This window comes from Mytilus trossulus, chromosome 14 (genome assembly GCF_036588685.1).
Source record: "Mytilus trossulus isolate FHL-02 chromosome 14, PNRI_Mtr1.1.1.hap1, whole genome shotgun sequence".
NCBI lineage: Eukaryota > Metazoa > Mollusca > Bivalvia > Mytilida > Mytilidae > Mytilus > Mytilus trossulus.
The window spans coordinates 37,701,274-37,845,452 of NC_086386.1; the positions used below are offsets into that span (position 1 = coordinate 37,701,274).

The 144,179-nt window shown below is 33.2% G+C and overlaps 5 protein-coding genes across 9 annotated transcripts in view; 3 read left to right on the plus strand and 2 right to left on the minus strand.

Annotated features, from left to right (window-relative positions):
* Window positions 1-993: 993 nt before the first annotated feature.
* Window positions 994-19,986, minus strand: LOC134695735 (uncharacterized). Its single transcript, XM_063557126.1, has 11 exons — window positions 19,480-19,986; window positions 18,522-18,639; window positions 17,976-18,089; window positions 17,296-17,420; window positions 15,990-16,225; window positions 15,273-15,330; window positions 14,694-14,874; window positions 13,514-13,667; window positions 12,298-12,430; window positions 9,559-9,652; window positions 994-3,933 (listed from the first exon to the last, which is right to left on the minus strand). Exons 1-11 carry the CDS (start codon window positions 19,821-19,823, stop codon window positions 3,835-3,837), a joined length of 1,656 nt encoding a protein of 551 aa, XP_063413196.1. The 5' UTR covers window positions 19,824-19,986; the 3' UTR covers window positions 994-3,834.
* Window positions 19,987-28,634: 8,648 nt separating this feature from the next.
* Window positions 28,635-46,725, minus strand: LOC134696048 (glutamyl-tRNA(Gln) amidotransferase subunit B, mitochondrial-like). Its single transcript, XM_063557601.1, has 12 exons — window positions 46,616-46,725; window positions 43,687-43,837; window positions 42,963-43,076; window positions 42,036-42,225; window positions 41,085-41,207; window positions 40,667-40,780; window positions 39,929-40,013; window positions 38,150-38,384; window positions 37,478-37,614; window positions 33,560-33,638; window positions 32,177-32,311; window positions 28,635-28,778 (listed from the first exon to the last, which is right to left on the minus strand). Exons 1-12 carry the CDS (start codon window positions 46,711-46,713, stop codon window positions 28,647-28,649), a joined length of 1,593 nt encoding a protein of 530 aa, XP_063413671.1. The 5' UTR covers window positions 46,714-46,725; the 3' UTR covers window positions 28,635-28,646.
* Window positions 46,726-50,860: 4,135 nt separating this feature from the next.
* Window positions 50,861-70,688, plus strand: LOC134695737 (tryptophan 2,3-dioxygenase-like). 3 transcript variants are annotated; one of them, XM_063557128.1, is made up of 14 exons: window positions 50,861-50,980; window positions 54,001-54,165; window positions 57,599-57,689; window positions 58,275-58,342; window positions 59,005-59,070; window positions 59,664-59,725; window positions 60,674-60,749; window positions 65,053-65,166; window positions 65,723-65,842; window positions 67,093-67,149; window positions 67,392-67,446; window positions 67,681-67,818; window positions 68,147-68,237; window positions 69,902-70,688. In XM_063557128.1, the coding sequence occupies exons 1-14, from the start codon at window positions 50,963-50,965 to the stop codon at window positions 70,131-70,133; spliced, it is 1,353 nt and encodes a 450-aa protein (XP_063413198.1). In that variant the 5' UTR covers window positions 50,861-50,962; the 3' UTR covers window positions 70,134-70,688. The 3 variants fall into 3 exon arrangements, with proteins under 3 accessions (XP_063413198.1, XP_063413199.1, XP_063413200.1); XM_063557129.1 differs by lacking the exon at window positions 50,861-50,980 and adding an exon at window positions 51,262-51,400; XM_063557130.1 differs by lacking the exon at window positions 50,861-50,980 and adding an exon at window positions 51,682-51,802.
* A 54,444-nt stretch (window positions 70,689-125,132) lies between these two features.
* On the plus strand, window positions 125,133-131,152 carry LOC134696580 (tumor necrosis factor receptor superfamily member 3-like). 2 transcript variants are annotated; one of them, XM_063558436.1, is made up of 4 exons: window positions 125,133-125,258; window positions 127,569-128,076; window positions 128,643-128,825; window positions 130,553-131,152. In XM_063558436.1, the coding sequence occupies exons 2-4, from the start codon at window positions 127,608-127,610 to the stop codon at window positions 131,122-131,124; spliced, it is 1,224 nt and encodes a 407-aa protein (XP_063414506.1). In that variant the 5' UTR covers window positions 125,133-125,258; window positions 127,569-127,607; the 3' UTR covers window positions 131,125-131,152. The 2 variants fall into 2 exon arrangements, with proteins under 2 accessions (XP_063414506.1, XP_063414505.1); XM_063558435.1 differs by lacking the exon at window positions 125,133-125,258 and adding an exon at window positions 125,284-125,426.
* An 11,411-nt stretch (window positions 131,153-142,563) lies between these two features.
* LOC134696058 (heat shock 70 kDa protein 12B-like) overlaps window positions 142,564-144,179 on the plus strand; it is a 12,659-nt gene continuing 11,043 nt past the window's right edge. The window contains exon 1 of one of the 2 annotated variants that reach the window (XM_063557624.1): window positions 142,564-142,681. The gene's annotated coding sequence lies outside the window, so the exon portion shown is untranslated. Of the gene's footprint in view, window positions 142,682-143,407; window positions 143,537-144,179 lie in introns of those variants that run through there. The other variant, XM_063557625.1, reaches the window with a different exon arrangement.

Below are 144,179 nucleotides of genomic sequence, written 5' to 3' on the forward strand. Positions count from 1 at the left end.
GGATGCTAGCTAGTCGACTACGATTTTAAAGAAAAAGGGGGAAAGTGGGACATTTACAAATAATATCTTTTTCTATTCGGAGTACAAAGACAAAAAATATCAATTTAGTATTTAAAACAGTACATGGATTTTCTCCTTACCTCCCTTCGAAAAATGAAATTGTGTTATGTATGGTGAAACATGAAGTAATAAGTTATAAAAAATTCGATTTGGTCCTTCAGTATTTAACGCCAAATTTCAATTTGAAAAAATTAAAGTTCATTTCTATGCAGCTGGTCATATCTGTTAAGTGTGTGGAGCAGGATCTGCTTACCCTTCCGGAGCACCTGAGATCACCCCTAGTTTTTGGTGGGGTGCGTGTTGTTTATTCTTTAGTTTTCTATGTTGTGTCATGTGTACTATTGTTTTTCTGTTTGTCTTTTTCATTTTTAGCCATGGCGTTGTCAGTTTGTTTTAGATTTATGAGTTTGACTGTCCCTTTGGTATCTTTCGTCCCTCTTTTAAGCTTAAATGTACTTATACTATATCCATTATTTGTATCAATGTCATCAATACTTTATAAATTATGTTTACAATTGCAATTTTTCAACAAGTCTGAAATAAAAATTAAGTAAAATTGTTCTATAGAATTCAATAATTATATATCGACAGTCAAAGTGACAGAACTAATCATTTGTTTGATCATCACAAGTCATAAATATATTCAATCTCGTAGAAAAGTCACTAATCCTAATTGTTATTGACACATCAAAACATTTAAGTTTCCTCATACATTAACACAGCATGTTATTTCGATTTTAAATTTAAAACCACATCAGTACTAATCTTGTAATGTGATAATGCTATGAAAAATTCCTTTATACGGCAATATTTTGTGGGTAACATCCTCCTTCTGTGCCCTTTGATTGTGACATGTCTCAATAGAAATAATACCACAAATCCTTATTTCTAAATTGAATTTCAATTTTCTTCAAAGAAAAAGAACAAAAAGCATTGTCGTCGCCTAATTTTATTACGGTAAGAGAAACAGACATAACACAACAATCTCATTATCAGATTTTTCAAAGCAAGGAATGGATTAAAATAATGCAAAGATTTTACATGTATCCACAAATATAGAACACGTTTGTTTCTGCGCCCTTTAGACAGTGGAAAATTTAGTGACAAAAAATCATCGCCCTTGTAGCACTGATAAATGGAATTCTTAAGATGGTACGGGTGTCTTTCGCCATCTTGGATTGTATAAAACAGAGATTCTAAGGTCCAGATTTTCTATCAAGTTAGCAAAATTTGATGCTGGAATGCAGATAACTAACGTGAATTTTCATTCAAAAGAACCCATTTATAAGAATGTAACTTATAAAAATCAATATATTTACATGTGAATATTATTTTGGTTGAAGTTTTATTTTTTTAAACGTAAAAAACGTACGGTGACCCTATCTTTTCTTTTGATATTCTCAAAGCCTTGTCTAAAAGCTATCTTTTCGTAATCTAGTTTACAAATCTATCATTTAGATTAGATTCCAATAACAAAATGGTGTTATTTCCTGAATAATTCATACAAAATGTGCCATTTGTCATAACCAAAAGCTTGAGAAAATGCACATTGACCTATCATTTTTGTTATATTTGTGAACAATATACTTCGTATTGGCTAAGTATGAACTCCCATACCACCTTAAACGATTATCACGTTCTCCGACGCTAAGTATGATTCCACAAGATAACGTTCATGAATGCAACAAATTTGTAATAAGGAATATGAGTTAAAATAAAACGAAGAAATCACACAAGTAAGCGTTTCTTATAAGAAATTTATACAGAATGCATAATTAAAAGGAAGATTACAATACAGCCAGTATAAATTCTGACTACAATATTATCTATCAAAATTAAAGTAATTTTAATTTTCATAAAACTATATTTGTTAGCTTTATCAATGAACTTAATGAAATGACACCTACTTTATCTTTCTTATTCTTTACCATGAGGAATGGACCCTGGCAGTTTTATTTTTGAAAGTTTGTAGTTGGAAGATATGTTATTTAAAATACCGTTAAAAACTTTTTATATGTCTTTGTGTTTTTCAATTTTTCTAACTGCGCAAATCTCTGATTAACTCAAACATTCCCAAACAAATTATTACTGACTTTTAATTCAATTATGGTTTGTTCCGTGACGACTATAAACTGTCGATTTTGATAATTTTCAGATAAGTCGTTCCAGAGTTTTGTTCCTTTAATCATCAAATGTTACGCAGTTCGTCATGCCTTTAATTCGAACATGCGTTTTCAAATTACAAAAGTGCATATACATTGCATGTTACATATACCTTTCAATTTTAACGATTTTAATTGAGATAAGTTGTTTCAGAGTTACGAGACCTAGATTCGAAAGTTAAAAATTCGATAATATGAATATGTCTCGCGAAAACTCAAGTAATCTTCAACGAAATCAACGAAAAAGCAATTTTACACGCATTCGTTCTGTGTCATGCAAATTAAATCAATATAGAACGTTGACTGTCAACGAGTTTTAGACGGACTTCTTGTGGGATGACACTCCCATAATAATAACAAAACTATACATTATCAGATCAAAGTCTTTACGTAGAAATAAATATATGTCATAACTATATTGCATGTTAGGCATACACCAAGACACTGTTGGTATTGTATCATTCTGATTTTATCTTTATTTTGTGTTTTTGTTTATATTGGTATTTTTTTATATGTTGATCGTATTGGGGCATTGACTTCAATGTCCTTATGGTACTTAAATTATTTATTGTGATCATAAGTTACTAGACTTTTATCTTATTACCTTACAACTGAAAAAATATAATTATAGCAGCTTAAAACAAGTGGAATAATAAGAATCGGTGAGAGATATATCTTTCATGGTTTATTTTCAAAGACAAGAATTTCTTTTTATAAAATTTCTTTGAACATGAAAGTAAGGAACTTCTCTTTACTACTTTAAGAAACAAAAATATGTTGAAAAATGAATTAAACCGCAAATATGAATTTCAAATTGGCATCCTGATAAACTATATAGAGAACAGTTTCAACTAATATCATGCCATCGGCGTGTTAACTAATTTCTTCGTGAAAGTGGTCAGTTCTATTTTGATTTTAAGAGAAACGTTTTTATTCATATAAAATGTTAATCCTACAGTCTTATCATGTTTCTGGAATTGCAAAACGTTCAAAAGATGTTATCTTTATGTAGAGTAAAACACCGCGCACATGTGATACAACGATACCAAAAAGGGATAATCATAGAAAACAATGAATAGAAAAGGAAAGTCAATAAGATACATTTTGGATTTGGTGCTGTTGTGTTGACGGAAACATATCATTTCCTTTTATTCCTGATAAAATTGTGACAAACAAGAATCCACAACATATTACACAAATACATTGAGTATTATAATATTTGACACAAGCATTTATTACTTAAAAGAACTATTCAAAAAGAAGTTGCTACAAGAAGATTTTTGTTTTATCAGGGGATATATTTTTATATAGTTATATAAGTTAACTTTATATTTATGCTAAATTTAGAGCATAACTAGAATCTTAAGTTATTTTATCTTACTATATGCATGCAACATTTTGATTTAATTATTGTAAAATTAATGATATCCAGATATAACAAAACATGATGCATGCATGCAGCAAAACAACTTGATAATTATTGATAATGCAAAGACAAAATAAAACACGAATAGAAAGATAAAAGATGGTATAACAATGCAAATGACAATACCAATATACATTTATTTAAATCCTGTCATTGAGAGGCTGTAAGATAAATGTCGACAGGATCTTACAACACGTAATCAGCCTTTACTTCCTCTTTTGTTAATGTGCTGGAGTCATGTAAATACACATGTTTGTGCTTATTATTCCATAAAACTGAAAGGAGCTGAAAAAATACAAAGGTCATATCATTCCTCTACTAAAACATCTGAGAAAGCAAAATTGTCTCGTAACCTGAATATTTATGCCAATTCACATTTAAATTTCAAACAAAATGGAAAATAATAAATTTTTGACATGCCCATTGTTTGGTAAATTGTGTACTTCTTCTATGATAAAATAAGACAGAAATAGTGTTGTCCGGTTAATAAAGTTCAGTCCACACGTGCTATTTTACTAATTTCCATAATTTCCATTGCATCAGTGGCCTCGATTCTAACGAGTGCATTTCTCAATCCAACAAAAGACTTGAAAGGTAGATTCAATTTAGTTGCTTCACAACTAAACACAAGGTCCTATAAGTATTTAAAAGATCAACAAATGGAAGACCTTAAGTTCGGAATCTATCCGGGTTTAGTGACATGGCTGACTGTGGACTTGTAACTTGTAAACTAACACGTTAATAATACGTCTCACTCCCGGTCTGTGTTTTTGTTACATTGTGTTCCTTCTGAATCGATCTCTTGAGTTCAGATATGGTCATATTAATAAATTAACGGTTTACAAAACTTTTGGAATTTTGAAATATCAAGGCTTTCCTTCCTCAGAAATAGATTAGAAAGCTGTATTTGGCAAAACATTTAGGTATTTTGGTCCTCAATGCTTTTCAACTTCGTACTCTATTTGGCCTTTTTATAATTTGTTGGATTCGAGCTTCACTAATAAGTCTTTTGTAGACGAAACGCGCGTCTGGCGCAAGTACAAAAGTTAATCCTGGTATCTATGATGAGTTTATTTTCAACTAGTTATTATTGTTTGTTCGTATGTTGTATTGTTACACAACTATCCAAGGTATGGAAAAGGGTTTGTCGCAAATAATTTAGAGCAATCCTGCCGCATTTCTTTAGGTGCCTGTCCCAAGTCAGAAACCAGAAATTCAGTGGTTGTCGTTTTTTTTTTCTGTATACCATTTTATTTTTTCGTTTATTGTTTTGTGAATGAATTAGACTGTTAGTTTTCATGTTTGAACTTGTTAAACATTTGTCATATCTGGGCCATTTATAGTTGACTTTGCCGGTGCATTTCATTTGCGCGCAATATTTTTTAAAAGGTAGATTTTACTACAACAAATAACTATTATTTTGTTTTTAAGCAGAAATAGGATTTAAAATGACAGTCATATAATTTAGAGTTTAGCTAAATATAAAACCAGGTTTAATTCACTATTTTCAACATACGATTATACCCGGATGAAGCCAATACTACGACATTTGTTATCAATTATTTTGATGAGTTTGAGCTTTTTATTTTGCTATTTACCTAGGGACTTGCCGTTAAAAAAAAATTCCTAGGAGTTGGGAATTTTGTGATTTTACTTATTTTGTTATACTATTGTTGCTACGTCCTAGCCTCTTATATTTTTTTCGGAAAAAAAAGTACTGATTTGATATAAAACTATATCAAAGTGTTATACTTTTTTCTGTTCAAAGTTTGGATATATTTCACTTAATATATTATGGGCATTGTTCCTTTACTGTTTTTGTATAACACTATTTATCATCCTGCTAAATAAAAGTTATATTTATTAGTAAGAATAGAAGGATATTATTACTGTTTTACAACTTGATGATAATACATTCTTTAAGAAACGAAATCTTTGTTTAAGGTCGTATAATCCCCTCTATGGTGACCTCTGACAAAACTTTTGCTCAAATTAAGATGTTGTGTTAAATGATAGTTATGTTTGCGCTATATTTCTTTTAATTGATATTCATATCGTAGGTATGATTTATATATAATGTCAACTTTAGAAAGATTTACGCATATATACTGCAATTATTTTACTTGAAGAATGTGATATTAATAAAATTGAAGAATTTTTTAACAGTCAATAGTTATCAAAAGTACAGGATTATAATTTTATACGCAAATTAGATCTCCTCTATCCTTACTATTTCAATTTAAGACTAACTATGCGTAATGAATGAGTAGCGTGCAATACAATATTGACAATGCTTTAAATCAATGACTTGAAATGCAAATATCGGAAAACAAACACTGTTTATTTCAAATTAAGATAGTATTGCTTTTTGATTAGAACTTTTTACCTTACATAATATACGATATTTTTTTATTAAAGAATTTGATGCTATTCTACCAAAGTCAAAGAAGATCTTTACAGCTTAAAATACATGTACCAATAACGAAAAAGACATCTAGAGGTAACACAAGGGTTTACACTAGTACTTATTTTGCCTTTTCTAGCTTGCTGTTCGGTGTCCCCAAGGCTGCGTGTTGACAATCGTACATTGACCTATAATGGTTTACTTTTATAAATTGTGACTTGAATGAAGAGTTGTCTCATTGGCACTCATTCTTCATCTTCCTACAGCAAGTAACACACTGCGTCTTAATTAATAGAAAAGTGTCTAAATAAAGTCTGATGTCTATTTCAATGTAATTGATTTTCTCGTTTTCAAACGTGAATTATGAAATTTGTTTCCCTTTTAAACATGCATTTACTAGAGGCTCTAAAGACCTTGTGTCGCTCACCTTGGTCTATGTGAATATTAAACAAAAGACGCAAATGGATTCACGACAAAATTGTGTTTTGATGATGGTGATGTGTTTGTACATCTTACTTTAATGAATATTCTTGCTGCTTACAATTAACATTTATAATGAACTTGGCCCAGCAGTTTCAGTGGGAAATGTTAGTAAAGATTTACAAATTTTATAAAAATAGTTAAAACATTACTATAAAGGACAATTACTTCTGGGGGATCAATTGACCATTGTGGCCATGTTGACTTATTTTTAGGTCTTACTTTGTTCTACATTATTGCTGTTTACAATTTATCTCTATCTATAATAATATTCAAGATAATAACAAAAAACGTCAAAATTTCCTAAAAATAACCAATTCAGGGGCAGCAACCTAACAACGGATTGTACGATCCATCTGAAAATTGCAGGGCAGATAGAAGAAGAAATAATTAAACCCAAACAGATTTGCCCTTAAAGCTTTGATTTTTTTATTTATAAGCTAAAAACTGCATTTAACCCTATGTTCTATTATTTGCCGTGGCAGCCATCTTGGTTGGATGGCCGGGTCATTGGACAATTTTTTCAAACTCGATACCTCAAAGATGAATGTGGCGAATTTTGGATTAATTTGGCCCAGTATTTTTAGAGGAGAAGATTTTTGCAAAAGATTACCAATATTTACGAAAAATGGTTAAAAATTCACTATAAAGCACAATAACTCTTCGGTCATGTTGACTTATTTGTGAATTTTACTTTGTTGAACATTATTGATGTTTACAGTTTGTTTCTATCTATAATAATAGTCAAGATAATAACCATAAACCGCAAAATGTCCTTAAAATTACCAATTCAGGGGCAGCAACCCAACAACGGGTCGTCCAATTTATCTGAAAATTTCAGGGCAGATAGATCTTGACCTGATAAACAATTACACTTCAGTCAGATTTGCTATAAATGCTTTTGTTTTTGAGTTATAAGCCAAAAACTGGATTTTACTGCTAGGTTCTATTTGTAGCCATGGCAGCCATTTTGGTTGATTGGCTATGTCACCGGACATTTTTTAGCTCACCTGGCCCGAAGGGCCAAGTGAGCTTTTCTCATCATTTGGCGTCCGGCGTCCGTCGTCGTCCGTCGTCGTCCGTCGTCCTGCGTCCGTCGTCCGTCGTCGTTAACTTTTACAAAAATCTTCTCCTCTGAAACTGCTGGGCCAAATTAATCCAAAGTTCGCCATAATCATCATTTGGGTATCTAGTTTAAAAATTGTGTGGCGTGACCCCGCCAACCAACCAAGATGGCCGCTAAGGCTAAAAATAGAACATAGGGGTAAAATGCAGTTTTTGACTTACAACTCAAAAACCAAAGCATTTAGAGCAAATCTGACATGTAGTAAAAATGTTCATCAGGTCAAGATCTATCTGCCCTGAAATTTTCAGATGAATCAGACGACCTGTTGTTGGGTTGCTGCCCCTAAATTGGTAATTTTAAGGAAATTTAGCTGTTATTGGTTATTATCTTGAATATTATTATAGATAGAGATAAACTGTAAACAGCAATAATGTTCAGCAAAGTAAGATCTACATATAAGTTATCATGACCGAAATGGTCAAATGACCCCTTTAGGAGTTATTGCCTTTTATAGTCAATTTTTAACCATTTTTTGTAGATCTAAGTTTTCTTTTACAAAAATCTTCTCCTTTGAAAGCACTTGGCCAAATTAAACCAAACTTGGCCACAACTATCATTGGGGTATCTAGTTTAAAAAATGTGTGGCGTGACCCGTCCAACCACCCAAGATGGCTGCCACAACTAAAAATAGAATATAGGGTAAAATGCAGATTTTGGCTTATAACTCAAAAACCAAAGCATTTAGAGCAAATCTGACAGGGTTAAATTATTCATCAGGTCAAGATCTATCTGCCCTGAATTTTTTAGGGGAATCGGACAACCCGTTGTTGGGTTGCTGCCCCTGAATTGTCAATTTCAAGCAAAATTTGCTGTTTTTGGTTATTATCTTGAATATTATTATAGATAGAGATAAACTGTAAACAGCAATAGTGTTCAGCAAAGTAAGATCTACAAATAAGTTAAATGACCGAAATGGTCAGTTGACCCCTTTAGGAGTTATTGCCCTTTATAGTCAATTTTTAACATTTTTTGGTAAATCTAAGTTGTCTTTTACAAACATCTTCTCCTCTGATACTACAAGGCCAAATTAAACCAAACTTGGCCACAATCATCATTTGGGTATCTAGTTTTAAAAATGTGTGGCGTGACCCAGTCAACTAACCATGATGGCCGCCACGGTTAAAAATAGAACATAGGGGTAAAATTCAGTTTTTGGCTTATAACTCAAAAACCAAAGCATTTAAAGCAAATCTGACATGAATTAAACTTGTTTATTAAGTAAAAATATATTTGCCCTGAAATTTTCAGATGAATCAGACAACCTGTTGTTGGGTTGCTGTCCCTGAACTGGTACTTTTAAGGAAATTTTGCTGTTTTCGGTTATTATCTTGAATATTATTATAGATAGAGATAAACTTTAAAATACAATAAATGTTGGCAAAGTAAGATCTATAAATAAGTCAACATGACCGAAATTGTCAGTTGACCCCTTTAAGAGTTATTGCCCTTTATAGTCAAGCTTTAACCATTTTTTCGTAAATCTTAGTAATCTTTTACAAAAATCTTCTCTGAAACTACTGGGCCAAGTTAATTATAGATAGAGATAATTGTAAGCAGCTAGAATGTATAGAAAACTAAGATGAACAAACACATCACCATCACCAAAACACAATTTTGTCATGAATCCATCTACGTCCTTTGTTCAATATTCACAAAAACCAAGGTGAGCGACACAGGCTCTTTAGAGCCTCTAGTTTTTAAACTAGATACCCAAATGATGATTATGGCCAAGTTTTGTTAAATTTTACCAAGTAGTTTTAGAGGAGAAGATTTTTGTAAAAGTTAACAGACGACGCCGTACGACGGTCGCAAAGTAATATGAAAAGCTCACTTGGCCCTTCGGGCCAGGTGAGCTAAAACTAAAAAGAGTACATCAACAGCAGAAAACAGTATCACATACTTCAGATGCTTTTTCCTTTATTTCCACTGAATATATCTCCGGGGTAAATTTGATGAATTTAATTTTCTCAAGACCGTTTTCCTTTACCAAATTCCTGTAAATGAACATAGACAATAAAATGTTTTACAGGTCAATGGACCATGATAGCGAATATTATACATATACGACACATGATTCTTCCAATTTGTTATCTTATTTTTATGACTCAACTTAAATTCGGGGAAACTAACCATAAATTTGTGACCGAGATTTATCCAGTTGTTGACAGTGAATATCTTAATCCATTGACCACTCATCAAGTACACTATATAGTGACAGATAGCTATGATTTTTGTTTTTTTGTATGGTATGATTTTATTTTTGTGTAATACGTTGGATCTTTAATAACACTAGTTGCATTCATCTTTAGACTAATATTATTTTTTGTAATATTGCCAATTGCTGGCAATTCAATACCTGTTAAGTAAGTTGGTTGTGTGTTTTCCCCCTGTTTTGTACAGACTAATAACTGGATTTTTTCTGTTTGAACATTATGAAATATTTTGTTTTAAGGATAATATAAATAAGTATTGCAATTTTTATTGTTATTAGATGTAATATCAGTATTTAGGACAAATATAATCTTAAATCAATCCTAATTCAATCTTATTTTTGATAGATAGTTTTATTCATTCAAATATGTGACGTCATTTTTCATTTTTTATGTGCTGTTTTACAAATTCAAATGTGAAATCATTTTTGTGTCTGTTTTTACAATTTCAAATGTGACGTTACGTTGCCTTGAGGCCATTACCAATTCGGGTGTGTCTATTTTTTGTGTTGGATTGTGTTGGATTTTGTCGGGTTTGTAATATATCCGGGTTTGTTTTTCTGTAATTATGTTTTATCATAATATATATATATCTTTTATTTAGTCATTTTATAAAATTTACTGTTTGCAAAAGTATAAATTATTCTAAATAATAGGGGTGTTCTGATACCTTACAGAAAACCCTGGCCGTTTTTGGCACAACTATTTTGAACTATTGGTCCTCGATGCTGTTTAACTTTGTACTTGTTTTGGCTTTCAAACTTTTGTATCTTGGCGTCACTAGTAAGTCTTGTGTGGACAAAACGCACTTCTGCTGGCGTATTAGATTTTAAACCTGGTGCCTTTTGTTAGCTATTATTCGTTGTGTCTTTGTCAATTATGGTCTTCTTTTTATTTGTATTGTAGTCCTGTAATGTTGTGTTGTCATTTTAATGTTAGATCTAACATGACCATAAAAGAGGGAGGTTTGGCATGCCACAAAACCAGGTCCAAGCACCAGTTTTTCTTTGAAAAATGTCCAGTACCAAGTCAGGAATATGGACATTGTTATATTATAGTTCGTTTCTATTTGTGTTGCATTTTAACGTTGTGTTTCTTTTGTGCCGTTTGTTTCCTCTTATATTTGAGTGTGAATTCCCATTATTATAATAGGTGTCACGGTACTTTTCTATCCCTAATTCATGTATTTAGTTTTGATGTTATATTTGTTATTCTCATCGGATTTTTACTAATGCTTAGTTAACTCTCGAGATAACAAAATGATACAAAATTAACAACTCTATAATTCTATGTTGATATATATAGATTCTTACATTGATACCAGTGGATTATCGGATTTATCCAATCGAGATAGTTAAATTATCAATTTTAAAGTCCGAGCCGCCTCGGCGAGGACTTTAAAATTTATAATTTAACTATCGAGATTGGATAAATCCGATAATTCTCGAGTAACTATGTAAGAATCTGTTTCTCTAATGATTAAAAAAACATTTTCTTTTTTGTTAACCGAAAATCCCCTTCGTGTGCCTTTCACATTGCACGAAGTTGTCAATTTCATTAACATCTGTTATCATATTTTGATTCATTCAGTTAGCTAAAAAGGTCATGACCCTTAAAATCATCCAATGATCTTTTGAGATCACCAGCAACCACACGTTGATTAAATTTTTTTATACAATGGGTTCAGAAAGGGATAAATTTCCATTGAATTAGAGAAATATATATATGTTATTCTTTAAAATATAATAAGGGATTATTCCTGTATTACCACATGTTATCCGATGGAGAAGTCTGTCACATGTTTAGACGTAATAACAGAATTTGGGATTAGGTTTGACAGCATGGTAATTTACGTTGTCATCCTTAACGATATACACAATATAGTTGCCACTACACATCATGCACAACAGAGCTGATGAAAAAAGGCCTTAAATCGACCATTAAAAGCTTTTTTTTATGTAACCTTATTGGTCTAGTGATCTAGGGCGCGGGAAGCAATCATGTAAAGGAAAGAAAAAGTTGTTTACCTTTTGAAGACCTAACATTGTTGTTCTAAACCTACGATGATTTATATACTAGTATATATTATGGTGTTAGATCTGTGTAACCATGTGGTATCCGATATCGAAAAACTCTCATGTTAATCTATATCATTTATGTAGCCCAGGTGGTCGAATGGTCTAGGGTGTTAGAAACGATACAGGCAGTGTTACCATAATGTAACAGAAGCAAGAGTTTAGTCCCGCTAAAGGAAGAACAAACATTGGCTTATGTTGAAGATATAACATTTGTGGGCTAAATTTGATTAAATCATTGCAAACATTTTACCCAATTCTATCAATAAAATACAATCTTTCATTTCTCGTAGGTTTTAGATAAGGGCGACATATAACAATACATTTAGACAAAGAGAATTCACTTATACTTACCATGCTAAATCCTCATGATCCCTTACGATCTCTGTTAAAATTGAAAGTACCGGTAAAACGATATCATCTGATAATGTATCACTGTACGTCCTCATTGTCAACAAACTAAGCAAATGTTTCATGGCGCATACTCCTAATAAATAAAATGTCACTTCAATTTAATTGAAAAGTATCAAAATTATGTTTATAATTTTTTTCTATAATTGATCTAGGATTTTTATAAAATGTTATGTTAATTTTATTTTTTGCACATCGAATGGAATGTAATACACAAAATCATATATGTTTCTTTAATACAAAACAAAAAAAATCACATATTGATATTATATAGTACACATTTGTATTTACAAATCTGCACTAATAACACCATCTGTTTTAGTGATACTTTGTCCTTATAATGATAAATCATCTATAATTGAGATAAAATACAGCAAAAGCAAATAAATATGTACATGTACTTATATGAAGTAGATTTAAAAAAATCCTTTTCAAAGAACAAAGGAAGAGAAAACATCTTGCAAAATTCTCAAAATTTACTTTCAGATATATATGTTATACACTGTCGCTCAATAACTATCATTTAAATGAGTGCTTTCATCTCATATATCTTTTTGATCTTGTGATTAAGTGTTCTACCGAAACTAGAGAGTATGATCCATATAATGATCTTCCCCTCTATATTGACACAGATAAACAACTTAAATCTAGAATCTGTATCAATCTTTCGATCGTCAACTTCCCATTTTTCAGCTGTAACATATCCTCTGACCTATCGTACTGTGTGTATATTTCATAAAAAAATATGGTATGCTTGTGCTGTGCTCAAATCTTTACCGGACGTCATTCATAAGGTGTTAGTTCCTGACACAAACACTGTTCTAACAAAATTATGACAAAAATGATTGAAATCGAAGCTATTCACTTTTTACGATCATGACCAAGTAAGTGTAGATTCGCAATCGGGTGATCCATGTATATTAAATGACGCTCAACATCCCATCTTCAGCCAATTTACCAGTTGTTGCAATTCCCAAGGTTATTGTAGTTAATTTAACCTTGAATTGTAACTTTTTCGTAGATTCATGAAATTTGAACAATGTTAAACTACTTTTGCAACAAATACTTTATCTGAAAGTTCCAATATCGATTAAAATAATATCGTCTTAAATTGAATACATAATTAAGGTGTACCACACCTGTAATTTTTTTTACATACCGAACAAATACTTGTTCTTTTCATCAAAAGTAAGACATAGTATAAGATGGCATGTTTTTGTGACCAACACTTGATCCCTTAGGTCAGACAGGCAATCGATTAGAACTGGTAGAACCATTTGATTTCTCAATGTTGCACTGATATTTACAGCTCCCTAGAATTATGTAAATATGAAAACTGTTCAATATATCTTCAGCAGTATGGAATTGAGTGTAATTCGTAAAATGTATTTATATGTTGTTAATTGATTTAAAACAGACTGCAATTATTAAACCTTGAATACCTTACATCTAGACCTCCAGAACAATATTATTCTGGGTTAAAATTTGCATTATCCAGAGTATATTTTCTCTGCATAGCTAACAAAGAGTGTATCATAGTTAGGTCTATCAATCGGAATACACAATGAAGATATCGCCGCAGACTACGAAAGTAAAAATGCGGTAAGTCAGGGGAGTCGGGCGCATACCACTGAACCTGGAAACTTTGTCGTTGTTTAAGATGTTTAAGACCATAACACATTTGTCTATGTAAAGGCTCACCAAAGATACCAGGTTTATCATTTAGTTTGGCATGTGCTCTCACTATTCCGTAAAAGGTATTTCACAATTCTTTAAAATTAAGGAAGAGGGTATAACCTTTCCTAATTCTATTGAATACGGGATAATTCAAAATATTATTATCAATGGGTCCCCCTAAGAGTCGACCTTTTTAAAATTATGAAAGTACACGCACTCTGTCAGCCAGCTAACAGAAGAAAGGGAAAGCATTTACCACATTTTTGCATTTTAATGTTAAATTATTTCTAAATCTGATTTACATTTATCAGTAACTACAAAACATTTATCTGATTGGTCAAGTTTGCCTCATAAAGTTATTTTTTTTAATTCTGAATAAATTACAAATCTATTCTCACAGAATTGAAAAGAAGATTGTTTAAACTCACGTCAGTGCCGAGGCATTGAGTTCATGAGGTCATCCTTAAGGACTAAGAGTCCACAGAAGTGTTATAACACAGTGACAGTAAACGAAAAGTATTGATAGTTATGTGCAGGAAAAAATTATGTTGTTACCATGTTACTTGTTTTAAAATCTGAACAAGATGTTGTTAAGGTATGAACTTACAATATTTACAGAAATTAAAATAAATTTTACCTTAGTAAAAATAAAACATACTTACATGCCAGTTAAACGGTAGGAGGTTAATCAATACTCCCATTGTTGTCCTCAACGTTATTGGATGTGTCTTTTCATTAGTAATTATTTTACAGAACAGTCCAATAGAGGCATCCTTCCACAGTACTTCATATTCATGGACTGCACTCTCTGAATCATCTGCTGGTAAACCATGGCTATCTTTTCTACAAAAGTCAAAGTTGAGAAGTAAGTTGTATTTCAAATATAGTTATTGAAAAATCATTTTTATCTATTTCACTTTAAATGGCAATAGACACTTACCTGCACTATTTCATTATCACTGAACTAGTATATATTTGTTTAGGGGCCAGCTGAAGGACGCCTCCGGGTGCGGGAATTTCTCGCGACATTGAAGACCTGTTGGTGACCTTCTGCTGTTGTTTTTTCTTTGGTCGGGTTGTTGTCTCTTTGGCTCATTCCCCATTTCCATTCTCAATTTTGATTTTACTATTATCTGGTATCCTCTAAATACTCTATTGTGATTAAAAAGTAGTGAAATTCGTTTTTGTAATCGTAAATACTTTTATATTTTCCCCTGATAACTGATGTTACATTCACTTACTTTTCTTTTGTCTTTTTCTGTTTACCTTTATGTATCTTCGAGAAAAGTGCAGTCAATCCTTCAAAAGATTAAGCGATAATGTAAACATTTGACTATTACAAACATTAACAAACAATAATATTTATTAGTATAACAGTAACAATTATTGTTTACATTTTTACCTATTATTTCCGTTTGTTTTGTTCACACATCATTGTCAATATAATGGAATTTTTATGCAACTGTCATACAAGTGACATGTTTAGCTAACTATAAAACCAGGTTAAATCCACTATTTTCTACATGTTGCAAGTCACGAACATGACATCTGCTTTCCATTTCATTGTTGTGTTTAAACGTTTGATTCTGCCATTTGTTAGGACCTTCCCTTAAACCTTTCTTCGGAATTCGGTATATTCTATATAGTCTTAAATATGAGGGTAAGATAATCCAACAAGGGGGTTATAAAACAATACATACAACGAAAAACAGCAAATTTACTATCAAGAGGTCACAAAATAAAATCAGTATAACAATGTATATTTGATTGAATATGAAAACACTTTAAAAAAAAATCACACCCTAATACTGACCATCAGTACATTAGATAAAATAGAATCTTTGTTTCATATTGCTGTTAACACAATTAGTATGGCTCTCGTGTTCATGAGATCGTTATGTGTGATCTGCCGTACCGATAACCGATAAGCTGTAAATATCAGTTACATTTTTTGATACCTGAAATTTTATGACCATGTTCTTCTTCATGTCTTACATCGATTACATTGTGTGATAAATTTTCTATGGTACACATGCAGTGTTCTACACATTGGCTCTCTACTTCGTCAAACTTTGTAACGTACAATCTGACTGTTTCAATTAAACAAGAGACTAAATGTTTGTGTTCTCTGAGTTGTATAATCATATGATCATTTCCATCTTGGAAATCTCTGAATGCTAAATCGCTGAAATTTCTGAAATAAAAAAAAAGTATGTTATGTTATGTTCTACTAAATCAATAGTCAGAGGTTAAATTTATACATATTTATTAAACATTATGATCTTTTTTGCAGATGGAACAATATAATTCATTTTGTTAAATGTGTTGGTTACACAACTCAATAAACGTGTATGTGATTTCAACTAGTTGATAATACCCCCTGTAATATCCCGAGACAAAAAATTATAGTTTTTGGAGCTTCTACCTCAGTCGAAAACATAGTTGCCACAAAGTTATGTCTTTAGACAGAACGTTCGTTTGACTGCTGAATATGTTAACACGCTGTCACATGGAGGAGGTTAAGGAACCCCCATGCACACACACTCTTTTATGGTCTCTAACCGATCCAACATACACAAATATTTCAATTGCAGTCTATATTTTTACCTATTTCCCGGTTAATCCACATTACGGATTCATACTTTTGAAGCTGGAATTATCCATCACCTTCTTTGGTACGATTGACAGTGTGGAAAATTATTTATTTGACAACTGAAGTTGTTAGATTTGAAATTTCTTTCAGTCTTTCAGAATGAGTTTTCACAAATGAATCGAATTATACAGTCTGTTGACCTTAGTCCCATGTCGTTTTTACATAACAAGCATGTCACAATTGTCATCTATAGTCAAAACATCCCTATTTAACAATAAATGTTCGTAAAAGTAAATATGAGCATATGTTTTTCATACACTGACAAAATATGCTTTGTTAACCATATCTTATTCCATAACGAGGAGGTTTAGTATTGAGTCAGTTATTGCAATTTCTCACAAATAGAAAAAATTAAGTGACCGTTTATTCAAGTTTTTGTTTACCAGTATGTTCTTATATGAGAAACATACACAAACCCAACTATTCAAGGGTGAATACGGAAGCTCTAAGAAAGTTGACATTTCTGCTTTGATAGTGACACCCGTCATGATGTCTCTAAGGTAAAAGGTATATGGTCTTTGAACACAATGTCAACAAATTTATAAGCCGGCAGTACATGGAAATAATGTACCCTAAAAAGCAATCTGCCTTTCTCTAATAATAAGTAGTACCTTATAATACCGATACCATTAAGGAAAAGTGGTAACCGAGCATCCTCTGGATTTATTATGCCAAAGTTTATAACAGTCCTTACCAACAAGCCTGTCACATCGAAAATAGTTTTCTCATCTAGTTTCTGGAAAACAATAATGCTTTAAATTGGTGGTATAAAAGACTACATAAGATATTCTGAAATGGGGTTCATCTTACAATGCATACATGATCATATTGTGAGGGGAAGTGCTGCTAATGCTTCATTACCTTTAAACTTTTATTTTTTACAAACTATAGAAGTGTTTGTACAGCAATCACAGCGAGCAATGGTGAACCTCATACATCAAAATAGTTTTAAAAGAAAAAGTAAATAAACGATGTCCTTTAATTATCGCATGAATATTACGAACATATACAATATGCCAGTGATACTAAATAATAATCAAATAAGAATCACCATGAAAAAAACCCGACCATAAGCTCCAACCTCCCCCACCCCTTACAAAAACCCAAAAACGAGGTTTACAAAAAGCGAACATTTTGCACCAAATAAAGATATTCCGGAAGGTCAATAGTTCCTGGTCTACAAGAAACACCTGTCTGATAATCGATCTCCATGCAACAACCGTATTCATTTTTCGTCAGCAATATTAAGTGTTAGGACCTTTATTTACGATGGATGGTGCGATATACTTACTCCAGGTGGTATAACAAGCATCACGGATGTTATATAGTCCAAGACAGCAGTGTCACGTGTTTCAAAAAACATTTCAAATATAAACTTGACACCGTCTGTCTCATAAAATGCATCCTACAATAGCATTCATAGATTAAATATGGGTTATATTCTAATAATTTTAAAATACTAATGTTATTTGTAGTACTCATGCACATTAACATGTAGATCATTTTTGTAATACATGTGGGGTAAGAAAATATTATATCATTGCTAATATTATGTACACAAGATTAACTTAGACATATATCTAATTTGTAATTAAACTATCCCTATCTTATAGGAAATTATAAGATACTTATCTGGTTTTTTTTAAAGTCGTAAAGCAAATACACATACATGTTTACCGTTAACGAAATTATATGAATTACATTTTGAAAATCAAATATTCAGCTTTAGATGTGAATTAAAGTAGATAATATCTAAAACTGTGTGTATGAGATTTCTGAAACAATAACTAAAAATTGAAAAATTTAGACATGAAGTGTTCACTATCTGAAATCATGCCTGCATAGATTTTGAGCTGCCTTCTAGAATACTTTGCAGTACAAACAGGATATTCTCTTTGGTATCAGTCGAACAGGTTTGTAACATTTGGATAATCTTTGGTAAGTGTTGCTTACTCCTGAAAGAAATGTAAAAATATGGCACTCGTTGTACAGAGCTAATACCACTACACATGTGTCAGTTTTGGTGAAAGCGCATGCACAAAATGTTGCATTTTTGTTTTTATAATAAGACCTGAGATCACCCCTAGTTTTTGGTGGGGTTTGTGTTGTTTATTCTTTAGTTTTCTATGTTGTGTCATGTGTACTATTGTTTTTCTGTTTGTGTTTTTTCATTTTTAGCCATGGCGTTGTCAGTTTGTTTTAGATTTATGAGTTTGACTGTCCCTTTGGTATCTTTCGTCCCTCTTGTACAACCCCACGATTCTGCCGAAAGATCTAAGAGGGTAATGCACTCCTGACTTAGAATAGAAGAAGTATTAATCGGTGTAGTGTAAGCCAAGTAATTACATACATTGGACAGTAGCTGAGCTAATGCAAGGGTTAAGATAATAAAGAATTAAAAAACATTATCGACATTATCGCCAGTATCGTATTTAACAAAAAATTAGTCTATTTTTAAAATAGTTCGTATTAAAAAGGACAATGGGACATTTTTAACTTAGTTTTAAATGCACATTTTACGATAATATATTGTATATAGATATAGGAAGATGTGGTGTGAGTGCCAATGAGACAACTCTCCATCCAAATAACAATTTAAAAAGTAAACCATTATAGGTTAAAGTACGGCCTTCAACACGGAGCCTTGGCTCACACCGAACAACAAGCTATAAAGCGCCCCAAAATTACTAGTGTAAAACCATTCAAACGTATATGTTTTATGGGATTTCAGAGACAAACATAGTATCGTATTCTAAAAACAAGGTTCATGTACCGAAAACAGGATAAATACTTACTCTTCACCAATGATATCAAACACTAGATGATTTGAATGTGATGAACACTGCTTCTTGTTAACTATCGGTGGTCCGCAGTGTAAGCACAGATATCTACACTCCTGTGATAAATCTTGAGTATCAAATCGTTTCCTTACAACTCCTCTACCGCGTTCTACATGCCATTGTTTTTGTCCCTCTCTCTGATCATAAGAAGTGAACTGGTGATCACGTAAACTTGATATTCTCAAATGATGAAGTTTACATTTATCACAGAAATACTGGTTACAGTCTCTACAAAACTCTGTGGCAATCTCTTCAACACAAATATAGCATAATATCAGGTTTTTGTTTTCCTGAAACATTGTCACGTTTTTCCTTATGCAACTATAGATGCATATTGAAATGTTTAAATGTTTTGTATATGTTAGTGTGTATATTATTGCATGAATAATTCACAATGGTCATCTCAATAACACATGTGGCGTAGATTGTTGACATAATTCATATTTAGAACGCAATGATAATTTAAAAATACCTGGGAGTTGAAGGTCATATACAGGTAATTGACACTGTTTTCAAAACATCAATAATGTTATAATGGATTGAGGAGAGTTTATTGTGCATATACATTTCTACCGATATACTGATGATCTAAATAAATATATCTCTTATATTTTACTTACAAGAAAAAGTAAATATATATTAATCTTCTGAAGGGCATTTCCTTGTACTAATATGTTTTCATTTCATAAAAACCTTTTTAACCTCAAATTTGAACATAAAAATAAGACCTCAAAGTTTACAAAACATTGCAATTATTACAACTCACCAAAGATACAATTCTTATGATTTCATGAAATCGGTATAAATGTATATGAGTAGACAAAACACAATATGGTTGGGATTGCTACATTGTTGTGGGACTATCAAGCTTAATACAAGCAACATAAAACTCATTACTAGTCAATCAATCAGAAATTGAATAAAGAATGACTTATACCGTTTAGTTCTCTAACTTTAAAAGAATACAAACTTGCAAAGTCAACTGTTATGTTCGAAATACACGCTCGCATAAAAAAAAAAATCCACTATTAGTTTGGTAATTTTTTTCTTTATCACTGGGTCAGCCTAGCAGTTATCTCTATTGCGTCGACCTGAACTTCAATAACTGTTTTGATTCTAACGTCACCAGTGAGACTTAAGTAGAGGAAATGCGTCCCTGAAGTATGTGAACGTGATTTCAGAATAAACAATATTTTAGCGATACCAAAAACACTTACCATTGAAAATGATGACGCCAATATTTTACCGATTTTTTCATATTTCGTAAACCGTCAAAGAAGATTTAGGTTACAAACAAACACATGAACTTAAAAAACAAGCGATACAGAATGTGCCGACAGTCTAAAAGTTGTATACGATATGCAATTTTCCATTTTTAAAGCATCACCCGCCATGGTAAGTGGCACCCAGTCTTTATGTCATTGAAAACAATGTCAAAATATACATTACATTCCACATATCACTTAAATTTTTTCCATCATTTTGAATATCTTTATCCCTTCTTGCTGTTTTTAGTTCAAAGAGGATACACGTACGTCTCCATTTTCATTTAAGATTATCAGTATATCAGTATATATCTAACAGCAAAAAAAAGTATCAATTAAACTGGCTCCCGGCCTTTCAGCCATGTATAAAGCCTTTCGTAAACATCAATCAGCTATATGTGTGCATTGAAAAGTTCGCCTCCCTCACCTCACACCATACATCATATTTTCTAATCTGATGGCAAGTGTTATCATAGCTATAATGGTCCCATGTTCTTTTTCTGATTATGTATAAGTTTTCTCTGATGTTGTTTTTGTTGTCTTCAAAAGAGTAGTGTGTATATTTAATAATCGTATGTTGCATTATTTGGTTTGTATGAAAAATGTGCAAGCTATTAAAAGTCCATCCTCCGGTGTGTATAGCACTATGGAGAAGAAAGGAAATGACGTTTCAGTTCGCGGTCATACATTTTACAAACTTGAACAGTCGTCTGATCTGTAACTTACTTATTGGGCGAATGTGAGATCATTTCGACCGACTAAATTAACAAGACGGGTTATGCATGCAAAAGAGAGGCGAATGCAATCAAAGGGACATTCAAAGTCTCAAATATACTGACAACATCATGGTACAAAATTAAAATGACTCAAAGACTTACAACAGTACACAACACACAGAATCGAAAACTAAAAACTTATCAAGACAAAGTAACAAAAAAACGCTAGTGCTCTTAATTGCTTCAAGAGGATAGGTAGAGACTACTCCACATGTCGTATCCGTTGTGTTGCGCATGCAAGTGCAAACTGTGTGATAAGTTTTAGCCAGTACGTCTCATCCGAGGAATAGAGAAAACAGCAATGTGTGAACAATCGGAACATATTACCTGACGACACATCCGGTCTTGCTACTTTGAAAGTTAATGCGAAACCATTCGCTTTGTTATTACCTTGATTTTTGTGTTTTAACTGAATACTAAGACAAATAAATAGTGGTCCGTATATATAGGTATAGAGTTCCATCTGTTTATACCACTCAGTGTTTCCGTAATAAACAGTTTGTTTTATTCTAAAAAACGGATCGATATCACTTTGATGTGGTCTTTTAAAAAAAAAGGTTATTTCAGATTAGGGCAAAGTTTTCTTGAAAGTATCCTTTTCATCAATGGAATCAAAACAAAATAAAAATCAATTAGAAGGAAATGATTTAGATAATATAACGGACGAGGACACTTTTAACATTAGGTGCTGGAGCTGAAATAATACGTAATTGCCAAGTTGTAGCAACTTTTTAACGTTTTTTGTCTGATGACCGATAGGAATTGGATATCTCAGAACGGATGAACATAGAATAGGAGATAATACAAAGGAGTACATATAAAGAAAAACAGACAACAGCATGGATAAAATAAAAAAATATGCATCCCTCTAAACACCACAAATAAAACCAAAGATTCAAAGGTACACAGTTTTTGATTCATTAATGAAGATATACCAAGTATGAATAAGAATCCGAATTTGCCTCAAAATTGTTGTCATTTGAAATTGATGAGGTCTGCATATTTTTAGATAGTTGTTATTACGTTATAAAAGTAGTATTTCAACAGGCGTTGTTAATAATGATATATAGTTATGACATATAATACAAAACAAAACCTAGAGATAATACGAAAAATTCACCAAACAAATTATTTAACTTATTGATTAAAGAAAGAGAACAACACTGTGATTTTAAGATCCGATTAGAAAACATAATGTAATGCTTCTCCCCTAAATAATTTAACAATAACTGTTCCTCATTCGGTATTATCATCTTATTCATTAAAGTATTTCAATCTTTTCTTCAAATAATATATAATGCATGTCTTTGTGTTTTTTCTTAACATATAATAAGTAGTTACATTCTTTCTTTATTATGAGGATGTTAGGGGATTATCTTTGATCATATGATACGGGTGTTTATCAAAAGAAGTTTAAAGTCTTATAGTGAGATGAATACTGGAAGTGGCTGATCTTATTAAGTCTTCTCGTAAATTAAACTAACATTACCCAATCTGGTATAACTCATGGGGGATACTTACATTTGACCTCACCAGGAACATTATTATGGAGCTAAACGATTTACAAATGACGTCACCAGGAACATTACTGCAGAGCTATACGATTTACAAATGACTTCATCAGGAACATTACTGTTTAGTATTACTATTTACAAATGAAGTCACCAGGAACATTACTGTGAAGCGATACGATTTAAAAATGACGTCATCAGGAACATTAATACAGCGCTTTACGACTGTATTTGACGTCATCAGGGACATAACTGCGGACCTATACGACTTGCATGTTATGTCACTAGGAACATTACTGCGAAGCTTTACGGCATGTGGCGAAGAAAAACAAAACTGTTCAAATATAAATTTTGTAATCAGTATCGATACAGCCTACGGTGCTGATGACACTTTACAAGACTTATCTAGGTCATTTTTATAAATTTTCTGTTTACAAAACTTTGAATTTTTCGAAAAACTAAGGATTTTCTTACCCCAGTAGTAGATTACCTTAGCCGTATTTGGCACAACGTATTTGGAATTTTGGGTCCTCAATGTTCCTCAACTTTGTATTGAATGTTTTGGCTTTTTAACTATTTTGATCTCTCAGCGTCACTGATAAGTCTTATGTAGACGAAACGCGCGTACAAAATTATAATCCTGGTACTTTTGATAACTATTATCTAAAGTCAACCAACAGTGGAAGTATATAAATTAGAAAGAAAGTGCTCCCATTGGCAATCCACATTTTATTTTATATAACATTTCCATTTCAAGGATTTTCAAGTATGCATAAAATGTTCTGAAAAAGCATTAGGTCTCTATGACAGTTTTAAATTTTTTATCTACCTTCGATTGAATTTGTATATGTCTTGTCAGAAATATTTTCTTTCGAATTACTAAATACTGAAATGGCTCAGCTGAACAAATATCAAATATATACTGACCAGATCAACATTTGATAACGTGTACACATCCTTTAAACTTTTCATATCGTTGCTGTGCATCAAAATATTTTTTCATCTCTTCATATAAGTTTCCGTTCTCACAGTGATTTAACTTTGTATAACCTTTATGATGCTGAATTAGTTAGTACGTGTGATAAAGCCTTTGGAATTTAAAAATGATTAAAATTACTTCCGAGTTATAATAACTGCTATTGAATCCAAATCTGTAGGATAAAGATACAATGATAATGGTCTGTTATAAAACGATTTCAAGGGATCTTATTTTCAGAAAGATTATATATTATATATTGCATTAATAATATGTGATCTCTTAATTTAACTGTACAAAATTTAAAACAAATCAGAAACTATACACAGTCATGGATTTAAACATTACAACAGGAGAATGGAACACCAACTATGTGAAAATGCTTATTCCTAACATAATTCTTAATATAATTTGTCTTATAATTGGATTAACTGGCAATTCAATAGTATTATTCGTGTATTTTTTCAAGATGAAATATCGTCGAGAAGATCGATTTTTTATTCCAGTTCTCACCGTGTTTGACTTAATAGCTGGAACTGCCAGTACAATATTCCACATCACCGACTATTTCTATTTTGTGTCATACCCATCAGAAGCCGTATGTGTTGTGCTTAATTTTACAATCGGTTTAACATCGACAGCTTCTGCGCACATGTTACTTTTAATTGGTATTCAAAGGTATTTGAAAATATGCAGACCTCATGGCTTTCAACTTACATTAGTTAGAAGACGAATTGCTATCGTTGCTTTAGTTGGTGTTTCCCTCAGCTTTTCGATACCAATAGCAATTGTGACTGGTCTTAAGAACGTCACAGGAACATTCAAAGGATACAAAGTAACTGGTATTTCATGTTCGAATGTCGCAAACACGTCGTCAGCATTCAATAGTCAAATCTTTTTCGGTAGCCTCCTGATTGTCTTAGCGATAAACACAATTGCTACTGTGGTCGTGTATATTCCAATAGGACGCGTCATTCACAAACGATTGATCAGTATGACAGCAACAAATTCAAAGGCAGGAGAAGCATCAACAACTGAGAATAAAGAAAGTTCTAATCAGATACAAAATAACTGTCAGGGAAGAAACATATATACTGATTCAAATATAAGTCATCCTCGCACTGGAGATCCAAAAGGTCTACAACGAGCAAGGAAGAGCAGAGTAAACTTTAATATGATGTTTTTCACTCTTGTAATTGTCTATATGCTGTCATACACACCAACTTTAATCATGTTTGTTATTACAACGTCAGACAGTCTTTACTGGTACAAACTAACTTCATCAAAACTTAATTTATACATTTTTCTGAATAGACTGTTTATCATTCATCATATTGTCAACCCTTTTGTGTATGGATATTTTGACCTTGTTTTTCGAAAATCTCTAAGACAGATGTTTAGATGCAATTAACATAAACGCCTCGTGTTCTGTTACAATTGTAGTGGTCCTACTCTCCGCGCACTATGAAATTTTATGTTCCAACCCTAATAAATTGATTGTTAATGAAATAGTCAATGGCGTTTATACGTGGTCTAAAAGAAAACTATTCTTTGGGTGAATTGAAAACTTATTAACATTCATGAAAACAAATTCAATACCAAATGATACTTTTAGACGACTGTTAGAAAAGAACATATCTATATTTTCTTGTGACCCCAAACTTCCATAACAACGATTTGTTGATCAAAATCATCACAGAACAGTAAAAGTCTGAAATGACACTTTTTTTTTTCAACTGAACTGATTTTACTCGACCCTTCAGAATTTGTCTTAATATGACCTGATATGACTAGACTGAGTCTAAACCATACTCGAACGTAGTCAGAACTCATATATGGACCATGCTAAAAAGTCTGAACCCATACTCGACCTTGTTGAAACAGTCTGAACCTGTACTTAACCAGTTCTGGACAAAAGAATATAAAGATCTGAACCATACTTGATCAAATAGTTATCAAAGGTACCAGGATTATAATTTAATACGCCAGACGCGCGTTTCGTCTACATGAGACTCATCAAGTTTTTTAAATAGGAAATTTATAAAAATGATCACATTATTGATATTCATGTCAACACCGAAATGTTGACTACTGGGCTGGTGATACCCTCTGGGACGAAACATCCACCAGCAGTGGTATCGACCCAATTGTGTAAATAGTTATCAAAGGTACCAGGATTATAATTTAATACGTCAGACGCGCGTTTCGTCTACACAAGCCTCATCAGTGGCGTTCATATCAAAATATTTATAAAGCCAAACAAGTACAAAGTTGAAGAGCAATGAGGATCCAAAATGCCAAAAAGTTGTGCCAAATACGGCTAAGGTTATCATTGCCTGGGACAAGAAAATCCTTAGTTTTTCGAAATTTACAAAGTTTTGTAAACAGGAAATTTATAAAAGTCACTTTCTTATTCAGTATCTCTTGTTCAAATTATCAGCAAAGGGAAACATAAAATTAGAAAAAAAATAGAGAAAAAGATCACAAATAGGTCGCGGAATGTGAAGACTTTTTCGATAATTTGTCAGACTTGCTCGAATATGGTTCAGACTTGATCGATGAAAATTAAAAATTTAGACAAATATTGCCAATTTCAGAAAATTCAGACAAATATCGCCCATTTCAGAAAATTAATGCATTTCTCTACTGTAATTTCGATTCATCTTGATAGAAGGTTCCTGGTTATATTGTAGCTTTTGCATGAAGGTTTCAAATGGTTAAGTTGAAGTCATGCTTTCAAGAATTTACAGACATAATTTGATTTGGTTGCCCATTATTGAATATCTATTTCACAGATGTTCGTGGATATGTTTCACTTGTAACCACAACCCAGACCTGTTTTCTTTGATTGTGACTTAACCAAATGCGACTACTTTGCCAATTGTCAATGACAATGATAACATAGTAGGTGCCACTAGAAGAGCAGAAAATGTTCTCTTCAAGATTACCGGAGTCTGCTCCAAATTTGTAAAGGGATGGTTTTCCTCTATCTTAATTTTCTGTGTTGTTTTGTAACCGTTTGTTATTTTTTCTTAATGGACACATTTTTGTCCTGTTTTTATTGTACATGATTTGTAGGTATAGTAAAATAGAAGGTAATCTATATTTTCTTACAAGGGTGTTTGCAAAAAAACCACTTCAATAGTTATTTACTGGTTCTGGAAGGACAAAAACAAAAAGAAAAGCTAATCATATTATAACTTTCATAGCGATATCTTGGGGAAAAAAAGATCTTTTGTAAAAATACTTTTACAGAATTTAGTGATCATTTTCTAAACAGTATATCTTCAATTCAACCTAATAAAAGACTTAATCGATAGCAAAACAGGTTTGTATACAAATGTATATTCATTGTACTTGGATGCAATGATTTATTTTGGAATCCCCTTACTGTGGCTGAAAGGAATCATGTTTTATTTTTGATGCCTTTTGTCTGCATGTAGTGTTTATATTAATTTATGTTTGGTATTGTTATATGTGAACAGTATCAAAATATTTTTGTCGTATTTGTAATACAATTTGTTATAAGTTTTATCGTTAGAATAGACTGTTTAAATAGCAAATTACAGATGTTTGATGTGAAGGGTATTGGATATATACTTGTTTGAAAAGTTTAAAAAAACAAATATTTGATCATTGAGAAGCTTGATTTCTTTCAAAACTTATATTTTAAACAGTATGGGAATAAAAAATTCAGAGTTAAGTATGACATACATTATCACTGAACTAGTTACATATTTGTTTTGTGGCCAGCTGAAGGACTATTTCGGGTGCAGACGTTTCTTGCTGAATTGAAGACCCATTAGTGGACTTCAGCTGTTGTCTGCTCTATGGTCGGGATGTTGTCTCTTTGACAAATTACCCATTTTCATTCTCAATTTTATTCATCTGATTTTAGAGATGCCACTATTGATTGAGTTTTTATTCCTGGAGAGTATCACCAGCCCAGTAAGTAGCACTTCTGTGCTGATATGAATTATCATTGATATGGTCATAATCATGTATTAACTGTTTACAAAACTTTTGATTTTTTGAAATACTAAGGCTTTTCTACCTCAGGAATAGATAACCTTAGCTGTATTTGGCAAAATTTCTACGAATTTTTAGTTCTTAATGCTCATCAACACATTTTTAATTGAGTGTTATTGATAAGTCATCTGCAGACGAAACACATGCCTGACATAAATACAAAATTTCCATTCTGGTATCTATGATGAGTTTATTCATTAACTCCCTTAGGTGTTCTGTACCCCCTTTTAACTACCATGTTCTTCTAAAAATGCTGTACCTAGTAAGGAATATGACATTTGTTTTCACAGATCCTGTTGGCTAATATAGTCAAGCTTTTGTTTTTAAAAGTTTTCATTAGCTTGCCTTTTAAATTAATTTTCAAGTTCAGTATTAAAAAATAAAAAATTCTGCAAATCAACCCGAAATCATTTTATGATTTTAATGATGCCATACTAGTTTTGACTAACTCTTTATTGTATTGAAATACTTTGTTAATTGTTAAACTTATGCATGCACACATTCTTTGTTCGTTGATCAAATTATAGAAATAAAGAATCAAAATAAAGAAATATAACTCAACAAATCATTTATTATCTAACAAATCCTCCATAATATGTTTCAGTATCCTTGGATTGGCTTTGTTATTAGAGTCTATCACAGCTTTGTTCACAAGGGTATGCAGGTATTTCAACTTTCCTTTTCTATATTTTGAAATCTGAAATTATATCAAAAACGTTTTTGATAAAATGATTGTATTACATGCAGAAATTGGTATCCATCAAATATCCTGGTGCATGTAGGGACAAATTACAGATAAATCTAAAAATATGCTAGTCGTTAACATATCATTAAAATTGCCATGAATAGTTAAGTATCTGCTTTGAGTGCAACTGAAATTTAAAAAAAGAAACAACTTTTGTGGTTATAAGTCTGTCCAAGTTCACAAAAAGGGAATATGACATTTGTTTTCACGGATCCTGTTGGCTAATATAGTCAAGCATTTGTTCTTGCAAGAAAATTGGTACCGTTAACTTTATTACTACCACTGGGTCGATGCCTCTGCTGGTGGACTAATAGTCCCAGAGAGTATCACCAGCCCAAGAGCCAGTATTTCGGTACTGGCATGAAAATACGGATTTATTGTGTTATTAAAATTTACTGTTACAAAATATTAGCAATTATTATAAATTAAGGAATGTATCTCCCTCATGCAAAGCTCTGATTCCTTTCACGGATTTGGCTAAACTTTTTGGACCTTTTGGATTATAGCTCTTCATCTTTTATATAAGCTTTGGATTTCAAATATTTTGGCCACGAGCATCACTGAAGAGACATGTATTGTCGAAATGCGCATCTGGTGCATGAAAATTGGTACCGTTAACTTTATTACTACCACTGGGTCGATGCCTCTGCTGGTGGACTATTAGTCCCCGAGGGTATCACCAGCCCAGTAGCCAGTATTTCGTTACTGGCATGAAAATACGGATTTATTGTGTTATTAAAATTTACCGTTACAAAATATTAGCAATTATTATAAATTAAGGAATGTATCTCCCTCATGCAAAGCTCTGATTCCTTTCACGGATTTGGCTAAACTTTTTGGACCTTTTGGATTATAGCTCTTCATCTTTTATATAAGCTTTGGATTTCAAATATTTTGGCCACGAGCATCACTGAAGAGACATTTATTGTCGAAATGTGCATCTGGTGCAAGAAAATTGGTACCGTTAACTTTATTACTACCACTGGGTCGATGCCTCTGCTGGTGGACTATTAGTCCCCTAGGGTATCACCAGCCCAGTAGCCAGTATTTCGGTACTGGCATGAAAATACGGATTTATTGTGTTATTAAAATTTACCGTTACAAAATATTAGCAATTATTATAAATTAAGGAATGTATCTCCCTCATGCAAAGCTCTGATTCCTTTCACGGATTTGGCTAAACTTTTTGGACCTTTTGGATTATAGCTCTTCATCTTTTATATAAGCTTTGGATTTCAAATATTTTGGCCACGAGCATCACTGAAGAGACATGTATTGTCGAAATGTGCATCTGGTGCAAGAAAATTGGTACCGTTAACTTTATTACTACCACTGGGTCGATGCCTCTGCTGGTGGACTATTAGTCCCCTAGGGTATCACCAGCCCAGTAGCCAGTATTTCGGTACTGGCATGAAAATACGGATTTATTGTGTTATTAAAATTTACTGTTACAAAATATTAGCAATTATTATAAATCAAGGAATGTATCTCCCTCATGCAAAGCTCTGATTCCTTTCACGGATTTGGCTAAACTTTTTGGACCTTTTGGATTATAGCTCTTCATCTTTTATATAAGCTTTGGATTTCAAATATTTTGGCCACAAGCATCACTGAAGAGACATGTATTGTTGAAATGCGCATCTGGTGCAAGAAAATTGGTACCGTTAACTTTATTACTACCACTGGGTCGATGCCTCTGCTGGTGGACTATTAGTCCCCGAGGGTATCACCAGCCCAGTAGCCAGTATTTCGGTACTGGCATGAAAATACGGATTTATTGTGTTATTAAAATTTACTGTTACAAAATATTAGCAATTATTATAAATTAAGGAATGTATCTCCCTCATGCAAAGCTCTGATTCCTTTCACGGATTTGGCTCAACTTTTTGGACCTTTTGGATTATAGCTCTTCATCTTTTATATAAGCTTTGGATTTCAAATATTTTGGCCACGAGCATCACTGAAGAGACATGTATTGTCGAAATGTGCATCTGGTGCAAGAAAATTGGTACCGTTAACTTTATTACTACCACTGGGTCGATGCCTCTGCTGGTGAACTATTAGTCCCCGAGGGTATCACCAGCCCAGTAGGCAGTATTTCGGTACTGGCATGAAAATACGGATTTATTGTGTTATTAAAATTTACTGTTACAAAATATTAGCAATTATTATAAATTAAGGAATGTATCTCCCTCATGCAAAGCTCTGATTCCTTTCACAGATTTGGCTAAACTTTTTGGACCTTTTGGATTATAGCTCTTCATCTTTTATATAAGCTTTGGATTTCAAATATTTTGGCCACGAGCATCACTGAAGAGACATGTATTGTCGAAATGCGCATCTGGTGCAAGAAAATTGGTACCGTTAACTTTATTACTACCACTGGGTCGATGCCTCTGCTGGTGGACTATTAGTCCCCGAGGGTATCACCAGCCCAGTAGCCAGTATTTCGGTACTGGCATGAAAATACGGATTTATTGTGTTATTAAAATTTACTGTTACAAAATATTAGCAATTATCATAAATTAAGGAATGTATCTCCCTCATGCAAAGCTCTGATTCCTTTCACGGATTTGGCTAAACTTTTTGGACCTTTTGGATTATAGCTCTTCATCTTTTATATAAGCTTTGGATTTCAAATATTTTGGCCACGAGCATCACTGAAGAGACATGTATTGTCCAAATGCGCATCTGGTGCAAGAAAATTGGTACCGTTAACTTTATTACTACCACTGGGTCGATGCCTCTGCTGGTGGACTATTAGTCCCCGAGGGTATCACCAGCCCAGTAGCCAGTATTTCGGTACTGGCATGAAAATACGGATTTATTGTGTTATTAAAATTTACTGTTACAAAATATTAGCAATTATTATAAATTAAGGAATGTATCTCCCTCATGCAAAGCTCTGATTCCTTTCACGGATTTGGCTAAACTTTTTGGACCTTTTGGATTATAGCTCTTCATCTTTTATATAAGCTTTGGATTTCAAATATTTTGGCCACGAGCATCACTGAAGAGACATGTATTGTCGAAATGCGCATCTGGTGCAAGAAAATTGGTACCGTTAACTTTATTATATACATTTAAACTTTATTATAATATCTAGATTAGGGACAATCTTCTGAACTAAATTAACAGTATGGAAACCAATGTACATGGACTTATTTTACATCATTTAAAAATGTGTATAAATCACTAGCAGAAAAAACCAAAATAAACCCTTGTTGTGTCTCAAATAATTTAAGGTTATCTGACAGTAAAAATAATCGATTATTCATGAAATAGCAATTCTCATAATTGTCTGAACTTGTATTTAAGTAAACAAATATACATATGTGTACTGATCTTACCAACTTTGGATGGTCCTCAAGAACTTTTTCACAAATATTTGTTAAAACCTGTGTATCACTGATCTGCCTCCAGTCCTTCTGGTCAACAATATCTTGTGGTGCCATGTCTGAGTGTTCAAACATCTGATCTAAAACCTAGAATAGTTGGAATTATTAATTATGATACAATCTCTTATGAATTTGTCACAGATTTTATTGATGAAGTGCACAGAGAGATCCACCACCTTTGGTATGAAAACTGACAATCCTATACAATTAATATTGGAATTTAATGCACCAGCCACATGTGGTACATAAGAAATAAGAAATTCTATTCCTTTGACTTCATGCAATATTTTTCCATAAATAAGCTCCTATTAACTCTTTCAGAGCAATTTTGGACCATTATGAGTATATACAAAGTATCGTCAACTAAATTGCATGAAATTGACAAATTGAAAAGTGAACAGTTACAAAATTATATATAGCTCCTTTCTCCTTTCTACTTTATTCATTTTGAAAAATCAATAAACAGGTAGTCAATAAAGAATGAAATTAAAATCCTTCTTTTGCTGTTTATAAAAATTTGATCAAAGGCAATATAATCAATAAATAATGAAAACAAAAATTTAAATATTGAAAAATACTCAATTAATTACTGAACAAAAACGGATCGTTTACACATTCCTAAATTGATGTGTGTTTGGTTACTTGTTGTATATAATGGCTTCTTGATTTAATTATGTAAAACAGGCTATTATTTGAACTTGGAATTATTTTTAATTATGGAATTTGCTTGATTTCTTGTTATTGAAATTTTTAATAAATTCCATGCTTATTCTGTACTGGAATGTTCTGTGCTGCGCACAACACTTTCTATTACAAAGAAAATAGTATATTTTCAATAAATGTACTGTGCCACGCACAACACTATCTAACCAAAATACATTTTATAGAAAGTGTTATGAACCACTCAAAAAATCATAACACCAAATAAACAATGATAAACATGGAATTTATTAAAAATTTTAAACACAAGAAATTATGCAAATTCCATAATTAAAAATATTTCAAAGTTTAAATAATAGCCTGTTGTAAGGTAAACTAAAAATTGTGTTTCACCATAATTCCCCAATGCAGCAGTGCTGATTGTCCATTCTAATAATTTAATTTGCTGATTAATTTGTGCGAATTGCATCAGATTTTATTTTTTCAACCATCATTGACGGATATGCAACAGACTGGAAAGTGGTCCATTTTTTCCTATGCAAACATAGTGCATGGAAATATTTTTCCATAAATAAGCTCCTATTAACTCTTTCAGAGCAATTTTGGACCTTATGAGTATATACAAAGTATCGTTTATAGAGAAGAGAAAACAGTCTTTTATTGTATAATATTTACCTTACAAGATGTACTGTATGATATCTCCTCAGTTTGAACCAAGTCTATCAGTCTTCCAAAATCATCTGTTTTCACTGGACTACAAAATACATATGAACGTTAACATCAAACAAAATATCATGTCACATGTCTACCAAAACAACTCAACACAAAAAAACAAGTATAGAGGCCGTCAGCTGAAATTCGTAGTGGTTATGGGTAATTCAAGTGATGGATATCACTCATGGAAAGATTAGAAGAGTAGGTGAATAATTTCATATCAAGATATGGTGGGGAAAAAGAACATTAATAAAGCACTATTGCTGAAAATTGCATTAACAGCAGGTCTTTAGAGGGAAAGGTGCTTTTCCAGTATAAGGATAAAATGAGCTCAAATTAAATATCATTGGTCTCTTGTCTTAATTTGCAAAATTTTATTTAAACTGCAGTTTATATTTTATCCAAATAATGTTGCCTGTTCTGAACAGGTTTAAAAAAAAACCCAAAAAATTGTAAATCAAAAATTCTTCAAGTAAATGTTAACAAATATCCCCGAAAACATAAAAACTAGACCAACAGCTTAGAACTTTAAAGTGTCAACAAAAATGATCTAAAAATGTTGTTTTGGGGCATTTTGTAAGTTGAAACATAGGTTATATGACATTGAAGATTAAAAGTTGTAGAGTGCTTTTTAATCAATTGTTAAAGTATTTTTCAACACAGGCATTGAAAATGTACTTTTCCACGTGAACAAATTAAAAAACCTATTTCATTTAAATGTGGATCTTTCTTGATTGCAAAATTATATATTCACTTCTAATAAAAATTCAAATGACTAAAATAGACATAATGAGTGATGGGGAATAAACTAATAAACAATGGTTTGTTATAATTAAAAGCTTTGAAATTTCAAAACTGTTTCAAGCCAATTCCTGACAAAAAAAAATAAGTGAACTAATCTAAATTGTTGATTAATTGCAGATGTCCAATTATGGAAATTTATCAAGTAAATTATAAGCCTTACTTGAATACCTTTTATATATTCATATTCATATTTCATTTTTTTTTAAAGATCTTGTTAATCCTTTAATCATTTATCTTTCAGACACAATTTACAGAATCACTTTATGCAATGTAGATCAAAAGAGAAACGCAATAAATAAATATATCATCTTTATATATATTAAACATCTAATTTGTACATTTGTGTATTCAATTATTAAAGAGGTCAAATATTTGTATATTCACATGTGTATTGGAGGGTCTGTATAATAATGTAAGACTGAGGTTGATAAGTAGTGTGGTCAATTTGATTGACAGTTTAGGAGGTTGGTATTGTATTTAAAGGTCTAACTTGTCTGATTGACAGTTATCAATCATACTAGTATGGTATCAATACCCAGTTACCTAATCAAAATGTTAAAAAAAAGCTTGCACATCAACACACCTTAGTGACATACATTCTTGAATGAACTGCTTAACAAATATACCAATTTTTTTCAGTTTATGTGTGTATATTGTGCACATACATGATAACTATAGGGAACTATATTTCAGTGTGAATACATTTAGTGACAGTAGCTAACCTGTCGTGTTGTTAGGGAGGGCGGTGCCTAAGTAAAGATTTAGAACAAGTTCTAATCTTTCCAAAAATAATCTAAAATATCAACCACCTTCACTCGTGATATAGTTTTACACATTCTATTCATAAATCGCCAAAAGAAAAACCACTACTGACCTACTTTTTACATGATTGCACTGTGATAATCCTGACCTTCACATTATTCAAGACGATTTTGAATGATGGAATCCGCCATTGTTTTTAACGGAAGTGTTTCTGTTAAGTTCAATTTCATACAATTTGCATAAAGCACGGGAAACTTTATCACATCAATGAAAAGAACATTACATGAAACTGCATCAGTGACAAATGTTCCTCATAGAAACCAAGATGGCAGAATTACAATGGAAAACATTCTGGAAAATGTGAAGGTCAGGATTATTACAGTGTGATCACTTAAAAGGTAGGTCAGTAGTGTTGGGTTTTTTGACGATTTATGAATGGAATGTGAAAAACTATTTCTCAAATGAACGCAATTGATAGTTTATATTATTCTTACCAATAACCGCTACAAATTTCAGCTGACGGCGACTATAGTAATGAATAACTAAAAGAAGATAAATCTTATTAAATATCATGATAATTTGTCATTTGAGGAAGTTGAAATGTTTTGGAAATACAGTTGATTCCACTTAATTGCATACCGCTTAAAAGCATAATTCGGTTAGTCGCATAGTTTTCTCCTGCACAAAACCATTTCCCATTCATCTAATCTTAAATTGTCCGTTTATATGCATAGCTCTACAAGTGGCTTTTCAGTTTATTGCATAGAAAATTATTGCTGTCTAGATATGCTTAGTAAATACTGACGAGATTTTGGACCGGAAACGGCATTTTGGTTAGTATACTTTTCTTGAATGCATATTATTTCATATTTACTTTTGTGTTATTCAAATAAAGTTTTAAAACAGTTTCTTTTGTGTTTATATTATGGAATTTGATTTAAAAATAAACCTCGATGTCTACACAGGTAAAGTTTCCCATGTTCTATTTTAAGCCTCAAGGTCATAAAAATGTCAAACAGATATTTGTTGTAAAAACACTGACCATTCTATATCAAAGGGAGTTAATAATTGATTGGATTTTAAACAATTGTCCATAGATTACATTTGGGGTTAATTTCAAAAATAATAACTCCTGCTAACTAGCGATCATAATAGTTATCAAAGGTACCAGGATTATAATTTAATACGCCAGACGCGTCTTTCGTCTACATAAGACTCATCAGTGAACTCTAGTAATTGGGCTTGGGGTGAACTGTATTCATGTTAAATATTATAGGGCATTTATATATGGTTAAAGAATTTTATACATCAATCATTTATTTTTAATGTTTTATGAAAAGAGAATTTACTTTTAATTATTATATTTTCTCACTTTCAACACTTGTGTCCAGCAAATAACCTGTACAGGGCCCCATTACTGCTTTGCATATATATATACGAAACTAACAACGTTTTACTTCAATGTCCAACTGCATATCAAAGGCAATTCATTTCAAATCTATTATTAAAATAATTATCAACTGTGAAGTATTGTTTGAAAGTTTATTTTAATCAAAACATAACAACCTACATTGTACATATGGGTCATAGAAACAAATCTATTTTTAGAACAGTTTATTTTCCTATCCTAGGTAAAGGAAAGTTGGAATGCAAATAAACTAAAACTAAAACAAAATGTGTTGATAATCTTTATCTAAAGAAACAAAATAAAATAACACATATGACACTAGACATATAATTTTATTAGAATAAATCAACATTCAGTATGTTGTAGGTGGATTACAGACATTCATCTTTCTTCAGGGATTTCCTTCACTATTCTGTTCTATCGATGTTATTTGACTCTGTCATTTGGCATTTCGGATATAAGCATACTCGGCTTTATTGCATAATTTTGTCTGACAAATAGGCTATGCAAAATTTTGCAAATAACCGGAATCTACTGTACTGTGGATTCATTTAGTTTCGTTGGTATCAATTTTCATGGATTGCTGAAAACTAGCATATTCATGGATATTTGATTTCGTGGTTTACCAATCTCTGAACATAAAACCTATTGAAAATATGTTATTTGCTGAACATTTGAATTTGTGGTTCACCTACATGCAAATGACATGTATCCAAGAAACTAAGAAAATTGGTATTCACTGAATAATAATGAATCTACAGTATTACATTTTACAATCTTTATGAATAAAAGGAGAATATATCATCATGATCATGTAGGATATAAATTCATTCCCTCCATGCAAATTTATATATGCGTTATCATTTCAGATAAAAAATCTAAATAAATTAAGTATATATATTTACCAGTTGTGAATGGTTAATTTCCTGTCATTCAGAACACCAAGCAGTTGATTGATTATAAAATTAGACACTAGCTTTGCACTTGTTGCTGGAGATAATCTCATTACATCTTCAAAATAGTCCCCCAGACCAGAATTGTCCTTTAAAAAGAATTTAAAGATCATATGGTTTGTAAAGACATTTTCTTTTGGGTCACATATATTGTTGAATTTAAAAACAGTTAATTCTGGAATATAAATATGAGAAGAAAGTTAAAGAAGCATTAAAAGTTACTTTTTTTTTTAGAAGCATGCAATGGTAATGTGTAGAATTCATACATCATGACCTTTCTTTTCCATCTGACAGATAATCCTTTAACACTTTATCATATGGAATGATACAAATTGTAACAAAGGGCAAAGATAATTTCAGATCAAATATCATTCTTTTTTTCTGGTGAAATCATGTAAATTGTAATCAAAACATAGCTCTTAATATTCATATATTGCAACATACCTTCTTGTTCTGTCAATTATTGATAACCTGATTTTCATAAAAAAATAAAAAGTAAACAAATGAATAATGACATTAAAAAAACAGGAGTAGAAATTATCCATATTATATAACCAAAATTTTAACCTCCATTTAAAATAAACATACAACTAAAACTGTAAAATCCATAGAATATATACATACAACTAGAATAGCTACATCTCTACGTTTCAGACTATACTGTTGTTCAAGTCTCTTTCTTGTATCTTCTGGTAAGGGAGGTAACTGTTGTTGAATGTCATCAATGTTTATCACAGACATTTGACTGGATACAGTTTTAACAGACTCATTATCAAACAAATGGAGTGGTGGTAAGTTAGGCTCTGGCATAAATCTGTAATCTGTTTTTACTTCCTTATCTCTCATTGGTACTGTTTCACTATAAATAGAATTAGTTTTTATATTACAAGCCATCATATTCTTTTACTTTATATAAATAACACATTAAAGCTTTTGTGAGTAAATCTGTTTTAAGATACAAAAAAGGTTGGAATTGAAGATGTCTTTTAAAAAAATAGAATATGACAAAGAATTTTGTAATTTGTAGTTCAAAAGAAAAATATGACCAATTTTTTTGGGGGGAGAAATAAAAACAAAAAATCTGGACAGATGTAAAACAATGTATTCCCTTCTTTTGGGAAACAAAACTCCAATCAATAAACAGTATGATTACAGTTCAGTGGTGTAGCTTGCATGTATGCTCAGATGCTCAAGCATCCACTCATTTTGACCAAAAAAAAAAATTCTTAAAAAGTCTATGTTGTCAGCAAGGTAGGCTTAGACAAGAGGCTGTCACAACGACAGCAAACCGGATTTATTAATATTTATTTGTGTCCTGGCAATATTACAAGAACCATTACTGATGAATGGTGAAAGTGAAAATCGTCATTATCAAATTTGACCTCCGTTTCATAATCAGTATCAACATATTAGCTTTAGTAGAACAGTTCATGCGTAAATGCACGGACACAACTGAAAACTCCATTTTTCAATCTTTCAAGAACCATAACTCCTAAAAGGTAAAAGTCAAAATCATCATTATTGAACTTGACCTCTATTTTGTCATCAGTAACAACATATAAAAATTTCTAAAGCTTTGGTTGAATGGTTCATGAGAAAATGCACGGACACGACTGGAAACACCATTTTCCAATCTAACAAGAACCATAACTACTGAACAGTAAAAGTCAAAATCGTCATTATTGAACTTGACCTCCATTTTGACCTCCATTTTGTCATCAGTAACAACATATTAAAATTTGGGAAGCTTTAGTAGAACAGTTCATGCGTAAATGCACGGACACAACTGAAAACTCCATTTTTCAATCTTTCAAGAACCATAACTCCTCAACGGTAAAAGTCAAAATCATCATTATTGAACTTGACCTCCATTTTGTCATCAGTAACAACATATTAAAAATTGGGAAGCTTTGGTCAAACAGTTCATGCATAAATGCAGGGACACAACTGGAAACTCCTTTTTTCAATCTTTCAAGAACCATAACTCCTGAACGGTAAAAGTCAAAATCGCCATTATTGAACTTGACCTTCATTTAGTTGTCAGTGACAACATAATAAAATTTTAAAAGCTTTGGTTGAACGGTTCATGAGTTAATGCACGGACAACATTTGATTGCCACCCGCCCAACTGGCCGCCCACCGTACATCCCCAAATCAATAACCGACATTTTTGTCCCAAAAATCCAGTTAAAAATATCTCTTGTATTTTGCTGTTGCTATATTAAAAAGTGTCCTACTGAATAAACTTTGGAGAATCTCTAAAATATTTTTTTCTTTTTTTTTCATAAAAATATTCTTTCTTTCAGTGAACAACAGAGGTGTTTTTCTTTTTGTACCATAGACTTTATGTGAAATAAAACAAACTGAGGAAACATCAACTGCATATGAATTATCTTCACTTACTCTATTTCGGTATCAAACGATCTTGTCTCATTCTCTACTATCCCACCATTTTCTAACAATTCTATTTGCCTTTTTACTTCAAAACCTACAAAATGAAGTTAAATGTTATACTGTGAAATCCGAAATTATTGCGTGCATTCATCATTATGATTTTGTCATTTTGACTAAAATGCAATTTTAATTTTTGCAATATTAAGAAAAATCCTGTTGAATTCATATAAATTTTTCAAAATGTGGGTTTAAATTATTGTGATTATAACCTTGTTGCATTTTTTCCAATAATAAAAACATAGCAATAATTTCTGAATTTACAGTAAATGTATATGAATTGCAAATAAATATCAGGGATAAGTAATTACCGGTACTTGATAGAAAAAGGCTTAGGACAGCTAGGCATTTAAAAGATATCTGCCCTTTTACAAATACCTGTTTTAATATATATAGTGTGTGTACACTTCCCAATGTCAATCTTAGACTTTACTGTAATTGTAAAATGATACCAGTCTTTACAGTTTCATGTTCCATACCATTATCATTATAGCATTGTAATACTTAGGATTCACTATTATTTGTGGAATACCAATTTTCACTGTGTAAACCCTAATTTAAATATTTATCCATGCACAGTTTTTTTTAGTCTTTAACATGAAATATTCCTGAATACAATTTTCCTCAATCAACGAAAGCTGATACCAAATGATTTAAATAAATCTACATAAATGATTATTGTGAACTTACTGATAGCTTTTGATACACTTTTAATACTATTGAGATTTTTCACTTCTGTCCGTATACCAAGAGGTTCTCCAGGCTTGTGAACAGATATATTGGCATCAACTCTTAAAGAACCCTCTGAATAAAAAGAAAGAATATTCTGTAAAAATCTTAATTGCTATCAAGAGACACATTTTGTTTTTCTGTGTTATCCTTTAGTAATATTTTACTTTTAAATGTTCAGGCTTTTTCTGTTCACCATTTAGATGTAATTCAGGTTTTTTTTAAGTGTTCTTTTGTTAAATTTACAATGTTTGTCATGATTTATCATTTATATAAAATAACCAATGCACAAAGGCCTATTTTCAATTTTTGTTTGAAATATACATTAACACTTCTATTTTCCAATTCAAAGTTATTGTAACATTTTTATTTTTATTACCTTCCATTTTACAATCACATGTTTGAATTGTCTGTAATATTTTTTGTAGTTCTTTAACAAAGGCTGAAGCATCTGTTCCATCAGAGAAGTCTGGCTCTGTGACTATCTCCATCAGACCTGTCCCTACAAAGAAAGATTTACTTACTGATTTAATAGAATTGGCAGTTGAATGTACCCACATATATAGTGCAAGCTTTCATGGGAGAAAGGTGAAAATGCCACAAAAATATATAATATAGGGTTTTTGCATGAATATTGGGGAATCTTGCCCCAAGTAGAATTTTATATTGAAAGAGCTTGTGAGTGCAATATATGTTCTACGAGGGACAATATTCCTCAATATTCATGCAATAACCCTTTTATTGTATAGCAATATAATATTTGAAAGTAAAAATTGGTTTACACTAAGATTTTGTCGTAAATGACGTCATGAATTTTGAAGATTTATTGCAGTATTGCAATATTAGAATTTGTTGCATGCTAACTTTTGGTTACTTTCTGTGGGAAATATTATATTGCTATGCAATAATATGTAATATTTTTTTCTTACGGGATAGATATTATAAACAACAGATTAAGACATTTCAAAATTAGGTGAGAAACAAAAGTAGAATTTTTAACCTGTCAAGAAAAGTATCTTTTTATCTTCATAATTTTTTAGTAAAAATATGCATGCTCCAATTTTACAGATCTACTTAAAAATTTAAACACATTTTACTATAATATGAGGCTGTATTTCAAAACTAAATTCAGAAATTATTGCAATATTTTTATTATTGTGAAAAATGTCACAGGATTATAATCTAAACTCGCATTTTGATTTTTTTTACATGAATAAAACAGGATTTTTCTCAATATCGCAAAAATCAAAATCCCATTTAAGTCTTAAATGATCAAATTTGATTTAATAAATGAACACAATAATTTCTGAATTTACAGTATTATACCTACCACATCTGTTTAAATCAATTAAACTGATTCTGTCTTTTTCATCATGGAGACTTTTTCCACTGTCCTGCTCTAGCTGTATCTGTGTGATATTTGCTGTTTTTGTTTCAAAACTATTTTTATCACTGATGCAATAATCAACATGACCTTTAACAGCTAAGGGTTGCCTTTGTTGAGTTATCTGATAACCAGCCTGGAAATGAAATAACCACGTCCAAAATTAATTGGAAAATTTCATACAGAATCCTGACAGAGAGAATTGCTTTTTTTTTTAAATTAACTACATTTTGTTGCTGAAGTAAACATCATCAGTGTAAACACAAATTTTAAAATTAACTTTTTCATTTAATAATAATTCAAAATTATCAAACACTAAAGTTTCGTAGTTCCCTGAATAGATAATGACCCTTTCCTTTAATTTTTCTTGAATATAAGTGAACAAGCTTAAGGCCAAAACATGAATGCCAATATATTTAACTATCAAGTTTTGAAAAACTCTGCACTTAGGCCATAGTTATTATATTTTTAGTTTTACAAAATTTTTTGACAAAACCAATGGGTAGGAGGACGAAAAAAAAAAAAAAAAAAAAATGCTGCTGCTGATTTTTTTTTTATACCAACCGTCAATATAAAAAAAATAATTTTTATTTCACCAGGAGATTTTCTACTAGTGTAACACTTATTTTTTTTTTCTTGACAAGGTTTGAATTGAAAATCAATGTGCAACAATTAACTAAATCACCAAGAGCATAAATTTAGATTCGTTCATGCAGTTATGAACTAAAATTTATTTTTTTGGCATGAAAAACACAGGGTCGGAGGAGAAAAAAAATTAAAAATCAACATTTTTAATTTAATTTTTTTTCCTATTTGGCAAAAATTAGGGTAGGAGGGTCTGTAAAACTAAAAATAAAAAAACTACGGCCTTACTGGTAAATCTGCATAGAAATAATGTTTCCTATCAAACTTTGACACTTTGTTGACAGTACATCTCAAGGCTAGTGCTGTCAATACACCTGCTTCTACACAACCTTTGTTTAGTACCTATCAAATATAAAGAAAGATTTATGGTCATTTAATGTCATGGACATCAATTTTGATGAAAGATATATACAATAAGATTTCAATGGATAGATTCATAAATATTTCATTTTAAACAAGTGAAACTGTGAGCTATAGCTCCCTAATGATACCCCCTTCCTAAGTGGATAATGTTATTAGTGAAAAAATATAAAAGTGTTTGGGTAAACAGGAAGTTGCTGAGTGATGTATTTGAAAAAGCAACACACAGTTTACAATATAGCTGACTTCTACATGTATAAACCCTGAAACCAAATTTCAAGAAATTCTTGTAATTTAGTTATTGATAAAAATGAGAATTTCACATGTAAAAATATGTAAGTGTTCTGTAAACAGGAATTAAGTATATAAACCCTGAAACCAAATTTAAGAAATCCTTGTAATGTCTAGTTCCTGGGAAAGAAAGGACGTGAAATATTCATGGAATGGTTGATGGGAAATAAAAGTGTCATCCAGTGTGGTATTGTCATTCAATGAGACAGCAACCCAACAACATAATAATTTACTAAAATCTAAATAAAGGAATGATAGTTCACAAAAAATACATACTGGATTCCTGTTTTTTAAAACTTACTGGTAGGGTACCAGGAAAAGCAGCATCAAACAGTGACACCTGTGTATTGGTTGGACCACCAAACTTGTTTTCTGCTCCTGAGAATAGTTTACTTTCTGTATTTATCTGGGCATGGATTTCAAGTCCAACAACACTCTTCCATTGCTTAGACCTACAATATTGTAAATACATGTAGTGTTAAAATGTTTGGATGTGAAAAAGTATCTACTTATTTTTAAAGGCCTTACATACAATGTCCATCATGTACATGTACACCAGAAATATAAATGTCAGGTCTCTCTAAATGCCTCTATTTTTTTTTATCAAAATTGACAGACCACCATGTGCATATAAAGTAGCATGTCTTGATTATGTAAGATAGTAATGACTTAATGTAAATATTACTAAAATACAAATTATAAATAATATTTTTCATTCTCTTCAAATCTCTTGACCGAATACACAAAATCCCCAAATTACCCATAATTTCCATATATGTAAATCATGTTTTATTCCTGATATGATGGCATATTATTATAAATGTGGGGATGCATAGTCTACAGTACAAAAGCTAATTTGACTACTCGTCCCCATCAGGCGGGACACACAGCCACTTCCTGTTAATAATCATGATAATGTTTTAAAATAGAATATAATTAGTATTTCGTATATTTGTCAGTAATAAGTGAGAAATTTTGTTTTAGAAAATGATTTTTTTTTTAATGTTTTTTAACATGTTCCTGAGGGGGGATAGGAAGGGTCCTGATCCCGAAATCCTGGGCTTGAAAAACAAAATCCTGAAATCCTAAAAAAGAATTCCCTGGAACCAGAAAGGGTCCGTCCCGAAATCCTAAGCTTTAAAACATCCGATCCCAAAGTCCCAATAAAGGTCCTATCCCCGCTAGTTCATGATGTTTTAGGGATTATAATAGCATTTTTTCATCAGTAGTCACCTGCAGACCGCAGGGATGATTCCAGGTGTTTTCGGATGGGCCCCTTGACCATTAAATTGGGAATTTTCATATTAATTGGAATTTTTTATGCATAAAATCTAAGACGAAATAACATAATATTCCTGTAAAAACGGAAAATGTATATTAGGTTTCACCTTTGGACTGCTGTAATAAGTTGTAACATTTTGAATAATCCTGGACGGGCTACTGATTATGATAAACCGGTATATTTATAATAACCAGATCGCTTGATAGTCATTGGATTGAGACCAGGGAAGTTGTTACATGAAGATCATTCCACATGATGCACTATCTTCTCTTAGCTATGGTATTAACCTAGGCCTTTTACATATATAACAGCTAACATAAACCACTGAAAAAATCATCCATTTGGTAATTTTTTCAACAGCAGGTCATTTTTATAAAATTACCTTGATTCAAATGGATTTAAAATTGAACTGGTCAATTGTCGAATTCAGAAAAGCAATTACAAAATTTCAAGTACTTATTCAATTAGATAAGATTTTTTGGTGATTTTTGCTTTATGTTTAATATGTAGAAACAGGAAATTAAAGCATTGAACCATTGTGTTTAAATATTATTATATTTTGGATCATCTTCAGACTTCACAACTTTTGAAAAAGTTCCATGATGTTGACATCCACTTCATGAATGATCCATCATCCACATGTATATTCAAAAATGCTCAAACGTTTGTCTTTTGAGCAAATAGAGCCTGTCAAATTATGAATTAATTTCTTTCACAAAAAAAAGTTTTCATCATATTATATAACCGGCTCTGCTGGGGGATCTCCTTTAACGAGATCGGGGCCCATTAAGATTTATTCATCAATGTTATATATAAATTGGAATTTATTTTGCTCTCTGCCGAGGTCTGCTTCAATGAGACCCATTTTGACAAAAAGCATCTTTTTATCGACCTGCTGGGCGATCCGCTTTTACGCAATCAAATACTCCCATTACATTTCCATCAATTGAATCTGGCTGCTAAAATCGTTTAACCCACAGGTACTTGTTTCTATCCATTGGAAGACCCACTATCAACTTACATTAATGTATGTTGATAGTGGGTCTTCCAATGGATATAAACAAGTGCCTGTGGTTTACCCACATATTGACATAATTAAATTGTTGTTAATAAAACGCGATCGTTGACAGCATTCTCATCTGGATTTTAAAACGCTTTGATGACTAGTCCGAGATTACTCTGACATCCGATGACTGTTTTGCCAGACAAGCGTGGGCCCCAGCTTGTCTCGCAAAACAGCCGTTGGACGTCAGAGTAATCTTGGACTATTTGACAAAAAGCTATAAAAAGATATAGTTGACTGAAACATTTCCGAAAATATCGATTTTTTTTTTTTTTTTTCTGAATTGGGAATTTCAATTCACATTATTTTTTTGGGGGACGCTGGCCATTAAGCGGCCCTAAACTATATAGTAGAATCATCCCTGAAGACCCTAGTCCGAGATTACTCTGACGTCCGACGGCTGTTTTGCCAGACAAGCTGGGGCCGTGGGACATAAATGAAGAGCTAAATGAAAAATGAAGAGACCGATGCCCGATTTATAAAATTCCAACCCTCAGTCGGCTCCAGAAGCGTCAAAGTCGCGCATCTATTTTGGGTGGGCAAATATCCACGTTTTGATATGGGACAAGCTCTGACGTCCCACGGCCCCAGCTTGTCTGGCAAAACAGCCGTCGGACGTCAGAGATTATGGACTATGAACATGATGAAGACCCCAACTGAATAAATTCGATACTTTCAAATCAGTCACACTGTTAAGAATAATTTTAAGTTACCTTAATTTTGAATGTTGTATATGTGTTTTTCTGAAAACATATTACCCATCTTGAACTGTCTTTTTTTTTTAGGTGACAGACAGTGTAAACAGCATTTTTTGGCTCTAACAATCTTTAAAAAAAATTATCAAACAGTGTAATTAAAACATAAATATGCTTGAGATGTTTTTACTTTAAGTTACTGCTTGATCTCTTATGACTGAAGGTTAAATATCGCCTTTTACAAAGTTGACAAATATGTGAAGAAATTTTTTCCATGGAGGCTGCCATTGATCAGGGGAGATAACTAGTAACAAGAAGTTTTAGCTTTTCAAAAAGCTTGTTATACTGTGATGCTGGCTATCTATCTTCATATTTCCGCACTCAGTCACAACTTTTACTATTACGTGCCGTTGCATGCGTGGCTTATTTACAATTTAAAAGAAATAAATTTGCAGTAATATTATGTTACATTGCATTGGTGCTTAGAAAAAATAAATAAAGTAAAAATATAACAGTGATTTTTTTTTGGATTTTTTTTTCAACGGTGGATTGTTATCCTAAGTTTATTTCTTGTGAAAACTATGTACATGTTATGCAGTTTTGAGAATATTTGTGAAAGAGCAGATATGTATATCTGCTCTTTTATATATCTGCTCTTGGAAGCCGTCGACTGTTGTACAAAGGATTGCTGATGTAGGAAGTAGGTTCCATTGTACTATTGTATGTGGATAAAAAGAAAACTTCAGTTGTATGAATCTTTATTTGTTTGAATTTGTTTAAAGTGGTTGGTATGTTTATGTCTTGCTCTACTGTCTGATTTAACAAGAAGATCTTTAGGGTAAATTGCTATGTGTTGGTGTATGATCTTATAGAATACCACTAGTCTTGTTCGTATACGTCTCAGTTCTAATGTAGGCCACTGTAGGTGATCAAGCATGTTTGAGACAGAGCTGGTATTGTGATATTTATTACATGTGTAGCGAGCAGCTCTTCGTTGGAACATCTCAATTTGGTTGATTTGACTTTTGGTGTGAGGGTCCCAGACGCAAGAGCTGTACTCAAGCTTAGGTCTAACTAATGACATGTATGCATGCCCTTTCTTTGATTTTTTGGGATGAAACTTTAAGGTTACGTTTTATGAAATTAAGTTGTCTGTTTGCATTAGCTGTTACATTATTTTTGTGTTTATTCCATTCAGTTTAGATCAGCCTTGGATTGTTATGCCTAAATATTTTGTAGCTGTTTCAGTTTGGAGGATGTGACCATGAAGGATGTAGTCATGGTTGACTGGTTTCTTTTTTTGTGTAATTCTTAGTATGGAGCATTTGTCTGGATGGAATGACATTAACCAGTCTTTTTCCCATTGTGCCGCTGAATTTAAATCTTGTTGTAGTTTGGCACCATCATCTGTGTTTTTGATGTTTCTATAGATGATGCTGTCATCGGCAAATAATCGGCTTAAGGTGCTGTGTTGTAAATATTCTGGGAAATCGTTTATGTTAATGAGGAATAAAATTGGGCCAAGGACAGTGCCCTGTGGCACCCCAGATGTTACCCCAATTTTTTCTGATTGTTCTCCATCTAGCATGACTGTTTGTGTACGATTGTGTAAAAAGTCACCAATCCATTCCGAGGTATTATTGTCTATGCCGTAGTATTTTAATTTGTAAAATAACCTTTTGTGAGGGACTTTGTCAAAAGCTTTGGCAAAGTCCATCACAACGACATCAGTTTGTATGTTAATATTGTTGTCTTTTGCGAGGTCCTAAATGAAAGTTAGTAATCGTGTCTCACAAGAGCGTTTTGATCGGATACTATGTTGTAAATCATATAAAATATTGTTTTTTTTCGAGATGTTCCATTACTTGACTAGCTATGATATGCTCCATTATTTTGCAAAGTATACATGTTAGTGAAATTGGCCTGTAATTTATGGCATTGTTTTTGTCGCCTTTTTCAGGCTAGTCTGAATAATTATAACGTCTGGCAAGGCTATTTTAATTTTAAACCCAAGCTGCTTTTTTTAAATTATAAAAACATATATATACATAAAATAATTATGAATCAACAAAGACTCCCTTTGTAAATTACACCATATAAAAGGGGGAATCGGAGGGGTCCTGATCCCGAAATCCCGGGCGTAAAAACATGAAATCCCGTGGTCCCGAATTTAAATAAATATAAATCCCGACTTCCAGAAATTTGAAAAAATAGAATTCCCGGATCCCGAAAGGGTAATCCCGAAATCCCGCGAGCTTAAAGACACCCAAAACTGAACGTGTAGCGAGCCAAGCTGTTAAATAGATCTAGATATATTTAGTCCTTAGTTTTGACGGTGGGGTACTTGCCATTATTTTTTATACCCCTTCCAAATTTATTTCTACATGTTTAATGCATCAAATTGCAAGTAGGGGGTAAAACTACACTGTAAAAAAATTGGTCCAGAATGTTTAAGGAAAGTAGTCACGGATTCGGTCCAGCTGAAAAAGGTTAAAAAAATAGCACTTCGGAAGCTGTCAACAGATTTCAAGACGCCCTAAACATAAGATTGTCCATATTTTGAGTTAGAGTCGACGAAGTTTTCTATAATTTTGATATAATTTGTCCCAAAAGTAGTACAACACACTGTAAAAATTTCATTGAAAAAGCGCAGGTAGGATTTTTTTATTTTCATTTATGTTCTAAAAGAAATGCGCTACGAAATAATTGTGGTCTCGGACGAGATAGCAGCCAGGTTAGCTATACAAATATAGCCTATGAAACATGCATTGTAAGTAACGGAACGACGCAACTTCGTCTGAACCATGTGTTATCATGATAATATTTTTTACGCCGGACACATGTCCACTGAAATATTACAAAAAATGTTTTTTTTAACTTCTTTCCTTAATTGTAACACTAGAACAAACGACTTACATTTTTGTTGTTCCAAATGAAAACAAAAAGACGGATATAGAATCTTCTTTTTTTAATGGTATTAATACTGGAATGCGTTGCAACATCATGTAGAAGGTATAATTCATGTCAATTTAAAAAAAATGTTTTTGAAGTAAACAAATTTTTAAAACATATAATGAGTAATCTCAGGTCAATTTTAGATGCATACTTAATATCTATTAGATTGCTTTTGTATATGCATGTTTTAAGCTGTGATTTATAGGTACTATTCATTGCTTTTCAATTGAATGATAAATCACTTTATTTTATTATCCACACTACACAAACCTCGTTGAAAATAAGCGTTTTTGCTTTCATGGGGATCTCATTTGGTTATGTGTTCTTAATGTAAATAGGTAATTAGTCTCAGGGTTAGGGAATGGAATAAAGCTGTATCACAACCATTGCTATACTTTAAGGTTTTATGAAGCTATAAGTTTATAAATCTTAGAATGTTTTTGGATGTACATTTTATTGGTTTCATCTGAATAAACAGTTTGATTATTACAGAATATGTAAACCTGGCAAATGACATAGAAGTTAACAAAAATTGATCACCGTACGGCTATCAACAATGAGCAAAAATCCATACCACAAAGTAAGAAAAAAAAAAAAAAAAAAACGAAAATCCCTATACAAAGTCAGGAATATGACAGTTGTTATCCATTCGTTTGATGTGTTTGAGCTTTTGATTTTGTCGTTTGCTTAGGAACTTTCCGTTTTGAATTTTCCACGAAGTAAGAAATTTTTGTCAATGTACTTTTTTTTAATATAATTTAAGAGTATGTTTTTGTTTGGTTCTGAAATGGATAAATAGTTAAATTTTTATTTTTGATTTAAACGAGTAAGTGAATAAAATGACTCTATACCATTAGCTCTATACTCCATATTATCCATTTGTTAATGTATAAATACTCAAAACAGTATTGCTCTATTAATCCTCTAATAATTCTACAAAAAACAAATAAGAAGTGGGATACCAGTTTGAGAAAGCAATTGAGATTTGGCAATATCTAATACTTATATTATCAATATCAAGACAAATCTGGTAAAATTGTCTGTTCAAACTAAACATAAGGGAGCAACCATTTAACTTAAAAAAGGGGAGTATGTGTTTCTATTAGAGTCCGAATTTTTGTCCGCGGAAGGCACGATCATTTTTTTTTCTGGTTGTCAACGCTATCATTATTATTGTTATCAAAATATACATATAAGATGTGTGGAAAATCTGGAATCATAATTTTTTTGTTCTCATCTGCTTGACAACAATATTTTTAACAAATTTGTTCGGAATGTTTAAAAAATAACAAAAAAAACCAACAATACATCTTTTCCTTTGAAGTCAGTTGGTCGTTCCCTAAATATGAAGCCAGACATAAAATAAAAGGTCATTATCTAGCTTTGCATTAACTCAGTAAATATAGTATTGCTCAAAATAAAAGCCACGTACTTTTATGTAAGTTTTTTATCCTCTTAAATTTATCAACTAAATCTGCTTAATTATCACAATTAAAAACACTCTATAAATTGAAAATTTCAAAGATATTAGAATACAACTTCGATCTGATTTAAGGTACATTTTTTACTTGGATAACAATCAATGATAATGTCTGAACGGGTAAGTATCTTGTACGTATGGATATAATAAATAACAATTCAAAAATATTATGAAATAAATCTTTTAATCCGGGAAATGTAAACTTAAAATAAATACTGATACTTATAATATATTTCATCAGGAAAAACATTTCACATAGTTCATACTGAAGTCAAAATCAAGTAAAAAGATGGCTTAAAGTAAAAAAGGGTACATTTATTTAGTTAGTATGAACAGTATTTCCATTGATTTTTCAGTTGAATGTTGTGTACGAAGTTTTTAGGTCACTGTTCAATCCTTAAATAAATTACATTGTTAATAATCAACCATGTGACCATTTAAAGCTCGTCCAATATTATTTTATTTTCGAAATAAATTTTAACCTTGTACGAGATAACTGCCTGCATTGATCGTAAACTGAGCGATTTTCTCCGTTGAATTGTAAGTGTTTTTGTTTTTCATTTGCAATTTTTAACATTTCTACATATATTTAAGTTTTTAACTGAGTATCACTCGTGTTAGCATGCTTTCAAAAAGCTATTAACTGTAAACTTGTTTGTCATTTTGGACTGTGGAGACTTATCCGATTGACAATCATACCACATCTTCTGATTTTTATATTTATTTAAATCGTTATAAATAGGTTAAATTGTATAACATACATGACCAAATTAGGTTATTCTTATAAATACATAGGAACACGTGATTAGGCATGTAAATACATTTGACAATGTCGACCATTTTACGTTTGTGTCCTCCTAAACTTGCGTTTTCGAGCATATATCAGGAGCACGCGTTGTACACATTGAGCGATATCCCTCAGTGTATATAGAGGACGAATGGGTCGGTACCTCTTATACTTTTAATGTTATTACTAATTAGTCACGAAGATCATCATAGACCAAGCAAGTAACACTGAAATGGTTCCTATTTGCATGGTTTTGATAAAACATTTTCTTAAAAATGTTAGTTTATAAATGTATATAAAGGTCACTGAGGAATAGCAATGTGGTCACTTTCGTCTACTTCTGACCGGCAGTAAAACCCTTGCCAAAGTTTAGCGTCCTTATGTCTGTGCAGGATGTACAAGTAAGCAGTCACGTACGGACAGACTGTTGACGTTAAAACAGATACCTTGAGTAAAGAGAGCGCCACGCTCTCTGCACGTTATAAACCCTTGCAACAACATTTTAAGGTGTCCATAGATTATCTGTTGCGAGTATTTTTTCTGTCCTTATCCAATATACCATCAGTTTCCACTGGAAACCAAATATTTCCCAACATACATCCCGGACGACCCCAATTACATGTTTGGTTATGTATAACCAAATTGATGTTTATGGTCTTGGTAACAATCCTGTAATATTGGATTTTAAACCAATAAAAATATCTTATCTGGTCATATATGCATGAAAAATTTGCTACTGGACGTATAACAACCGACAACAAATCAATATAAATGTATATGGACACTGAACTACAGTTCATAACTGTCTCAAGAATGTTTACCTTTGAATATTGGTTGTTTTGTTCGGGGCATGTTGAGATTGATGCTTTGGCTGGACACAAAAGAGGATGTACTTTAAAAATTAGATTTGTTGATCTCTTCTTTTGTATACGACGGTCAAAATTTTGACGGGACGTATTATGGTATAAACATGTCCTCCGTTCGTCCGTCCGTCCGTCCGTCTGTCTGTCTGTCCGTCTGTCCGGCGTAAACATGTCGCACCGTAACTTGAGAACGACTTATCCAAATTTCATGAAACTTAATATAGATGTTTCTTATGATGGTCAAATGATCTGTATACTTTTTGGTGAAAATTAGATTTAAACTTTTTGATTTACGGCACTTTGTAACTAAAACAGGGGGCCGGTGTGTTTTTTTCACATGTCGCACTGTATCTCAAAAACGATTCTTGATTATGGCTTTAAACTTTAAACACTTCTTAGTTATATTAATCTTAATATCTGTATACTTTTTGGTAATGATTCAAAATTTCATTTTTGAGTTATTGAATATTTTGTAAAAAAGGGGGAGGGTTTTTTTTACATGTCGCACCATATCTCAAAATCGATTTATGATTATTGCTACAAACTTTACACATGTCTTTGTTATATTAATCTTAAGATCTGTATACTTTTTGATGATGATTCAAAATTTCATTTTTGAGTGATTGAGTATTTTTTTAAAAAGGGGGAGGGTTGTTTTTTTTACATGTTGTGCCGTATATATATAACAATTTATGATTATCGCTTAAAACTTTACACACTTCTTTGTTATATTAATCTAAAGATCTGTATACTTTTTGGTGATGATTCAAAATTTTATTTTTGAGTTATTGAGTATTTTGTTAAACAGGGGAGGTTTTTTTTACATGTCGCGCCGTATCTCAAAAATAATTTATGATTATTGCTTAAAACTTTACACACTTCTTTGTTATATTAATCTAAAGATCTGTATACATTTTGGTTTTGATTCAAAATTTTATTTTAGTAATATTTAGTTTTTTGTTAAAAAAAACCAGTGTGGGGGGTTTCCTGCCGTGTCTTAAAAACTATATATATGGTTATTGCTTAAAACTTTCTCAGAAACTATTTATGATTATTGCATATAACTTCCACATAAGACGTCGGGCGTATCATGCGCTCATGGCGCAGCTGTTTATTTTTAAATAAAAACCTAAATGCTTTAAGTAATATTCTACGAACACACACCACAGACACTAGGTTGTTTAAGCCATGAAATGTATACAAGCAGTATTTGTACAACACATTTTTCCTAAAACACTGATTTTTCTTACGCTAAATAAATGACCCGGTTTGCTTACTGACAACAAAATATGTCCAAATGCATGTGGCCTTTGCTCTTAACTATAATTAATCACTCAGTTTGTAGCGTATCCAAATACATGTTCCAAATAAAAGTTTATAATTATCATGTCATCATCCTTCAAACCTGTGACAGCCTTTTCACTAATGACAGTATAGTTCGTAACTTCATGTGAAAAAGCAGCAAACTATTTCATATTTGTTTTATAAAGAAAATGGAACGAAAGGAGAAGGAACAAGACAAAAAATGTCCAGTAGCTACCAATGGATTTGATTCTGAGGATGAGGAGAACTCAATGGGGGGATGCCCAATGGGACAAAACGGACAGCAACCTAAAATGAATGGAGTGCCTGATTCATACAGGGAATACTTACAGGTGAGTGATTATTTCTGCCGTATAAAAAGACACAAGTTTCTTCTTACCCGACAGACCCTTTTTTTAAGTGCCTATTCTAAAGCATTTGTTTGTTCATTTTTTTTTTAACAAGAACTACCAAAGTTAGACAACTTACCATGCTAAAATGATTTAAAAAAAGTAAAATTTTGAACAAAAACAATTAAATTACATAAACTTGTATTTTACATGTAGGCATTTCAATTTATTTCTCAAAGAGTTATCACATTTCCAATGAACATTCTTTAAGGTACAAAATACAAACATTTAAACATGCATAATATAGTACCACTGGTTAATATAGTAATAAAAGTACATTATGTTTATGTAATGTCGCTTAAATAAGTCGGTTAATTCTTCATGCATATGCTCTTTTTTTAAATGTCATAACAACTTTGATATACAGGAATTTAACATAAAATAGTTTAATCTATTTTTATAAAGTAATAAATGAGAAAAAGAATGATGCAAACAATAGTATGGCGTTCATTAGCACTGCACTCTCAGACTGCACTAGTATATATATTGTATATTTACGATGGGACCAGCTGAAGGACGCCTCCGTGTGTGAGAATTTCTCACTGCATTGAAGACATATTGGTGACCTTCTGCTGTTGTCTGTTCTATGGTCGGGTTGTTGTCTCTTTGACACATTCCCCATTTCCACTCTCAATTTTAAATATGACGAGGCGGTAGCGTAAGGAAAATCATAAATAAATTAAGATAGGTAGACGAACAACATCCACGAAAGATAAAACGGAAATAAAAGCTTAAGTAGAAGAAAGCTATATTTTTATAACTTGAACAGATAAAAAGTTGAGCACCACGGAGTCCACTAAAATTTTGGGATGACAGAGTAAGCAATTTTTGCCCTGCAACCGACATCTGCCGTCGACAAGTAAAAAGACTGGTGACAAAGTTTTGAACATGGAAAGGAAAATGATCACGAAATACGAACAACTGAGGCAAAGATATTCTTGAAATATCATGTATGAATCATTTCAAATTTTATATTGTATTTTGGTTCATTTGTATGTTTCGGAGTTTTGTGTGTCATCCATTTTGCTGAACTAGCAATTACATTATTTTTTATGGGCCAGCTGAATCTTGCCTCGATGTGCAGGATTTTCAAGCTGCTGTAAAGAAACTGTATAGTGGTTTATCCTGTTTTCAGCAATCAAACTAGGTTAACCCCGCCACATTCTTTATGTGCCTAGAGTCAGGAACCTATAATTTAGTGGTTGTCGTTTGTTGCTGTGCAACATATTTGTTTGTCGGTCATTATTTTATACATTACTTAGGCCGTTAGTTTTCTCGTTTGAATTATTTGACATTTGTCACTTTGGGGACTTTTATAGTTGATTTTGCTGTAAAGACTTTGCTCATTGTTGAAGGCCATAAGTTAACTAGTTACTAGTTAACTAGTTACTAGTTAACTAGTTACTAGTTAACTTATGGCCTTCAACAATGAGCAACAAAATGACACAGAAATTAACATCTAAATACGGTATATAGTGATTAATTTCTGTGTCATTTTGTCTCTTGTAAATAGTTGTCTCATTGCAAATCATGCCACCACTTCTTTTTAGCTCACCTGGCCTAAAAGGCCAAGTGAGCTTTTCCCATCACTTGGCGTCTGTCGTCCGTCGTCTGTCGTCCGTCGTCCGGCGTTAACTTTTACCAAAACCTTCTCCTTTGAAACTACTGAACCAATTCAAACCAAACTTCATCTGATTGATTCCTAGGGTATCTAGAATAAAGTTTGTGTTTTAATTCCCATTTCATCACAAAACATGGCCGCCATGGCTAAAAACAGAACATAGGGGTAAAATGCAGTTTTTGGCTTATAACTCAAAACCAAAGCATTTAGAGCAAATCTGACATGAGGTAAAATTGTTTATCAGGTCAAGATCTATCTGCCCTGAAATTTTCAGATGAATCAGACAACCCATTGTTGGGTTGCTGCCCCTAAATTGGTAATTTTTAGGAAATTTTACTGTTTTTGGTTATTATCTTGAATATTATTATAGATGGAGATAAACTGTAAACAGCAATAATGTTCAGCAAAGTAAGATTCACAAATAATTTAGCATGACCAAAATGGTCAGGTGACCCCTTTAGGAGTTATTGCCCTTTATAGTCAATTTTAACCATTTTTCGTAAATCTCCATAATCTTTTACAAAAATCTTCTTCTCTGAAACTACAGGGCCAAATTAATCTAAACTTAACCACAATCATCGATCTTTAGGGTATTAAGTTTAAAAATGTGTCCGGTGACCCAGCATCAAACCAATATGGCCGCCACGGCTAAAAATAGAACATGGAGGTTAAATGCAGGTTTTGGTTATTACTCAAAAACCAAAGCATTTAGAGCAATTTGACATGGGGTAAAATTGTTTATCTGGTCAAGATCTATCTGCCCTGAAATTTTAAGATGAATCGGACAACCCGTTGTTTGGTAGATGCCCCTGAATTGGTAATTTTAAGGAAATTTTGCTGTTTTTGGATATTATCTTGAATATTATTATGGATAGAGATAAACTGTAAACGGCTAAAATGTTCAGCAAAGTAAGATTTACAAATAAGTCAACAGGATCAAAATGGTCAGTTGACCTCTTTAGGAGTTATTGCACTTTATAGTCAATTTTAACAATTTTTCGTAAATCTTAGTAAACTTTTACAAAAATCTTCTTCTCTGAAACTACTGGGCCAAATTTTACCAAACATAGCCATAAATCATTATTAGGGTATCTAGTTTTAAAATTGTATTTTGTGAGCGGGCAAACTAACCAAGATGGCCGCTACGGCTAAAAATAGAACATAGGGGTAAAATGCAGTATTTGGCTTATAACTCAAAACCCAAAGCATTTAGAGCAAATCTGACGAGGGGTAAAATTGTTTATCTGGTCAAGATCTATTTGCCCTGAAATGTATAGATGAATCGGACAACTCGTTGTTAGGTTGCTGCCCCTAAATTGGTAATTTTAAGGAAATTTTTCTGTTTTGGGTTATTATCTTGAATATTATTATAGATAGAGATAAACTGTAAACAGCAATAATGTACAGCAATTTAAGACTCAAAAATAAGTCACAATGACCAAAATGGTCAATTGACCCCCTAAGAAGTTATTGTCCTTTATAATCAATTTCTAACAATTTTCATAAAATTTGTTAATTTTTTCTAACATTTTCTACTGAAACTACACTGACAAGTTCATTATAGATAGAGATAATTGTAAGCAGCAAGAATGTTCTGTAAAGTAAGATGTACAAACACATCACAATCACCTAAACACAATTTTGTCATGAACTGTCTGCTTCCTTAAATGTTTAATTCACATATACCAAGGTGAGCGACACAGGCTCTTTAGAGCCTCTAGTTTATATCTATCCTATTTATTATATGTATTTCAGCTAGAGAAGTTGTTAAAATGTCAAACAATGTCTAGCTCTATAGCTGGAAAGCCAGTTCACGACGAACACCTGTTTATTATAACCCACCAAGGTAAATATTATATTGCAGAAAGCAGTACTGTAAATTTAATGGTTATTTTGGGACAATTCAAAACCTATGGTATGTTACATTATACAACAGGTCAACCATTTTACATGAAATTTTGATTTATTTTGGGAGACGACAAAAATTACATGAAAAATTATACGGTACAATCATTTAATTAGGCCTTTGTGTATGTTAAAAACGGAATAATCTCCAAACTTTTTAAGGGAATACTTAAATGGGATGCTTTTCAAAAAACAAAACTCAGTAAAAACCAACAATAGCAATAACTCTATACACGATTTTAAGTATATGTTGTGGTTTTACATTACACTATGTTTTTCAGTTATCCTTATTCTTGGTCTCCAAACATGATTCTATGTTTTTTACATCGGTTTGTATTTTTATTTTAACTTTTAATGACAAATTTATAAATCAGTGGAGTAATTGAAGGATCAGATGGTATACAGCTCTTAATCTGCGACAAAAATAAATTTAAAAATGAGTTAAATATTTGAATTTACTAAACAAGAACACAATGACAATTACGTAATATATTTTGAATATATAGTTTATTTTGATTCATTTCAGCATACGAACTATGGTTCAAACAGATTTTATTCGAAGTAGATTCTGTCAGAGAAAGTTTTATGATGCCGGTAAGTCAATTTAATGATATTGGATGTGTTCCTTATGTCGTTACTACAATACCCTCCCTTTTTTTTCGAATGTGACCTACTGGAGCATCTGAGATCACCCCCAGTTATTGTTGCTTAGTCTAGTTTTCAAGGCTATGTTTTGTCTTCTGTATAATTATTTGTCTGTTTGTCTTTTTATTTTTAGCCATGGCGTTGTTGTCAGTTTATTTTCAATCAACTAGTTTGACTGCTCTGGTATCTTTCGTCACTCTTTTATGATTGTGTACCAATTGGTGGTTTGAGTGTAAGAAGAACGAGGCTCTATTGATAAGTTTAACTGGAATTTAACTTAGTTGTCAGTAACATGAAGTTCTTTGTGGCATTAATATAGTAAGTGCTGATTATATATATATGGAAGTGTTTAAACGACCTTGACTGGCTATACAGCCCTTGCACAGTCGGTAAGTGCTGATTCTATTTATATAACTCTCGTTTATATATTTGATCATGGAAGTATGTAATATAATACTTCTATGATTTGATTAACACAAGTTAGACGAGGGAGCCTTTACTGATACATGAAATTAAATGTATGCTAAAATTTAACAAAATGTAACCGAAATAAACATCTAAGACCCTACTAAACGAGAACAAACCAAGAATAATTATTGTTGTTTATATAGGTATTGGATGAAAACCAGATGCTGAAGATTGTCAACAGACTGAGTAGGGTTGTACTCATCCTAAAGGTTGGTAACTTATACTCTATGGATGTTAGCCTTACCCGAATTACATTTCTTCACACACTCATGTCCGACTATCAGTCCGTTAGGTACAGAACACAGACCAACACTTGCTTTGTACGATTGGCAGATCAATTATTCTGCAACTGCAAGCGGAAACACTGCAACCATATTCTTTACAAAATAATTGCTTTAATAGCAATCGGGATCACATATTCTTTTGCCCGTCTATAGGGCATGATTCAGGAAGAAAACACGAAAATATGATATATGAATGTGGAATTTGGTTGACACTATCAGCATTAAATGTTCCTTCTCACATGCTAGCAGTAACAACGACGTAATATCTCGCGTGCAAGCGCACTTTGTAGAAATTTATGGAAAAGACTGTACATGTATTCGTTTAACGTTCTAATTTAGTTCGTTTACGCATCTTGTAAGTTGACTTTGTTTTCTATCATATCAAAATAATTTAATGAAAAAAAAATGTATTCTGTTTTGAAATCTTCAAAATGTATTACAAATGAATAAAAAAATAAGAATGATACAAGTCCAGACTGTAATTGCTGTTACATCACTTTTTTCTTCGTTTTTTCCAGTTGATGGTCGATCAGTTTATGATTTTAGAATCAATGACGCCACTGGATTTTTTGGAGTTCAGGTAAATTTGCCTAAAATAATTCTATTATAGATATAAAACCGAGAAAAAAAACCCATAATTTTAAGATATGATCAGATACGAATAACAGAATGAAAACATTGTATACGATCAACAGGAAACAGGTGTCGCTCTGTTTGAACTAGCGAATATAATAGTATGGTCACTTTTGCTTTTCTTCTGACAGGCAGTCAATCCTTACCAAAGTGGGGCGTGAGTTTGGTTGTATTGAAAGTATGAACACGCACACAGTCCGAGCATAATAAGATGATGTTATATACGTAACGGTGCATCGGGTCGAAAGAGTATCAGGCTCTCTGCATGTTCAGAACCATAGGTGGACTGTTTAAAGAAAAAAATGTGTCCTTGTCCAGAAAACCTGCATTTTTCAGTAGTAATGCAATAACATCCCGGTCGGGACGAATGGCAATCCCAATTAAAAGACGTCCATAATATATAATCATTATTATGAAACAACCTTAGGTCACCGTACGGCCTTCAACAATGAGTAAAGCCAATATTAATTTGTTTTCGTCCTGGACATCATGGACATGTATGTAGATATAAGAAAATGTGGTATGAGCGCCGATGATACAACTCTCCATCTAAATCAAAATTTATTAAAGTAAACTATTAAAGGTCAAAGTACGGTGAAATACTTGCAACTGAATTATTAAAGGGAATACCAAAACGATCAACCATGTGTTTTCGCTCTTTTGTTTTCTTCCTATATTTTCGTTGTGCTTTTATGAGTTCTGAACATAATACTGTTGTCTCTAATTTTGTATACATACTAATTTTTCATGACTTTTTTCAGACTGGCTTTTCTAATATGTGTATTAAAATTAGCAAAGTTAACCACAAGAGTTCCAATTTAACGTTTTCAGTGTCTGCATCCCTCTATTATTATTAGATTGATACTGATGATAAAGTACACACTTTTTTTTACAGGCAGCATTTGTCTTCGGCCTCTGGATTTCAAAGTCTACAGTTTAGATTGATGGAAAATAAACTTGGAATAAAAGAGGTAAAGTCACATGATTTTAATTTGAATACCGAATGACATTGAACACTGATATGTTTTTCTTTGTTTTTTTTTTTTTAATATTTCATGGTATTTTATGAGGGTCTCAGGGAATAAGTTTTATAGTTGGCAACGTTGATTTCTTGATTGACAACATATTTGTTACGTTCGGAGGACGTGTTTTTCAACAGACTGTCGGCATCCCAATGGGAACAAACTGTGCCCCTCTACTTGCTGACTTGTTTCTTTATTATTATGAGGCTGACTTCATGCAGGAACTTCTTAGGAAGAAAGATAAGAAGTTAGCAATATCCTTTAACTCTACTTTCCGCTAAATAGATGACGTTCTTTCACTAAACAATTCAAAATTTGGTGACTATGTGGATCGCATCTATCCCATCGAATTGGAGATACAGGATACTACATATACAGTTAAGTCGGCTTCATATCTTGACTTATATCTAGAAATCGACAATGAGGGTCGGTTGAAGACAAAACTTTACGACAAAAGAGATGATTTCAGCTTTCCAATTGTGAACTTTCCATTTCTAAGTAGCAACATTCCAGCAGCACCTGCATACGGGGTATTTATCTCCCAATTGATACGATATTCCCGTGCTTGCATTTCCTATCATGATTTTCTTGATAGAGGGTTACTGCTCACAAGGAAGCTATTAAATCAAGAGTTCCAAATGATGAAGTTGAAATCATCCCTTCGTAAATTTTACGGACTCCATCACGAGTTGGTTGACCGTTATGGAATAACCGTTTCACAAATGATATCGGATATGTTCCTTACGTCGTAACTACAATCCACTTCCCTTTCATGAATTTGACCTACCGAATTAGACTATTTACCGGATTTGTCGCATGTGGAGCAGGATCTGCTTATCCTTCCGGAGCACCTGATATCACCCCTAGTTTTTGGTGGGGTTCGTGTTGTTTATTCTTTAGTTTTCTATGTTTTGTCATGTGTACTATTGTTTTTCTGTTTGTCTTTTTCATTTTTAGCCATGGCGTTGTCAGTTTGTTTTGGATTTATGAGTTTGACTGTCCCTTTGGTATCTTTCGTCCCTCTTTTATACCGTTGATAATAAGTTTTAAAGCTAGCTGCGTTATACCGTTGAGATTGAAGATTTATTATTACACTAGTCTATGATTTATTATTGATGACAAAAGAAGAATTTGTTTAAGTATAATTAACAATAGCTCTTGTCATAAAGGTATGTTGAAGTTATAGAGCCAGCAATATTCCCCCCTGTTTCATATAATTCATAACATCTTTTATGTTGTAAGCTGTTGTCCATAAAGGGTTTTATATACTATAGTGAACGACCGTTGCAAGATGCACGAATGCCATTTTCAGAAATGCTGGTCAAATCTATACCGTTTAACACTAATCTCCATATATTCAATTTGATTTCTATGACTTGCCACTAAAGTAAGGTGACACGTTTTCATGCATGTGTTTCCCTCAAGCCTCGGTCACACCTTAGCGGATAGCTCAAACGAACGCCTAACGGATAACTTTTTTTCACGTTCATGTCTGTTAAACATCCGTTCTTATCCGTTAGACGTCCGTCCATATCCGTTGAACGTCCGTTAGGCGTCCGTTTTGTACGGTACTCGTCCGTTTCGTTTCCGTTTGGTATCCGTTACGTGTCCGTTATACATCCATTGGAGGTCTGACAGATAAATTCACCCATGGACTTCTACCGGACGTTTAACGGATAAAACGGATGTTGAACGAATGTGAAACGGACTTCTACCGGACGTATAACTGATAAAACGGATGATGAACGCATCTGAAACTGATAAATGCCAATTGAAAATTTTGCGTCAGAAATGTCAATTATTGGTATGTCAGATTTCTTAAGGTGCATGAATTCTTATTATTAATAATCGATCTGAGGGTATAGGCACGTCTTCACAATCCAGCAGTTCTTATGCAGGCCAGACACTGCTTCTTTGTGGAATTTTAAAGAACAAACCAAAACCAGTTACACAGAAACATTTTAAATATTTGTGTGATTTACATGAATCATTATTGTCTTGTCCGTATATCTTGTTCATCCGTTTTATCCGGTATGCTTCTGTTAGGAGTCCGTTTTATGCGGTACTCGTCCGTTGGATGTACGTTCGACATCCGTTCTGTCCGGTGTTATATAGCCATTCTTCCCCCATGCCAGTTTTTCCCCCGGGGGAAAGGCTGGCATGAGCCAATATTTCCCCCGTGGAAATTTTGGATCATTGCCATTCTTCCCCCGCGGAAATTTGACAATACGTATACATATAGTCACTTTTCCCCCATGCCAATCTTTCCCCCTATATAATAGATATCACCGTATATATGTACACGTCTAAAAATGAAACCGAAATAGGTTTATAGATACAATTTGTTAGCTCTTTTACATTAATACAAGTTGTGTCTACAGGTTTATCAGTCTGTCTATGTTTCAACTAATCTGTCTTTCTTTGTGTCCCCTAGTCTTTCTACATTTTCAACTGCATGTTTGTCTACATGTCGAGAAGTCTGTCTATATATTCACCCGTCTGTTTACATGTTTACCAGTCTGTCTACAAATTCACCCGTCTGTTCACATGTTTACCAGTCTGTCTATGTCCACTAGTCCGTCTATATATTTTCACTAGCTTTGAAATAGATTTCAGTAACTGCGAGTACTTTTATTTCGGTGCTTTGTTTCTATTGTTCTTGTGTAAGTGATTTTTGTTCGACGTATCAACATTTTTAGTGAAACCAATTGCAACTGATACTTTTTTCCTTGCGATGTGTTGTCCTAGGTTGGGTTCATTGGGGAGGGTTGAGTTTATGGCCACCACATTGTGTATGTACCAATGTCCATTCCAAAGCCAGGAACATGTATATATATATTACCGGGTACATTGGTTGTTGTTGGTTCATGTCATTTGAGTTTGTATTTATTGTAAATTATTTTGTAATCAATAAGCCTGTTAGTTTTGTTTGTTTTGTTCCCTAAGTTGTATGGTCGGAGCAATTTATAGCCGACTAAATAGTTGTTTTTTTTTCATTTGTGGAGGCCGTACGGTGGCCTTTTATAACTTACTAAATGTACCATGTCCGTGTAACTCCGGTGGATATTTGTATCATTAGTGCTAGATCGTGGTCGACACTATATACACTTTTAGGGCAGGTGGAATATTCCTGTACTTCCACGTTTCCACTGCACGTCTCCCATGCTGGTTGGAGAGGGGGTACATATCTCACCTAGGTTTGATGAAGTTTCATCCTTATCGAACTTCTTCTCCTGAATGAAAGCTTTAAAATGCGATGAGTATCTTTCTCTATCCATGTCTTTGATGGGTACTTTAACCTTGTGGTACAAACATGATTTATCATGTAAAGTCAAAATCTTCAAACTGACCAGAAGTGGTTTAAGTAGTTGTATTCAGTAGGTCAATGATATTAAGGGTTCACGAATGAGAATGGATTGTATCACTGCATCAGAATGTGCTTCGTGTGTATAAATATAACTTGTATGTTTACATGGTATATATAAATACATATCAATTTATAGTAGTACAATGAAGCTTTGGTACCGCTAAACTAATCAAAAAAGTTAATATTCTTTCTTTAGAATAAAAATTTCTAACTGACGTCGCCGACGTTATAAATTTATAAAGAGGAAAAACTAGCTTATCATGCCGCAAAGGGGAAAAATTGGCCTGATCCTCGTTTTCCCCCTATAACGTTGAGGGGGAAAAGTTGGATCATGCCAATTTTTCCGGGGGGAAATATTGGATCGATCCAGTTTTTCCCCCAGGAAAAATTGGCATGGGGGAAGAATGGCTATAGGACACCGGTACGTGTCCGTTTCTCGTACGTTGCATATTCCGTGTGTGTCCGTTATGCATCCGTTACACGTCCGTTTTATTCGGTCAGAACATCAACGGACTGCCAACGGACAACAATTTGGGCAACGGACAATTTTTATCTTCATCCTTTAGGCTTCCGTTCGTGCTATACGGTAAGGTGTGACCGAGGCTATGAACAATTCAGGTTATAGTTTTTGTTTTATGTTATTTGAAATTCTGATTCAAAGTAATTTAAAGTGTTATGCTAATTAGAAGTTTAACCGATATTTCGCAGTTCACTCAATGGAAATGTTTATACGCATATACACTATTATCTATATGAAATTTGAATGTACAACGCAAAACGAAAGCTTAAGGGGAATATGTTAGATTAAGACAACTTCATTTCGCAAAGTAATAAAAGTGAAAGTTATTACATACAAAGGCACGTATATGCATTGTTTTATTGCAGGAAAATCGAGTGAAGTATAATCAACAGCACTACATGAAAGTTTTTAAGGACGAAGAATCTAAACAAATGTTAGCAGACTCCATTACATCACCTCCATTGCTTACGTTACTTGAGGTAACAATAGTCGAACTGATTTGTTTATTTATTTCTAGTTTATGCTTTATGGCAATATACCAATCCTTATTCAATAAGATATACATTATTAGTTAACAACTTTGTTAAAATGTTATAGTGATGGCTGTCATCGTTATCAGGAAAAGATTATTCCTAAATTAAGATAAAAGTTGTACGATAATGAAAATGGCAATTTTTCAAAAAGACGTACACTTTTAAAGTAATCCATCAAACAGCACAAAGATTATATAACAAGCGACACATTTATTTCTATTTATGTATAAAGTAAAGCAGTGACGGTATACATCTATCAGACAGAATTCTTACTACCTTACGAAACGTATTATAATCATGTTCGTGTTTACAACACCAATAAGCCCAATTGGGGACATGAAAATAATGAAAATTAAAAAATATAAAATCTAACCTCATGCATTTTGTACCATTTCCGTTTTATATAAATTATAATGGATGTTACTGCCTTGTACATAACAGTAGTCATATATTTTAAAAACAGCTTCTGTCAAAGTTTAAACAATCCTTTTTCATATTTAAGAAATGGCTAGAACGGACTCCAGGATTAACTGACCATGAAAAGGCTGACTTTAACTTCTGGGAAAGATACAAAACAGCTGTGTACCAGTGGATTGAAAACGACTGGCATACCCCATACATGGTAAATTCAAAACAGCACAGGGATTTACCAGCAATTCTATAGATTAAATAAGATGTAGTGTGAGTGGCAATGAGAAAACACTCCATCCTAGTAAAAATTTCTAAAAGTAAACCATTATAGGTCAAATGATTCTTAACGACAGAACATTTTATTGGATGTTCCCAAACATCATAATCGTAATTGACATCTCTAAATCTTTCTTTCGGAAATTTGCGATGATTGGATCAACCCAGTCCTGATCCACGACAGTACAATCATTGCATACAGTAATAATTGCTTCGGTACTGGTATGATATTTTATAAATTTTGCTTTGATAAATTGAAAACAAATAGTTAGGCCTAATAATTGTGACCACTTGAAAAGCTATTTTATATTTTCTGTGACGCATAGCCTTTATATAACTAGTATATATTTGTTTAGGGGCCAGCTGGACGACGTCTCCGGGTGCGGGAATTTCTTGCTACATTGAAGACCTGTTGGTGACCTTCTGCTGTTTTTTTTTTATTTGTTTGGGTTGTTGTCTCTTTGACACATTCCCCATTTCCATTCTCAATTTTATTTCAAGACTTCATAATCATTTGCACTAGAAATTATTAACAAAACATTCTTCAGACTGCCTCTCTCTCTATGGCAAATTGAAATTATGTTGATTTTATTTTAACTTATCTATTAAGATCCTATTTGCTCATGAGCCTCACTTGGAATTCAAGTATTTTTATACGTCATGATTGTATTTGAGTGTTCTTATTGAAAGTTAATACTTTGAACATAACAAAAGCTGAACTGTAATTAATTGTACTGTTAAATATATGCAGTTCTTTTAATTCTTAACCGGATGGAAATGTAAGATATGAAAGACAAAATACAAATACGTGTTAATCCCTGTTGTGTTATGTACAACACAGGTTTTTCTTATCTGCTGTCCGTTATGATGCAAAGCATAAATGATACGAATAAGGCATATATCATAACTTGCATTTCGTATTAACAGAACATTTCTTTAGATTAAATCAATTTTATAAGTAAGTATGCTGGTTTGATGCACCATATGAGTTCTTCAAAAAATTATTTCTAGCCAGAAGAAACTACGAACTAAGCTACTGAAATCAAAATTATCACAAGTGTGTACAAAATAAAGTACAATCAATCCATTCAACTGATATTTTGTGTATAAGACCCATCGGCATATTACAAATCATGAACGAATTCAATTACCATGGTTAACATAACGTATTAAACTTTTTTAAAGGAAGAGAAAGATCCGAAACAAAAAGAAATATTGCTTGCTGAATACAACAAACAGAAGGTGAGGATTTTAAGACTTTTAGTTGAAAATGACATTTCCTTTTATTTGTCTCATTTGATACTAATCTTTTATGATCATATTTGAAACATTGTTTTAAAAAATAACATTTTCTAGCAGTGTAAAGCCTCATTTAAATAGTTTTTTTCAGAACACATTATTCAAACCCTTAAAACGTTTTGAGACATTGTGTATTTGTTGAGACATTGTGTATTTGTTGAGACATTGTGTATTTTTTCTTGTAGGACTCGTTTGAATCTATTTTTACAGCTGAAAAATACAACGTCTATGTAGAGAGAGGTAAATATTTGCTTACGTGTTTTTGATTTTTTTATCCTTCATTTCTAAATGTTGACTGCAAACCATAATCTTTAAACATGATTACTTAAATACATTTCATTTAAGAATTTGACAGCTTTAATCTAATTTAAATTTAAATTTTCATATAACATATATATTATATATTTGATATGAATACATTTTCCCACCTGAATACACTGGATCAACTATGCAAATATGCTTTCTATTTGTCAGGCGAAAGGAGAATAAACCATAAAGCATTCCAGGGTGCACTCATGATATCTCTGTATCGAGATGAACCGAGATTCAACCAACCATTCCAGATGATTACTTTGTTGATGGATATAGATTCACTCATTACTAAGTGGCGCTGTAAGTATAATATATATCATGCAATGGAAGAAGGGTAGGAGATATCATGGGGGACAAAGTCGAAGAGGGAATGAAACAAACGACAAACAAACAAAAGACACATATTTTCGATAATGACCAATAAATAAATAGCTCGACGATATTACATAGTCATGAAATTAAAGGGACACGTTAAGTATTTTGTTCAAATATTATTTTGTTTTTTTAAATCAAATTACTCTGAATATCCACTTATCTCTTTCAAATTTTTTTAATTTATTCTTTGAAGATTTTTACTCGCAAAGTGTTTGTAATCATTTTTCTATTTTTGTTTGTTTGTTTGTTATAGATAATCACGTTATGATGGTACAGCGCATGATCGGAAGTAAAATAGGGACAGGTGGATCGTCTGGTTACCATTACTTACGGTCTACCATCAGGTATGAAGAACTCGAAATAAACGACCAAATGAACTTTGTTATATAGATATATGTTGTTCTCATTCTGGAAATTGCTCTTCAATATTCCGGATTTAAATGTCCATGAAAATTTTAAATCTTTTAGCAGAAAGAAGTAAAATAATAAAGATACCGAACTCCATGGACAACTCAAGCGAAAATTCCTCAGTCAAATTGCAAAATCAAAAGCTCAAACACATCAAAACTAATGGATAACAACTGCCATATTCCTGTTTTGGTAAAGGCATTGTCGTAAGTCAGGAAAACGGGAGATTAAACAGTTTAACCATCTTAATTTATTTAAATTATGTGCATTTATTTTATTTAATGTTAAAACTATGCTGTGATTTTTTTTTATTCTATTATTATAGACAGTTGAATAGTAAGATTTGTAATAAAGGAAAATGATACTTTGTAAATTTTGTGCATTCGAAGCAGTTTCGAATTCATGGATATACTTAACAAGAACGTTCAAGAAAGGTTTGAAGTACATGAATATGTGAATAGCTCTATTACCATAAGTTTATTACCAAATCTCACCGGTCAGAATTTTTTGTTTTTCAAATCAAGTATTTTTATAAATAAATACCACACAAAATATTAGCAGCAGAATTATTACCTAACTAGATTCATATCTCAGGTTTATCAAAGATTAAGGCAACTGGAGTAAGCTGAGTTTTACATATGAACAGTTTTGTTTTTTAAAAAGTAATAACTGCTTGAAAAGTTCAAGAAAACATTATATTGAATTGACAAATTGACAAAAAAATAGTTAAACATTATTTTTTGGGATTTTTGTATCAAATTATTAATCGAGTAAAAATCCCATGTCGATAACCAAATATCATTATCAGATCGTAACTCAAAATTTTGTTCATTTATGTCCATCATGTGAGAATAAAAATAAATTATAATATTATTCACCAAATTAATGTCATTTTCTTGAGCAAAAACACTGTTGACTGTCGACAGATAAGAAAGCAGTTGTTTAAGACAGCGTTACACGTGTGAAGAATATATCAGTGACCGCTTTGGAAAGTAAACTTGGATTTGATAGTAAATAGCAAAAACAACTTATTTATAATATTTATGTTCATATTAATTTGTGAAACACGAAAATAATTGAAATGAATGGTAAAAAAAAAACAAAAAACAACTGAATTTTGAATAAAGGGGGAGGACAAAGAAGCATAAAATTGTGCTGTCCCCAAGTACCTATGCTTTATAAAAGGTGTGTCGTCTTTATGGTTCAATTATATGATATAAATATAAACTGAGTACTTGTGAATAAATCAATCAGTTTTAACACTAGGCATACAATAAAGAACAAAATCATATTGTTGTTGTCACAGCTAAATTGAACCATAACATCTTCTTTATTCCTATTTTGAAACAGTCTTCATTAAATTCAAGAACCTGTAAGCTTAATTATTTTGCTTCTGTCTAATTTTATGACTTGACTTCACAAATTATACCATGTTTCAACAAAAGTTTGATTTGTTTGTAAATATTGTTATGTGTGTCTTTGTAACAACCCAATATTCGAATTTTATACCAATAAAATGTTTGATTTGATTTAATATATTATATTTTTGACACATTCCCCATTTCCATTCTCAATTATATATTTTTTTGTTTGTTTTCAGTGATCGATACAAAGTGTTTGTTGATCTGTTTAATTTGTCGACATTCCTTATTCCACGTCAATACATTCCACCACTAACGAGAAGTATGAAGAGAACCCTTAGTACAGTGTCCACTTCACGCCTACCAGAAACTGAGGAATTAAGTGACCAGTTGGATAAACAAACATTAGGATCGAGTCCTCGTCAGATGACCGGAACAAGTCCACGTACTAGACCTGTATTTTTCACATAAAAGACGTATTTTGAAAGTTATCTCTTTATTTTAAAGGGATTACACAGAAAGTTACCTTTTTTAAGAGAACAAACAGAAAGTTATCTCTTTGTTTTAAAGAGAATACACAGAAAGTTATCTTTTTTTAAGAGAACAAACAGAAAGTTATCTCTTTTTTTTCAAAGAGAATACATAGAAAGTTGTCGTTTTTTTCATGAGTACAAACAGACAGTTATCTCTTTTTTTCAAAGAGAATAAACAAAAATCTTGATTAATTTACATAAGACATTAGCACACTCATATTTCAAGCAGATTGTTATATGTTTAATATTTTATGTCAAGGAGACTTGAATGTTTTAGTCGATACGGTTTTGTAAAAAGCAGTTGTAGTAAATGGTTATATATCTTTGATATATTGCATTTAAGTCAATGAAAATGTGTGTTTTTTTTAAATACAAAAAAAAAAAATATGAAATGATGAGCATATTGTTCAACAATGAAATTGTGTATTATATCTGTTACGTAGAATGTTATGTAAAAATTATATTGTTACGGTAATAAAACATTTCAAACAGACGAATGTTGTGGTATTTTGTAGGTTGATCTCATAAAACAAAAGACTTTTGTCTGACGTGTATCATTACTAACTTAAGTTTTTAGTTAGTGTAAAATTGTATATGACCAGATAAAGGTTCTTCTTTTAAAAAAGGACTTATCAATGTATTTACCTGTTATCATCCATTACTACTTTTATATATAAACTTACTTTATAAAAGGCAATTACTTAACAAAAAATAATATAGTGTTATTAACTGGCTGTTTCTGTATTGGCACTGGTATAGATTCAAGGTTTGCTGTATTGGCATCGAGACCCGAGACACTTTTATTAAATGATTATAAGAGAATTAAAAACCGGAAGTGAACGTCCTGTATTAGCCCATGGGCCAATACAGTTTTTTTCCCGCTTTTTTCTGTATTGGCCCTGTTTTTTCCGTTTCAAAACTTTAAGACGTTACAAAACATTGCACATCATTTAACCTGTTTATTTTATGACTTTAATTTGAAAAATATTATTCAAATGTTTTTATGCATAACGATAGTACTTCCAAAGTTAAGTAATGGCGTAAGAAAATTGAAAACCGGAAGTGAACGTCCTGTATGAGCCCTAGGGCTAATACGGCTTTTTTCCCGCTTTTTTCTGTATTGGCCCTGTTTTTTTCCGTATTGACCCTGTTTGAAGAGCAATATTAAATCTTGATTTATATCGACAGTGGAACGTTTTTAGTATTGCACATGCTGATTTATCCGTATTAGGGCTTATTTGCTCATATCATTTAATAATATGTCATAAAGGATATTATTGATCTTGGCTTAGAGAGCTCCCATTTAACTTAAAAAAGGGGGATATGTTTTTTTTTGCACACACCTTTATCAATCAAATACTTTTTCTAACTTTTACACTTCGTCCATCAAATTGGGGATCAGATTATTTTTTGAAGGAAAACGCATAACTCCCTTGAAGTAATACGATTGTTCCCATAGACTTTAGTCTCTAGAAAATAACAACTTAGACTCTGCTTAAATAATATTAAAAGAATATTTTAGTATTCTTTTATTTGTCTTTATTAATATTACTTGTACTGTTAAGTCAGTTTTTTGATATATTCTTTTGGAGTGTCTCTGTGGTTGTGTAAAACATCATACTTTGAACGACAAAATTATTTCATTTACTAGTATTACTTTTACGTATTATCTTGAATACTATGAATGACAAAACTATTTCATTCAATAATACTACATTTTCTGTAAAGTCTGTTTTTTATGATATACATTTGACGTGAAACTGTACTTATGTATCCCGTCATACTTTGAACCACACAATTTTTTTATTTATTATTATTACTTTTACTGTTAAATCTGTTTTGTTATATCTACTTTAAGTGACTCTACATGTATGTAGCAGTCATACTTTGAACGACAAAATTATTTTTATGTCTACCTGCGCGAATTTCAAGCGCGCAATTTTACACCAGTACTGAAAACCTTCTATCCTTTACGGGAAGACTTTACATAGATAAATTAAGTTGTATTAGAATAACAAAATTCGTATGTTAAATTTGATGTATGCCTTTCTGTGCTTCTTCGTTCGTTTGATGTTTTTACAGTGATATTAAGATGATAACACATTATTGACTGTTGTACCCCTATTTTGACATTTTTACTCTTTGAGTATGTTTGTTTTGTTCATTTATCGTTGACAATGTAATGGAATATGATGCGACTGTCATAAAAGTGAGAGGTTTAGCTAGCTATAAAACCAGGTTCAATCCACCATTTTCTACAGTAGAAAATGCCTGTACCAAGTCAGGAATATGACAGTTGTTATCCATTCGTTTTATGTGTTTGGACTTTAGATTTTGCCTTATGATCTTTGATTTTCCTTTTTGAATTTTCCTCGGAGTTTAGTATTTTTGTATTTTTACTTTTTCACCTCTAGATTAAACAATGATTAAATTGCTATAATACTGGAGATGAACAGAAAAAACTAAAGCATGTAGTTTCCATTGAATTCTTAAGATAAAACAACTAAATTTATGCATTTAAACATCAATAAAGAATGTTCAGTCTACAAATAAATACAAACGAAAAACAAAATATTCTTCGATCAACTATTTGTAACCCTATAAAGTAAATTAACAAACATAAATGAAAGTTGTCACATTGTTTCTCACTTATAATTTTATAGTTAATGTGATTTCCTCAGTTCTGCCACGTTTGTGAACTGGATCAGTTTCAGTTAAATCGATTTATGACGGCATAAAAAGTAAAAAAAATAAATATCGAACTCCGCGGAAATTTCAATACGGAAAGTAGGTAGTCCAATGTCAAAATCAGAAGCTCAAGCACATCAAGCGAGTGGATACTATGTAACTTTCATAGTCCTGACTTGATATATGCATAGTAGAAAATAGTGGTTTAAACCTAGTTTTATAGTTAGCTAAACCTCTCACTTGTATCACTGTTGCATAAAATTGCATTATATATTAACAAAGGTGTGTGAAACCCCCCCCCCCCCCAATATAATAGGTTATAATGTCAAAAATATGGGTACATCAGTCAACATTGGTTTATAATCTTAATATCAATAAAACGAACATATATATACACATGGAAAAAAGTATTGCCACACCAAATTGAAATTCAAATTTAACTGTAAGAGATCGGCTCGTCGCTACTGGTTATCGTGCGATAATACCATTTCGGGGCCCTTTGCCTACGAACAGGCACACAGATGCTCGTATCCAATATAGTGCAGAGCTCGCCAATGTTTGAAATTAGCGTCGTGGAGGTAGATCCATTGTTCCAATGGAATTCGGTTTATCTTCTCTGGCCCAATCGTAGCCCGAATTTGAACAATATCGAGCATATATGGGACACTATTGGGCGTAAAGTGCACGAAAGCACACCCCAGTTCAAACAAGTCATGAAATAAATAATACCCTTCGTCAACAATGGTTGCTGCTAGCTAAGCCACAAATATGCGGGTATCTGTTTGAATGGAGGCTGCGCATAAAGTACTAATTCTTTGGCGTAAAACGATCAACCATGATGTGAAACAATCAACTTAAGATTAATTTTAAAATGTCTGACATTGTAAAGTTCGATTACAGTAAAAGTTGCTTTTTTTGTACCAAAAACACTTCATTTTGTTATAAAAATTATGGTTAGATCATGTAGATAAAACTTTTTTTTCCATACATTTTTTTGTTTCCTTTAAAGCCAATGTTATCATTAACTACGTTTCAATATTATTTTACAAATATTTTATCATATTCCATCCAAAATTAGAGACTGATTTTTCAAGTTTTGAAAAATCAAGGTGTTGCAATACTTTTTTCCATGTGTATATAACAAACAAACACAAAAAGGTATATAACAGACACAGCACATTAGTAAAAATTAGAAAAAGAATACAAACAATACGCCATAGCACAATAACACAATGACATCCCGGTGATAATATATTTTGACGTTGTATAAGGACATTGAATGTGATGTATATCTCACACTTTTTGGAGGTCTTTGCACTGAATATATTGGAGATGTGCTGATTGGAATTTTGTTTTGAATACATGATGATTGTTCATTGGTTGTTATTGACGATGAACTAGCTTTTAGAAACTGCAAATTATTTAGTCCTGGTATCTAAGATGAGTTTATTTACTCTCAAATTGGTACATTGTATCTTTAGTTTTATGTATTGACTCAGTAGTGTTTGTGTTTTGTATCGATATAATCAATGTACCCCGGTAATAAATGAAATCAATTTCGCTGTGTTGAAGACCAATTGGTGACCTCCGGCTGTTTTTGCTCTGTGATCGGGTTGTTATTTCTTTGATGATATCTCATATCATGATTTGAAAATTCAAGGTGTTAGGTTGGTAGTATTCTTGCAATTAAGAGATTTGATATCATATTTATATTGACCTAAGGGTATTCAGGCCAGATTTTGACCCGTGAAAACAAAGTTTTTTTTGATTTTATTCATATTGACACGCACTGTTTGGAAATGCATTATATCAAGAAGTCTCAATGATTAACAGAAGAATCTTTATGTCACGACGTCACCAATACGTACATATATATGCATATTTATACATGACAGATGACAATTTAAAAAAAATATTATTTCCATTACGGAAACATCGTTCACATCAAAAAGAAACAACAATAATTTAAAAAAAACTATTGACTCAAATCTTACCAAATATGCAGTTGTTTTTGGCTGCGCATATACTTTTTTCAAATCAAATTTATACTATTAGATGGATGTTATTCAAAGTTTTGTTTTAGAAAATCAACTATGCTTACATTCTTACAAAAGATACCAGTTTCGTCATGGTTTCTTGCTATGGGAACTCGATAACTAAGAAATTTTGTTTTGTTTCTGAACACATTATACCCTTGTGAAGATACTTTAAAAATGGACAACGTTACGAATATGTATGGTGACTTCACAATTTTGACTGCTATTTGGGCTAAATATTGCCGATGATCAAAATCTACCCTCTGACATATTTTTGTAGATTAATTTATTCAGTTTATAGCTGTATAATACTAACTTGTGGGCAATCAAACCATAATGAAATAGTATGCATTTGTAATGATTGGCTTCGTTTGTTTAAAAAAACACTTTTGAAAATGTATCATCAACTTCAGTTTTCCCTAAATCAATATCCATTTGACATTTGAGCCAGAAGTTATAACTTATTGAAATATTTTTCAAATTTGAGATTTTTTACTGTGTGTTTTTCAATATTAAATCATCAAATTCATATAACAAAATTGATTTCTACCAATCTTATATCGATTTAAAAAAATATTTCAACTTGTTAAATGCATATTATAATAGTTTGATACCTTTGACATAGTTATATCACAATTGGAATTAAAAGATGACGGATGTAAGAAAGTCGTAAAGCACTGAACAGGTAAGGCGTTTTTGGATAAGAGATAAAAATGAGAATGGAAATAGGGAATATGTCAAAGCGACAACAGCCAAACCATAGAGCAGAAAACAAAAAAAGGCCAACAATGGCTTTTCATTGTAGCGAGAAACTCCCGCACAGAGTTGTCCTTCAGCAGGTCCCTAAACAAATATGCATACTAGTTCAGTGATAATGGACGTCATACTAAACTCCGAATTATACACAAGAAACTAAATTTCCAAATCATACCACACTAACAAAGGCCGGCGCAAAATTGCTTTGCAATTCAAAATAGTTTGTGGTTTATTAATAGAAATATAAAGCAATTTATAAAGAAGAGGGATTAGGTGCTAGACTTGGTCAAGTCGAAATGAAATTTACAGCCACTACCTAAAATAAGACTTTATAACTGAACTCGTTCGATGAATACGTTTGACCGGAATGCTTTATATTGTAACTTGAAGCTAATATACATGTCAGAGGATAGTAATACCGTATAGCGGGTTATTTTCGCGGGGTGCAAATTTTCGCTTATTTTCGCGGATAGAACAAAATCGCCAAAATAAGTTCCGCCAAATTAAAGGTGTACATACAAAGGTATGGATACAAGTTTTTAATACGCCAAAATAATAACCGCCAAAATATTTCGCATACCTTGTTCAATGAAAATCGCGAAATTTTACACCCGCGAAAATAACCCGCTATACGGTACTTCCCTTTGTTATCAAGCGTCACTCGTCCGATTTACGCTGCCATTAGCGTTAGCGGGAGTAGAATTTTATCATTATTCGTCAATTGGTGGTACCAATTTCTTTCCTCATAATTGGCACCCATACTTTTTCAATGTTTTTACAATGATTAGTTTTGTTACATACATTTCTGTTTTAATAGTGTAAAGTCGTAAAAAGTATTTTACGTTTTTCACAACCATCTTGTCAAGAGGTTAGTTAAAACACTAACAACGAAGTCGTTGACCGTAAGATATTTTTTTTTATAATTTAAAACAGAAACTCATGCATTCACAATATAAGTCTCTATTTATTTCAAATTGGAGTTTTGATTATTTTAAGTCAAATTTAAGAACGATTTAGCCGATCTCGTGTTAATTTTATACAAATGTCATCTTTTTTTGAAAAAAATCAATCATTAATAATTCAGAGAGAAAAAAATAAATAAATGCTTTTCTTTTTCGATATATAAAGACAGTTCAACGAGACAAAGTTGTATGCAAAGGCCCACCATGTAAAAGGAGTAGGTCCAGTAAGACACCCTTTTGGCCTCAAATATAGCAGTTTAACAAAATCGTTAAAATGTATTCTTTTAGTTATTTATAGGACAGAAGAGTGCTCCTGCTACATAAATATGGGCTGTTTTTGACAATACAATGCACATATATCGGGTACTCAAGCACCAATAAGTCATGCTAAATTACTGAAATCTTCACAATTTTAGCATTTTAGTTCAATTTTATACGGTTTTCGTGTTAAATGAAAGTGGCCGCATTCGTTTTCTTTCTTAATATTTAAATATAAGTTGTATTTTATAATACTACATAACATATGTAAAGGTTGAGGATGAACACGGATGCGGCCACTTCCATTTTTGATAATAACCATCTGAAGTGACATTTGTCGTCATACTTGGTAGATTTTTCATTTGAGTTTGGATCTAATCGTTTTTTATGATAAAATCAGTTAAAATCGTTTACATAAACTAATTAATTCAAATGAAATACACTTAAGTGTTTAAAAAATGGTTAAAATTTTCGTCAGATGAACCTGAAATTTGAGGCCAAAATCGGTCCTTACCTACTCCTTTCCCCAAAATCTTTGACATAGCTCATTTACTATTCCTTGATCGGAAACTTAAAAAAATATTACACCAGGATTTTCGATATCACAAACTAGTCAAAACATTTACAAAATTTTATCATCGGTATAAGGACATCATTCGTAAATATAGCTCAACATACAGACTTCTTATACGTTCAGGTATTTCACATCCAATTTTTTATGGAAATATTCTTTATAAAGCACAAAAATGTCAGTATTCACCTCAGAAACTAACTAAATAGACTTATTAAGAAGGGATATAGTTACGATACTGTTGTCAGGTCATTAAAGATTGCATAGTTTGGCGTTAATATTGATTAACCTATAGGGTCTTTGCATCGGAACTAAACACAGTTATTTAAAAACCAGTTGTTGGCATGACAAGGGTTATGTTCTTCTCATATATGTTATGTTGGTATGATTCTAAACCCCTCACGGGAAGGATTGTGACTGATATTCTTTGATGACGACATAATCTTTCAATCAGTTTAATTGAAGTCTGGAGCTGGCATGTCAGTTAACTGCAAGTAGTCTGATGTTATTAATGTATTATTGTCATTTTGTTTATTTTCTTTGGTTATATCTTCTGACATCAGACTCGGACTCCTCTTGAACTGAATTTTAATGTGCGTATTGTTATGCGTTTACTTTTTCTGCATTGGCTAGATGTATAGGGGGAGGGTTGAGATCTCATAAACATGTTAAACCCCGCCGCATTTTTGCGCCTGTCCCAAGTCAGGAGCCTCTGGCCTTTGTTAGTCTTGTATTATTTTAAATTTAGTTTCTTGTGTACAATTTGGAGTTTAGTATGGCGTTCATTATCACTAAACTAGTATTTATATTTGTTAAAGGGCCAGCTGAAGGACGCCTCCGCGTGCGGGAATTTATCGCTGCATTGAAGACCTGTTGTTGACCTTCTGCTGTTGTCTTCTCTATGGTCGGGTTGTTTTCATTTTCATTCTCAATTTTATTAAGTTCGAACTCCTATATGAAAAGTCCATTTCAATTGTTTAGGTTCCACTTTAAAGCATGCGGAAGATGATTTTGATATATAATAGATATTTATGTTTAAATCTTTTCAGAATGTGTGAGTCAGTAGCCATGATCAGCGTCTTGGTGATTTTACTATTGCGATGCGTTAGCGGCGTAGAGGAAGATTTCCATTGTAAAGTACCAACAAACACTTATAATTCAAAAAGTAATGTACCACTTACTTACCTACTTGTTTTCTTTGTTGACATATTTCTTTGATTTTATATTGATTAAGATTATGACACAATGTCGACCACTATACTCCTAGTTTTGACCCTATGTATGTTTGTGTTGTTCATACAATGGAATTTTATGCGACTGCCACAAAAGTAAAAGATTTGGCTAGATATGAAACCAAATTCAATCTATCATTTTCTACAAAAGAAAATGCCTGTTCATAATTAAGACTATGACATTTATATTCTATTCCTTAGGATATGTTTGTTATACATACTGCACATTTTTAGGTTTTCTTTAAGTTTAATGTTTCTGTTTGATAAGGTAATATCCGTTTTGAATTTTCCTTGCATATTTGTCATTTGTTTCATATCTTATTCTTTTGTCACACAATTAAAGATTTGTACAAGTTTAATTTTCATTCGGTCTCTTTATTTCGTAGGGCAAAAAGTACAATGTATAATATAAAATTAACAAAATTGTGTACTTCTTAAGAACTGTATAATAGTTTTTCCATAATATTAAAAGTAATTCATTTTTTTGCTACTAGATGTTGTTTCAGGTATCTAGTCGAATTACTACACATCGCATAGTGTTTTTTATACTAAATTATGTAAAAAAAATAAATTAATTATTGTAATATTTTTGACTTATTGTAGTATACACGGTACCAGTATTTGATCCTGGTAATGACTACCTTGAGATTACCCTCGATTTAAAGCACACAGATAATACTGGGACGTCCGACGAAAAAATCACTATAAGCATTCTGGTTTGCAATGAAGTCAATATCTTTTATTCTAAAAATATATCTCTTGGCTCTAGTGGCATCCATACAATACAGCTATCGATGAACCAGACGTGGATTTTGAATGGATCAGAGACAGCGAAAAAATCATTACACATAATATATTCGTTAGAATTTGATACATATATAAACGTTGACACAAATTTATCATTTAATAACATTAGCATTCCACTTACTGCCAGTATTTCTGAAACACCAAGGACGATATACGGTGATTATTCATATTATGTTACAACTGTTTGTGATGTTCTAGGACTGTGCCAGATAGCAGTATCGTCAGCAGGCTTGTATGATACTGATATCCTCATTCATCTTAATATGACGTCTGGTGGATGTTCACTGCATTTTAACAACAGCGTTTATACAACAGACGACGTGTTTATAGTCACGTTATCAAGATACACTGCAGTACAGCTACAGACATTTTGCGACATGAGTGGTACTGTCATTCAAAGTACCCAAGAGCTGACAGTAATTAGTGGAGGCCTGAATACAATAATGGGAGAAGGAAAACGACAAACGTTCATGGGTGTTAATGCTCCTCTGACGAAACTGGGTAAAGAGTATGTCGTAATCGGTAGCAACTTTTCCTTGTTCTGGGACTTCATCAAGATCATGACGACAGAAACAGAAACTACGATCAGGATACTTGGGAAAGACGTCAAATTTGAAGAAGCACGTGGCTCTATGAGAAAAAAACTCAGTCGAGGACAACAGTTACATATAAAAACAGACAAAAAGATAGTAGTTACTCAGTTTTCATGGGACAATAATGCAGAACCTATTTATTCTATCGTACCTCCTTTAAGGAAATCTGTTAGTCCACCATGTTTACAATCTGCTATTTACATCTACAAAGTAGTTGATGATCTAATGCCGACCAGTCAGGAAATAGTCTTGACCAGGATCCCTGGTACAGATACTGTAATGTTTACTACGACTGACAACAATATCGAACTGCCATGTGCCAGCATTAGAAGCCAACTCTTAAACAAAGAAATAGTTATTTATGATCTAGATAGTACACGTTATGTTGAATTTGAGGTAGGTCCACAAAGTAACATTTAAACATAATAAAATAAACAATCAGAAAAAACAATAATGGAGATTTTGTATCAAAAAAAGTAAAGACTTTAATCATTAATATGAAGTCATAATGATTAATCGTAAGTGAACCTTGAAGTTAAAAAATCTATGTTTTTGAAAATATTGAGGCTGTATTCTACAATTTTATGAAAGAAAAAAGAAAGTTTTGGTAATATTGTTTGGAAAAAAAATGTTTGTGCTTTTTGTTGAAGGACACTACTGAAGCATCTGGATATTCGTTTCCATCCGAATTTGATATACCTAGCGAGAATATCCCTGACGAGAATCTATACGGTAAGATATGATGGAAATTGATCAAACTTGAGTAATTTAAGGCTGTATTTTGGATTTTAATGAAATTTTGATGTATTGAGAACTCTTTGAAATGCATCTGAATTTTGAAAAGTGATAAATGTAGTATTTATACATTTGTAGACAAATTCAAATAAGATTAAATATTTACTAAAAAGCCCTACTAACGAATATAATTTACCAAAAAGGAGGAACAATATATAACACAATTGCTATGGGGTTAGCTTTATAAAATGAACAACTGGTCATGAAGGGCTACTCTTTTTAACAATTACATCTGTTCAGTAAAAATAGGGTTTGTAACAAAGTGAAATAATGACATATCAATACAATATATTCAGTAAGACCAAACACTCATCAATCGAACTCACTGAAAACCTTACGATGTATAAAGAAACTGAAATGACCAATTAAACATAACCACATTAAAATGGATTATTTACAAGGAAAAGGAGAAAGTCATCGCAATTGACATATTTTTTCATTAAAAGATTCCGTTTGAAAACTCTTATAGTTAGATCTGAACATCCTATAAAAGAAACTACGATTATGCTGGTGTACGACACAATTGTCTTAACACGACTCACCAATAGGTGTTAAATATAAGTATAAGGACAAGGACTAAATTATGAGCGACTTAAGGATGTTCGCTACTCTGTTTAAAAATATCAAGCTTTTTAAAAGACTGTTATAAATTGATAGGATATAAATAATGAAACTAAAAAAGCAGAAAAAAATGGAGGGTCCGTGTGCTTGTTTTCGAGATATAAGCCATTGAAAATTTGGCGGGAAATTATTTCTCTCTAGATTTTTCTTACATTTAACATTGGCACTTTTTTTGTTCAAAAAACTATAAAAAAATAACAAGAATTTTATAAGATTTTTAAATATGGCCTCTTAACCTATATGCAATAAAAATATAAAAAAAAAATAAGAGTTAGTGGGCAAATTTTTTAAAGGGTAATACATGGATAAAACCAGAGGATTCCGAAAATCTGACAAAAATTCTAAAAATAGAGGAGCAAACATCCTTAATGTTAAAAAATAGTTTTATTTAAATTCTGTATCTGATTGTTGCGAAATTGTTTGAACATGTGAACGTATAATTAAATAGTTGTCAAAACAACAATTAAGCGGTGTTTCACTGGTCATACCGTTGAAAAATGTGAAATTATGTATAATCTAATATGTCATTAGCTAGTCAATTTCTTCAAATTAATTATTTATCTTTTTGAAAGTTGTTAGAAAATCAATACGTATTGAATGAAAAAAAATATACAGATAGAAATGTGTGTCAAGTCGCATATCAACAACCTGATCAATTTAATCATATCTGATGGTGATATATTAAAATTAGATTTAAACCCCTCCTTTGTGCCCGAAACATGTTTAACTGTGCCTTTTTAATGTTTTGCATCTACAAACGTGTAATTCAGTGGCTGTCTTTTGTTGCCGTATAATAGTTTCATCTAGCATGTCTAGTGCTTTATAAGCCAATCAGAGCGTTTGTTTTCTTGTTTGAGGTGTTTAACATTTTGTCATATCTTGGCCTTTTAAAGATTGAAATGTGGTTTCGGATTTGTTTATTGTCAATTGTAGTGTTGCAAATGTATGTGTCATTTAGTGTCGAGAAGAGATACTATAACTGTCTCATTGGAAATAATGCCACATCTTTTGTTTATATTTTTTAGGTAACAGACTTGATAATGGTGGAAGAGAATTCCTCGTAGCGGTACATCCATTTGACCGTGATAATACAGTTGAACCTCAAATATCACTTGTAGCCATGGCAGACGATGGTTCCATACTCTCAAGAATAAACATTGAAGTCAAAGTGATAAAAAATGGAATGGTTGAAACAACAATGGAAATGGAAGTCAATGCAGATAAATCATATGCGGCTGTGAAGACATTAACAATTAAGGAACCATATAACCAAGTCTTACTTGTCACATCACCAATTGATATCAGTCTTCGTACAAAGGTATACAGTGAAACATACAAAGCTGTATCCTCAGTTATGCTAAATTACCCAGTTAATGTGCTTGGTAATGAGTATATTGTTGGGTTATTTTGTCATGACAACAGTTTGTCAACATGTTCAGTTGTCGCCATACATAATAATACAATGGTTGAAGTCATGTTACCAGACCTTGAACAACCAATCACAGTCAGTGTTGTAGGCAACGAAAATGTTGTGTACACTAACAATATGAAAATAAGGAAAATTTTACTTAGATATACTTCATTGGTATTTACCTCGACTGATGACTTAACTGGTACCATGATCAAAACAGATAAAGCAGTGGCGATATTCTGTGGCTATCACTCATTGATTGACAATAGTAATGAACCCTTCTCTACCATAGAACAGTTTCCTCCAGTTAACACGTTTGGTTTTGATTTTAATATTAGGACAGACTTCATTTCATCAGACAATATTGTTACTGAAAGCCTTGTTACATCATCCGTTAAGGTTATTGCCGTACAGCAGTGGACAACAGTTACTATTATATCTACAAACAATACATCATTGACTGAATTTCTGAACTATCCAGGAAATTTTACAGAAGAACAACTGACAGAGAATGTGCAAATTGCATCATCGAAAGAGGTTTTGGTTATACTAGAGTTTGCCAGTAGAAGGGACAAAAGTTTGATTGTGGTAACACCAAAACAAAAAACTAAAAATAAATATTTTATTTCGCCATTTAACAGTTATGAATCAAATCTTCCCACAGACAATGAAGTGTTTGTCAGTGGAAACGAAAGCACAAAGTGTTATTTCACAAATATGATTACTGATGTTATGATAACGGAAAGTATGCCATATATTCAGGATTCATACAGTGTGTCGTTAGATGAACAGGAGGCGGGATATATAATGCATAATAAGGGCCTGTCTGGCAGTGCGGCTGGTCTGTATTTGGAACCAAACAAGGTAAGAAGGGGAGTACATGTATGATACATAATTTACAAATACAAAATCTTTAAAAAGATATAAAAACTATGTCATGTTTCAAACTCTATAAATATATATCAACATCATCTAAACTAAAGATACTGGGTGTTCATTGTTGCTTTGAAAGAGTGCCCGTTATTACTACGGGGAAACGTTTACAGATAACAGATGAAACAAGCATGTTAACCCGATGAGTTTGGCTTTTTGCTTTTGTTAGTACTGGAGAGGCAATCTAGAGATCATAGATACACTAAACTGCAGCATAAAAGAGATTTTGATTGAGGGTCTGTAACAACATACTACCACTGTGAAGTAGGATAAGATGTGATATTTATAGAAAAGCGCTTCGGACGCAATAAATTATTAAACATGTTGTTTTCAATATTTTTCGAAGGCAGTTTAAACAAACAGAAGAGTTTAGTGATACCAATATGAACATATCTTACAAGAATGTAATATTTTCTCTATTTCGATTCGAGTCAGCTGCTCACCTGAATGCCAATGTTATTACAACCAAACCAAACCGCAATGATTCTATTTTTTAAGGAATATTTCGTTTGCTTAACATATCATCAAAATGTTAACCAATTTGATAGTTTCACAACTTTGGTACGATAAAAGGGAAAACAAATAAAATATGTGTTTAGCATGTTTAGTGGTTCAAAATATTAACTACTTCCAAATTGATTAAGATTTTGCTTTTAACAAACAAGCACCATAATACTGTGAATATCAAGTGGGACAGACGAAAATCGTAGTTAACCCATCCATAGTTGTTCAAAACTTTTATTTTATATTTCAGTGAATCTCACAATTCTTTTTCAATTTACTATATGTAAAGCAACGGATAGACAAACGATATACAAACAGATTGACAGACATGATAATTCCTATATATCGGTGAATCTTTCTAGCATCAATGAGAAAGAAATTGAATAGCAACACTTACCAAAATCTAATTAATACAGACAAAAGAGTAATAAAAATAGAATCAATACTCAATTTAAAACTATACTTGAGAGTAGATAGAGCCAAACAAACCTGAACATAAAATGTGTTGAACTCGCTTACTACGAACGTGTCATGAATTCCTATCAATTTAATTACTACTTATTATACAATCAGGGTTAGTGAACAACTTTTGGTTTAGCATATTACGTCACCAATACCGTTCACTATGATTAGGAGTAGTCTCTATCCTCATCATCAAATAGAACGTAACATATTTAGATGAAAAGGCACATACGAATATTGAAAAAAGCATAAATTAAACAAAAGAACCATATCATGAACTGTAAAACATTAGCATAGCAGTTACCTCCAGTTCTTCATGGTCGTAAATCTGGCTTTCGAATATTCAAAATTGATCGTTCCAAATAAAGCTTTATCAATCCAGGAAAGCGCTTCTTACTTTGGTATGTGTTCATACTCCTGGGTTTTAATTGATTTTCCATTTTGGCGATTTATCTAGAATTCTTGTCCAGTTTAAACGACAGTATAAGGTTTGATATTCCAATTTTGGTTTCTAATTCTTCGTAGAAGTCATCCCCATGGAAGGTTTTCACAAGCGCGATCGTGTTGTGCTAGTTGTAGAATGTTTGAGCTTGAGATGACCACATATATGTCCACTCGGCTAATCGCAATCATTTTGTTTCTACTTAAATTGACTAGCATCATTTTATGTTGCATTGAACAGCACAGTATGATCTTTTAGGGTTTATAATTGTTGGGCATGTTGGTCCTACATACAAAAAACAGAGGAAATCATCCATTTGTAATATGCTTTTAAACATATCTTTTCATTTAGATATGTTTGTATGGTTTAGAACCAGATAGGGACTGTGACGGTCTAGAGAAGGAAGAGTTGTGTGCGCTATATTCTTATAATGATGGTAATGTAATACTTTGTTTACGTCAGATTTCACTTATTTTTATTCATATCGCAATTTAGTAGTTTAAACGACTCAAATTTATTGAAATTAACGCGCAACGTCAAATTTTTGATTTTTTTTGTTATTATTTTGGTAGTCATTAATTCAACAAATTAAAAAGTTTTGAAATTATCATTAACATTAAATATCTATGTGAAATTCAACATTAAATTATCTAAAAAATATTCCGCCGACTAGAGTATTTCTAAGTCTTAGATTTGTATGATTTATTTACATTGACAAAACATGTAATTAAAATGAAAATGTAAAAAGTTTACCAATAACGAGCAAGGAAAGACGAATGACTCCGGATGATCATACATGAAAAGAATATATATATATCCGATTAAACTTACTAGCTCTTGCATTTATTTCAATGTTTATATGGTTAAAAATAACACATATAAACAAGATTATGTCTGTATCTTTTATCAGTTCTATGTCCTTCTTCTAGAAGTCATGCTTTCAACCGTTTTTATTGACGTCATAACAATTGGATTGATCGTTCATGAGTATTTGAGTCTCAACTGATAAATATATTCTCCACTGGTCAAACTAACACTCCACATGCCATCGTAACACGATGGGTGCCAGTAGTGAAGCAGAATCGTCCTATACACCGCAGTTGAATCGTGACTTTCAAAAAGGTTCTATGTTGCTAAAACGGTATTTTTTGTACTATGTTGTGTTAAACTTGTTTAAAGTTATGTTCATTTAAATTTATATGTTTGAAAAACTCGTTTTAATCCAATGATAAATTATGTAATACACGTCAATATTTGTACTGTGCGTTTAGTGATCTGATCATTTGACTTCTCATTTGTTTTATACATGTCGGCAGGACAAAGAAGAACACGTCGTATAATAACATCCAATGGCACCGAGATAGATTGGTTAAACCCTAGCGACATGTACTCAATACAACCTTTAGACGACCTTGAACACGATGCACGGTTTACTGATTTCTTCAAATTTCACGTAAAGACATGCCACAGTGCATATGTTTACCTATCATCAACTAATGGGTTTGATCTTTATGATGTATATGGCATAAATACTTGGTTTATGTATGAAATTATTTTTGGTAATGAAAATGGAACAACGATAACATGGAGAAAATTGTCGTCTGGCGGTCCTGGAAAACAGAGAAGTTCAATCATTTCAAAAATGAATTGTAATGAGTTTACTAGTTTCTGGATTGAGTGGAATGATATCGGCGAAATGAGAATCGGTGAAGGAGATCATGTTGGTGAAAAACCATTGATTGAATGGCAAACACATTTGGACTCTGAGATGCCTTTTAGAATATATAACGTTGGAATCAAATCAGGGATCGATCTTGAAATTGAATGGATAATTCATTTGACAGGTAATATAATCATATAAAAAAGGCGGCAGAGTAAAAGTAAACATAAAATCACAAATATAATAAACTTGGAGGATAACTCAAAAAGGAAAGTTCTGAAGAATTCAATCACAAAATCAAAAGCTCAAACTCACCAAACGAATGGATAACAACTTTCATATTCTTGACTTGGTACATGCATTTTCTTATACTGAAAATGGCAGATTCAACCTGGTTTTATAGCTAGCTCAACCTCTCACTAGTCGAATAAAGTTCAGTTATATTGACAACGATGTGGGAAAAAAAAACAGATATAAAAAGTATAGATGTAAAAAAAAAGGGTACGGCAGTGAACATTGTTAAATATCTTAATCATTTAAAAAACAAACAAATATATAAACAAACATTTACCATGACACAATAACACATAGACGAGATGTATAAGTACAAAGCTACGTCATTTATAACAAAGAAACACACATAGACATATAAACAAAGCATTTAAGCAAAAACAAAGATTACAATGCACAAAATATCATAGAATGTTGACGAAAAGTACAAATCCACGAAGCTATTCACTGACAAGTTTTACATGTGATGTACATGTATTATCAGTCCTATGCTATGACATAAGCCATTTAGTCACAAGTAAGAAGTTTTTACCCTATATAAAATATACTGATTTAAATTAATGAGAAACAAATAACAGAAAATTTATTCTTACACTTGTCTATCTTATATTCGTTTATTTCTTGGAGATGCCACTTGTCTACCTTAGGTTTATCAGTTTCTCGCTTATGCAACTTGTCTAATTAAAGCATCGGTCATACCTTATCGGATAGCACGAACGGGCGACTAACGGATGAAAATAAAAGTTGTCCGTTGACAAAATTGTTATCCGTTGGGAGTCCGTTGATGTACTGACCGAATAAAACGGACATGTAACGGATGAATAACGGACACACACCGGATATGCAACGTACGAGAAACAGAAACGTACCGAAATAGAACGGATATCGAACGTACATCCAACGGACGAGTACCGCATAAAACGGACACCTAACGGAAGTGTACCGGATAAAACGGATGAACAAGACAGACTGTGTAACTGGTTTTGGTTTGTACTTCAAAATGCCGCCAAAGGGCAGTGTCTGGCCTGAATAAGAGCTGCTTGATTGTAAAGACGGGACTATACTCTAAGATCGATTAAGAATAATAAGAATTCAGAAACCTTAGAAACTCCAATACCAATAATTGGCATTGCTGACGCGGAATTTTCAATAGGCATTTATCCGTTTCAGATCCGTTCATCATCCGTTTTATCCGTTATACGTCCGGTAGAGGTCAAGTTCTTATCCGTTCATCATCCGTTTTATCCGTTAAACGTCCGGTAGAAGTCCGTTGGTGAATTTATCTTCAAGACCTCCAACGGATGTATAACGGACACGTAACGAATACAAAACGGAAACGAAACGGACGAGTACCGTACAAAACGGACTACTAACGGACGTTCAACGGACATTTTATCCGTTGTACGTCCGTTCAAAGTTTTGAACACGCTCAAAATTTTACACCGGACAGAACGTACGCTTAACGGACATGCAACGGATATTGATGGATAAGAACGGACGTCTTACGTAAATGACCGGATTGACAAAAAAAATTCCGTTAGGCGTCTATTAGAGCTATCCGTTAAGGTGTGACCGAGGCGTTAGATTCGTCTGTTTCTCGGAGGTGCCGCTTGTCTTTCATAGATTTATCAGTTACTCGGTCCTGCCATTTGTCTACCTTCGGTTTATAATTCCTCGATTCTGCCATTTGTCTACCTTCGGTTTATAGTTCCTCGGTTCTACCATTTGTCTACCTTATCTTACTGTAAAGTGCAATTGGTGTTGATTTTTGCTTTCAGATGAATTAGACCAGATAAAGATAGAAGCACCTCTTGTTATGGAAAAATTTCTAAATACCACAAATGACATTCTTAACAGATCAGTGCCGTTAGAAATGTATGGCTTTAATATGGACAAAGAGAAATCAATGTCGTTTAGTGTTAGAGCATGTCGTGACGTCAGACTATATCTTTACCCACGATCGGCTGATATACATGCACAAACAGCGGGAAAGATGTTGTATGAAATTCAAATGATTGATTTCAAAGTAAAAGTTAGCAAATGGACAAACGAAAATAAACATTTTTTGATGATGGAAAATATACTTAATGTCTCGAACTGTTTTATAAGTAACTCATATGGATATTTCTGGATAAGTTGGATGGAAAATATATTAACCTTTGGAACTGGTCGCAATGTAGGCGCCATGCCGATTTTAGAAACGCAGATAGACACTTCGACTATTCAGGACATATATATAGCTTCCCTTACAAATGACAGTCGACTGTGGATTATTACCAGAAAAGGTAAGAAATCACAAAAAAGAAATACGTAATTGGTCTATACGCTAAACAGGTTGTATCAGGACAGATCTAACCTATTTATCTTACAGTCTTCATAATTGTCATAATTTGTTTGAGATTAGCATGATTAAATAGTTAAAAAACAAAACCAAAATAAAAAGCGATACAAACAATTATCAAGCAATATTATTAAAGTGTTGAATTGAAACCTAAAAATAAATGTTTTTTTTCAAAGAATCAACACGAACCTCATTTGGATGATTAAGATCTATAAACAACTTCTTCTTTAAAAAAAAAAAGATGCATTATCCCGTTTGTGATTAAGGTCTATACCGGTACAACAAAAATCAAATCCATCGTTTTGTAACTATATAAATTTTTTATACATGTTTAGATTAATACCTGTCGACGAAATGCCTGTCTTAATATTTTACTAAAATATGCTTTGCTCTGCATCATTTAATTCAGTTTCGTTTTTAATATTACAATACAAATAAATTCGAAAAGATCAGTTTTTTTCAAATACAGAAATAAAATAATGTATTATAAAATATCACAAATATTAATGAGTTGTATCGTGAGCAACATATATTACTTTTACAAACAAATTGTGTGCAAAATAAAATCTCGTACAACGTCGTCTAAATAGTCTGTTTCATACCTTTACAATTTGTTTACAGAGATTCCTACCTATATTGGAGATGATAACACATACGTCATGGATTTCGATCTAGATGGTGACTATGATGAAGATTGTGCCATGAGAATATATGGTACATGATTATAAAGGAATTAATTGGAACAAAATAAGAGCATATAACAAGTCTATCAAGCAAAAGTTATAAGTCATAGAACAACAAACATAACGAAAAGAAGAGAGAAGAGACATACAAAATACACTAAACAATACCATGCAGACATCTCTAAATAAGCTCATTTGAATTGAACTAAGTAAACGTTCAGATTCTTACAAAAAAAAAAAATGAAGTTGTACATTTGGATTCAAATACTTTCCTTGGTGTATATATTATTCGGCAGAAGACCTATTCGACAGTTATTGGAAAGACCTCATTGAAGTTAAATAATTTGCTGGATGTACTGACTGAGCAATCTTAATATATAAAAATAAATAATTGGCAAAAACTTTGCAAGGGAGATTATCAAAACGATTCCTAGATTAAAAAAACCCAACAAAACCCAACAAAAAAGAAATTTAAAACTAGTCTACAAAACAGTACATATTAAACTAAAGACACCACAAAAAACCGGGGGTGATTCCAGGTGATCAGGGAGGTACTCATGTCCTGTTCATCTTTCTACATCCGTCGTGTAACTCCTACAACATATGTTGATATGTTATATCAAATAATTAGGCATCACTAAATAGCAAATAGGTTATTGCCTCTTTAATAATCATTAGAAATCACACAATTCGTAAATCAGTGGTCATATAAATTTTATATCAGTTATACCGCGTTGATATATACGATACAACAATATTTTTATCATTTTAGGGACATGTTTAGATCACACACAAATGAAAAAGGATGATGATTGTTTTTTTTAAAATAAACATCAATTATAATTAATATTTTTTATACATAATGAAGCTTAATTTTATGTTACAGATTGTGGAGTTCCTGTTTTTGATAATGCGCATGCTCACATACCATATTCTGGACACACCGATAACAAATATGGAAATGTACATACTGTTATATGTGATGAAGACTACACACATTCAGGAAGTACTGTCACTCGATGTCTGCCGACAGGAAAGTGGTCAAAGGAATTCCGGTGTTTACCAAGTAAATCTGTTGTTAATTATTTGCATAATATTTTTGTCCGATGACAATGGTCACAATTGATCAAATAGACTGAATATGCATATATTCATAGCAATAATATTGGATGTCAAAATAAAGACATTTGGATATTTAGCGTAGAAAATGCCGATTTACGAAGATAATATGTAGTTAAATTTACACATATCGTCATGTATATATACAGAAACATTTTTTTGCTGCTAATTGACTTGCTTTTGAAATTGAAACTAGCTCGATGATAGAGACATTTCCGCTTATGATACAGCATGCCTAGAAGTCCTCAACTGGTTTAAATCGTAAATAATTATTATAAATTAAGGAATGTATCTCCCTCATGCAAAGTTCTGATTCCTTTCACGGAGATGGCTATACTTTTTGGACCTTTTGGATAATAGCTCTTCATCTTTTATGTAAGCTTTGGATTTCAAATATTTTGGCCACGAGCATCACTGAAGAGATGTATTGTCGAAATGCGAATCTGGTGCAAGAAAATTGGTACCGTTAATTTTATTATTGATATAAGATAATCTAATTATCATCTAAAATGTTTAAGCCCTTTGAAGACCTTAATCAGAAAATAAAATGATATAGCCTGCAAAGAAGGAATTTATCAAAATTTAACCAAGACAAGCCGTCCAATGATTATAATGTTTATATTTGTAGACTGTAAAGAGCCACCACAGGTACTGAACACGGGATCGGTAGATGGTTACAGTAGAACGTATTCAACATGGTCAACGTACACTTATGAATGCGCTACTGGCTCTTCTATGACAGGCAATAGTACGATTATCTGTCAAGATAATGGTGAATGGAGTGAGCCTCGGTTTGAATGCAGTGAGTAAACGCCTAGAATTGTGTATTATGAATCAACAGAAAGAGAGTACTTATAACTTGTTAAATGGATAAGTGTGAAAACGAATTAGTTAGTTGCTTTCATGCACGTAAAGAGGAACGAAAGATACCAGAGGGACAGCCAAACTCATAAATCGAAAATAATCTGAAAAACGCCATGGCTTAAAATAAAAAGGACAAACAGACAAACAATAGTGCACATGACACAACATAGAAAACTAAAGAATAAGCAACACGAAATCCACCAATATGAGCATGGTGCTCTCGATTGTTGATCTTATTTAAAGCAGTATGATATGATGAAAGTAGGATATCGTTTACGATATTTGACCATTCGCAGAAGTCTTTTGACTGTATTTTTTAAGACCCTGTAAAGGTAATGTTTAATGATTGAATTGTTCTCCGAAAAACGATGGGAGAAAATTCCAAACAATATAAGCACTGTACAAGATTATGTTTTTTTAAATGACAATTTTAAAAACATCACATGACAAAAAATCAAAAAAATCATTCCTTTTATTTATTGTTCATTTGAGCATTACTGATGAGTCAATTGTAGACGAAAACACGTCTGGCATACATGCAGAGGGCGAAATATAGCAGAGGGACAGTCAAACTTATAGATTGAAAATAAACTGATAACGCCATGGCTAAAAATAAAAAAGACAAATAATAGTACTCAAGACACAACATAGAAAACACAAACCCCACCAAAAACTGGGAGGATCCCAGGTGCTCTGGAAAGATAAGCAGATCCTGCTCCACATGTGGCCACCGTCGTGTTGCTTATTTTATTACAAATCCGGTATATAGTCTAAGTCGGTAGGTCACATTCATGAAAAGGAATGAGTATTGTAGTTACGACATAAGAAACATATCCGATATCATCTGTGAAACTTCCCTCAATATATTGAAGGAGAAGGACGATTTTTGTGCAGAGTGAGAGTGTGAATTCAAACGTGTTCCTTTAACAATAACTTAATTTATCAGAGTCTCAACAAAGTCAACGAATGCACCTTGTAAAAACTTTTTTTTAAATACGCAATGTTTACATAGAGGCAAAAATTTCGAAATTATTAATAATTTTAAAATTTCAGTCTGCCCGCTACCACCAAGGAAACTGAATACCGATTATACTAATCCTGGTCATGAAGCCAAATATCGCTATGGTGCCGCCTATGATTATAAATGTATGGCAGGATATTCAATGACCGGTAATGGTACGATCACATGTTTAAAAAACGGTCAATGGACAGAGACTTCTTTCACTTGTACAGGTAATATTAGCAGCGCTAAAGGAATAAACACATGGACATTGTCTTAGGCATGTAAAGCTAAGTTAGAACATTTATAGATACTATATGATATATTTAATAAACATCTTTTACATATTTTAAAATATTTTTTAGGTCAAAGTTCTTGTAAAGATATGCGACACTATATATATAATCTTTATCTACCTCAACTATAACATGGCTACAAAATGTATACTAACCAAGACTAAAACTAGTATTAAGCATGAATGCGTATACAACTAGCGTACAACATTGGTTGTAATTGAATACAAAAAAAGTAAATCACAAAAATACTGAACTCAGAGGAAAATCAATACGGAAAGTCTATAATCACATGGCAAAATCAAATAACAAAACGCATCAAAAACGAATAGACAAGAACTGTCACATTCCTGACTTGGTACAGGCATTTTCAAATGTAGAAAATGGTGGATTAAACCTGGTTCTATAGCGCTAACCCTCTCTCTTTAATAACAGTCTCATCAAATTCCGTTATATTTACATGATGCGTTAAATAAACAGTCACATTTAATAACATAGTCAAAGTATGGGTACATCAGTCATCATCGCATAACAATTTTAAAAGGGATAATTTAACAGAACACAAAAACATCTATCTACGAACACATGGATTGACTTGAGTGTCTGACGTCATAAAATTTTTATACGTCACATAAATTTGTCGTTCAATGTGCATACAAACAGTTTTAAATTTACATAGGCAATGTAAGTATACAGAGTTAACAAATCAAAAGTATGTAAGAACAAAATACAGAAATAGACCGAGATTTAAACTAGTCCAAAAGTTATAGGTAGAATTTATGAGAATCCAAAAATAGTTAATTCCACTACGCGATTGAATGATTTTGACGTTTGTGGTTCAACGTATAAAGTGTGTTAAATTGAGAATGGAAGTTGGGAATGTGTCAACAAGACAACAATCAAACCAAAAAGCAGAAAACAATCGAAGGCCACCAATGAGTTTTTGATACAGCGTGAAAATCCGGCACCCTGTACTATATGTAGGACATTTAAATCACCCATATTCCATATAACAGATGATGATTCAAAATGGACTTCTAGTTAAACAGCCGCTAAAACACCCATAAAGTTATCATTAATGAGGAGAGCATTAATAAAAAAAAATATGTTTTTAATCTTCAAGCTTCTCCTTCCTATGCTATGATCATTGGGCATCATGGTGTTGAATCTTACAAAATCAATTCTTTTTAATTATATAAACATGATTAATGTAGAAATAAAAATAATACATGCTTAACATACTTTCTTTAAGATAACTGTAAATGTCCATGTAACACGCCTGCTGATTTGACAGAGGAAGATATTCAACAAATGAAGGATAAAATACGAAGGGAGAACTTAATTGACAAAAAGAGCGTTTCGAAATATAAGAGAAAGATAACAAGTGCCCCCGACAATAGATTATCAGCAAAAGCCATCGGATACGTTGGAGTGGCTTGCTTGACAACGACCGGATTAGTGGTAGTCCTCATTGATGCTGTGACCCTTATAAATACTCTAAACACAGTGTTTCAGAACATCAAAGGATTCTTTTTTTGACAGTTGTTTGTTCCCGTCACGGAATGTATCATTTATGTTTTCTGTTTGATCACACCAATATGAATACTTCGTTAGTTTTTGGTATTGTTTAACTTATACTGTAAGGTAATACAATATTGTTCAAGTTGTAAATATCTGAACGAGAAGCATTCATAGTAAATTGATTGTGTTATAGTGGAAATATTTAATTGTGTATGTATTGTTATTCGTAATGAAATGTTCGGATTACAGAGGACGTTGTCAAATTTCTTAACCTTGTAGATGCTCAAATCTACATCTGTGTGTTCTATGTTGGATAACTGTATCCTTGGTAGTTATACCCTATCTTGTATTTTTCTGTCAACGTATAAAAAAAACAAACAAAAAAAACCCAGTGAAATGATGAAAAATGACTGTTTCAGTAATATATATGTAATGATAGAAGTACTGGGCTAGTAACGCTATACGTGCGTGTCTTTATGATTGAACACACAGTGCACGTGTCAATATAATATATAATTATCATACTTTGACATATAAAATGTTTGGAATCTACAATTTTATATTGCACTCGAGTATGTTTCGTTTATCGTTTACTACAGGAGAAACACGATAGGTGTCACATGTAGAGTTTCATAATATTGCATGTTAGCCTTTTTGAGCACTTGAGATTCAATTGGGCTTTGTGTAGGGTTCTTTTGTTGCCCATTCTAGTTTTCTGTGTTGTGTTCCATAAACTGTTGTTTGTATTTAAGTGGTTTTTTGTTGTTTGACATGGCGTTGTGAGTTCGTCGTTGATTTATTTGATTGAATGTCCCTTTGTTATCTTCCGACGACGACATATGTTGGTATACTTTAGGTTTTCTTTTATTTTGTTTATTTTTTATACTATTGTCTTTCTTTTTTGATAATATGCTTTGTTTATATGCCTTTTTGTTTTTCATAGTTTATTTATTTATTTGTTTTTATAGTGATTAACATTATAACGTACACAGCGTTGAATGCTGTACCCAGATTTTGACATTTAAATCTATTATGTCTGTTTTGTTCACACATCGCTGTCAATATAATGGAGTTTTATGTGACTGTCATCCAAGTGAGAGGTTTGGCTAGCTATAAAACCAGGTTTAATCCACCATTTTCAACATTAGAAAATGACAGTGCCAAGTCAGAAATATGATAGTTGTTATTCATTCGTTTGGTGTGTTTGTGCTTTTGATTTTGTCATTCTGATTATGGACTTACAGTGTGTAGTGGTATATCTTGTACATAATATCTGTCTTAACATGTTATTTATAATTTGAATTGAGTAATTGTTAATAAAGTTAATTTGATTTGACTTTTGTGTCGTCTTAGTTGGATACATGCATTATTCAGTAACCATTTAATTAAGGTTGTCAGCAGCTTGTACTCATTGTTTCCGGCTTGTTAGTTGACGAATAATTTAAATCTTCATTAACGGAGCACAAACTTCTTCAACACTCATAAATAAAGAACAAAAAACTAGAGACTGCTACATTGGAGCTTGGTTTAAATAGATATGAGAGGATTTGGTATGAGTGGCAATGAGACAACTCTCCATTCAAGTCACAATTGGTAATAATATGCTATAAAGAGTTCCGAAAATGACTACCGGTAGTATAAAACCATTCAAACGGGAAAACCAAGCTTAAGTGCGCCATATTCCAGGCAAATAACAATGGTGTCTTTGCTTTTGCCCTTTCAAAATTGTGAAATCATCAAAGATACAAGACGAAATTTTTGCACGCCAGAAGTGTGTTTTGTCTACAATAGTCATCAAAGGTACCAGGTTTATAATTTAGTACCCCAGACGCGCGTTTCGTCTACATAAGACTCATCAGTGACGTTCATATCAAAATATTTATAAGCCTAACTAGTACAAAGTTGAAGAGCATTGAGGATCCAAAGTTCCAAAAAGGTGTGCCAAGGTAATCTATGCCTGGGATAGGAAAATCCTTAGTTTTTCGAAAAATTCAAAGTTTTGAAACAGGAAATTTATACTAGAAATGACCACATTATTGATATTGTGTTGACTACTGGGCTGGTGATACCATCAGGGACGAAACGTCCACCAGCAGTACGTGGCATCGACCCAGTGGTGTAAATAGTTATCAAAGGTACATTGTACAAGGATTATATTTTAGTACTCCAGACGCGCGTTTCGTCTACATAAGACTCACCAGTAATGCTCAAATAAAATGCCAAAAAATAAAGTAAAAAAATTGAAGAGTATTAAGGGCCCAAATTCCAAAATATTTTATCAAGTACATTGGAGTAATATATTCCTGGGGCGGACAATTATTCTTACTTGGAACAATTCAATGTTATGTTAACAGTTGATTGATCATAGTTAATTGATTATGGATGGGCATCGAGAATACCTTGAAATAAGCACGGAGTTCTTCAGTACTGACATGATTTTGTAATTTGTTTTGAAATTCTCTGTTGATAAATTGAGAAACGATTAAGAAACGCAAGTTCCAACTGCTTTTGCAAAATTGACTTTATATATTTGAATTACATGAATATGGTTTTTTTATGTCATATTTGGCAATAAAGTTCTTCGCATGTTTATGTCTGATACAACCTAGCTTTAAAACGTCAAGGTTTCAGCGTTCGTGATGACAAAAGCGAAATCAATATAGTTCATTCATATTTTCTTGCATTGGGCCAATACTAGTGTTTGTTGATTTATTAATCCCCGTGAATGTCATCAACTCAGTAGTTGTCAGTGATTCATTTCTGACATGATATTCAAGAAAGTGTTCTTTATTGATAAGTTTAGAAATTATTGAGGAATTTGAGTGAAACCCTAACACAATTTGACCTGAGATGGATTTGAAGATTTTTAGTTTCGAGGCTATTTGCAGTAAAGCTTCTTTTTTTGTTTCATGCTTAAATATATCCTTGGCTTCCAAATGTTTTGTTTTGAGTGTTGCTGGTGAATGATTCAATAGTACTGTTTTGATAACCCTTCTGGTGGACTGTATGTTCCCGAGGGTAGCATCAACACTATACATGAGTGTTCAGTAAGGCACTGACATAAAATTCAACCAGGCTCAAGCTAGCAGCCAGCCAATACGATAGCAGCCAGTTTTCGGATATGGCTATGAACCGAAAAATGGCATAAGATTCAAACGTACTCAATTTTGTTTTTATTAATATATAACCAATATATGATCAGTGTTTAATATATAATAAAGCAGTCGGAGAACTATTCGATGATTTAAAAATATCTAGTCCTGTTCATTTTTTTGATACAAATTATTAATCGCTGTAAAATTCAACAAAAACTAATGTTTTCTTAAATTGATAAGTTAAAAAATCAGCGAAAATAAGATTCCAACCTAAGACAGTATTTGCATTAGATGATTTTATCCATTTATATCAGTTCCTTTTCGATCGTAAATGTATATCTCTTTATGTGTAAAATGCTTAATATATTTTTGGCCTCCAATTATTTGACTTTGAGTGTTCCAGAAGAAGGTTAACATCAAGAAAAGCGTTATGACGCACGAACAACCGGGCTGAAGTAAGTTCATTATTCATAGTTCATTATTCATTATTCAATAATGAATAATGAAATAGTTCATTATTCACTATTCAATATTGAAAAATGAATAATGAATGATGAAATGGTTTATGTTTCATTATTCAAATTGAAGCGGTGAATAGTGAAAAAAATATAAAAAAATTTGACCGTGACACTATAGCTTTATTTTGATTCGCAATGACCATAAGAGGGTTTACGGACGACCTAATTGCCACATTATGCACAAAAATGAGGAAATATAAAAAAGAAGATGTGGTATTATTGTCAATGAGACAAACATCCACAAAAGACCAAAATGACACAGACATCAACAACTATAGCTCATCGTACAGCCTACAACCATGAGCAGAGCCCATACCGCATATTCAGCTATAAAAGGCCCCAATAAGACAATGTAAAACAATTTAAACAAGACAACTAACGGCCTTATTTATTTTAAAAAATGAACGAAAAACAAATATGAAACACATAGATAAACGACAACCACTAAATTACAGACTCCTGACTTGGGACAGACACATACATAAATAATTCGCCGGGTTAAACATGTTAGCCAATTTTGAATAATGAAATGGATATTTTGAATAATGGAATGGACTGCTGCGACCCTTTAACCCCTCATTTTAGATAAACCTTATATCTCAATCGAAAGCTTATTACTAGAGGAACACAATGTATATAGTCAACATGTTCCGCGATGCATATTAGAGGACTTAAATATCGAAATACGCGTGAAAATTAAGAAAAAGCCAATTTTGAATAATGAAATGGATATTTTGAATAATGGAATGGACTGCCACGACCTTTTAGCCCCTAATTATAGATAAACTTGGTACCTCATTCGAAAGCTTATTACGAGAGGAACAAAATGTATATAGTCAACATGTTCCGCGATGCATATTAGAGGACTTAAATATCGAAATACGCGTGAAAATTAAGAAATAGCCAATTTTGAATAATGAAATGGATATTTTGAATAATGGAATGGACTGCTGCGACCCTTTAACCCCTCATTTTAGATAAACCTTATACCTCAATCGAAAGCTTATTACGAGAGGAACAAAATGTATATAGTCAACATGTTTCGCGATGCATATTAGAGGACTTAAATATCGAAATACGCGTGAAAATTAAGAAATAGCCAATTTTGAATAATGAAATGGATATTTTGAATAATGGAATGGACTGCTGCGACCCTTTAACCCCTCATTTTAGATAAACCTTATACCTCAATCGAAAGCTTATAATGAGAGGAACAAAATGTATATAGTCAACATGTTCCGCGATGCATATTAGAGGACTTAAATATCGAAATACGCGTGAAAATTAAGAAATAGCCAATTTTGAATAATGAAATGGATATTTTGAATAATGGAATGGACTGCTGCGACCCTTTAACCCCTCATTTTAGATAAACCTTATACCTCAATCGAAAGCTTATTACAAAAGGAACAAAATGTATATAGTCAACATGTTCCACGATGCATATTAGAGGACTTAAATATCGAAATACGCGTGAAAATTAAGAAAAAGCCAATTTTGAATAATGAAATGGATATTTTGAATAATGGAATGGACTGCTGCGACCCTTTAACCCCTCATTTTAGATAAACCTTATACCTCAATCGAACGCTTATTACGAGAGGAACAAAATGAATATAGTCAACATGTTCCGCGATGCATATTAGAGGACTTAAATATCGAAATACGCGTGAAAATTAAGAAATAGCCAATTTTGAATAATGAAATGGATATTTTGAATAATGGAATGGACTGCCACGACCTTTTAGCCCCTAATGATAGATAAACTTGGTACCTCATTCGAAAGCTTATTACGAGAGGAACAAAATGTATATAGTCAACATGTTCCGCGATGCATATTAGAGGACTTAAATATCGAAATACGCGTGAAAATTAAGAAATAGCCAATTTTGAATAATGAAATGGATATTTTGAATAATGGAATGGACTGCTGCGACCTTTTAGCCCCTAATTATAGATAAACCTTATACCTCATTTGAAAGCTTATTTCAGGAGGAACAAAATGAATATAGTCAACATGTTCCGCGATGCATATTAGAGGACTTAAATATCGAAATACGCGTGAAAATTAAGAAATAGCCAATTTTGAATAATGAAATGGATATTTTGAATAATGGAATAGACTGCCACGACCTTTTAGCCCCTAATTATAGATAAACTTGGTACCTCATTCGAAAGCTTATTACGAGAGGAACAAAATGTATATAGTCAACATGTTCCGCGATGCATATTAGAGGACTTAAATATCGAAATACGCGTGAAAATTAAGAAATAGCCAATTTTGAATAATGAAATGGATATTTCGAAAAATGGAATGGACTGCTGCGACCCTTTAACCCCTCATTTTAGATAAACCTTATACCTCAATCGAAAGCTTATTACGAGAGGAACAAAATGAATATAGTCAACATGTTCCGCGATGCATATTAGAGGACTTAAATATCGAAATACGCGTGAAAATTAAGAAATAGCCAATTTTGAATAATGAAATGGATATTTTGAAAATGGAATGGACTGCTGCGACCTTTTAGCCCCTAATTATAGATAAACCTTATACCTCATTTGAAAGCTTATTTCAGGAGGAACAAAATGAATATAGTCAACATGTTCCGCGATGCATATTAGAGGACTTAAATATCGAAATACGCGTGAAAATTAAGAAATAGCCAATTTTGAATAATGAAATGGATATTTTGAATAATGGAATGGACTGCCACGACCTTTTAGCCCCTAATTATAGATAAACTTGGTACCTCATTCGAAAGCTTATTACGAGAGGAACAAAATGTATATAGTCAACATGTTCCGCGATGCATATTAGAGGACTTAAATATCGAAAAACGCGTGAAAATTAAGAAATAGCCAATTTTGAATAATGAAATGGATATTTTGAATAATGGAATGGACTCCTGCGACCCTTTAACCCCTCATTTTAGATAAACCTTATACCTCAATCGAAAGCTTATTACGAGAGGAACAAAATGTATATAGTCAACATGTTCCGCGATGCATATTAGAGGACTTAAATATCGAAATACGCGTGAAAATTAAGAAATAGCCAATTTTGAATAATGAAATGGATATTTTGAATAATGGGATGGACTGCTGCGACCCTTTAACCCCTCATTTTAAATAAACCTTATACCACAATCGAAAGCTTATAACGAGAGGAACAAAATGTATATAGTCAACAAGTTCCGCGATGCATATTATAGGACTTAAATATCGAAATACGCGTGAAAATTAAGAAATAGCCAATTTTGAATAATGAAATGGATATTTTGAATAATGGAATGGACTGCTGCGACCCTTTAACCCCTCATTTTAGATAAACCTTATACCTCAATCGAAAGCTTATTACGAGAGGAACAAAATGTATATAGTCAACATGTTCCGCGATGCATATTAGAGGACTTAAATATCGAAATACGCGTGAAAATTAAGAAATAGCCAATTTTGAATAATGAAATGGATATTTTGAATAATGGGATGGACTGCTGCGACCCTTTAACCCCTCATTTTAGATAAACCTTATACCTCAATCGAAAGCTTATTACGAGAGGAACAAAATGTATATAGTCAACATGTTCCGCGATGCATATTAGAGGACTTAAATATCGAAATACGCGTGAAAATTAAGAAATAGCCAATTTTGAATAATGAAATGGATATTTTGAATAATGGAATGGACTGCTGCGACCCTTTAACCCCTCATTTTAGATAAACCTTATACCTCAATCGAAAGCTTATTACGAGAGGAACAAAATGAATATAGTCAACATGTTCCGCGATGCATATTAGAAGACTTAAATACCGAAATACGCGTGAAAATTAAGAAATAGCCAATTTTGAATAATGAAATGGATATTTTGAATAATGGAATGGACTGCCACGACCTTTTAGCCCCTAATTATAGATAAACTTGGTACCTCATTCGAAAGCTTATTACGAGAGAGAAATAAAATGTATATAGTCAACATGTTCCGCGATGCATATTAGAGGACTTAAATATCGAAATACGCGTGAAAATGAAGAAATAGCCAATTTTGAATAATGAAATGGATATTTTGAATAATGGAATGGACTGCTGTGACCCTTTAACCCCTCATTTTAGATAAACCTTATACCTCAATCGAAAGCTTATTACGAGAGGAACAACCTGTATATAGTCAACATGTTCCGCGATGCATATTAGAGGACTTAAATATCGAAATACGCGTGAAAATTAAGAAATAGCCAATTTTGAATAATGAAATGGATATTTTGAATAATGGAATGGACTGCTGCGACCCTTTAACCCCTCATTTTAGATAAACCATATACCTCAATCGAAAGCTTATTACGAGAGGAACAAAATGTATATAGTCAACATGTTCCGCGATGCATATTAGAGGACTTAAATATCGAAATACGCGTGAAAATTAAGAAATAGCCAATTTTGAATAATGCAATGGATATTTTGAATAATGGAATGGACTGCTGCGACCTTTTAGCCCCTAATTATAGATAAACCTTATACCTCATTTGAAGGCTTATTTCGGGAGGAACAAAATGAATATAGTCAACATGTTCCGCGATGCATATTAGAGGACTTAAACGTCGAAATACGCGTGAAAGTTAAGAAATAGCCAATTTTGAATAATGAAATGGATATTTTGAATAATGAAATGGATATTTTGAATAATGGAATGAACTGCTGCGACCCTTTAACCCCTAATTATAGTTAAACCTTATATCTCAATCGAAAGCTAATTACGAGAGGAACAAAATGTATATAGTCAACATGTTCCGCAACGCATATTAGAGGACTTAAATGTCGAAATACACGTGAAAGTTAAGAAATAGCCTATTTTGAATAATGAAATGGATATTTTGAATAATGGAATGGACTGCTGCGACCCGTTAGCCCCTTAATATAGATAAACTTTATACTTCATTCGTAAGCTTATAAAGAGAGAAATAAAATGTATATAGTCAACATGTTCCGCAACGCATATTAGAGGACTTAAATGTCGAAATACGCGTTAAAGTTAAGAAATAGCCAATTTTGAATAATGAAATGGATATTTTGAATAATGGAATGGACTGCCACGACCTTTTAGCCCCTAATTATAGATAAACTTGGTACCTCATTCAAAAGCTTATTTCGAGAGGAACAAAATGTTTATAGTCAACATGTTCCGCAACGCATATTAGAGAAATAACGAACGACCTTAATATCGAAATACGCTTGAACTTGAGGTTGGAGTCGAGGGAAACGTTTTCTTTGTAGATGAAATAAACACACACACACACACACAAAAATAGAAACTCACAGATATAATAAACACAATGGACTTTAAGATTGCAAATATGTCTGGTCAGAGATAGAATACGGCGCAAGAGGTATAAATTCTGAAAAAAAAACTGGTCGCTGTTAAGGCCAATTGAGAACAGCGCTGCAATGATGAGGAAATTATCAAATTGCGAAAAGTAGGGCAGGACTCAACCTTGATTGTCAAAGACATTAAAGACTTCGACACGAAGTAAAGGCCTGCAAAATTATAACCTTGTGCTGGAAAGCGGAAACTATTCGCACATGGGGATGTGAGGGATTAAATAAGCAACTGACTACCGTCTTGGCAAAGAGAGAACCGATGGAGCTGTGCAAATTGTGAGCTATGGGATGAAAAATCATGACGCACCTCGTACGTTTCTCTACTTTTTTTTTATTTGTTATAAGGATTGTAGGATCGAAAGTGTTCGAATAGATATGTTTTAGTAAAACTGGGTCTAAAAACAGTAAATTGGGAATGGTGGTTTGGGGTGACCTGAATTGATTTTTTTTGTTATGATAAAGACATTGATCCAATAGTGAACATGTAGTTAGTAGTTGAAAACGTCAAATATAGCCAAAATGAACCACCTTCGAGGGTAATCACGGTTGAGGGAATATCAGTTGGTTGAGAGTTGATCGAAACGAAGACAAATCTTAAAATTCATCGTCGTCCCAAACCCTGCACGAGGAGATTGTCACCTAGGCAAAACAACTTGGGTTGAAAGAGGTTAGCAGGCTGATCGACTGCTAAAGAAGGTACAGGAAAAGATTTTAGAAGATAGGAAAGCCATTGCGGATAAGATTGAGGTACATTCGCCGAAAAAACGTTTAAAGATTTATTTACTACCTGGAATATGACCCCGCTTATTGGCATGGACGTGCATACCTCCCTTAGGGTCTCTCTGATGTCACGGATGGAAGTTAAAGACGATTGGGCGTTTTAAGGGGCAAAACAATGTGATCATGCACTGTATGTACCTTTGTAAATATTAATCCAACAGGTAAGGCGGATGATGAGATTTAGAGATACTTTCACTCGGGAAACTAGATTTTCACCGCGACCACGGACTTTGTTGAAACCCTTGAGGAGATGGATAAAATGATCGTAGGAGGCCAATTGGACATATGACAAAACTAGGGAAATGGTGAATACTTCCTCGGTCCAGCGGGGGTGTATCCCTTCTCGAAAGTACATTTCTTATTCGGAAATTCGCGGTGGTTGAATGGGAGGGAAAGGTTCCAATACAAATTGTTTTTCATGCTCCTTATGACTTACGGCAACAGGGGCCATCTTGATAGCGGTGTTTGTTGGTATTGTACTGGCGAACAAGATCGTCCAGGACATCGATATAGGTGCATGTGGAGTTGGCTGAAAAGTTTCGAACGTTTGCAATACTCGAATTCTCTTCGTTCCCGCTGGAGTAGATATCGATACCTTGCTTTTGAAGCAGCTGATTTACGTGTTTGTTGTAAAATGTTTGCCTTTGTCTGTCGATAGCTTCTTGGGCACACCACTTGGAATGCATTCCGCACCGTCACCCCTTCTTTTTCTTGAGTGGTATAATCCAGCCATATTTGGAAAATACATCGTTAATGCTCAGGATAAATTCATTTCCCTTGTCCCTGGAAAAGTTGCCCGCCCAGGTCTCATCCACACCACCCACCGCTACACAGTGTTTATGAAACTAGCGTCGAACTGGTTTGTGAACCCCTCAGCTAGCTCATCGGTCCAGCGAACTTTTTTTTTAACACCCAGAACGAATCCAACTTTGGTACTGATGATGAGTCCGACGATGCTGCAGTCCAAGTGTTAAGCGAGGCTACATTGTAGCATAGCTTCGTGAACGATGGAGTTGTGTGCGGATGAATCATTGTACTGGGCATAACAAATATCGTGGTGATATGCTACCTCGTCAACTTGATTAATGGGTTTTGACCAAGCCTTCAGGGTGTCGTCGAGAAGTTGTCGCTTTCTAAGTTAAGTCCCTGGCTTGGTGAAGTTGTGTCCGGGTAGATGCATTTCCATGGGTAATCGGTTGATTAGATTGTTCATGAACCCTGTACCGGTTGTAGCAACAAACTGAGACATCTTGGCATCGCACACCTTGCAGTTGCCAACCTTTCACCGTCGCCCGTTGCTGGTCATTACCTCGCTGATGTTACCTGTGTCCGTCTTCCTACGACTTTCACACAGAAAATCATCGCTATTTTATTTTAATAAATGAACATTAAGGACATTTCATAGAGTGCCAACGCCCACACGGTGAGTAATCACTACCTCCTACTTCAATGATCGATAAGACGGTCGATCATTGGGAAGTCGGACTGTGGTAAGACGACGCAGCTAAACAACCTATTCCTGTGCGATGGATGGCTCCGACTACAATCAATTGTTCAGCTTCGGATAATACATTCACCAACCTATCTACCAGCTGTTGGAGCAAGCGCTGGAATAAAGCTTCCCCAAAGAAGATATCCGAGACCTCCTACAGTGCAGGGCAAGTCACCCTTCTCGTTGATCGATGTGGTCAACACCTTACTACCACCACGACACCCGAGTATCGACACTTTTTTCTTTGAGCAAGGAAGTGATTTACTAGACCCCCGTGAACTTGATGCCAGCCGCAAGAACCTCATGGTAAACCTCATGGTGTTCTACGATGTTGAGAAAACAGAACACGTGTGAAGACAACGACGATTGTTTCTACCTGTGCCAGATCTAGAACTACTTCACACTGCCCATCCAGTCGATCCGGGAGAATGTCTACTTCTCCTGCATCTTCCTGAACGCTGAGAAAATCGACAACATCCGACGCAATCACTGCAACGATCTCACCAAAAACAGTTTGACGGTCTGTGTAAGTATTGCTGGTCCAAGGCAAATGGAAAATGTCGATGCAAACTAAATGAGTGCTATGCGGTATAAGATAAAGAATGGATCAGCTCGAATATTTCTTTAGGTATAAAGAATATCTGGACACAGTTCGAATGGCCCTGCAAATGCAATTTTGAGTGGATTCCTGTCGATATGAGGAGCATATGTTGAAAATGAGGTTGCGTGATTCTTCACCTGATCTAAAGCGGTGGAGGTGATTTCAACGTAAGGACCTCCATCATTATGGTAAGGAGGAGCAATTTTCTCAATCCCAATGCCCTGCCAAGACGATTTGAAGCCATCAGTGCACATACCCATGACACGTGAATCAATCGAAGAAAAGGGATCCGTATCAGCTGTGTAATACTAAGTACCTTCATGTGCAACCAACTCATAAATTAGGGCGTACACACAAACGCTTAGGGTCGTGCAACAGCATTCGATCTATTAGATAAATGACGTAAGTTGCAAGACACAAAACGGAAGATTCAAGCCAGTTATATGCAGCATCGTCTCGACAAGACTGAACTTAGCCGGGACCTTTAAAAGGTGTTCAAGCCTGTGGTTGAGGCTCAGCTAGGGCAGCTTCACAGATCATCGAAAATATGGCAGACCTTCCTGCAACAGTGCCAGCCAGCCATCCCTTCACCACCGCCAGAGTTTGCCGACCCACTACTCATTACACGACATACAGGCACCGTCCTCGGAGCTCGAGCGCAGCAGCATTTGCAGCTCAGTATGCCGACGTTTGTATCTTCATCGGAAGCTCACTAGTTACTTTTGACGGCGATAATGTTTTTATGGATAGAGTGAAGTACAAAGGAACCCTTGGCTTCTGGGAAGTCATGGTAAAAAAGAAACCATAATCGTTCGAGCTCGACGACCCTGACGACTATGCAGAGATCCTTAAAAGTTCCGGTACTATGTATTAAGGAAATTCCATCCTTGCAAGAACCCCGAAGTCGAATAAGAAGTACATGTGGAAGGGAATCGTGTCCCACATCTACCAGAAGTACTAGTATTTGTTAAGCATTGAGCTGCAAACCGTCCTTTTTTCCACTTCAAGCAACTTCTCGATCGCTTGGAACTGTGTGCAGCAGCTTACCGAGCAGGAAATAATGGTGTGCGCAACGAAATTGTATCGATTTTCCATGCTATGAAAAAGGGTAGACATATCAGCATCGAAGAATATATGGCGCTTCATAATAATAAAAGGTTGCAAATCAAGAAAGGTTACGCCTGAAAGTACGCATACGGTGGTAGAGGACTGTTTGAAACAATCGCCAGTTTGGCTGCACACATGTTTACTTTATCTGCCACCAAACCTACAGGAAGTAAGGCCGTGAGTGCAAACACCGATGAAGCCTTTAAAGGTGTTGCAAAAGGGGCCTCAAAGCCGTCGACTACGTGGTTGATAAAGTTACCCGCCCCCGAAACGGCAGAATGTCCACTCAACAGTCCAGTGTTCAACGCAGCAAACCGCAGCAAACCAAGTTGAACAACATGATCTCCGGTTCTGGCATTGGCACCATCCACGACTTCGTGCAGCGCTTTAAATAAATACATAATGTCCAACATCCTTATAACCACTGAAGGGTTGGTCTGCGACGAAAGTCTCCAAGAATATCAGGTTCACGAATACGAACCTCAAGCTGGTGCCAACCTGAATAATCCAGGTGAGATCCGAATAAACATCGAAACCCAAGACTTGTTCCTCCATCCCGCTGAAAATTATCTCTTGGTAGAGGGGTGACTGTACAATAACGACGGTAGTGCATCTGCTTATGCAGATCTAGTGCCTCTCATTCTTAATGGGATCATGTATCTCTTTAAGACCATCAGTTACAATTAATGCAAGCTCTCAAGCTAGCTGATCGAACATCCCAGTCGTTGCCATCATCATGCTGGGAAGGTTGATTTATCCCAACAATTTCTCCAAATTCCAAGGATTCAACTAGCTGTGGTACAAAGAACAATCTACCGAAGCCGAGGCCGAAAACACAGGGTTTGCAGCAGGTCATGTGTATATTTTCAACAAGCCCGCAAACAAAGGATCGTTTTCATTCACCATACATCCGAGACACATTTTCGGCTTTGCAGACGGTTACAACAAGATTGTGCATGGATCAAGCACGAATTGTCACTCGTACGCGACTCGGACGACAATGCCATCCTGCTACTGCCGTCAACGACGTGGCGAAAATCAACCTGAGTAAGATCTCTTGGTTTGTTTCTCATGTTCTTCCTTCCTTCCGATTAAAAAACAAAACTGCGGTTGTACAAGATCATCCAGAGAAAGAGTAAGATCGATTGTGGTTCCCGAATACGACAGTGTGATTCTACAAGTGTTACCCCAAACTTACAGTTCCACTGGCGTTTGTCTGCCAAGAGCGGTTGGGAAAAACCGAGATACATCATCGTAATACGATCAGACTCAAAATGCAATCGTGTTCGACCACTGCCAGTTGCGAACTATCTACGTCACTCTCATCGCAGAACGCTACCCGGCGGTAGACTTCAATGCGAGTTTCACCCTAAGAGCAACGATGACTCTCGCCAGACTCTATCAACGTTGTCAATAGCATCAACACCGTCTTGGGATTCAAATGGCAGATTTACACGTTCGGTTTGATCACAAACGGCTATACAAGACGAGGAGCTCATTGTAAATATCATCAGAATCAACAGCATTCTTGGGAATAGTGATATTAGTGCGGCGGCTACACGTATATTTTAGACGATTTGTACATATCCTGCTACAAGCATGATATTTGGCATAGACCTTCCTCATTTATTACTCTTTCATTTCAGAAACGGAGACATCTGCAAAAAATGTCTCACTTCCGGTAAAATCCAAAATTGCGGTTATCATACTTAAATCCGCCCTATATCGAAGGCTAATATGTGAAAAGGTATTATTATCATGCTACTAACATAATATTAAGTACCAACCTTAAGTTTGTTATCTACTTTCTTTGGCTATATGATAGATTAATTGTCTTCAAAAACCCTACTTCTGGTATAGTCCAACATGGCGCACATACTACTAGAATAAGCTTATTTTTAGGAAGGGTAAATAAAATGTGTTTTAATGTATTGCTACTATCATTACATTGTGCAGCAAACCTTTCTTTTGTGTCTCTCGTGGATACAATGTATAAGACATATCTCTTTAAAAACATTACTTCCGGTAATATCCAAAGTTGTGGACATAGAAATATCTATTTTCTATTTCAACAATCAACTTTTTTCAAAATAAAAATAAAACGCTTTTGTTGTGGGTTTTGTTGCTTGTCAGTAAACTTTGTTTTCTAGTTCTCCACTAAATTATTCTGATCTAAATTTTTAAATAACACTTCCGGTAAAAAAAAAACATATGGCGAGATTTAAGAAATGAGTATCCAAACCACATCTTTGATTTAAAGTTTTAGATAGATTGATTAAAACAAAATAAAATTACTAAAACACTAACAAAAATCCAATGACTACTTTTTGCCTAAAAAAACCCATATTCATTCATTGTCACCACCACATGAAAACAAAGCAGTGCAGGGGAGACCCGATTTTTCACATTAACAACGACCGCAACATCCTCTGTATTAGTATCTGTATAAAAAAATAAGAATGGAAATGGAGAATGTGTCAAAGAGACAACAAACCGACCGAAAAAACAACAGCAGAAGGTCACCAACAAGTCTCCAATCTAGCGAGAAATTCCCGCACCCGGAGGCGTCCTTCAGCTGGCCTCTAAACTAGTATTAGTTCAGTGATAATGGACGCCATACTAATTTGCAAATTGTACACAAGAAACTAAAATTAAAATAATACAAGCCTAACAAAGGCCAAAGGCTCCTGCCTTGGGACAGGCGCAAACATGCGGCTGGGTTAAACATGTTTGTGAGATCCCAACCCTCCACCTATACCTCGAGCTAATGTAGAAAAGTAAACGCATAACAATACGCACATTTAAATTCAGTTCAAGAGAAATTTGATTTGAAAATGAACAAAATGACAATAGTACATAAATAACAACAGACTACTAGCAGGTAACTGACATGCCAGCTCCAGACTTCAATTAAACTGACTGAAATATTATGATTTCATAATATGAACATCAGGCACAATCCTTCCCGTTAGGGGTTTAGTATCATACCATCATAACATAAATGAGAATAACATAACCCGTGTCATGCCAACAACTGTTTTTTTTATAAATGTGTTTAGTTCCGATGCAAAGACCCTATAAGTGAATCAATATTAACGCCAAAATATGCAATCTTTAATGACCTGACAACAGTATCGTAACTATATCCCTTCTTAATAAGTCTATTCAAGGGTTTTGTTTGTTTCTGAGGTGAATACTGACACCTTTGTGCTTTATAAAGAATATTTCCATAAAAAATGAATACATTGTCGATACCAATTCTGGATTTAATATAACGGTCTAAGAGAGCGCGCAGATATATTGACGAGCATTAAGAGCAGATTCGACGCTCTCTACGCTTGATGCGCACACTTAGTCTACAGTGTTGTGTAGCTGATTCGACCGATCACTGTCTTTTTAAAGAGTGAGTTTGAGTATTGTGGTGTTTTGCTTTGTGGAATGTCAAAACACTTAGAGTGATTCTAACTTGTTTTCCACAATATTTGTTGTGTGGTAATCTTCGAACTTCTTGGCAGTTATGTTTCTCTTAGGACGTGCTTTTTTGTAGAAATTCGTCTGGTTCAATAACGGGAATCAGCCCCTGAACCACTTTGTACATAAACATCAACTTCTAGCTTGTTAGTCTTGCAGTTGTGAAGAGGTCTTGTAGTTCCAGTTTGGCAATCATATTGGAGACACAACCGTCCTCTCTTGACTTGTAATAGATGGTGATGCATCTTGCCGCTTGCAGATGTATCCTTTCTAGCTTATTTGTGTTTGTTACCGTGTATGGGTCCCATACTATGGTACCATATTCCATCGTTGATCTGACGAGCGAACTGTTTAATATGTGGGTGGTCCATTTGAGGTCTTCCGAAATATTTAGGACTAGGAACGGGTCATGCTTGACTTCTTAAACTGTAGATTGTATGGCTTTTGTTTCTGATGCTTATGATGTAGAATCTTTTGCATTGAACCGCATTCCCTAGTACATCAACAATGTACAAGCTTCTGCCAAAATTAGGAGGCCTTAGAAAGAGTTATTAATAAGTGATCCTCTTTGTCCCTTCGCCATCCATTAGCGCCTGAAGTGGATAGTATAATAGCCAATTCCAAGCTCGTCCCCTCTAAACACCTGCCTTAGTATATTGCACGTTTTACATGCTGGAAAAGTCTAGACTAAGTTGAGGGAATACCCTCAATTAGTCTTCCCTTTTGTGTAAATAGTTAGTTTCTTGAATCGTTAACCATGTTAACCTCATCTGATATGTTTGTGTGATCTTACACTTAAACCTCGGTGATTTATGCCGATCATTCATCATTCTTTACCTTAAATTCACATCTTCAAATTGCCATCAAATTAGCCCACATTTTTTTCCTTTTCAAGCAATCAGAAAACTATATCACAACCGGTAAAGACATGGATCACACTAAGTGTTTGTAATCACTCATTGCCAGGTGCATTTGAAAGGTAATTGATATAATAGTATATTTATCAAATGCTTTTTACCCTCCAAACCACAACCCATAGTTCGTCTACCCCTGTCACGGAATAGCGAAACAGTAATTACAGCATCATCAGTAAGACTATTCGAATCATGACTCGTGCAAGTTCGTGTTTCATCACATTAGACACATGCAACATGATTCAATCGCAGCCTCTTAATGTGAGCATGGTGATTAACTTGAAATACATCACGAGGTATAGATAAGATATAATATCAGGAGCATTTTTATAAGAAGCAAGAGCTACATTTAGGGAAAGGGGAATATACAGACGAACCCAGAGTCCAAACAAAATCCTCAAAATTGGCAAAGTGTTCTGAAAGATGACGACAATAAGTAAGAACTTTTAAGTTTTCATTCGCAGCAGATTGCTCAAACGATTTTGAGGAAAAGGTAGTTGTAGCAACACTTACTCATGATGTTTTGTGTTATCCACCACATGATGATGTTTCAAGCTTAGCACCATGTTCACACGAAGAGGCTGACACTTGAATCAAAATGCATGTGTCTGATGCAGTAAAACACAGACTTCAACTGAGTCATGGCTCGAACAGTTGATACTGATGTTGCTGTCATTGATGTCTCGATATCCAGTGAAATAGGAGCAGACGAACTTTTGCATGAATTTGGAAGTGAGAAAAGCTTCAGATAAATATCTATCCATGACCTTTTGTTACAGTTTGCTGGAGAAGGAACTGCGTTTTGGACATGGATTATTTTTGAAGATGTGACTCTCTCATTTAAAATGATGATTGATACCCAACGTCTCCAGATATGGATTTAACAATGTCGTTGATAGAACGATCCGTGGTTTTGTTGTAAGATCGAAAAAACATGTTTTTTGGAATAGGAAATACTTAGGGAGGCTATTCCCACGACTTGGTCTAGTCTTTTTCACCAAGTATAAAACGTGCATTATACCATGGCGGGTGCGAATGAGTAACAAACTTTGTATTTGTTTCTATGCTAACTAGTCAAGACGCTTATGAATGCGAACCCTTTTGGGCAACTCTTTGTGAGGCCTCTTCATCTGATCAGGAGCTTATACATTATAGATGTAAGAAAAGATACCACGATCTTTGTAAATTTGGAAAATAAACTCTCCGATTGTGAATAAACATGTATTTGCGGCTATAAAATAGTATTTTTTAAGATATTTAAGAACTTTAGTGATTTTATTCTGTTTTAATCAATCTATTCAAAACTCTTCATCGAAGATATGGATTGAGTACTCATCTTTGTAATTTAAGCCGTATTGTTTTTTTCCCGGAAGTGTTAACTTTGTATTTAAACATATAAAACTGAATAAAATTAGTGGTTTTGAGGATGATTTAAAGCCAAAAATTTAGTGACCAGCTAAAAAACCATTTTCTTTACATTGGGAAAAAAGTTAAATATTAAAATGAAATACAATATTTCTATGTCCAACATATTGGATATATCCGGAAGTAGGGTTTTAAAGAAATATGTCTTATACATTGTATCAATGACAAGCAGCAAAGAAAGGTTCCTGCTCAATATATTGATAGTAGCAATAGTTTAAAATATATTTCAATTAACCTCCCTAAAAGTAAGCTTATTTTAGTACAATGTCCACCATGTCGGCTTTTACGGGAAGTGGGGTTTTTGAAGACGTCTAATCTATTTCATTTATCCAAAGGAGTACATAACAAAGGTTTGTACCAAATTTCATGATAGTAGCATGTTCATAACGTCTATTCACATACTAGCCTTCGGTATTGGGCTAATTAAAGTATGATGTCCGCCATTTTGAATTTTACCGGAAATGAGACTTTTTTTTTCAAATGCCTCACTATCTGAAATAAAAGAAAAATAGTTGAGTAAGGTCTGTGCCAAATTTCATGTTTGTAGCAGGATGTGCCCAATTTTTCACAAAGCCGCCGTACTATATCAACCATATAAGTTATGTAAATGGTATTACAGCAGTCTTCCATCTACAGTTTTTTTTTCCCGCAGACGGTCCTGGTATAAAAATCATTCAAATCCCAAGAAACTAGTATACTTACCAGTGATCTTGCAAACCAGCAATCGCATGCAAACATATCTCAACGACTAAGAAGGTAGGCAAATCGATCGAGAGGTAAGAATAAATGACTTATCACGAATCAGAATTAAGAAACTGAATGGGTCCACCAATGCCCATGCTACGTCAATCTTCAAAGGCCCAAATGTTGCTAAACCCCTATCCGACCTCCATGATAAATATGTTGTTGTCACCGCAGACAAAGCCCCAAATAACATCGTTTTTGTCTGTAAAAGTCATTACATTAAATGCTAGATAAACGAATTAGGTATAGACAATTCACTTGGAAACTCAACATATGCCGTCACGACACTTGCCAAAGAGGAAATCCTGGATAATCATAGGTCTGTTCTTTGTTCCTTTGGTATTTCAACCAAAGATGAAGAACTGGATCTTCCATCACTGTATTGGATACCTAAACTACATAAGTGTCATAACAAACAACGGTATACTGCTGGGTCTTCCAAGTGCTCCACGAAACCCCTTTCTAAATTATTAACATCTATTTTATCAGCAGTCAAATATGGGCTTCAAAGTTATTGTGAAACTGCCTATTCTAGAGGTGGCGTGAATCAGATGTGGATACTTAAAAATTCCAAAGATCTTTTAGAGTACATACAATCTATCTCTCTTTCATCTTGTAACAGTATTAAAACATTTGACTTTTTGACTCTTTACACAAGTATTCCACATTCCAAACTAAAAGACAAATTAAAAGAGTTGGTATTACTTTGCTTCATAAAAAAGAATAGCCAACGTAGATACAAGTATCTTATCTTAAAGAGGGATAAATCCTACTTTGTAAAGAATCACTCTGATTCAAACAAACAAATCTCTGAAACCGATATTATCAAGATGCTTGATTTCTTGATTGACAACATATTTGTTACGTTCGGAGGACGTGTTTTTCAACAGACTGTCGGCCTCCCAATGGGAACAAACTGTGCCCCTCTACTTGCTGACTTGTTGCTTTATTATTATGAGGCTGACTTCATGCAGGAACTTCTTGGGAAGAAAGATAAGAAGTTAGCAATATCCTATGACTCTACTTTCCGCTATATACATGACGTTCTTTCACTAAACAATTCAAAATTTTGTGACTATGTGGAACGCATCTATCCCATCGAATTTGAGATAAAGGATACTACAGATACAGTTAAGTCGTCTTCATATCTTGACTTACATTTAGAAGTTGACAATGAGGGTCGGTTGAAGACAAAACTTTACAAAAAAGAGATGATTTCAGCTTTCCAATTGTGAACTTTCCATTTTTAAGTAGCAACATTCCAGCAGCACCTGCATACGGGGTATATATTTCCCAATTGATACGATATTCCCGTGCTTGCATTCCCTATCATGATTATCTTGATAGAGGGTTACTGCTCACAAGGAAGCTATTAAACCAAGAGTTCCAAATGGTGAAGTTGAAATCATCTCTTCGTAAATTTTACGGACGCCATCACGAGTTGGTTGACCGTTATGGAAAAACCGTTTCACAAATGATATCGGATATGTTCCTTACGTCGTAACTACAATCCCCTTCCCTTTGAATTTGACCTACCGAATTAGACTATTTACCGGATTTGTTATCACATAAGCAACACGACTACTAACACAAAGGTTCCTGGTTCGATTCCCGTTTGGGATGAAAGTTTCAGGAACTCAATTTTCGGCTCTCTCTTTACACCATCTGCGAGTATGGTCTTGAGGAAACGATGATAGTCCGTCGGAAAGGGACGATAAATGGCTGACCCGTGTTAAGAGAGAGCCACATCTCTTGCACGTTAAAGACACCCTTGTAGATTTCGAAAAAGATTAGGCTAATGCCGCTACAAGGCAGCACTCGCACCCGCAAAGTGGAAAGGGATTAATATAAGTTGCAAAACTTGTTTCCCAATCCACTATAAATAAATATGTTTAACCTAAACTAAGCAACACGACGGGTGCCGCATGTGGAGCAGGATCTGCTTACCCTTCCGGAGCACCTGAGATCACCCCTAGTTTTTGGTGGGGTTCGTGTTGTTTATTCTTTAGTTTTCTATGTTGTGTCATGTGTCATGTGCATGTCAGTTAACTGCTAGTAGTCTGTTGTTATTTATGTATTATTGTCATTTTGTTTATTTTCTTTGGTTACATCTTCTGATATCAGACTCGGACTTCTCTTGAACTGAATTTTAATGTGCGTATTGTTATACGTTTATATTTCTACATTGGTTAGAGGTACAGGGGGAGGGTTGAGATCTCACAAACATGTTTAACCCCGCCGCTTTTTTGCGCCTGTCCCAAGTCAGGAGCCTCTGGCCTTTGTTAGTCTTGTATTATTTTTATATTAGTTTCTTGTGTACAATTTGGAAATTAGTATGGCGTTCATTATCACTGAACTTGTATATATTTGTTTAGGGGCCAGCTGAAGGACGCCTCCGGGTGCGGGAATTTCTCGCTACATTGAAGACCTGTTGGTGACCTTCTGCTGTTGTTTTTTATTTGGTCGGGTTGTTGTCTCTTTGACACATTCCCCATTTCCATTCTCAATTTTATTGTTTTTCTGTTTGTCCTTTTCATTTTTAGCCATGGTGTTGTCAGTTTGTTTTAGATTTATGAGTTTGACTGTCCCTTTGGTATCTTTCGTCCCTCTTTTCTTCTACAAAGGACTGCCAAGTCTGCATTCGTTTGTCCCATGCAAAGCTGGCTCACCTCTCTAAAGGTTCAAAAGATCACCAAGCCTCTCCAAAAAAGTACTGGTGGAATGAATCGGAAGCTGAGTACCACCCAAATGAAGGTAAACGCAACAAGTAGGTGGATATCTACCCATGTTGGCAGGGCTGGAAATAAGGGCACTCCCCATGATAGCAAAAGACCATTCTACCAGCCTTTGGTGTTGGAGCCTTGAGCGGTTTTGGTGGTGAAGCCGTCAACAAGGCCTTAAGGTCTGGATTGTACCTGTAGCGTGGTGGATGCATTTGCGCAGTGAATCCCAGGGTCAACGGTCTCTACCTCAAATCCTCAAACGCCATGATTACCTATGGGACTGGACTTTACTTGAAGCGTGGTCAGCAATTCCACGACGGAGCTGGTCTGATCTTAAATTTGAATGCTAACAGCCTCTTCAAAAACATTCTCCTCCTCGGTATGCTCCTATAAAATAGATGAACGATTTAGATTCTGGGTACCGGCGACTATAGTCGAATGTGTGTAGAATCAACTCGATACAAAAATTGAAGGTATCAAACTATATTTAACGCCTATGTACGTCTGTACAAAGCTGTATCTGTAACACTGTGTGCTTGTTCTGTGGGTAGTTTGGTGTTAACCAGCAGTACCATGGGTTCAGCTTTGACCGGCACAGGTGTTAAAGCCACCCTTCCTCTAGGATTTCTATCTTGCTTGAATGCTATCACCGTAATGGATCTCACACTATTTTCTAGGCATGTAACCAAATAGAAAAAGAAACACCACGATACTTTGCGATTGGCCCAGTCCAAAAAGTCCTTGGTTGAACAAGGTGTCAGATCTGCTTTAGCTGATGATGAACAGATCGATGATGCCGAGTTTGACTCAAAAACTACAACGACCTTAAAGATCAGATCCAGCAACCCATGTCAAGTTTCAACGAGGATCTGTCAAAATGCTCCTTATAGGTTTTTCCTACCATCCCCAATTCAATGGTTTGAACCCCATTTTCAGGCCTTAACAACATATTCTCACACTTCTAATCATACCATTTTTATTAAAAATATAAAAGTCGTGGTATTCATACCCTGTGCGCCTGTTTTTAGCTCACCTGAGTGAGATTTTCTCACCATTTGGCGTCCGTCGTCCGTCGCCCGTCGTCGTCCGTCGTCGTCGTTAACTTTTTACATTTTGAACTTCTTCTAGAGAACCACTAAATGGAATAAAACGAAACATGGCATGAATGTTCCTTATGAGGTTCTGACCAAGTGTTGTTACTTTGTAGCCGATCCATCATCCAAGATGGCCGCCAGCGGGGGACTTAGTTTAACATAGGACCCTATGTGAAATGCATACAAATGAATTCTTTTAGAGAACGACTGAATGGAATGAAACCAAACATGGCATGAATGTTTCTTATGAGGTTCTGACCAAGTGTTGTTACTTTGTAGCCGATCCAACATCCAAGATTGCCGCCAGCGGGGGACTTAGTTTAACATAGGACCCTATGGGAAATGCATACAAATGACTTCTTTTAGAGAACCCAGAATGGAATGAAACCAAACATGGCATAAATGTTCCTTATGAGGTGCTGACCAAGTGTTGTTACTTTGTAGCCGATCCATCATCTAAGATGGCCGCCAGCGGGGGACTTAGTTTAACATAGGACCCTATGGGAAATGCATACAAATTACTTCTTTTAGAGAACCCAGAATGGAATGAAACCAAACATGGCATAAATGTTCCTAAAGAGGTGCTGACCAAGTGTTGTTACTTTGTAGCCGATCCATCATCCAAGATGGCTGCCAGAGGGGGACTTAGTTTCACATTGGACCCTTTGGGAAATGCATTCAAATGACTTCTTTTAGAGAACTACTGAATGGAATAATACAAAACATGGCATGAATGTTCCTTATGAGGTGCTGACCAAGTTTTGTTACTTTGTAGCCGATCCATCATTCAAGATGACCGCCAGTGGGGGGAATTAGTTTAACATAGGACCCTATGTGAAATGCATACACAAGTCTTCTTCTAGAGAACCACTGAATTGAATGAATCAAATATAGCCTGAATGTTCCTTTCCTTATGAGGATGTGTTGTTAGTTTTAGCCAAATTTTATATTTGTTTATATGATTTCAAAAACACAAGTAGAATCTGATGAGCGATACAGGCTCTTGAGGGCCTCTAGTTTTTCATCTCATAGCTCACGATTTGCACAGCTTCATCGGTCTCTCTCTTTGTCCAGACGGTGGTCAGCTGCTTGTTAAGTCTTTCACATCCCCATGTGCGGATATTTTTCTCTTTCCAGCACAAGGTTATAACTTTTGCGAACCAACACTTCATGTCAATATTTTAAATGTCTTTGACAGTCCAGGGTGAGTCCTGACCTCTCTGATCAGACATATTTGTAATCTTACAATCCATTGTGTTTATTCTATCTGTGGATTTGTTTTGGTGTATTTACATTTTCCCACGACCCCAACCCCCACTTTTTCCCTTCAAGCTCAACCAACAACGTTTTGCCCTCTTAACCTCGTCAACGAGCGTGCAAGATTTTCAGATTTTTAGGTGCAGTCCAAGCAGAAGTTACCCTCAAAATGGGGCTGAAGGGTCCAAGCAGTCAATTCCTTTATTAAAAATATTCATTTCATTATTCAAAATAGACTGTTTCTTATTTTTCACGCGTATTTTGGCATTTACGTCCCCCGTAACGCCTCTAATGGTCATTGCAGCACATATCGTTTATACTCAGTCTATTTCTCTTATTCAACATAAGCTATTTCTTATTGTTCAAGCGTATTTCGATATTTAGGTCGTTCGTTACTTCTCTAATATGCGTTTCGGAACTTGTTGACTATATACATTTTGTTTCTCTCATAATAAGCTTCAGAATGAGGTAGAAGGTTTATCTATAATTAGAGGCTTAAGGGTCGCAGCAGTCCATTCCAATGTTCAAAATATCAATTTCATTATTCAAAATTGGCTATTTCTTAATTTCCATGCGTATTTTGGCATTTAGGTCCTCCGTAACCCCTCTAATGGTCATTACGGCACACATAGTTGATACTAAGTTTGTTCCTCTATCAATAAGCTTTAATTTGGTGTATAAAATTTGCTTATATTAGGGACTGAAGGGCTGTAGTAGTCCATTCCATTATTTAAAATAAGCTATTTCTTAATGTTCAAGAGTATTGCGATATTTAGGTCGTTACTTCTCTAATATGCGTTGCGGAACTTGTTGACTATAAACATTGTGTTCCCCTCGAAATAAGCTTCGAATGAGGTACAAGGTTTATCTATAATTATGGGTTAAAGGGTCGCAGCAGTCCATACTATTATTCAAAATATCCATTTCATTATTCAAATTTGGCTATTTCTTAATTTTTATGCGTATTTTGGCATTTAGGTCCTCCGTAACCCTCTAATAGTCATTGCGGCTCATATCGTTGATACTCGGTTTATTCCTCTATCAATAAGCTTTTTAATTAGGGACTGAAGGGCTGTAGAAGTCCATTCCGTTATTCAAAATTGGCTATTTCTTAATTTCTATGCGTATTTTGGCATTTAGGTCCTCCGTATCCCTATAATGGTCATTGTGGCACATATCGTTTATACTCAGTTTATTCTTCTATCAATAAGCTTTTTTATTAGGAACTGAAGGGCTGTAGTAGTCCATTCCATTATTTAAAATTGGCTATTTCTTAATTTTAATGCGTATTTTGGCATTTAGGTCCTCCGTAACCCCTCTAATGGTCATTGCGTCACATATCGTTGATATTCGGTTTATTCCCCTATCAATAAGCTTATTAATTAGGGACTGAAGGGCTGAAGTAGTCCATTCCAATATTCAAAATTGGCTATTTCTTAATTTCCACGCGTATTTCGACATTTTAGTCCTGTAATATGCGTTGCGGAACATGTTGACTATATACATTTTGTTCCTCTTGTTATAAGCTTTCGAATGAGGTATAAGGTTTATCTATAATTAGGGGCTAAAGGGTCGCAGCAGTCCATTCCATTATTCAAAATATCCATTTCATTATTCAAAATTGGCTATTTCGTAATTTTCACTCGTATTTCGACATTTAAGTCCTGTGATATGCGTTGCGGAACATGTTGGCTATATACATTTTGTTCCTCTTGTTATAAGCTTTCGAATGAGGTATAAGGTTTATCTATAATTAGGGGCTAAAAGGGTCGCAGCAGTCCATTCAATTATTCAAAATATCCAGTTCATTATTCAAAATTGGCTATTTCTTAACTTTCACGTTTATTTCGACATTTTAGTCCTGTAATATGCGTTGCGGAACATGTTGACTATATACATTTTGTTCCTCTTGTTATCAGCTTTCGAATGAGGTATAAGTTTTATCTATAATTAGGGGCTAAAGGGTCGCAGCAGTCCATTCCATTATTCAAAATATCCATTTCATTATTCAAAATTGGCTATTTCGTAATTTCACTCGTATTTCGACATTTAAGTCCTGTAATATGCGTTGTTGAACATGTTGACTATATACATTTTGTTCCTCTTATTATAAGCTTTCGAATGAGGTATAAAGTTTATCTATAATTAGGGGCTAAAAGGTCGCAGCACTTAATTCCATGATTCAAAATATCCATTTCATTATTCAAAATTGGCTATTTCTTAACTTTCACGCGTATTTCGACATTTAAGTCCTCTAATATGCATCGCGGTACATGTTTACTATATTCATTTTGTTCCTCCCGAAATAAGCTTTCAAATGAGGTATAAGGTTTATCTATAATTAGGGGCTAAAAGGTCGCAGCAGTCCATTCCATTATTCAAAATATCCATTTCATTATTCAAAATTGGCTATTTCTTAATTTTCACGCGTATTTCGATATTTAAGTCCTCTAATATGCATCGCGGAACATGTTGACTATATTCATTTTGTTCCTCTCGTAATAAGCTTTCGATTGAGGTATATGGTTTATCTAAAATGAGGGGCTAAAAGGTCGCAGCAGTCCATTCCATTATTCAAAATATCCATTTCATTATTCAAAATTGGCTATTTCTTAATTTTCACGCGTATTTCGATATTTAAGTCCTCTAATATGCATCGCGGAACATGTTGACTATATACATGTTGTTCCTCTCGTAATAAGCTTTCGATTGAGGTATAAGGTTTATCTAAAATGGGGGGCTAAAGGGTCGCAGCAGTCCATTCCATTATTCAAAATATCCATTTCATTATTCAAAATTGGCTATTTCTTAATTTTCACGCGTATTTCGATATTTAAGTCCTCTAATATGCATCGCGGAACATGTTGACTATATACATGTTGTTCCTCTCGTAATAAGCTTTCGATTGAGGTAAAAGGTTTATCTAAAATGAGGGGTTAAAGGGTCGCAGTAGTCCATTCCATTATTCAAAATATCCATTTCATTATTCAAAATTGGCTATTTCTTAATTTTCACGCGTATTTCGATATTTAAGTCCTCTAATATGCATCGCGGAACATGTTGACTATATACATGTTGTTCCTTTCGTAATAAGCTTTCGATTGAGGTATAAGGTTTATCTAAAATGAGGGGTTAAAGGGTCGCAGCAGTCCATTCCATTATTCAAAATATCCATTTCATTATTCAAAATTGGCTATTTCTTAATTTTTTACTCGTATTTCGATATTTAAGTCCTCTAATTTGCATCGCGGAACATGTTGACTATATACATTTTGTTCCTCTTGTTATAAGCTTTCGATTGAGGTAGAAGGTTTATCTAAAATGAGGGGTTAAAGGGTCGCAGCAGTCCATTCCATTATTCAAAATATCCATTTCAATATTCAAAATTGGCTATTTCTTAATTTTCACGCGTATTTCGATATTTAAGTCCTCTAATATGCATCGCGGAACATGTTGACTATATACATGTTGTTCCTCTCGTAATAAGCTTTCGATTGAGGTATAAGGTTTATCTAAAATGAGGGGTTAAAGGGTCGCAGCAGTCCATTCCATTATTCAAAATATCCATTTCATTATTCAAAATTGGCTATTTCTTAATTTTCACGCGTATTTCGATATTTAAGTCCTCTAATATGCATCGCGGAACATGTTGACTATATACATTGTGTTCCTCTTGTTATAAGCTTTCGATTGAGGTATAAGGTTTATCTAAAATGAGGGGTTAAAGGGTCGCAGCAGTCCATTCCATTATTCAAAATATCCATTTCATTATTCAAAATTGGCTATTTCTTAATTTTCACGCGTATTTCGATATTTAAGTCCTCTAATATGCATCGCGGAACATGTTGACTATATACATTGTGTTCCTCTAGTGATAAGCTTTCGATTGAGCTATAAGGTTTATCTAAAATGAGGGGTTAAAGGGTCGCAGCAGTCCATTCCATTATTCAAAATATCCATTTCATTATTCAAAATTGGCTATTTCTTAATTTTCACGCCTATTTCGATATTAAAGTCCTCTAATATGCATCGCGGAACATGTTGACTATATACATTTTGTTCCTCTCGTAATAAGCTTTCGATTGAGGTATAAGGTTTATCAAAAATGAGGGGTTAAAGGGTCGCAGCAGTCCATTCCATTATTCAAAATATCCATTTCATTATTCAAAATTGGCTATTTCTTAATTTTCACGCGTATTTCGATATTTAAGTCCTCTAATATGCATCGCGGAACATGTTGACTATATACATTTTGTTCCTCTCGTAATAAGCTTTCGATTGTGGTATAAGGTTTATCTAAAATGAGGGGTTAAAGGGTCGCAGCAGTCCATTCCATTATTCAAAATATCCATTTCATTATTCAAAATTGGCTATTTCTTAATTTCACGCGTATTTCGATATTTTAAAAGTCCTCTAATATGCATCGCGGAACATGTTGACTATATACATTTTGTTCCTCTCGTAATAAGCTTTCGATTGAGGTATAAGGTTTATCTAAAATGAGTGGTTAAAGGGTCGCAGCAGTCCATTCCATTATTCAAAATATCCATTTCATTATTTAAATTTGGCTATTTCTTAATTTTCACGCGTATTTCGATATTTAAGTCCTCTAATATGCATCGCGGAACATGTTGACTATATACATTTTGTTCCTCTCGTAATTAGCTTTCGATTGAGATATAAGGTTTAGCTATAATTAGGGGCTTAAGGGTCGCAGCAGTCCATTCCATTATTCAAAATATCCATTTCATTATTCAAAATTGGCTAACATGTTTAACCCGGCGAATTATTTATGTATGTGTCTGTCCCAAGTCAGGAGTCTGTAATTTAGTGGTTGTCGTTTATCTATGTGTTACATATTTGTTTTTCGTTCATTTTTTAAAATAAAGAAGGCCGTTAGTTGTCTTGTTTAAATTGTTTTACATTGTCTTATTGGGGCCTTTTATAGCTGACTATGCGGTTTGGGCTCTGCTCATTGTTGTAGGCTGTACGATGAGCTATAGTTGTTGATGTCTGTGTCATTTTGGTCTTTTGTGGATGTTTGTCTCATTGACAATAATACCACATCTTCTTTTTTATATTTCCTCATTTTTGTGCATAATGTGGCAATTAGGTCGTCCGTAAACCCTCTTATGGTCATTGCGAATCAAAATAAAGCTATAGTGTCAGGGTCAAATTTTTTTTATATTTTTTTCACTATTCACCGCTTCAATTTGAATAATGAAACATAAACCATTTCATCATTCATTATTTATTTTTCAATATTGAATAGTGAATAATGAACTATTTCATTATTCATTATTGAATAATGAATAATGAACTATGAATAATGGACGTACTTCAGCCCGGTGCACGAACAAGTATATTATATATTTTTATTAAACACGTTAAACTGCGCTCGTTTGATACCACTGTTGGCTACTGTTGTTGATTTCAGATTAAGTACAAAAGCTGTGAATTATAGCCGAATTCAGACAAGGAATCAGAATAAATGGGATTCTCCAAAAGGAACGTGTTAATTCGTGCATCTACTATAAGCATTGTCTGAGAATGTCAATCGGAAATCAAGGGCATTGTCTATACACATAATTATATTATATATACAATAGCTAGTTATTTCAGGTAAACTAAGTTATTTTTAGATATAATAACACTGGAAATTTTAGTTTCGATTTAAATAACTTCCATATATATGGCCGCGCATTTATAATGGAGCTTATCCACTATGGATTTTTTGCAATACTTGGACTTAACTGTCTTGTTTACGGGAAACGAAAATTAGTTAAAACAGTAAGTATAACTTGTGTTTCCATTGTAGAGACATTGCGCGCTCACACGTCTACTTTTACTTTCAGTTTTGCATGTTTTGTAAACAGACTTGTAAAAGACGGGTTGCATGTACATTTCTTGCAACAACAAAAAAATATTGAGTAATTATGCTTTTTGCCAACCAAAGAAAATGGTAATAGTTATGCAGGTAAAGCATGTAAAATATGGTTGAAACCTTAAAAACCTAAATGTTTTTGCTTACTACTCATGCTAATAGGCATTACGCATGATACATGTAATATGTATACTATTTTATATCCTTACACATAGCTTAAAAATAGAACTATGATGATATATTCTTAAATTGAATATACATAATTAATATTCATTTTCGGAAATAAATGCATATATTTATTGTAATAGAATCAAATACAATACCAAAAAGACAAAACAGTAAAAAGTATATCTGTGGAAAAAATCCAAGATCCGTATGGCCTATTTAAAAAATAGATGTACATAATTGGCCATTTGAAAGTTTACTGGCAGGATACCAACATTGTAAAGTATAAACATAAACTTCCTCATTTGTAAAGTTATTTTAAGTTTAATATTTACAAACATACCAAAATAAATTAGAAATCTAGGTTATCATATCACATACATTTACCACTTTAAATAGATTTTTGGGCGTTCTCTTATTAAGCAAATTAGTTTTTTTCTGTGTTATATTTATATTGTTTTCTATTCGCTTCGACAAAAACTTGGCACATACATTTACTGAGACAACTAAACATTTTACTGCCGGTCATTAATGAGACAACTAAATATAAAACCGAAGGTCACAATGAGACAACTAAATAGTATTCCGAAGGTCACAATGAGACAACTTAATATTATTCCAAGGTCACAATGAGACAACTAAATAGTATTCCGAAGGTCACAATGAGACAACTTAATATTATTCCAAGGTCACAATGAGACAACTTAATATCTTACTGAAGGTCATTAATAAGGCAGTTAAGGAGAATCATGTTATCTTAAGTAAAATAAAAAAAACCCAACAAAACGTAAGATATTGTTTTCAAAGTATTAGCCCTATAGGGAATATCAAACTGGGAGTATCACTACATGGTAGGATTTTCTTCACCATTGTCCTTTCTTTTCTGATTCATATTAAAAAAAAAACGGCTCGTATCAGTCGACTATGCGTACTACACTATTATGGACACTGTTGCTTACCCTTTCAGTGTAACTTAATCATCTACAGTTATAGTGTAATCACTATCGGTGTCGTTGAAACGCTTTTCAGTGTTCTCAGTTTGCATATTGTTTTCGGCTGTTTTGTCTCAATCATGGCCATTTAAATGAAGTCAGCTTTATATATATATATATATTGGACTTATCTATATGTTTCATAAAACTCTACCTTGAGTTCATTTCCGGAATCGTTTTGGTTCATTTACATTTTCAATGTAATATCGTTTTTTCGTGGTGCTCTGTTTGCGATTGTGGTGTTTGGACTAGCTCTCTCCTAGGTTTCTGCTCCTTGTTTCAATTAAACAAAATACATAAGTTCAAACAATAAAACTTTACAGTAGGCCAATTTTTCATCATTTGAAAAAGATTTTTCTCATAAGTAGTCTGTATGCATAGCCAAAATACACGATCTCCGAAAATAGAAAAACACATATCTTGAAGTGTTCTTATTGTTACACAACAATACAAATTTCGTCAGGGTTGAAACGATTGTTATCCTAATAAATCCCATAACAGTGGTATTTATAAAGTTTGTAACGATCTAGAGTATTACACGAACCATAACATTCAAATAATTCAAGGTCACTTACTGCACTTTGGACAAAAGCCTAAAATTTAGTTTAAACAATGAATTTGTTTGTTCTAAATCAACATAATTATGTTTGTTTAAGTTATGTCATGTTTTGTTTTCGAGATTGAAAGATGTTTGAATTCAGCACGAATCGCTCCTGGTGATCTAGTGGTAGCATGATTGTCCGATAGGGGAGAGAAGACGGTTTAAATTCGTCAGGGTTTTGAAAAAAAAAATGTTTAAAAATGCTATCTGCTGTATTTCTTTTAAAGGTGCTCAACTGCTTGGCGGTGTTAAATGAAATGCTTTTTTAATTCAGTTTGATTTTATTTCAGTATAACGACAACATTATTGTTGGATACAGACATAGTGAAATGACTAAAGATAGCAAGCAATACTCAGTGCTTCCGAAAATATTTGGAGTGAAATTTAAATGTATTCTTTATAATGATACAGTTTGTGCACCATGTGGTAATGGATACTATTCAAGAAAAGGATCTAAGTACTGTAAAAAATGTAGAAGTTGTCCACATGATTACCATGTGGTGAAAACATGTACGGCTACCAGAAATACTAAATGCAAACAATGCAAGGAAGGCAGATATTACTCGGAATACAAAATGAAATGTATGAAGTGTCATGGATGTAGACCGGGATATTACGTCAAGGCCAAATGCTCGAAAACTTTAAATACTCAATGTAGACGTTGTCCTTATGGTACATTTACAGACAGTTATGGGATGAACATGAAATGTAAGCCTTGTAAGGCTTGTCAATATCTTGAGGACATTATAAAACCATGTTCACGTAAAAACGATAATATTTGTGGAAACTGTAAACAAGGTGAGTAAATAAGCTAATAACTAATTAATTACATCGCACATATTAGTTCAATAATCTTAGACAGGTCAGAGGAGTATGGATTACAGCTGTCCGTCTGTCCTATCTGCCTGTCTTGCCTGTCACGTGCCCTGTCTGTCGCAGGTTACATGTCTGTCTGTCTGTCATGTCCCTTTGTTCCTTATTCCGACTCGTTAAAAAGAAATAGAACATTTTGATCAAACATGAAACGATAAAAGAAATCCCTATTCCGATTTTTAATCTCCAATTTTATTTTATAAAGTTTCAGATTTTTCTTACCCTTAACCGTCACATTGAAATCAATATTTCACATGTCGCAAAATATCACGTTTGAAAGAGAATTGGAAGATATAAATACTCATACGTCGAAGACAAAACGACAAAAAGAGAAATAACAGTCTTCAAAACAGGTGTACTACGTGTATACATATGAATAATTTAATATACAAAACTCCGGTGCTTTATTAATATATTAAATACTCAGCCTTTTAGAAAAGCAGGAAAGAGTAACAACAAAATTGAAATGGTAGATGTACTTTTATTTTCAGGATATTTTCGTCTGACGGCAACATGGAATTGTGGGAGATGTTCCGAATGTTATAGAGACACACCTGACTATACAGTCGAAGTTACAGAATGTGCAAGAAAAAGTAATGGTAGCAATAGAGTGTGTTTACCTGTTGTCAACCCTCCTATACCATACAATGAAACAGACTATCAATATATACCAGGTATTAAAAAGTTGCTAGATATACATGTATGCAAAGTAAAATATATTAGATTGATATATGTTCTGGGTACTGAGACAGCTTATAATAGCTAATATATATCAGGTAGGTATGTATACATATTAATAAGAAGATAAACGAAATATATTATAATATCTATTAATATTAGGTAGATAAAGCTTACTGCTTGGTATGAGCCAATGATCCGTGTTGAAGACCGTACTTTGACCTATTATGGTTTACAAATTGGGACTCTCAAAGGAACTCATACCACATCTTCTTATATCGATATAAGCAGATTATAATATCTACTGATATCAGACATAGTGACGGATCCATATATGTTCATTATGGGGGAGAGGGAACTGGCTGCCTAATAGGGGAACCGCCCCAGTTATACTTCAGTGATTCCCTATATACACAACCATATTTGTCCCAAAAAAAGTGGATGCACTGGAACTCTGATCCACCTCCCTATACCCGCCTCTAAAACAGGACCTTGCTAATTTTTCATGACCGCACGGTGACTTATAGTTGTTAATTTCTTTGGTGTCCTGCAATTGTGATTTTTTTTTAATTCTTTTAATTTGGCTGTTTTGTTCATGAACTTTTATTCCACTTTATTCGTCTCTCAATTTACACCACTTTTACAAATTATGAGGCATATAGTGCATGTCAATAAAAGAAAGATATAGGTCTGTCTTAGATAGCTATCTGGTAAATGAGAAATATATTCATATTTTCCTGAAACATGAATTATCTATTTATATTTTCCTGAAGCATGCGTTCGACCTTCTAATCTACACAATATTGTTCTCAATTTATAACCATAACCATATAAAGAGACGGAAACCACTAAATAATATGAAAGTCATAAAAGGAAGAACATTTAGGTTTTTCCAAACAAATTGAAATGGGTCAAGGTATTTTTGCTTTGGTTTGTATTGTTTTAGTCATGATTAAATGTTTAGAAGTAGAAGCACCTGTTTTTGGTTAAAGCTTGTGTCTACATCGAGCGATTGATGTATGAAAAAAAATAATCATTGAATAAGTTCTTCTTTTTACATATACATACGATTCTAGTACTCTGACCTTTAGATAAAATGTTCTATTTAAAAATGAAAATGTGGCATAATTGCAAATGAGACAAATCTCACCAAGAGACTAAATGACACTGAAATTAACAACTATAGGTCACCGTTTGGTCTTCAACAATGTACAAAGCCCATACCGCATATTTAGCTATAAAAGGCCCCGAAATCACAATTGTAAAACAATTCAATCGAGTAAACTAACGGCATAATAAATGTACACAATAAATGAACACAAAACAAACATGTAACAAAGCAACAAACGATAACCACAGAATTACAGGCTCCATCACTGTTTGTTTAGTATGTCAATATTTACAAGGCTTAAAAGCATCAATATCAACAAAAAGTATATTTGATACAGACACGTCATAATGTAAGCAGTTAAAACAAACACGTGTGCCCGATGTCCATGTTCTTTTTCTGCATGATATTTTTGCAACAAAAAATGGTGACTCGCATACAAATGTTGTATGTTTTCAAATTTGTATAAGTAACCAAATACACAGATCGAGTAAATAAGCTTGACAAGAAGTAGTTTACCTACAAACTAACTTTGACATTGCCAAAAGGTAAATGTATTCTATGATAACATGTATAAATATGTTAGTAAGTATTATGTAACATTTTATTTTGTAGAAACCGAACACATCAAAGGCCAAGCAGATACAATTTCTATCGATGAAATCCAATATGAGCTGCCAGTCCTTCTAAAGGGTCTGATAGGCGTTGCATGTTTTATAGTCTTTCTAGCGTTTTTGTCCATTATAATTATGTGTTGTGTTCATCGTCATAAAATGAAGCTGATAAAAAAATCTCCTATGATCAATATGTCTAAACGGAGTAGTGTAATCAACACAGAGAATTGGATAAACCAGCACACTAATATTGGTACATCATACAAAGCAAATAGTGTTCCTTTCCTGTCGGGATCTTGTCCAGATTTTGAATATCGTATTCGCTCAAATACTTTTTCCAATAACATATGTAACGAAAGCGATGATTTCGCACCACAGAAACATTGTCTTACTGTTCATGATTCTAATATTTCAAATACGTGGGACAATAGTGAAATTATAGACAAATATGATTCAAGCCTTGAATTATCCGATAAAACAAAGGGTTCGTCGTCTTTTAATGATATTAACAATACAATTATATTGTCTTCAGGTAATGTACGCCCAAAAGATACAAATCAAAATTATATTTAAGGGATACTTGATAATTATATCATTAAATAAAAACAGTTTTTACATTGATAGAATCTTTTTAATCTTTATTTATTCAATTATTTTTCCGTAAGAATATCCAAAAGTTGTTATATAAAAAAGAGATGTGGTATTATTGCCAATCAGACAACTTCCCACCACAGTGCAAAAGAAGTGGATGCAAGCAATAAAAGGCAACCCATACTGTAAACAAGTGTTCGGCTCTAAAATGCTCTGACAAGAACAATATAAAAAAAACAACTTGGAAAAGTAACGGTCTAATTTATAAGAAAGCAATTTATAAGAAAACAAATCTGACATACATGAATCACCAACAACCGTTAAACTATTTCTAAAAGTAAACCATTATAGTGCCAAACTATGGTCTGCAACACGGAGCATTTGCTTGCACCGAACAGCAAACTAAAGTGCAAGTTCCATACCAGGAAAGTCGCCTCCCAAAGCAGTGCTAAAGAGTGTAAAACCATTCAAACAGGAAAACCAACGGTCTTATCTTTAAAATAAAATTGATTATGGAGCACATCAACAAACCACAACTGAACATCACAATAAATTTCACATACACTAATCACAATCTAATACGTATACATGACGTTATCTAAGCAAACGTTTTTAGATCAATAGACCAAGATAAAGGAGACAGGGCCAACTAATCTCTATGAAAATGAGATGTCCAAAATGCTAATATAATTGCATTTCAAATACCATTGCACTACCACTTGTGGTTCACCGTAAACTAGATCTAATCACAAACAAAAAAGTAAACTCCGTTAAGGCGAGACAAAAACCATCTACCGAAGAAAACTTGACCTGTGTAATTGATTCAAATGGAGCGGCAATTTGGCTATGCATTTAACTTATATAATTTCTGCTATATTATTATTATCTAGCTTATGCCGACCACATTGTTCTTTAGTATATTACAATTAAGTCAACATATTATACACATTGTAGTTTATAAATCTAGATTAAAGATTTACATTTAAAGTTCTTGTCTTTTAATTCATTAATCTGTTGATATCAAGTACAACACAAACATTCAAAGGATTACACGATAACATTACTTTATTTGGAATATATTATACTTAAAGATAAACTTTTAATATAAACAAATATACGTAACAATATTTGAATAAGGAACATGCGTTTCTTTTCGTCATTAATAATGAAAATTGATATTTTCATTCAAACATGTTCATGAGGTGGTTTAACAGTCAACAAAAGAAAAAAAAAACAACGTTTTTACAAAAACCTTTAAGAGCCGAAACAATGAGATATAAGATTCAAGATTTTATTTGAACACTCAGACACAGATACATGTGTTACATTAAACACATCAACCGACGAGATGGTACAAGTATATACTGTTTTAGTGCCAATTTCGTCTGATTGTTATGTTAATCAATAGGAAAACAGGAGGAATATAGAGGAATGTATAGTCAAATCAGTAAAATGAAAGTGAATTACTTTAAAAACAAAATACATGTTTTGCACGCGACAAAACAACGGTACAATATAAAACAAAAAATACGCAAGTTCAATGTATATTAGAGTTGTTTCAATGTTTGGTTTTTATTGTTAAAACCACAATCCGAGACTAACACATAACAAGGACAATTAGTAGAAGTACTTCAAGATAATCATCCGTTCAAAATACATAACGGTTACTGTGTCAAAGTTATCACCCTTTCAGTATTATTAATGTTCCGAGCACTACTGTAACACGTATAAGTTTTCCGAGGTTATCGCCCGTTTAGTACTGTTATTAATGCCTCGAGGTTGTTCATTTAGTTCTCTTAGAGTTATCACTCGTTGAGAACTTTAAATGCTTCATGGTTGTCGTTGGTTTCTATATATCTCTCATGTTTGTTTTTGTTCGTAAATTGTATTGTTTTCTCGTTTGAATTCTTTCACAATGTGAATGCTTGTGTCTTTTATAGCTTGCTTATCGATATGGGTTAGGATTATTGATGAATGCCGCAATAGTTGCGAACTTTAACGTCATATAGTCTATAATACACAGTTAAAAATGTCTTATTGCCAATTTTTCAGTATGTTCTTCTGGTCTAAAGATTCTGTCAAATCTATACAAGAAAGTTCCAAGGTTGAATAGTTTCTAGAATTGTATAAAATCGTGTCACAGATTGTTCTTTCAATTTTAGTGAGAAGTTAAATCGATCCCAGCCATATAGATCGTCCGACTAGATCAATGTTCTGAATACAATAATTGGCACATTCCTTATTTTCATTCTCAATTTAAATATCATGTAGAGAACCTCATTTTTGCGCTAATTGACGATTGGTATTTGCGAATCAACCACTTAAGGACTCTGACCTTTCCTATTGCTTATTTTAAAAAACTGAAGTCTAGCTTGATATCAATAGTTGTGAGAAATTTTATTTTCAAATAAATAAATTTGGTGTTATTACTGTCTTCTGATTGGTTAAAATTATTAGTTTTATTTTCAATGTTGTCAATTTTGATGGCGACACGCCCACTCTGACGTTGAGTATTCATACGCCAACATGTGTGTACGCTTGTTATTGTTTATATAAATAATATAAAAAGTTCTTTGAGCCTTATTTTTGAAAGAAATTTATTTATAATGAATGGCAATGATTTATTTTGATTTTATTGAACCATAAAACTAAATTTTGACTCTTCACATTTTACATAATCCGCTTCGCGGATTATTCAATGTGAAGAGTCAAAAATTAGTTTTATGGTTCAATAAAATCAAAATAAATAATAGCCATTCATTAAATCGCTTTACAACTTGTTTTCAATTTCATAATCACCACATCGAGGGAAGGTGCCGCTATATGTCATAATTAATGCATATATATATGGCAGGTTCGGGTTTATGAATAATATAGTTCTAAAGGCACGTAGAGATGAATACTTAGAACTTACAACGCGTGTTCTACCCCACGAATGAATCAACTTAATATCTGTATTTGGCAAAATCATTTTGGGTCTTTATTGCTCTTTAACTTCGGACTTTTTCTGGCCTTTTGTCGACGAAATGCGCGTCTGACGTACTTTATCCTTTACACACAATTTGACTCCTGGTATCTATGATGAGTTTATTCTACAACAGCCGGGTCAATACCTCTGAATTAAATCAAGAACTATATATTCAAACAATTGTAAATTTCCAACGATGTAGTACCGAATATATGTTTGAAATTTTAAATGATATGGTAATTACAGTTGTCGTGAAATTGATATATAGATTTTACTTCCTAAAAGGAAATTGGAGATATATAGATGTAACACCTGGTTATTGTTTACAGGTATATTCATTTTTACTGCGCAATAACGTAGCCTATATTCTTCATATATTCAGATAAACAATGATATAAACCAGACATCAAATAAATGACCTTCTAAACAATGTTCTGAAATGACTGTAATTGATAAGAAACTAATTTATCTTTCATTCGGTTTTTGTCGACACCCTTATTTGTATGCTTAATATATTAAGAATTCAATAAAAAAGTAAGTAAATGCTACACTTTTAGATTTTTTTCGAATATAAAAACAAAACATTACTACGCAAAAACTCATAAAGATAATATATCTTATCAACTAGACTAATTAAACGAGCTTTTAATATAATTGTTATAGGGAGGAAATAGCTGTGTACTTTTATGGAAGTTCTTTTGACCGATACATGTCGATATTAAGCTCTTTGACGTTTTATTCGAAGGAAAATTGTTTGCAATTATTTGTTTATGCTTCATGACTCAAAATACCATTAAATAGATCATATATGTTTTTCACGTGATAACTTTCTAAGGTAAAAACAAATTTTTATCGGCGTTTGTTTTCTGTTATATTTGAGTGTGAATTCACATTACTATAAGACGTGTCACGGTACTTTTCTATCCAAAATTCATGTATTTGGTTTTGAAGTTATATTTGTTATTCTCATCGGATTTTGTCTAATGCTTAGTCCGTTCTGTGTGTGTTACATTTTAATGTTGTGTCGTTGTAATCCTCTTATATTTAATGCGTTTCCCTCGGTTTTATTTTGTTACCCCTATTTTGTTTTTTGTCCATAGATTTACATGCGGTATACTAATGTTGCCTTTATTTAAAACGAGATAAGAAGGACGAGATTGTCTTTCTAGAGGGTTAATATGTTTTTTTGCCTTACAACAAGGCATAATATTAAGATTTCCAAAGAGCTGTTTTTAATACTTTGAACGACAAAAGTATCTTATATCTAACTGTGTGACGTCAAACGCGCGATTCTACGCCAGTGCATAAAATCTTTCAATTCTTTATAGGTGGATTTTACATAGGTATATAAAATCGTATAATGAAAAAGCAAAATGAGTATGTTAAATTTGATGTATGCCTTATTGTTCCTCTCTGTTACATTTGTTTGTTTTTATAGTGTTTAAGATGATAACACAATGTTGACTGCTGTGCCCCTATTTCTGACATTTTTACCTATAGTGTCTGTTTGTTCTTCACGCATCGTTGTCAATATATTGGAATTAGGTGCGAATGTCAAATGAGAATTTAAGCTAGCTATAAAACCAGGTTCTATCCACCATTTGCTACATTAGAAAATGTCTGTACCAAGTCAGGAATATGACAGTTGTTATCCATTTGTTTGATGTGTTTGATTTTGCAATTTGATTAGGGACTTTCTTTTTTGAATTTTCTTCGGAGTTCAGTACTTTTGTGATTCTACTTTTTAATGATTGTAACGTTTAAAAAGCACGAACAAATAAAACTAAAGCTATAGTTCTTTACATTTCATCAAAAATTGATGTCCCTAGTTAAAGGTATTATTCCATGAATGTCGAAACCCTACTACCGACGTTATGTTATCACCTCTTAATAATAAAAAACAAAACATTTCGTTTCCTGTAAATATTCGCCATTTGTAGTTGTGATGTTTGTATTATTAATCTGTACAAAGTAATTTATTGGAGACGTATTGTTTCCAAATCTTAGTTCATAGTTGTTAGTGTAATTTACAATAGTTTTTGTTTAATAAATATGTTTGAACAAAACAATTGTCTTAAATAAAGGTACCGGCCCGTACATTTTCTCCTTACTTAATAAAACCGTCAGAAAAAAGAAAGCAAAATCTAAGAAAGACCGGTCGGGACATAAGATTTTTTTTACTTTTACATTTCTCAGTTCTTATTTGACATTTCTTAATTCCAGTCTTTCGTAAAAATCCGTTGATTTTCTTTCAACAATACACGAGGGACTATCAAACTAATTGTGTAATGTTACATGATATGAAGATTATTTGTCCTCACCAACATTTTTGTTTGTACATTTGTTGGGTCTATAAATGGTAAAACGAATTCTTTTTATTCATTATGGTTATAAAAACTTTCAAAAAATATATCTGCAGTTGCATTAAATATTCAATCAGAAATATCAGATATAATATTTAATTTCATTTGAATAAATTATTGTAATTTATTTCTAAAAATTCTCGTTTCTACAAATATGCTTGCAATTGATGACGAGAGACATAGAAACAGTTTTAATATGTCAATATGAACCTTAATGTACATGTACAATGCTAATTATGTTTGAATTGTAATTTATTCACGAATCACTTTGCAGATCAGGAATAATGACGTTTTCCTCACCAGTGCGCAATAATTATTGTAATTATTCCTAAAATTCTCGTTTCTACAAAATATGCTTGCAATTGATGACGGGAGACATAAAAACAGTTTTATTATTTCAATATGAAACTTAATGTACATGTACAATGTTAATTATGTTTGAATTGTAATTTATTCACGAATCACTTTGCAGATCAGGCATTACTCAGAAACAATGACGTTTTCCTCACCACACTTAGACAATATCTAATGGAATGGAAAATTTTCTTTTGTTGATCTGACTTGGTAAATCTACTACTTGATTGTTTCGGTTAACATCATCACTGTTCGCATTATAATTGTCATCTAAGAATGCAGGACGATAATTATTTCTCTGTGGAGGGTGGAACTCCTCATCTTCATGAATAGGATGATAGCCACCCCTATCCGTGAATGGCGGGTCAATGTTTCTTCTGTTATATGGATTTTCAGACAGGGGAACAGATGTAGAGTTCCTTTTATCGAAGCTCTCTCCAGTTGAATACCTTCGGTTATGCTGATCATCAGCAACAGTCGGTTGGTAATCGCCTAAAGAATGAAACAAAGACCTAGTCCGTTTTCGACGTTGCGGTTCTGATATCTGTGTTTCTGTAAGTCCATCGTTAGAATTTATAATGATAGGTGTCGCACTGTCTGACGTAATTATACTTGCGCGACGGAAATTGACATCAGTATTGATATGTTGTTCGTTCGGTTCTGGTTTCGTTGAATTTTGACGGCTCAAGTTGATTATATTCCCGCCATTGTGAGTTTGATTTGGGACAGTGGGTGTGGCTGATATTTTCGGGGATACACTACTATTTACTTGGTTAGTATTTGTATCTTTCGGAATTTCATCAATATAAAATAAATTAGGCTTAACGACTGAACTGTTATCGACATTTTTAGACTGTGGTTCAAAAACGTTTGGACAATCATCTGAATCAGTAGATTTTGGTCTGCTTTCCGTTTTAACCGTGTCCCTTTTAGAAATATGTATTGGGTTTTGGGTTTCTGTTTCTATTGATTGTCTTCTTTTAGGCTTTTTAGTTGAGGTACCGAACGGATCTTCTTCTTCGTAATCATTTACATGAAAGCTTTTAGGCATTTTATCTTTTGCAATAACGTTCGAATTATTATGTCGTTTAATTTTGCTCTCATTCATTTTATTGTTTTCGGTTTTTGTGTACACATCTTCTTTATATTTTGAATTATTATATTGTTTGTTTTTTCTTTCATTGATTTTATCTTTTTCGCTTTTTGTGTACACATTTTCGTTATTATAAGTTGAACTATTAATATTCGGATGTTGTTTTCTATCATTATCCTGGATATTCGTGACCAGAATTGCTTTGGTGTTTTCCGAAGGGAATGATTCGTGACGTTTAGATTTATTTCGTCTTTCCTTATGAATGAAGGAAGTTTCATCCCGATCTTCGTCAATCTTCATTAGGGATAACTTTTCGACATGACTTTTTCTGTGTTTACCTTGTTTACCTGCAAGAGCAGCTTTCCTTGCTAAACTCGCACGTGCTTTTCTCAACCATCTCTTCGCAAACAATGTAGTTTTAATTGTTGCTCTGAATTTCTTAGTCGAAGCTGACATAAACATTATATTATCGATTTTATCCAACGCTGTAGTGATTGAATTTCGCACATTTCTGGCCTTTTCGACCATTTTCGTGGGCATTGTTTTTGTCGTTACAGTACGGAATTTTTTATTGTGTGCCAAATAAATAACTGGTTTTAATGCATAGCTCAACATGGCAATTACTGTAACAATTGAACGAAATCCTCCCCACAGATCTTTATCCGATACACTTACAAAGCTAATTATAATGTACGGTAACCAAAGAAAAATCATAAGGCATGCAACAATTAGGTATGTAACTGCAAGTGTGAAATCTGGATCGGAATTATCATTGGAAAACATTTTTGTTATTTTAGTCTTTGTTACTGCTTTTTTCATTTTTTCGCGCACTTTCAATGCTGCGAATTTTGATTTCGGTTTTCCGTTACTATCAGCCTTTGCACCCCAACCAATTTTTGCGGAGGGGGTTGTTTGTAGTGGTGTCCCAGAAGTGGGCTTTGTATTCACAGCATTACTTCCCGTTTTGTTTTTAGATGCGAAGGAAGAAAAGGCGCCACCTCCGGTAGCTCTTGGCTGTCCTGATTCTAATTGCCTTTTTCTGGCCGAAAATATAAGAGCATACGTTACGGTATAGGACACGATGCAGATACCCATTCCAAAAGTGAAAACAATTGCAAGATAATAGACATTGTTTCCAAATTCCGGTACGCACGCAGCGTGGTAAAAGTCGTAAGAAATGGATACCCATCCGGTATGCGGAATACAGGCAACACAAAGACCGATTATCCATATCAAAGCAGAAACATATGCAGTTGCTTTCGATCGTAAGAAAAACCTGTCATGACGGTCAAAGTTTTTAGCTCTTGTAGCTCTTTCGACGCTCATCACTATTAAAAATCCGAATGTTACCATATAGCAAAATGTAAACACAGTCCCGTGAAATTTACAAACATAATCAGAAAGTTTCCATTGTTTCATAAATGCTACTATGATTGATGGAAAAATAAACAGAATACATGAAATCAAATCCAAAATCGCAAGTTCAAACATAAAACGATTGGTACGAATTTCTAACATATTATTTTTTCGAATTGTTGTTATCAAAATAGCATTAAAAACTATTCCCAAAATCATAACAACGATATAGAGTGATCCAAGCATATAAGGCAACACTTCATCTTGGAACCATTTGAAGAACGATCCTCCAAATGCGTCTACTGTACTTGACATCTTATACACAAAAATAAGATACTACTTGGTGAAATAAACTGACAACGAGCAAATTATTACAGCTTTCTTCTTTGCGTTTGTTAAACCTGCATTCACAAGCGACACAAATCTTTTCTAATGTTTCATGGTAATGACTATAACGTTACACTGAAAATGATTAATATTAAGCTAATAGAAATAACCGATCAAAAATTAATCTGATTAACAAAAGAATTTCCAAATTTAGTCCTAATCAAATAATCCATAAACAAAGGGTATATAGTTTGTAATACTTTTTAGTTAAATTCTGGCTGTTTAATTTCGGTTGATATCATAACTGGATCATAACAGTTTATGAATTACAAAGAAAATGTGAATAACTATTTTGTAACGGGTGACCATAGTACACTTGTTTATTAATTGAGTGTGTCTGCATGAAACCAGCTTTTCTCCTGTTATGTTGACATATAAACCAAAGGTGATATGTTGAATCTTACTCTGAAGATAGATTATGGCATTTTGATTTTTAATTTAAGTTGAAATATATGTTTTTCATATCTTTCTGTAATCCAGAATGAGCACGCAGGAGTTTATAGTAACCTGTGCCGGTGAAAGATAAAGGCGGATGACAACTTTGCCATACTTCTCTCATGCTGTTAAAATAACGGAGTATTTTTGTTTGTTTCAATATTTGTTATTATTTTGAAAAACTAAATTTTCCGGAATGTATTGTCTTTACCACTTCCCTTATTTTCATGATTCTTACATTATACCTTATGTCAGCATTATCGGAATTCTAAATGGTTGGTTATGTTAGCCATTTTATCGTACTAGTTTTTAGAAACACAAATAAAAATATAAACGCGGAAAAATTAAACCTGGCAATTTTGAAAAGAATTCAGCCAAGTTTTGAGATTTGGAAAATAAGACATTCTTTACCGAAACCAAAGTTCCGTTGAAATTAATCTTAATTTATAATTAAAATTTTCTCGCAATGTTTACCTTGTGATACAACGGCGAGAATTTTGTACTTCTTTTTTTTTTAACACGTGGATATTTATAAAACTGTTGATTTTGTTTTAACTATAATATTATTATAATAAACTGTTAAATATTTTAATTTCGCTAGCTTTTTGCGTGTCTGGGTTTGACCTTGTTAAAAATAGAACGCATTGAAATGGATCAAAGCCTCTCTCATCTTAAAAGCATTTAACTCAGACTCAAGAAACTGATTGTTCCATTGCCGCCACGAAAAAAAAACCATGTTTTTCTAATTTTTAACCTTGTGGAAATGTTTTATGACCAACCCGTAAACACGAATCTCTGTCATAGTCGTTGGATGCTACAACATGAAAACGAGAAGTGGTATGATTACCAGTAAGAATAATTTCCACAAGAAACAAAAATACTTACAGGTAGTTAGCGACTATTGTCATGGCACGGTCGAGAATGAGCAAAACCTCACCGGTATTTACAAAATGCCCAATATGACCATAATGACTCTTTCAAAATGAGAAAATCAACAGCTTGATTTAAATATACAAAACAATAAAACATATAAAAAACCACAATAAATACATGATACTGCAACAATCGCCAACCACAAAATGGCAGGCTTATGACTTTGGCCAAACAAATACATATGACTGACGAAGGTACACATTTTAGCCAGAGTCTAAGTTTGGTTTTGAATTCTGCGTTGCAAGATAAAACCGAAAAATACCACCAACAGACTTCATAATTGTCTGGTTCAATAATATATTTCAATTATCAGGAGAACAGATAAGGCTCTTACGCTGAATGTATAAGAAAAGCACAAAAACGGTAAAACTGTCCAACTAGCCCTATAAATGATATCCGTCAAAGCTATCTGGGGAAAAGAAGTTCAAGTTTATATAGCTCGATATTAATATAGCTGTTAACATTGAATATGTTTTAGCAAACTTGTCTTTTTCATTCGTAGGGATATGAGATGGATAAATACCCTGCCACGTCCAGTCTGTGTATCTGTTATATGTTTTTCTTCTTTGTATCAATCTGATGAGTTGAGATTTTTTCAACTGATTCTTATGTTTTGTCGTTAAAACACTTTCAAAAGTAACGAGAAGGGCTGAGCGCAAACAAACATGGTTAACCCCGCCATATTGTGTTTGTGCCTGTCTGAAGTCAGGAGTCTGAAGTTAAATGGTTGTTGTTGGTTCGTGTCTGCTGTATGTGTTGCTCGCGAAAGTTTTGATTTAAATAAGGCCGTAAGTTGACTCCATTTAATTTGTTTCAAATTTTTCATGTCGTTTTTTTTTATCGCCGACTATTCGGTATAGGGTTTTCTTATATGTGAAACTGTACGGTTGCTTATTATAATTGCCAACAACCACTTCCTCTAAGTTCAGTATTTTTGTGATTTTACTTTTCATCTGAAACTTTGGTGGGTAGTTGCCTCACTGTCAAACATAGTCTTTCCACATCTCCTTACTTTCATATTGCTGGGATTAGCTGCACTAGGTTGAACTTATTTTGACGATAAAGATCCCTTGTCTTACCGAACGGGTAGTTGCCTCGTTTCCCTCAGTGGAAGCCATGTTATTGAAAGAATGATTTCCTTTTATTAAGGTTAATTTACAAACCTATACTATTTTTAACACATACATGTATATACCTTTTTTCTTATTATTTAATTATGGAGGTATATAATACATAAAACAAAATGATAAGTTACTCATGATTTCGAATTTGTTGATCTTTGATAAACTATGGGAGTAATACACAATCATGACAATAGTGTAGTCTTAGTACCAGATAAAAAAAATGTATGGACCATTTTCAATGTCAAATACATTTTAAGAACACTGCAACAGTTTACGATACACTAAAGTTGAAGTTGTTGACTTCAATATATTCAAAACACACAAAGTCTGTTTTCAATATTGACATTAAAATGATAAAAAACTAGACATTCCGCACCCTGTATCAAATCGTTATCAAACCGTTATCAACAAGGAACTAGTACAACAAATCAAATATTGTCGTGAAACGTTATCTAAACTTTATTGGATTTTGTTTTGTCAACTATCATTTATGTACCGGAAGTTTTTTCTTGTTTAAATATTGAAGGTGAGGACATTTTGTTTTAAATCTCGACATTAGGTTACATTTAATTGATTTAAATATCATAAATTATTGGTAATTTACTTTGTTATTAAAAAATAACCTGTAATCAGTCAAATAAGTATACACATTAATATACAAATAAACAAAAACAAATCATCGCTGGTATCCTGCTTTAACTATGAGCGAACGGTAACGGTAAATAAAAGTAAGTGGCCCTTGGACATAATTTAGGATACTACTAGTAAACGAACAAGGCAATATATTTTTTGACAGATTTTTTTCTCCCTCCCTTTAACTAAGAAGCATATTAAAACTCATTATACATGTACACATTGTTGTTTAGATTAATCATGTTCGTATTGATAGTTATTATCACTGAACTAGAATATATTTTTTTAGAGGCCAGCTGAAGGACGCCTCCGGGTGCGGGAATTTCTCGCTACATTGAAGACCTGTTGGTGACCTTCTGCTGTTGTGTTTTTATTTGGTCGGGTTGTTGTCTCTTTGACACATTCCCCATTTCCATTCTCAATTTTATTCAATGAATTTACTTGTTGAATTACACTTATTGTTCCGTTAGAAAGATTTCTTATCCACCTTGCACCAAATATCCTTATCTGTTTATATACTGAAACATAAGCCATGTCTGTTTGTTTTACCCTCTTATTTTTTTGTCAACTATCTAATATGATTTACCCCAAACATTTAGCTCTACTTATATCACGCTATGTATTTGTAGTTCCATGTATTTACCATCATGATCGCAAATTTATACAACGCGCATTGTGTCATTTTACGATTAGCCAGTATGTTAACACTTTCATTTTAAAACATTAAGGATTAAGCTTTCATACATGAGTAAGTATGCATATCTATTTAGTACCTTATCAGTATATATGTTTCATGTCTTTGTCATGTAGTACATAAAGGTTAAATGCTTTTGTGCACTTATAATAACACTTGATGTAAATGATATAAATGATTTTAAATTGTCATTTATTTTTTGAATATATTTTAAAATGTTATCTATTATTATATTTTATGTCTGAAATGATAGGTGATAATGATTGAAGAAAGTACTCTGTTTTTGACCTGTTGTAATGATCATGAAATCAATGCTTGTGACTCTCGGAGTCCTATTTAATGGCGCTTTCACTCTGTTTACCTTGTTGCCCTGTCGATTCATGTGATTTTGTAAAGTTGAATATGAGTGTTAACCATCTGAATCATGATAGTGTGGTGTCTTTAGTTTTTACAATATCATAATCGATATTTACATAATATTTAAATGATCAAACATTTATAAATATGTAATTTTTTTATGTTATACAATACGTGATCATGTCTATGTACAGTTTCCCTTTAAACCAAACCTTTATTGTTTTCACTTTTTATTTTATATCAGAATGATTGGAAGTATTTTCTTATTAAAAGAAAATATATTTAACTGATGTATATACATAAATTATATGTACACTCGGGTGGTTGCATATGTAATACC

Excerpts from the sequence above, each read along its gene's own strand:
- LOC134695735 (XM_063557126.1), bottom strand. The coding sequence starts at position 19,823 with ATGTTTCAGGAAAACAAAAACCTGATATTATGCTATATTTGTGTTGAA. Across the intron at positions 18,090-18,521 it reads GCAGCTCAAAATCTATGCAG|GATGCATTTTATGAGACAGA; the intron begins GCATGATTTCAG and ends ATGCTATTGTAG. Across the intron at positions 16,226-17,295 it reads AATGGTATCGGTATTATAAG|AAATTTCAGCGATTTAGCAT; the intron begins GTACTACTTATT and ends TTTTTATTTCAG.
- LOC134696048 (XM_063557601.1), bottom strand. The coding sequence starts at position 46,713 with ATGGCAGCCTCCATGGAAAAAATTTCTTCACATATTTGTCAACTTTGT. Across the intron at positions 40,014-40,666 it reads AAGTGTATCAAAAGCTATCA|GTTTTGAAGTAAAAAGGCAA; the intron begins GTAAGTTCACAA and ends TTCATTTTGTAG. Across the intron at positions 32,312-33,559 it reads CATACAGTACATCTTGTAAG|GTTTTAGATCAGATGTTTGA; the intron begins GTAAATATTATA and ends CAACTATTCTAG.
- LOC134695737 (XM_063557128.1), top strand. Across the intron at positions 54,166-57,598 it reads CATACAGGGAATACTTACAG|CTAGAGAAGTTGTTAAAATG; the intron begins GTGAGTGATTAT and ends TATGTATTTCAG. Across the intron at positions 59,071-59,663 it reads GGGTTGTACTCATCCTAAAG|TTGATGGTCGATCAGTTTAT; the intron begins GTTGGTAACTTA and ends CGTTTTTTCCAG.
- LOC134696580 (XM_063558435.1), top strand. The coding sequence starts at position 125,346 with ATGGAGCTTATCCACTATGGATTTTTTGCAATACTTGGACTTAACTGT. Across the intron at positions 125,427-127,568 it reads AACGAAAATTAGTTAAAACA|TATAACGACAACATTATTGT; the intron begins GTAAGTATAACT and ends ATTTTATTTCAG. Across the intron at positions 128,077-128,642 it reads TTGTGGAAACTGTAAACAAG|GATATTTTCGTCTGACGGCA; the intron begins GTGAGTAAATAA and ends TTTTATTTTCAG.